Source organism: Neopsephotus bourkii, unplaced genomic scaffold, assembly GCF_033783945.1.
Source record: "Neopsephotus bourkii isolate Nb327-2 ecotype Australia unplaced genomic scaffold, CSIRO-AGI_Nbou_v1 NB_1820, whole genome shotgun sequence".
NCBI lineage: Eukaryota > Metazoa > Chordata > Aves > Psittaciformes > Psittacidae > Neopsephotus > Neopsephotus bourkii.
Genome location: NW_026902293.1, coordinates 9,765,255 through 9,909,433, shown reverse-complemented (window position 1 = coordinate 9,909,433; position 144,179 = coordinate 9,765,255). Strand labels below are relative to the sequence as shown.

General features: G+C 37.5%; 1 protein-coding gene and 1 long non-coding RNA gene across 6 annotated transcripts; one reads left to right on the top strand and one right to left on the bottom strand.

Annotated features, from left to right (window-relative positions):
- Window positions 1-57,250: 57,250 nt before the first annotated feature.
- On the bottom strand, window positions 57,251-117,233 carry HNF4G (hepatocyte nuclear factor 4 gamma). 5 transcript variants are annotated; one of them, XM_061343062.1, is made up of 12 exons: window positions 116,965-117,233; window positions 91,801-91,852; window positions 90,607-90,707; window positions 74,104-74,272; window positions 73,054-73,148; window positions 67,942-68,048; window positions 63,496-63,651; window positions 61,086-61,173; window positions 58,849-59,001; window positions 58,433-58,669; window positions 57,816-57,938; window positions 57,251-57,439 (listed from the first exon to the last, which is right to left on the bottom strand). In XM_061343062.1, the coding sequence occupies exons 4-12, from the start codon at window positions 74,247-74,249 to the stop codon at window positions 57,321-57,323; spliced, it is 1,224 nt and encodes a 407-aa protein (XP_061199046.1). In that variant the 5' UTR covers window positions 74,250-74,272; window positions 90,607-90,707; window positions 91,801-91,852; window positions 116,965-117,233; the 3' UTR covers window positions 57,251-57,320. The 5 variants fall into 5 exon arrangements, with proteins under 5 accessions (XP_061199046.1, XP_061199044.1, XP_061199045.1 ...); XM_061343060.1 differs by lacking the exon at window positions 91,801-91,852 and having other exon boundaries at window positions 116,868-117,233; XM_061343061.1 differs by lacking the exon at window positions 91,801-91,852.
- Window positions 85,219-92,673, top strand: LOC133206791 (uncharacterized). Its single transcript, XR_009723882.1, has 3 exons — window positions 85,219-85,372; window positions 85,527-85,590; window positions 91,664-92,673. It is a non-coding gene; the product is annotated as an uncharacterized LOC133206791 (long non-coding RNA).
- Window positions 117,234-144,179: the final 26,946 nt, after the last annotated feature.

Here is a 144,179-nt window from a genome sequence, read left to right as displayed (position 1 = left end):
TTCTTAATTTGCTGAAATTACAAAATCAATACTTTCAGTTGTAGCTGCAGCTACCCGTTTTACTGCTTTAAGATAAAGTCTACAATAAAGTAACCTTCACTTTCAATTTGCAGCACAGAACATCAGGGTGTTCTTGGCCACTAACTAGTCTTTCTTTTCTCAGCCAGTATGAGACATTCTAGATGTGTGATGTTGCCCTTCAAAGGGGGAAGATACATTTTGTATTAAGCATAGCTCTTATCAATGACTAGTTTTGTTTATTTTTAACATCTCATTCTACTCTCTTTTAAAGTCACCTTTGTATGGGTTATTCATTATTTCCCCATTTCTCTGTGTTGCACTTTGATTTATACTACACAACCAAGTGATGGCTGTTGAAATGTCCTAATCTCTTTTACCTTCATCAGTCTCCCTTTATTACAAAGGAGCATATTTTTCTGTTGTGGTTAAAAAAGGAAATTCTCCATAGCTAGTCACATTTTTAATAGCGAAGATGACTGTGGATATTAAAAGGCTCTGAAAGTACGAAAGAAAGAAAAACAAGATCAACTCATCCAAGTCAATCTGTTGTATACCACAAGAAGTAAAAACAATAAATAGACACCATTACATGAGCTGTTCTGCTATGCCTCCCATCTCTTTTAACTACAGAGGTGAAGAAAAGCATATTCTTATACTTGCACAGTAACATCTAGTCTTCCAACTCAAGTCCAATCTTTCAAATGCATCTTTTACACTCAAAAATTAAAGTGGTAAGATAAAGCTTTGATCACTGTTTCCTAACCAATTAAAATGTTTTTAGGTTTTGGATCTTTTTTGTTTCTATTTTTCTATGATAATCCTCTTCTTGAAATAATTTTAGTGTATAAGCCCTCTTCATCAGATAGCTGAGCAATATTATGGAGCTCTTAGCACTGGAGAAGGGCCTTGGCTTGCATGGTCCCCTTCTAGTAAAGCAATAAAAACACTGTTAAGCTGCCTCTCTCAAAAGTTCTTCCACTGATGCAAAATGTATTCACACGAAGGAAATAGAGTTCTCAACACCTGCTACCCCAAATGTTAATGAATATGCACACAGATGTATACACACACGTGCAAGTAATACTTCTTCCTTCTCAGCCATAGCAATTTCAAGTTGGAAATTTTGCTCATAAGCAGCACGTAATGGAGTTAGGGTACTGTAAACAGAGAGCACAGGTGATCAGGAACAGAATACACTTAATCACACCCAGAAAACAGAGCCTCCAAATGCCAAAATTACCTTGCTTTATGCTCTGCATCTTTTAAATAGCTGTTCAAGGTAAAAGCATGCTATTTATCTTGTGATGTCCTCTCTATAAATAAAATTCAGACTAGATCTAGAAACAACATTCCACAAAAAGAAACAAAAGCATTTGTCTCTAAACAAGTCAAGAGCAATGCCAAATGATTCAATGAAGATTGCTTGTGTCACTTATGTTTGTTTTGATTGGTCCTCCAATGTTTACAGCACTCAACTCAGCAGGCTCAGAACCCCAAATCTATATTTAATTTAAAACATTGCACCATCACTCAAATCTTTCAGCAGCCTCACTACAGTCTAAAGAACAAGGGCAGAGGGACTTGTTTACAACAGAGCACCTTTTACATACTCCAAGACATCACAAAATAGTTTTCAATATATTAGAATAAAACAATGAAAGTTTTAAATGTAACCATGAAACAAAGCATTTACCACTACTTGTAGAATTTTTGCTTATATTACCTGTCATTTTTCAGATATTCTCAGCACCAGTTCATATTGCAAGACAAGACAAAATATTCTAAAAGCAACTTTAAACTCTGCAAAATAAGATCAGCAGCTTTAATTTTTATCAAAACCAATATGCTGATCAGCAAAAGTAATGTAATAAAGACAACCATCACTACAACACTGAAAGTGCTGTACAAATCCACACCAGTTTAGGGAGTTAAATGACATAAATACATTTATTTCATTTCAAAGTACATACATACACAGACACGTAGATTGGAGGGCCCAATCCTGTAAAATGCAGAAATCAAGGTTTTCCAAAAAATAAGCAACTGAAGGGAAAAGACAAGTTCCCGTTTAAGAATACACAGGTATTCTTAAAATATGTATGGCTTGTCAAAGAGAATGAGCCATCAGTTTCCATTAACTTCAGTCAGGGTAGAATCGACTTGCTATTTTGCAAAAGCAGGCCTGATGCAAATTGTGAGTTACCAATGTCATAATGCACAGTGTCAAACAGCAGAAAACCTTCTCACTGGAACCACAATGGTAGCATGCATGAGTGTAACATTATCACAGTGGTTTTCAGTCCTTGTCAGGCTGCTGGTGTGAAAGTCTAACTAAATTTAAAGGTCTCTCTAGGGAAAGGAATAGGGTTGGGGTCTTTTTGCCAACCAAATTTTTGCCAACCAAATTTTCCCAATGTGTCGTGAGATTCACAAGGAAACCTGCTTCGTCCTTTGAAAATCTAGGCAGTTTAGTTCATTTCACCCTATCTTATCATTGTTCTGTCTGCAACAGCACAGTCCCCTCAGCAGCAGCAGCACCCAGCCCAGACTTGATTTCCCTGCTCTGGCTGTGGCCCCCCACAGATATCAACTTCAATCAAACCCATAAGAAATTTAGGCTGCAGATAATACTCACTGTGAAGTATGTTCCCTCCTCAATGCCTTGGTCAGCCTTTACAGGACCCTGGACATGTGCGTGTTGACATGGAGGAGCTGATTCTGGCCCTGTACCAGCACCTACGTGCTGTGTCATGGCCACATGTAGTTAAAGAACAAGCCCAGCTCTTCTCTAAGCTAGGAGCAGAATAAGGCCCCATTTGCAGCACTGAGGGAGGTCCCCATGCCCTCAGACATTAAGAGAAAGCTGTGTTTTGGGAGGGGGTATCTACAGGTTTCAGCACTAGGCAGTCTCCAGCATTCAGGAAAACACAGAGAGGGAAGGAGAGCCTACTGAAATTAGCTTTGGCCCTGGAAAAAGGAGAGAGTCTTGTACTACTTTCCTCCCCTTACCAGAAACATTTGTTCGGCGTCTGCGTTTCTTTCAACCCTGTTGTGCTTCTCAGCAGCCAGGGTAATTTGACCCAGAGGATTTTGGCTATCTAAGCTATACTTAATCATTTGGCCCCATTACATCACTACAGAACAGTTCAAAATAGAGGGCTCCTTTTAATAGATTTCTTGTTTCAGCTAACAAAAATTATCCAAACTTCATTTTTAGCTGAGCTTATTAAAGCAGGACTGTGTTTAAGTTATAGTAATTGTCAATAAAGTCTTTTATAGTAGCTTTAACTCAGCATATTTTAGATCTTGCCAATTTGAGACAGTTTCCATAAAAAGAACAGCAATGTTACCGTGATAATTCAAAAATGGGAAAAAAAAATTATTTAGCATAAAAGGAATTATTTAGCATAGTAAAAGGAAGTATAACTAGGAGTAATGGGAGGAAATTAATAAAGGGAATATATCAGTAGGGGAAAAAGAAAAACCTGACTGTAAGTCAGTGAGTTTACCAATATGTAAATCTCCAGAGACAAAAAGTGCCCCACTGCTGAACAATTTTGAAATAACTGGCCAAAACATTACCAAATAAATATATAGGCTGGAAACAATTTTGCACCAGTACAGACAGAAGACTAGGTTACTGTTCTGTCCTCTACTTCTGAATTTTGTGAAAGTGAACAAGTAAATTGGTATTTCTGATTGACAAATCTAGTGAAATTCAGAATCCCGGCTGCTGAGATGCAATTGCACAGTTTTTATCTTTGCTAGCACTAAAAGAGACCAAAAAAAAAAAAAAAACCCACCAAAAAACAAAACAACAAAAAACAAACAAAAACAAAATGTCAAACAAGGATAAAAAAGCAAAGTAACTTTTTTTTTCTTTTTTAAGTTGACATTTATTTTGCTGGTCTGAGTGGTTGGTTATATTTGATAGTTTAGTTATCTAGCAACAATTTGTTCCTTTACTGACATTAAGACAATAAAAATTATGTGCACTAAAAGAATGCTGCTTAACAACTTAAAGATTTATTTATTTTAGCAAACATTTTTAACTACGAAATAAAACAGAAAAGCCAAAATGCTCCTATATATATAACTCAGAGTCATATCAAATGCAATCACTTCAGAAAGTTCAGAATCAAAACTAACATCTTTCTGAAAACTGCTTTGCGGGACACTACCAAATGCATTATGTTTATTTAACAGAATTTAATTGAGACAACACTAATGTATTTGTGGGTTTTAAATAACATTAAGTAGCTTTTTTTTAACATGCACACAACTTTTCAAGCTAACAGCAAGTTTTTTGCATACATGAAGCAAGGTATACCATACCTTTTAGACAGCGATAGCTGTAAAAAAATGTATTAGACTGTTCTGATAGTCTAATACTTTTAGACTATCTGAAAGTATAGTAGGTCTTTCTGGAGAGCACAAAATTTTTGAGCTATTCAAAGACTGCATTGATAAAGCAGGTAACTTATGTAGTCCTTTGAAAAAATTAATTGAAAATGCAAAATAAAAAAACTCTAAATGGTTTCTGTTATGACTATCACACGTTTTGAAATAAAGAAATACAATAATCAGCAGACTTGGGCTTGTATCATTACATGTGAAAACATTGCAACAATTTTTTTAAAACATTGCTATAATTTTTAACTTGTTTGTACCTCATTCAGAATTTAAAATAGATCTTTTTTTCTTTAGTTATTAAGTCTTATCTTAACCCACAGATTTACAATACCACACCATATATCCTTGCATCAAATTATTCTTTGAGTGCATCTGCTGACACATAGTTGATTTCAGTCTGATCTACAATGAAAACAGGGATTACAACAGCAATATTGGCAGACTTGGACCAAAAAAATGTTAACCTGCACAGCTGTAATTTTCTAGAATTAAACATGTTTCAGTTTACTTTTGATGTTGTTTTGGTTTGTCATGAGCATATTACAGGTCTGGTGGCGGTTGAATATGCTTTTTATTGTTATTATTATGCAATTTCAATTGCTTATACTAAACCCTGTGTTCACCATATATTTGCACTGATATGTCTTCAATTTTTAAGAAACTGTATTTCTAGTTACAGCAGAGAAATTAAAAAACAAATGCTTACAGAGCTCATCTATAAACCAGAAATACTTATACAAATATCGATGTTATTATTTAGTAGTTTTAAATAGCATCATTTACCATGTAAAATTATGTTTTATAGTGTGATTAATATTGCTAAAAGATTAATGCATTGATTGATATTTGAGTTTTCAGGATTCTGATTTTTTTCATTAAAAGTATGTTGCACATCAGTTCTCTTCAAACATGTAAAATTAGGAAATGGATTTTTAGATCTTCCTGGGTGTTATTTCATTTAATATAGAACATCAAAGTACTCTAAGCTTTGCATGTAAACATACAGCTAAAATAAACAAGTTACAAAGGTTGGGGGGGGGGGGAGAAAAATCAATCCAACTTTAAATAAGCTCATGTGGTTTGAGATCAGTGTATTTTTTGCTAGGCATGAAATGGAACGGTTTCTTAACCCAGCCATCCCTAGCAATGTTGCCAACTTTCAGGCTACAAAGAAACTTGAGTAACTAAAAAAACTCCGGTCATATTGCAACAAGAAGCTTGAGACTGATTCATAAAAATATTTAAATCATTATCATTTTGCATTTAAAATCTAATTCAGATATGTTTAAGAAGTTCAGAAAAAATAACTTCATAAAAAAATATTGAGGTTTAAATTAAGCACTCGTCAGAAACAATTCAGAACAATGTTTTTACATAATGATGTGACTCACCATTTAATATATCAATAGATTCACTTGTGTAAAAATTGCGGAGAGTGAAGTCAAAGGTACACTTGAAACATAGACACTCTTCTGTGTCTAGGTGCCATGATATGCTAACAAGAACAGTGTGTTTGTACACCTTTGTATAAATTTCAATATCCATTCACCACTTCTGCCTACAGGTAACCAGTATGTGTGGAGATAATGTGTATTCTTATATGGATTGTGCTATTGTCATCACAATGCCTAATTCAATAAGATACAAAAACATTTGAAGAAAGAATTAACTTCTTGAAGAACCTGCTTCCTAAAAAAAGTCAGTGTGTGTACTCCATTATGACATGCTTTAAATTCAGTACTTTATAACTTCACTTATATTCACCCAATAAACAAACAGTGCAATGTGACTCTAGATGCTGATCTTTTTTATATTTGATTTTTTTCTACTGTTTGAAATATCACACCTTCAAAACTGAGGTAACTTGTAACAACCACACCTTAAAATTAGGCAAACAAATATTAGCTAATATTATACACATTTAATTTTAAATATCTAACTATCTATCTGGAGCTAAAAATTGTATTTTTAAAATACCTAATTTTAATAATACAATTTAACTATAATAAAGTAATTGCAGAAATTAAGTGTTCCATAAAGAATCTTTCCCTCAGAATTTACGAAACATCCAGTATTGTAATATTTCTCCAACTTTCTTTCAGTTAATTTTCTTATTTTGGTTCTGTTCACTTCCCTTTGCTTTTTTATTTCCTGCACTCTATTTTATCACAAGTACTTTATAAAGATCAGATATATAAGCCATGTATTCTAATTCTCTTAATTTCTAATGTAGGTACTTGGGAAAAATCATATTATCACAAGTAATGTCCTTCTTTACACTTCAGCAAAACCAAAAAGCTGTCTCAATAAGGTACTGTTTCAGTACCTAACCCCTACCTAAGAAGGTAGATAAGGGGATATTTTACAAGACAGTGTTGTCACTCCATGACACATCAGCTACTGGGAATAGTGAAACAGTAAGGCTAGAAAGCAAAGTGTTAAGACTTTATCTCTTTTCTCTTATTTGAGATCTACTACTTATTAGAATTGTTTGATAACAAAGACTAAGTTTTACCCAAGAAAATAAAAGGCGTCACAAATGTCTGCACTCAGCTGCAGTAGCTCTGTGCTGTGCAAAACAAGAATGAACTCCGAATCTTATTTACTTGGTTTATGGCTATTTAGTACCTTATCTGTAGATATAAGACAATTTTTCCATTTGATTATGGTTTGTTTTTTGTTGTTTTGTTTTTTTTCTCACATGTAAGTAAAGTCTTTATTAACAATGCAGAATATTGAGACTGAGCTTTTACCTTTTCTGCAGTACTATAAGATTCAGAAGGCAAACTGCATGCTCATTCTGACAAGGCAATATAATAGGGATGGAGGGGAGAAGCAATTTGGAGTCTATAGGAAGTTTACCATAAAATTTACATGTTCCATAAAATATAAGTAGCCACCATTTTGCTGTAATCCCAGAGCAGCAACGAAATGGTGGTACAGAAGAAAACTGCCCTATCAGACACATTTCATCATTGCTTCTATCCATCACTACCTTCTTTCGCTAGCATGATTATCATTTACCTTTCTACTTCTTACAAGCAACACCCTAATTTTAGATTAAAAATCGATATTGTAGTAAATAGTTAAAGTGTAATTATCAAACTAAGACTGCAGACTACAGCAAGTCTTCCCTCCCCACACCACCTTCAAACTGCAAAAAAAGTACAGTATAATGTTTCTATCACACAGTGATGAACACATCTCTTGGAAGTGCTACTGTATGAAAGCTGTATCCTAGAGGTAGAACACATGCTATGGAATATGGCTGCTGCATTGGTCAGTATGGCATTCTAATTATTATATTATGAAATATATGTAACACTCCAAGGACCAAAATGGCTTAAATTAATTGTTTTTTTATTGTAATGTACAGTGTTGCATTTTGTGAAATGTTTTATGTTTAAGTGAACATACATATTAGCATGCTCAGTTTTGAAGTGTATGTTAAAGCATTGCTAAGCAATGCTATCCTTTTTTCATTAATGCATGCTTCTCAGAAGGTGTAGAAAGGAGTGCCTACTGGTACACCAAGAGAGAAGAAGTATTCATAGATTAGTGCTGGTATATTCTGTGATACTGTGCTGTACATACCAAAAGAATTTGTAAAGTTTATCCTGTAATCTCTATAGAAGAATATGTGCCATAAGCTTTATTAACTAACTCTTAAATTTATAAATTTGTAATAAACCAGAAAAGCAATTACTGTGACATATTTTCTAATATTATGTTTGATGTTTGCTATTATAATATGTAATGAAGTTAAAATGGATGACATTTTCAAATACAGTATGTCATAGGAAAAAAATGCTCCTACTTTTCAGATACCAGTTTAATATTCTAGATTACAGTATCATATTTTAACTAATCAATCACATAAAAAGTAGGTAATTTAACTGATAATGGATACCAAATTTAAAGATTTTTTGAAAACTTTTTGAGAACATCCTAAAAGATGTAAAATGTGTTTGTACAAATCCGCAATTATGTACAAGTAAAACAAATGCCCTCTTTCTCTTAAGTACTCCCATTCTTTTCCAATTCAAAGCAAAGAGTATTTAGGTAACACTGCCACCTATTGCTTAAACATGATAGTTACTAAAATCTGGCAGGTTTTTTTGTCACTCGTCGTTGCTGTTTTGACTACTATGCTTTCATTACTGTTAATAACTGAAAGAGACTTTCACATTCAAGGATGCTTAGCAACTAATAAATGTCTGTCTTCAGTACTATGGCTATAATTTTTCAGGAATTAATAGGAACTTAAAAAAAAAATCAATATCTATGTAAGTAAATTCCTTAAAAAATGATTAAAAAAAATCATCATTTTAAATATAAAATCCTTCCAGAAGAGGAACAAAAGTAGATTTTTCAGGTTATAGAATCAGAAATGCTGTAAAATCCAAGTTATTGAATACATAAATAGTGTTTAATGTCATCCAAAATAGCATTATTTTTGCTAACATTCTGCAAGTGGCCAGGCAAATACTCAAGTTATAAACTTACATCTGCAGGTCTTTTAGGAACAAAGATATAAAAACATAGAAATAAGTTAGTATAAGATCAAACCAAATTTTTTCAGTAAATGATTCTGTTTTCAGGACAATCACTAATTCCACATAGGAGCAAGAATCATCAGAATAACCTTTGCAAGCCTGAGGGAAAAAAAATGTTTTCACTTCTTAAGAAAAATAAGAAAAAAAAAGCGAGAAAGAGATATTTGACTATACTAAGTAAAGAAAGTCATGAATCAATCAGGAAGATAACTGTTTTAATGTAAAATAACAGCAGTTATATAAACTTATATACGTACTACCTAGGCTCATTTCCAGTGATACAGAAAGATTACTTATTTGAGAAGAAAATTTATTGTTGAAAGGCTTCTTTTTTATCCTCATACGCAGTCTGTATCTATAAAATAAGTTGACTTGACTTATTCACTATAGGGAAGTACCTATATACTGTATAAAATCCCTTATATTCTCTTATATAATTAGAAGAAAAACTACAAATCCATTGTGCTTGCATCTAAAAATGTTCACCACTATACAGAATGTCGACATTCATCCTATCTTAAAATATCTCATTATGAGTCGAGTTGTATTTCTAAGATTTGTGAAATTGTGAGAAAGAAGGTTGCATTCAAGAAGAGGAAAACTAGAACTATTAAAAAAAAAGAAGAAAAAAGTGTGAGGTTTTTGTGCTTTTTTGTTTTTTCTTAACTAAATGCAGTATTTTAATTTTCAAAGTATTTAAAATATCCAAGGTAGCAGAGAGAATTTTAGGGGGGGGGGGTTATAATAGCATCGGGAATCTATAAGAAGGCTAAATTTCTTATTACTTGGATATGTTTTCTATAAAAGTAAGCACATACTTTCTGAAACAGAACTCAGAAACAACATATAAACAAAAATTATTCCTGCAGTTAGGGACTCCCAATCTTTTTTTCCCACTCATACAGTTTCACCCGATGACATTCTTAACCATTTCCTTGCCTCTAGAATGTTACCTCTCAAAACAGTCAGTTACCACAGCCAAGTAGTGTATAGAGCTAATGTCAGAAAATGAACAACTGAATTCAAACAAACAGCTATACACCTATTTTTATCTTTTCTGGTTTATTTCTTATTTCTACACTCTCAACTCCAACAGCAATACAGGATTCTTGCACTGATATAAACCTGAAAAAAAAACCCAACCCTGAGCTTTTTCTTTTTTACCTCTTAAAAAAAAATGAATATTCAACAACTGGAAATGTTATGTATTAAAGGAAAAATTTGGATGTTTTTCAGATTTCATTAAATGTTAATGTTCCTAAAACAATTTGGCACCAGAATATTCAACCTTAAATTTACTCAACCTAGTACAGTAGAATGAATTATTAATGACCTAATTGGTAAACATTGATTTGTAATGTAATTACTTGTTTAATGCACCATTTTATGTAAATATCAGACCAAGACCTAAAAGTCTGCTACTTTAAATAAATTTTCCTTGATGAAATACACCACTTGTTGCATATACTTACATAAGAAAATATCTGCTTGTTTTTTCCTTTAACTCACTTTCTTTTGGAAACTATAATATGTTCCCTAAACAAATAGTTTGTGACAGCAAAAGTTTGCATGTATGTTTTCCCTGCCTCTTTTGCTACCTAAATTCTGATATACCAAGACACAAATGCTATATAGGAAAAAAAAAAAAAGTTTTAACTTAAGAAATAGGAATGTATTAAATCAAGAGTATGAAACCTAGAAGTGGGAGGGAATACAATGCACTGTTTAAAATCTGAAACATACAAAATACAGTTCACACTTGCATTAAAACAATATTTTCTGTAGATAATCTAAAAATCAGTACAGTTTTGATCTATTCTATATAGGGAGATAAATAGATATGCACACATAACGAAATGCTTCTGAAATGCTAGTGTGCTTTGCCTGTTAACATCTGCGTGCTAAAATATACTGAGTTCAGACAAAGGTACAACTTCATGCAAGGAATACATATAGCATTAGGTGAAAAGCAGTATCTTCCTTGGTTATCTGCTATAGTAGACTGCACACCTCATGTTAGAATGTATGTTAAAATGCAAATATGGTTGTACTTCAATAGTTAGCATCATCGTTACTTTTATATCTTGGCTTTACTAGATCATTGCTTTAAATGAGCATCACAAACCCAGTAGAGCTTTAGTCTTTACATTACATTTTCTTCATAATCATTTTCAATTTTTTCTTTTTATTTTTTTTTTTTGCACGTCATCATTTTAATGTAAATCTTTCTTTTTCTTTTCAATAAAATGAAATGATTAACTAATCCCGCTTTTTGCATGATTAAAGATGACGGATAAGCTTGGGTGGATAAAAATCAAGACTCCTAACAGAATCTGTGCACCTCACATGACAGAATCCTTCCAGCTTGTTCAGTGCTAATGACAGGAAAAATTAGCATGTCTGTGAGTTGCCAAAAAAAAGAATAACAAGATACCTTTGAGGACCTAGTCATATCTCTAAATTTTAAACAGTTGTTTTCCATAATTTTCTGCAATAATCTCTGATGAATTGTTTTGAAACAGGTTAATAGAAAAATCCTTGTTTAGAGCAATAATAGACATTCATTAAATCTATCAGTAACTACTGCTGTGCTCTTTCATCACTACCTTTGTATCAAATGTAACACATTTAGAAAATAAAACACAAGGAATACAAGGATTGCTGAATACAGTACAAATCCGACAAAAACAATGGCATATTTTTATTACACAGTCAGATATGACTCAGTTTTAAAGAACAGGAGAAACCTCGAAACTGCTGATTTTTACCGGTGCCTCTGTTTTTTCAAGAGCCCTATGCAGTATGTGTCCATCCTTTTCTGACTGAGACAAGAAAACTAGAAAGGGGATATTACAATACATCACATACATACTGCCATCGCCTCTAGACATATGACCCAAAATTATGCTGAGAAGTGTCCCTCTGACCTCCTGCTAACTAGCTGCTTGTGATTAATTCAGCATGTCCTTGAAAGTATCTGCTAGAGATCCTTGTTTTCTTAATTTAAGAGTTTCTGAAGCCCACCTATATTTTCACTGAGGGTTTTTTTGTTTATTTACCTTTTTTTTTTTGTCAGAGGTAAGGCATTAATCTGTTAGCTGAGGTCTGCAGTAACAGGAAAGCACCACCTGCCTAAGCATTCTACAAAAAGGACCTTAAATACCACAACATTTCCTGACCTAAGTTTCGTAGACATCTGTAACATGGTAACACTGCATTTCCCTTCTTTGACAGACGAAATTACTATTCTTTGATTTCCGCCTCCCCCCCCTCCCCCCCCCCCGCACCCCTTTTTTCTGATTATGTTCTGGATGGCAAAATTTGGGCCACAAAATGCTAATTTCTAACCTAACACCATGACAGCAATCACAGCCATCACAAGGATGGAATAAAGAGAGCAATCTAACATCCAGGGATATGAATTTCTGATCAGTGGCTGGCAGACTGCCGTGAAAGCTTACAGTAATCCCATTGGACAGCTAGGGTTGATGAAGCCTGGGAACAGGCAGCCACAATGTAGGTAGTTCACAATTGCAAGCATTTGTCCATAATTTAAAGCTATATGAGAAGTGGAGAGTATTCATCTGAACAACAAGCTGTAATTTAACTAGAGTAACATTTACACAGTTTTTAACCCATTAAGTCCACTTCTTCTTTACACTGACATTCCTTCTGTTTAATGCCTGTTGTAAACAAAAATCCTGCACATCAAATGAACATATATGTTTAGCATTTGCAGAGCTCAGAATAATTTGGCAAGATTAACTTTTATTGTGCATTTGGCAGAAAATAAAAGTATTCTTAAATAAGTCCTGACCATGTAAAATCTTACTGAAGCAAGAGGTGCCCCCTGAAGTCAAGGGGCCCAGTCCTGCCACCCCGTCTTGCACAGAGTAAAATCTAATTTATAGACTGATCACGTGATTAAGGTCCTTTTCAAAGCAATAATGCCTCAATCATCCAGTGACATTCCCACCAGAAGAAAACTAGCCCCCGTTGAAGTTGAGAGGCTCTGCAAATCAGGCTCACAGTCTTTGAGCTCTGCCAGACGAAGGGGTTTCTTTATCAGGCTTTTAACTGTAGCCTGAATTGTAAAATGTTGCATTGTGCTCAAAAGCCTCAAAATGCATCTTTCCACAGAACCCAGGTGCATTCCTCCTCCCTCTCCCAAATTCATCCTTCATTAACTGTCATTCTGTTTTGTCACAAAGCCTTTGCTGCATGCATAGTGCTGCTCCCAGGATTTACAAGGCCCAGAGAAGACACTGAAGCTGCACCCAGTGAAGACCTGTCTACCCAGACATGGGAGCACAGTGGCAACTAATGACACATAAAGGTAGGCAGGCGAAACTGCCACTGCTGCACTCAGAAAGCACAGCACAACCACGAGCAAAGATTATCAGAAAAATGATAGAAATGCAAGAGAGACGCACTTGCAAACATTTTCTGATTCCCTGTGGAAGCTGCACAGCAAAAGAGAGAGAGATTCACTTTCACAATAACCCCAGAAGCCATGGAAGGAGAGAAGCTGGACCCTCCTGCAGGCAGAGAGCCTTGCCAGTGAACAAAATGGGGCAAGTTTCCAGAAACATTTCACACTTACAAAGTACTATTAATATGCACAGAAATAGTAAAAAATGAAACATGCTAAGAAAACGCCAACTGCAACTGAAAATGTTAACACACAAAGAGCAACAATACCAGGATCTGTCTATGAAGCTCAAAGAAAAAGTTATATTTGTCTTGGTTGTTTGTTAGAGACAGACGCTGCTTCAGGTTTAGAGTAATACAATGATGGGCCTCACAGCATTCTGAAAGAAAATATCATTGCAGTGATGTTGTGAAGAGACTGTGGTGGTTTTAGACACAGAACTCACTTTTTAAGAGTTTCATCTGTTTTGGAGATTCAGCTGATTTGTGAGCTGGTTCTAAAAGGGAAAAGGGGAGGAGAAGTGATGAAATTACTACTGGAGCCACCTGCAAATATTTATGTTCAAAATACAATAACTGGAGAGTGAGCTGTGTTTTGCTCTTTTCTTTGTTCTTTCTTTTGTTCTTCCCTCAGTCCCTTTTGCTGTTCTCCCCCTCCTTCCTCTTTCCAACTAGTTTCCTCTTCATAGCCCTTTGGTGTGTTTTCCTTCCAAATTAAATTTTCACTCCCATTTGTAAATATTGAATCTCCTTCCATCTGTTCCCTTTTTTGCAGTCTTTAAATCCATTCCCTGTTTTCTTATTCCAATCATTTTTCTTTCTTCTCTTTTTAAGCTGTCCTTATCCTTTGTGACCTTTTTCTCCCCTATTCTTTCATGGTCATCTCCAATTCATGTGTCTGAGACAGACTTTCACCAGTTTTCTCTCCTGTCAGCACCATTCAATGAAATATATGTACAGCAGCTCTCTGATTTGAAAGTTGGGTCCTGTTAGCTTGTTAGCAGAAGCACTTAACTGTAATGCAGGTATATTACTCATGATAGTACAGGATAAGAGGGTGAAGGAGATGGACACTAGTCCATGCTCATCCTGAGAGCAGAGGGTTCACTTTACACTGCATTATCCTCCATATGCTGAACAGACCTTTAGGAACTAAGGAGAGGCAATCTTGCCATATAACAGCAAATTGTAACTATTTTCCATACCTCTCATTACTTCTAAGAATCACTTTCTCAGGTGATTGTCCAACAGTCTTAACTGTGTACTTTAAGGAGTGTGCCTCAGAAAGTATAAGCTATCAAAAGGAAATGTATGAAGGTGTGCTGGATAAATACATCGATCAGAATGCCACTACAGATTCCAAACAATCTAGCAATGACTGTGTTGTCCCTTATAAAACATAATAGAAGATTTCAAAACTACCATCAACAGATCTACATGCAGTCTCATATTTGTTTCTTCCCCTCTACCACACAACACAGAGTCAACAGAGTCAAGGTTTGAAGAAGCAATGTGGGCATGAGGGAAAACTATAGAGACTAAGTAAGTCCAAGACTGGACTGCTAAGAGTGGACTCAAAGCAGCGTTCAGAGCTTGTGTTGTTTTTTTGTTTTGTTTTGGTTTTTTTTCCTTCAAGTGACTTAGTGGCTCCTGAAAGAGGATTTCCATTTTATGTTATTTGCATAATGTTTTAGATTTCTCTAGGTGCAGTCCACCTGCCTTCAGGCATGGCTTCACGAGCTCCTTCCCAATCCCACTGTGACTGGAGGATGCATCTATTAGCTGTTGAAGGAGAAAAAATAACAGACATTTGTTGGAACAGCTTCCACTTCCACAGTGTAACTACAAGTAGATCACCAAGTAGCTTGCTATTATCAAACAGTACATGGAATTTATCACAAAAACTTCTGTATATACGTACCGGATGACAATGAATATTTGATGATTGCATGAATAACAAATATGCATATACAGGCACACATATATGACAAAAAATCTGAATTACAGTATGCAAAAAAGCTCTAAAATAAAGCTAGGAATCGCAAAACCATTTCCAAGATCCAACGTATCATCTCTGGTAACAATCCAAGGTAGCTGCTAGCACAGAAGACTTGGGCATGTTTCTGCACAGACGCAAGAAAAAATGGGAAAAGCAGATAAAGGCTCAGACATTTCAGCAGTGATACCTATTTTCTTCAAAACTTTCTGTGTTAAAGCCTTAGTTCTTTCTCTGTTAAATGGGGAAGATAATACTCCCTATCCATTCCTCACAGCTATGTCGTCAGCCAAGATTCATTCACACTTGTTTAACGTAGTGATGGAATATATATAAATGTTTAGATAAATACAGAAAGAAATATAGAAAACACTGCTAAGCACACATGTAAAATGTCATCCCCCAGAAAAATCTGCATTGTTAACTTTTGGAATTAATGAGTGGGGACAAGTGGGTTTGAATGGCTGTTTGAACCCAACCCAAAGCACAGCGGTTGCTATTGGCAACCACTGTAACATATGTCTGCTATTAACCTCCCAAATGCCTACAAATCTGAAGAAAGTGTAACATTCAAAGACTGTGCTTTTCCATTAATTACACGAAGTCCTAACATGAAAAGCAAGTTTTGATGTGATACTTTTGCATTTCTCACCAGATGTCTTTTTCCATTGATTCTAACTCTAAAACATTCTGTAAAAGTATGCATGCAGAATCTGAAATTTTAAAAGCCATTTCAGAAACAACTGAGCAAGAATACTTGCTCTACTTTGGGTTCTCCTATCACTCCATTAAAGACAAATTTTCTACATATTAACAAAGAGCTTCTTCTTCAAAAGATTCCATGAAATAAGAAAGGTAAAAAACCCAACAAAGGTATCTTGCCTCAGATTACACAACCTTTCTTCTAGCCTGATGGTGGATCAATTCATTGGGAGGAGGGAAAAATCAATTTAATAGCATTCCTTTTAATCAGGGTTTCAGACTATCATACAGTATTCAGGCAAAAAATGAGACGTTAATTTTGTGTTTTACTGGAGAAACCACTACCACAATCTTTCCTGTCTTTTACAACTTCCATTTTCTGTACTGATATTGTAGTTGGCTTCCAATTATTTTAAGCCTGACAAAATTTCTAGCAAAAATTACTATAAGGCAAAATGCAGGAGCTAAAAAATTGTGAACACTCTCAATGCAATTCCAAGGCAGTTTCAGTGGATACAGATAAACTGAAATGAATAGTGTACACTGAATCATGCCCACCGTGACTTCCACATATATTTCTAAGTACAAAATTATGAGTTTCTCCAAGTACACATTTTAGCCTCCTTCCCATATAAGAAGTTTCATTCCTTCACATGTATTTTTGGTCTGCAATTCAAATGCCACAGCTGCAGGCGTTTTTATCAAAGGCATAGTTCTTTACTAAACAGGATAAATACAGAGTTGATTTATCAAATAAATGTATATGAGGATACATGACTGCATGTATCCATATGATGTATGTACACATAATATATAATAAAACATGAAGAAAAAATCATCTATACATCCACAACATGAGCCCAATTTTTACAACACCCCATAGTGCTTTCAAATGCTTCCAGTTGTGTAAGGGCTTTTGAAGAACAACATACATCTATTTGTTTTAATTCATAAACCCAAAAGTTTCCTTTACAATAGTTTTATTTCTTTTAAAATGATATCTGACTTGCTAATTCATGTCATCATTTAATTCAAATTTAGCCACCCATAAGTGACACCTTTACATGTTTGTAAAGCCCTACAAATCACAAACGTCACTTGGAGAAAGAGCCAGAGATGAGGAAGCTAGATGTTTATATATGTCTTAGGAAAGGAACATTTCATCTCACAGCAGAAAATTTGTTGAAGCCACTGATAAAGCTGAAACACTAAATCCTTGTGCAGTGTGTTTTATATTATAGTTCTTCAAAGTATGGTCAAGAGCTCTATGCAGAAAATTCTGTTACAAACTGTACTGTTATGCAATATCCTACAATCCTGAACCTGATTTCTCCTTGTGTGCCATTTCTTTGACATCTGGAAAAGTAAAATAAAGCTGATAATATTAGCAGAATCAGTTGCATAATGATGCAGTTATCACCCACGTTAAGAAAACATATTTTGTCCGTTTTCTAGGTCAAGTCATTATGAAAATTTGTACGCTTGACTAAGAATAATTTGTAGAATGTTGTTTGCCCTGGCATTTTGCTATCATAGTACCTCTAAAAGCCTGTTAAACTTCACAATTATATTTCAGTTCCTGGGTGCCACCAAACAGGTCAAGAGAAGCAGACAAGCCAACAGTATTTTGTATGTCAACACTTGCAAAGAAAGCGTTCCCAAAGCTGTTGTCTCCTTGGTAGGTGTTCAAATGACTTTTCAACAGTGGATTGGCACAAAGTAATGGTCAATAACAACGGTTTGCTGTAGGGCAGCCTTCCACTCTGTCACCATGGTTTCCAGAGCTGAGAGCCCCTTAAAAATAATTTTCAGCAAATGGGACAAAATAGGAATTGGATGTAAATATTCATTGTCCACCACGTTAAATCCTATGCTAGAGATTCCACAGCTGTACTTTACATCTGAGACCAACATGGATATCCTGGCTTGTATTTTAAGTTTAAATAAGGACCATGAAAATGCTCACCATTTTACATTATTAAATGGTATCTAGAATGTTATTGTACATTATTATACACAAAATACAGGAGCGTCACAGTTGACTAAATTCCTATCAATTATGAACTTAATTTTTACACACATTTAATACTTATCTCATTTCAGACTTTTCTATACTAAGAAATTTTCTTTTAAAGAAAAATGGTTTATACAGTTCACTTCCTGCCATAATCAAGGTCTTTCTAACCTGATATCTGAAGGTTATGCTTCAGTGAATAATTCAGTAGGTTAGTGAAACTGTGGCAGCAAAGCAAGTGCTAATCTTAGATGGAAGCTGTGAGGGATATTAAGAAACAATTGCAAAAAGTGACATATTTAATAGAGAAAGATTACTCTGTGCTACATCTATTTAATTTGAATTGAATAAATTTTGCCAGTATTTTATGAGATGCAGTCTGCAAATTATGTGAAACTTCATAGTGTCACTGAAGTCTTGAGGAAAGAATAAGGAGGTTTTTTTTCTCCTCAACTATTTTATGAGTATTGTGATTTTTGAGGACTTCTCACTCTTTCAAAAGAATTTTCAAAGGAACTGGAGAATCATTCACTGCAGGACTTTATTAATTTGAATTAAGAAAAGAAAGGGTAGTAAAAGGTAATAGTACTGAAAGATAAATAGCAAGAGGTGATAGAAGAATTGTATGCAATGAGACTTCTTGAAATAACTGAATTCCTTCTGGACTGTGACTGAGTGAGGCCAAATATGTTCTCAATCTTTCAGGGAAAATTTAGTTGATCTAGTTGAGACAAGTCTGAATGTATGAGAAATGGAAGTGTGAAAAATGATAGGGCACAGTTTTGACCTTAATCACTAAACAGATCCTTAATGCAAATCCAGTCCCAACAAAATTTAAGTCTGTGATCATATGATACATTGTACGAGTAAGTGGAATAGAAATATTTTGCTAATATTAAAAATACTAACCTCATCCTATGTTGCTGTAGATATGGAAATTATGAAAAAAAAAAATCAAACAACTGCTCTTCTGTCTCTTCCAAGAAAACATTTATATTTTTTCCTTTTAATTACTGATTTTATTCTATAATCTATCAGAATATTAACAAATTATACAACAGGGATATCTTCTTGACATATTCTTTGAATAATTTGCACATCTAGTGAAAGACAACCAAAGTTTTAATGAGAGAATGGTGAGAAGAAAACAAAATCATTTCTGCACACCAAGAAACATCTTGAGAAGGCAAAAAGATTCAAAAAAAAGGGGGGGGGGGGCAACAAAAGCCACCATATGAATGTCTGTATTATTGAAGTTTATAGATTCAATTATATATTGAGTCTGTATTTTACTAATTATATCATAAAAAGTAAGTCCTTGCCCGAAAGTTTGATCAGAAAACCCACTTTCCAGGAATTTTGAACTTTGTCCCTGCACCACCACCACCTCACCCCAAGTTATTCTGCTGTTGAATGCAAATAGCCTGAAAGATATAGATTTATTATGGATTTTTTTTCTGAGGACAGGAACTTTTTTTTTTTAAAGCATTTTATTTTTAAGTAGGTGATAGACAAAATAACTTTTGAATACTTTGGGAAGGTGCCAAACATACAACTAGCTATACATTTTGAAATTAGGTTTTGCAAGCTGTTGATCCTGAATGTGGATTGTTTCATATTTTCTTTTTTCTAAGTAGTCACATTATTTAAAACTGAGAGGAGACAATAACTCCTTCCCCTACACCCCTCTCCCTTCCAAATGCAAGAATGGCAAAACCATTAGAATTCCATAGTACCGGCAAAATTGTTCTCTCTGATCTGCATGGTGGATCCAATATTCCCAATGGGAATTCTGTGCTATGTGAATAAAGAGACAAATTTCACTAATATTATGAAACATAATAATTTTAATATGCATTAAGTGGTACTGTTAACACTAGAATTTTTACTTTACCCATTCATAATCCCCTTTGTCTGCTCCAAACAGACAGAAAGGACAGAAACACATATTTATTGTGCATTTCAGAGAAAAAAAATATCTCTTGTATGCATGATTAACCTTATACTGAAAAAACTCATATAGAGCAGAAATGGAAATAGGGTATGGAGCATTTCACCTCTACTGTAGGTTACTAGATCAAGTCTGGTTCAGGTCACCAGTAACCTAAAGATATTACAGCCTAATGGCAAGTTTGTGTCCCACATGAAATGAGCTGGAATTATTTAGATCCATGGAAATTCATTTCTGTATCACAAAAAAAAAGAATCCCTACAAAAAACCATACAGGACAAGAAACCTTCCTGGTAACATTAACAGCAAACAGCAACTGCTGAATTTTATTAGTGATCGGACTATCTTTTCACTTCAAATGGTGGTCATACTAGAAAGCTGCAATGAGAAAGCAGCTGAAGTGTAGAGAAGACAGAGAGAGAGGCAGAGAGGGGATGCTGTGTTTGTCTATGTACCGTCTGATATGTGTACAAAGAGAAGACTTCAGTCTCAAGGCCTGTCAGTTCAGCACCTTTCACAAGTACAAAATGTCATGTACTACACACTGATGAAATAAAAGACAAAGGTGTCAAAGGAACCATTACACTATATTCTAGCAATGATCAGAGGATCAACAGCTTCCCTTCTAGATTGACACTATGTTAAACTGCCAGCATACTTGGCCTGAACCTCTTCCTATCTGGACTACTTTTATAACATGGGTGGAACTTAATTTATCACAATAGCCTCACACTCTGCAAAGCAGAAGAGAAAGAAAAAATATATTTATTTCCCTTCTAGGTTATCTTTTGGCTATTTTTCTATAAGCAATATGGCTGCATACACTCACATGTATTAGGAAGCTTACGGTTTCTTCTGTTACCAAAAATAAAGGGTGTATATTTGCTCACAATACAGATGCAATGAATAATCACAGTAGGTAGAGTAGCACCTTGCACTGAGAAGGCTTCTGATAGCTGGGGAAACATTTGAAAATGCCATCATTTCAACTTTGCATTGTCCTGAATATTTGGCGCACAATGTATTTCTTGCATGAGCAGACACTTCTGCAAGTAAAGGTAATTATGAAAGAGTTCTCTATCTCAGCTATCAGAAATTGTGATAGCCTCAGAGATACCAAAATGTATTGCCCTCTGATCTATTCCACCCACAGTAGCTAGCATGCTAAGAATTCTCCGAAAAAACAAACATTTGAAAGATACTCCTACAGTGCTTCTGACCAGAAATGTCAGAAATTACTTGGTGTGACTTTCCAAACTGATATTCCAATTTAAAACCTCTGGATTGATAACTGAACTTGAATAATCAGTGAGAAAGAAAGAATTTCTTTTTTTCTTTTTTCTATTACAGTGGCCTTCACAACCATAACTGCTACAGCAGCAGTGTCCATTTGTCAAGTTAGATTACCACATCCAGTTAAAATTAGATTAAAAAGCTCTAAAAAGTTTAGATACTTGCTTTCCCTACAAATGTTTTTACTAGTTCACAAACTTCCAAAAGCTTTGATTATTCAATGAATGTAGGCTAATTGCCTACAGGTCTCCCTGTATTACACTACTTACATAAATACAGTTCTTAGTCTTCAAAGAGTAGTGAGTTAGCTTTTACAGGACCTAAAGTAAAATAATATGTAGCTTACTCTTTCCCAGATGCACCTTTTTCCTGGCAGGAGATTTCCCCAATTCATTCCAGAAACACAGCTATAATGCACAGCTATAATGATGGTTGACTGCTGCACAGAGTCTCCTGCTGCTGATCAGCACATGTTCCTGGTCGAACGACAGCTTCCCAGCCTCACGAGGGGTTACTACTCAACCAGCACATGCTCCTGGTGGAATGACAGCTTCCCAGCCTCACAAGGGGTTACTACTCTTAGACTCATGTCTTAAGAAAGGCAACCTAAAAGGTTGTCCAGTTTTAATTACATGAGGGAGGGAGAGAGCGAGATGGAGCGAGATGGAGCGAGGGAGGGAGGGAGGGACGGAGGGAGGGAGAAAGGAAGGAAGGAAGGAAGGAAGGAAGGAAGGAAGGAAGGAAGGAAGGAAGGAAGGAAGGAAGGAAGGAAGGAAGGAAGGAAGGAAGGAAGGAAGGAAGGAAGGAAGGAAGGAAGGAAGGGAAAGATAGGAAAAGGAGTCTTGTCTTTCCTACTACATCACCTCACCACGGAGAGCTTTTCATCCTTTATTATGTTTGTATACAGAAGATATTTATTTCTTTATCTAAAATTAATATTCAGAATCAACATGCATTGGGGAATGAGTGCACAGAACCAGTGACAGTCACATCTGAACTGTTCACGTAGCCTACCCTAGTCTTGTTAGTAATTTACTTAGTCACACCAGGACAGTCTCAGTTTCATGGATTTCCTCATGACTGGTCATTTTTGTGGGGGCTCAAGTAGCTTTTCCAAAATTTTTCTCCTATTTTCTGCAGTTCTTTCAGCCATTATCCTGCAGGAAAAAGGCTTTAAAAACCTCTTTCTTCAGCTTACAGGATAGTGTAAAGTAAAAGAAGAAAAGGACAGAGACGGGCACTTTACTGTTGAAAAACTGTCATTTTAGAAGTCCTTCTGTGCTTCCTACTTTAGTCTGACCTACAGAAGTTCATCAGCATTGCCTGAACATTAAAAAAAATGTCTAGAAAGAACCATGGAGGTTAGAAATGATAGTTCTGATAAGTACAATACTTGGTGCTAAATTCTAGCTGTTATAGCCATACACAAAGAGCTGCAGTCCCAGTAACAGTTTGGAAGAGAAACATGTAAGTAGAAACACAACCCTCTGTCTCTAGACCAACGGTGCTCAGACATATTTATATTCTGACCTCTTAAGTAAGAAATAAATGTTCAAGATTTGCCACCTAGACATGAATTTACAAAGAATTCCTTGCATGCTCTAGCAATGCTGAGCAATGCTGGAATTTCGACACTCACAGAATCTGGGTCATCCATTAGACGGATATACATTAGACAGCTTTTTCCATGTAATCTCATGGGTTTTACCAATTACAGGTAGGCAGGACAATGTCTGATTAAGAAGTGTATTTATTAAATCCACCTGTGTAAAAACGTGACAGCCATTTCATAAGCCAAATATAATTTTTCCCAGTCTCCCTCTACACCTCTCTGAATCCATAAGACACAGCAAAGTCTAAAATAACCAAAACTTTGGCTTGTGCAATGAAAATTGGAGTTTTTCTACCTTAAACTAAGACCATTCTGTACTGCAGGCTGAAGACACCCACCAATACCACCTCATCACACACTATCATTGCTATTGCCTAAAAAGTGCTGCTGGTTCACCAACCCCTCAGATCTCAATGCTAAAGTGCAAAGAAGGAAACTCTGATGCCTGCCCATATTCTTGAATCAAGAATTTAAATACTTTTTCAATGAGGTGTCACAAATCACCCAGTCTCTTTCTGAGAATGTCAAATTACTAGCCTCATGTTAAGATCCAGCATCAAAAGAAGAATTGTATGGTTTACACAGGGTCTAAACTACAGAGGACTCAATTAGTCAGAAGTACATCTCACATTTAATCACGAAACAAATGGGAAGCTAGTGCAATCTCTGGGGAATAGATGTTGATGCGGCTCCCACTAACCAGGTACATTACTACTTGCTGAATCCCAAGACCCCTAAAGGGCCTCATTGCAGCCAAGCAAGCCAGAGGTAGCAAACATTTAGATAGTGCCAGAAGATCTTGCACCTGAAAGAAGATTTTGCCAATCCTGAGTCCGAGATGGAAAGGAAATGACATGCTTGGCTAGTTCAAGTACCCCACAAACAGCTAAAGTCTAAAAGGGCACCCATCATTGTGAATCTGTGTAAGAAGACACAGATGCTTCTGTTCAAATAATGGTAAACCTGAATCTGTTTCTGTCAACCTTAAGGGCAAGAACACTTGTACATCTGCCACACCCGACTTTTTATCATTTTTTCTACCTTTCAGTGACCCCCATAGTGGGTCTTGACCCTTTAAAAAGAGGATGTGATAACTAGATGCTAAAGACTGGTATGAGGGTGTTGAGCTCCCACTTCAATAAGCTGTCCAAGAGGAACACACACACACAAAAGGAGCTTTCTGAAAGCTAAGCACTGTCCTGTCTCAGGTTTTGGCACTGAAGACTGGACCCACTGAGCTTTGCATAGAAGACAGTCAAATCCTTAATCTCCACCTGTTTCTGAATAATGTACTGGCATTGTGTATATACTAGGCATCAGTCTGTGCTTTATCAACTCATTCGTGAGAGTAACTGTGAAGATGTAGCTTTTTCTTCCCCCCTTTTATATGCACACACCTAAGAATGCAGAAATACACACACATGCACACATATAAACAAATAAGTGCAGGTACACTGCCACATCTAAATTCACAGTGAAGCTCACAATCAAACAGAGCATTTGCAAATGCTTAAAATGTAACATGCAGGCTAACTAGACATACAACAAAAGACTTCTGAACCTTTATCAAATACAAATTAACAGGAATACATTTGAATTGTTAAGACGAACATTGCCTTTCAAATAGGTTCATAACTATTTCCTACTTAGCATAAAGACGGGAAAAATACTGTTGCAGCTCCACCTAGTGGAAAAGAGGGGGGAATACAGAGCCAAGCACAGCCGGGGGGCCGCAGGGGACCGATCCCTCGGGGAAGGCGAGACCTGGGGCCAACGGGGGCAGCGGGCAGGGCTCCCGAGGGAGCTGCCGTACCAGCACCGCGCTCCGGAACCGCCGTCTGCTCGCACACGCGTCTGGGCAAGGACCGGTCTGTCTCAATCACACAAAATACTCTGTTGTGGAGACGAAAGATGAGAGACTGCTTTCATGTATTTATCAGGTGACGCTGCTTTGTCAGAAAACAGATGGCAGAACCATCTATCAAAATAAAAGATCAAGCTGCGAAAATTTAGATATGTTTTTAACCCAAAGCAGTCTGAATTTTCATATGGGTTTAGAATTTTCCTCTGACCTGTGCCAGATTAGAGGTAAGGATATTTACTGTGTATGCCATTTATCACAGCATTCATTTGTGCTTCTGTAAGACATTTGATTGCTGCAAAGTTCTTTCCAAATACTAATGTGTCACTATTGTATAAGTAGCTAGACATGAGTGAATCCAGGGGATGGTTACTGTGTCTCAGGTTTTTTTTACCTCTGCTTGACATTCCCAAAAGGACGAAAAATGAGCATCATTATGTCATACAAATGCGTCATCTCACCATGACAGGACTGACTTTAGGAACTCTAGAACTATAGGCAAAAAAAAACCAGAACCAAACCAAACTCTCAAACCCTTTCAATCCATATAGGTGTTATGCTCCATAACAGTTTTCTTTTCTGAAAGGCAGTGAACACAATGAATGTTTTCAGCTGAAACCCTTGATTTACTTTATTTTTATTAGTTACTTTTCAAACATTTTCTGTTTCTTTCACAAGCAGTCTGTGTTTCATTGTGGCCCATTAAAAGCATTCATCTTCTAAAAAGTCAGAGCACTATGTTAAGGCCTACTGTGTAAGCAGCGTTTTGCTTCTGTATTTTGACCAAGTTGCTTCCCTACCCAGTTTCTCTGCTCCACATGTGACAGCCAGAACTGACCTTACATTTCACAGGTCTCTAAACTGCTGGTACTAAAGACCAGGGCTTGAATAGACAGCACTCCAGACTTGCTGCCAGAAGGGCAGTCTGACACTGAGCTGTTTCCCCCTACTAGAGGAGGCGATATAAAAGAGAGAAGCAAAAAGAAGAGATATTAATGGACAACAGACTGCAGATGAGTAGGGCTATACTGCTTCTGCTTAAGTTAGCATATCCATAGATTAATTTAAAGCAGTAGTATAAATCATCTCATCATACAAATAATTTCATTCATTCCCAAATATGTAGTATGCGTTCTGCACAGTAAAGAGAATAATTGCAATTTTGTGCATGTTCTTACAAAAATGCTTGGTACCGTATGGGGTAAAATGAAAAGAAAAAACCTTATTGCATGTGGTTTAAATAGCAAAAATATTTCAGATGTTGAAATTCAGGCTTGCAAATATTCCTGTTGCAGCTAATGGGACAGTTCACAGCCCTTAAATCAGTATATCAGTATATATTTGCAGAACTGTGGCTCCACAAAAGCAACAGAAGGAAAGGGTCTATCCACCAGAATGATTTACTTCAATATTTGTATCTATTCTAGTTTGTTTCTCCTGAGAATGTAAATATTTTTTCCCAAAGAAGAAACCTGAAAGGTGCATAATGATTTCACTAAATTCACGTTAACTATACAGGGTAATTTAAGCAGAAAACATAAAGGCCAAACACTGTACACAGTAATTAAGTTCAGTATTACAGGGCTGTACTGTAATAATTACATCCAGCATTGCATGCGCACTCTGATAATTCACTTAAATTGCCTTCAGAACATGCCAAGAAAATCTCCTTTCTCCAGACAGCAAAAAAGATTGAAAAAAAAAAAGAAAGTCAGGGAGAACGAAAAGCAAATTTGTACTTTTCATTTTGAAACCTATCATTTTTTATTTCCTTGTCTTGTCTCTTCTGGGGGAAAAAAATATAAAACGACCTCAACAAAAAATCCCACAAATAAACCCCAAGTAACAAAAAAAAAAAAAAAAACCAAAAAAGCAAGTGCGAAATATAAATAGAACATTTGCTGTTGTCTTTCTACTAAAGCTTTTAAATTTAAGGAATAATAGATGCCTGTCTAGACAACCCTAAAATTGTTTTAGTTACTGATGTATGGATGACTGATAAATGTCATCTTTTCTGCCTGCAGTGCATTTTGCATCCAGTCTAGTGACATTTGTCTATAGCTGACCTGAGTCTGCATTTTTCATTTGCATTAAGTATTTAAATTTTACAACTCCAGAGCTTCAGGATCCACTGTTTACTGGAAAATAACAATACCATTCCCTCCTCTCCCCTCCACTCCAAAGGAGGGATGCTTTCTTTGCTTGTCACATGGCCATTTTTAATTAAACCAGCAGGGAAGATTCTAATCAGACAAAGGCAATGGAATTTGCTTCATACCTTTCCAAGTGAAATAATTATTAATTCCCTAGTTTCACATTTCTCCTACAGATAAAATGAAATATGTAGAATGGGTAGTGATAGGAGGTTTTTAAGTATGGACAGGTTTTTTGAAACAATGCAAAAAACAGTTAAGTATTTCATGGTAAATGGAGATGTAAGAAGAAATTAATAGGTTTACCACTTGCTTTTAAAATATACTTTATGGTCTTAAAGTCTTTAGGCATGTAATTGCAAGATGGTGGAATTACCTCATATGGAGATTTCCATTGCAAAACAGATCTCTGTATTTTTACACAATTCTGCTAAGAAATGTTTGTTGCTGACTGCTTTGTAGTACATATGGTTCCAATATTTTACTGTGTGTGAACCGTATTCTCCAAGCCATCATTGCTCAAACAAGGCATGATTTTTGAACCCTTTTCATTATAAACATTCAACAACACTTTTTCATTGAAGGATTTCCTTACCAGTACTTTCACAAATGTTACCAAGGTGAAGGTTGGAGGAACTGCCTTGCTTTTTATTGAACAACAGAAAGGCCTGGGTGAAAATATCAGAAACCTAAAGCACATGCCCAACTTTACATACATGAATAGTGCCATTAAGGCCAATGGATTTGCATACTTTCCGTTAAGGGTACACATAAGTAGTCTGCAATAGACTTTTTGTTCTACTAATAATAATACATCTGGGTATCTGCCCTACTACAAAAGCCTTGGGCAAACATTTTGTCCCACTGACTGACATCAATACAGTTCCTCACAGCTTTGTGAAAGTCTCACTCCTACACACCATTTTCTTCAACAGTTATGAAAAGGTTTCCTTTTGGTGTATGCCTATCAAGACGTTCAGCTTCTAAAAGGAAAGGCAACTATTTTTCCTGTGCCTTCCCTAGATTTGGCAGAAATGCATCAGTGTGGAACAGAAGCACCTATCTTAGCCAAATCTCACCCTACCTTGTAGGACACTCCCTGTAGTTTCCTTGGTCTACACAAATTTTGTCTTGGAAGTTTTTTTTGTGAAACTGTATTACATTTGCTCTCCATTCAACAGAGCTGGCTTTAATATTTTCACTTCTCCAGTACAAATTGACACAGAAACCCATCAACCATCAAGTACCCCCGCAGTCACAGCTGGAGTGGGAAGAAGAGTTTGAGGCATGTATTTTTCCATAAACCACTGTTGCTAAAAATACAGTTAGATCCTAGAAAACAGAGCTAAGTGGAAATGATTGCTGTACATTTTTAACGAGCATAGGGAGTAGAATTTTAAAGTGGGACTTTTCACCAGATGTAGTCACATAAGCCCTCCAAAAAGGGTTCTTTTGAAATCAAGAAAACATATGCTCTGAGCTCAGAGGAAGTTGTAGCAAAAGGAAAACAGAAAACAGTTAACCTCCACCTTGTATATAAATCAGTGCAACAGATGTAAAAGTGTACATTTGGAACCTACTGACCCAGAACACGAGCACTGAACCTTTGTTTTCTCTCCTCTCCTGTACAACTCCATCCTGTGACTTTTGCTCACAAGGCACAGAAGACAGAGTAGGTTTGGTCTTTTGCAAGACTCACTGAAAGAAAGATTTCTGCCTTGTCTTCTAATGCAACTCTTTTCCTCAGGAGAGGTGAGGAAAGGTGGCATCGTAGGACAACATCCAGTATTCAGGCAATCTAAGCCATCTGGTATTCTTAAATCCAGGATCAGGTATTGCAAGACCTGAAGGTGAAAAAAAATAAAACAAAAAAAACTCCAAAATAACCCCAGTAACAACAAACCACTCTAGGACTGGCCTAAGTAGTCTCTCATCAACATTCAGCAGCAGTGCGATAGCAAAGAGGAGAAAAAAAAACACCCCACAGACACATGGGAAAAAGGAAAGATAAAAGGAGTCCTGTATGAAGAAAAATGTGTTATTTCTTAACTGAGCTGTGGATTAGGAGGAGGAAAGAGGCTGTGACATGGCCTGCAGCTCTTTGTTTATAAGAACATCCTTCCAGTGATCTGAACCAACATCAGATGGGAGCATAGAACTACTCTTTATCTGTTTTCAGCATTCTGCCTCCTATGCAAACTTAGGGAGATACTAAGTGCACATTTGTGTGAAAAGGCTTGTTATCAAAGGCTAGGAAGAGATTTTATTTCAACACTTCACGCAGGATCTTTAAAATCAATGCCAGGAAACACACCAGAGGTTTTCAGATGTCTCTGGAGTGAAGCTCTCATCCTCAGCTTGCAGGTACTATATACATCAAGGTCCTAATCCTGCAGTTAAGCCTCTGTGAGCTGCCCTTTGCAGTTCAACCCAGCTTCAGGAATGCAGAGACCTATAGAAAGATGAACAGAGCAGCAAGAAAAGTTCAGACATTGATTTGTTTTCTAAAGCAGGAGGTCTGCATAAAAACAAAAACAAAACAAACATCCACCCCTTAAAAATGCACGTATAATTTTTTTATATATAAGTACTTACACATACATATTCTATTCAACAGAAAATTGGAACAGTTTTTTCAAACCTTCATTTATTTCTTTGCACTAAGGAGGTTTTCTCAAAATCTGACTTCCTTTTTAAAAGACTAAGTACCCATTTTTCTTTGAGAGTCTGATACACCCTACATTACAAACTAAAACTCTTTCATTTGAAAAAAAATATTGAAAATTGTCTTCCTATGACATAAAAGTTATCAATCTCTGAGAGCAGACCCTTATCAGAAGGCTTAGATTTTAGGGTCCCGTTTGTATTTCATGGAAAAAAAAACCATTATTAGTGAACAGTTTTGTTAAAACGAAAGTGAAAGTACCTGTGTTGCTTTAAGGACCTGGTTTTATATTACTGGCACAGGCTGAAAATCCTTCTTCTGAAACTGCCTGCTTTACATCCATACAAATCTGGTCCAAATTTGACCATTCAAACTTTTTCAGGAGAAATGGAACAAACATGTCCTTCTACAGAGGGCAGATCATTTTTTCCTTAGGTTTTTCTGTTGTTGTTCTGACTGCTGAAGGAGACAATTATTAGGAGTGTCCTCTATAAATCTCTCTCATTTTTATTTGTTTGTTTATTTTTATCTATCCTTCTATCTCACTGGCCTTTATAATAACAATAGGATATGCTTGACACCTGCAGGGAGATTCTTCATGAATTTCTGCATACCATGCATCCATTTATGTATATAATGTGGCATTTAAATACAGACATAATGCCATGCTATATTGGAGAAGATTGCATCCACCAAATAGTTGCCTGGAAGAGATAGGAGGCTACATAGATGGAAGTTTGGAAATGACATTAAAGGAAGGACAGGTTGCAAATTGCTTGATCAATACAGTAGAGCAATGGAGAGAAGAAGCTGAAAAAGTCTATATCCTTTAGGGATAAGGAGGAATATGGGTCAGTGATGAGAATTCAATTGCCATAATAAAAGAGATGGAAATGAAAAAGCACAACTTTCATGCAGGGGCAATAATTGCCTTTGCTTCCAATGGCTAGTGCTCAAAATAAAAAACAAAGCTATAAAAGCAGGAAAATAATATGAAAAATAATAATGAACAGTTGGGTCCTACTGTGTGTGACTGCTCTCTGTGCCTGTTCTCTGCCTCTGCAAATCTTTTCCTGTGCTCAAACACATTTCTGGAGCTGACCCACACAGTTTTTATAACCTGCTTCTAACAGTGCTAATATTTAGTACACATCTGCATTCAACTATTGTTTACATTCAGGGATATTCACAGGCTGTGCAAATGGCATGGATTAGTTGTCCTCTGTTTGCAAATCAGGAAACTGGAACCTAGAGTAAATTCACATGGTTCTATGGGAATCAGTGTCAGGGAGAGCAACCTGCTGAGGGATCCTTTGTCAAGCCATCTTCAAGCCCTCTCTCTAGTGGCCAGCCAAGTCGCTATCATCAGATACGAAGGAGGGTTTTCTGCCCTTATTTCTGATGGGTGAAGGACTGCCCTAGAGCTGAATGTCCTCACCATTCCCTGCTATTTCCCACCATTAGCTGTGTCATTCAATATAGGCTTTCATGCAGCATGGTCTTTTCAGCAAAAGCAGTGAAAAGTTAGAGTTCTAGCTAGAACCATGACTTAGCTTTGTATCTTTTAACTCCTAGCTCCAGACAGTGTTCTTTTCTTCCAGAGAAATTCCTATGCATCACACACACTCCATCACTATAACACCTGTTTGTCTTCAAGAGTGTCTCTTTCCTGCCATTGTATGAAACAGACATATAAAGTGAGAGTATTCCTTCTCACCATAAGAGACTGCTGGTATAGACTCCATTACAGTACAGCATCAGTCACAACCCTTATCATGGTCATTATTACAAATTCATAACTTTTCGACACACTTATTTCGTGGGCCAAAATTACCTGAGTGAAGATTCTTCCTAAAATGAAATTTTTTAGCCTGTAAAAGTTTTCCAGTGATTCCCAAGTGTTAGTAGAAAGACTTATAAAGTGAAAAAAAAAAAAAAGAAAAAACAAAAAAGAAGACATATAGAATTATAGAATCATAAAATAGTTAGGGTTGGAAAGGACCTTAAGATCATATAATTCCAACACCCCTACCTTGGGCAGGGACACCTTGCTCTAAACCATATCACCCAAGGCCTCGTCCAACCTAGCCTTGAACACCACCAGGGATGGAGCATTCGCAACTTCCCTGGGCAACCCATTCCAGTGCCTCACCAGCCTCACAGTAAAGAATTTCCTCCTTATGTCCAACCTAAACTTCCCCTGTTTAAGTTTTAACCCATTACCCCTTGTCCTATCACTACTGTCCCTAATGAAGAGTCCGTCCCTAGCATCCCTATAGGCTCCCTTCAGATACTGGAAGGCTGCTAGGAGGTCTCCACGCAGCCTTCTCCAGGCTGAACAGACCCAGCTTTCTCAGGCTATCTTCATACGGGAGGTGCTCCAGTCCCCTGATCATCCTTGTGGCCCTCCTCTGGACTTGTTCCAACAGATCCACGCCCTTTTTATGTTGAGGACAGCAGAACTGTACACAATACTCCAAGTGAGGTCTCGTGAGAGCAGAGTAGAGGGGCAGGATCACCTCCTTCAACCTGCTGGTCAAATCTAAATAAATATAAATCTATATAAATATAAATCTAAACGTTAAAGCAACTGAGAAACAAAATAGTTCTCGAGAAAAGCTGAATTTTGGCCTGAGGAACAGCTTAGAGATTAGTCCTCAAACTTCACTTAGAAGAAACAAAATGAATTTTTGTTAGGCTTTTAAAACTGTAAACTGATCACATCTGGGGAAGGGATGTGCGCACATTTAAAATAGGTTATAATGAATAAAATTTTCACTCTAATGTATCCTCTGTGTTACCTAATAAAAGATGATAAAGGATGCTATACTGAATGAGATTCACCAACCTCAGGTGAGATCACTATAGTATTTTTTTCCTTACTATAAATCTCCTCCTTTCCAAAAGATGTAGTTAAGGTTTTCCACAAAGCTTTAAGATGTAATTTTTATGTGAAACTAGTGACTTTGGAGTTCCCACTTTAAAAAATCCTGAAAGAGGACAAAAAAATTAAAGTTCTTAAAGGTTGTTTGGAGATTTTGCATCTGTCAGGGTAAAGTTTCTGGTTTGGGCTAATTCTCAGTTGTCTTTTACCTCTTATAATCAAACCTGTTTCATCATGAAAACCAAGAGGCATATAAAGTGCTGTTGAGTTGGAAGCTATTTTAAATTGTTTTGCACTGATGTGTACAGCTTAATGAAGTTTCGTACAACAGGGAACCAGTCCCTAGCTGTAACAGCCCCTGTCAAGGTGGGTGATTGTCATAATTTAACCCCAGCCAACAACTCATTACCTTGCAGCCACTCACTTATCCCCTCCCCCTTGCCCTGGTGGATTAGAAGGAGAATCAGAAAAAAAGGTAAAATCCATAGGTTTAAATAAAACCAGTTTAATAGTTGGAATAAAGGAAATAATAAAGGAAATAATAATGGAAATAATGGAAATAATATTACAATTAAAATAATAAAAACGAACCGGAGAAAGGGATGGAACCCAAGAAAACAACCAAACAAAACACAAGAGATGTACAATATAATTGCTCACCTGCTGACTGATACCCAGCCCAACCCAAGCGGTAACTCCACGCAGTTTATATACTGGGTGTGATATGTTGTGGTATGGAATACCCCTTTGGCTTGTTCGGGTCAAGTGTCCTGTCTCTGCTTCCTCCCAGCTTCCTCTGCCCCTCCTCCTGGCAGAGCATGGGAGACTGAAAAGTCCTTGACCAGGGTAAGCGCTACTGAGCAACAACTAAAACATCAGTGTGTTATCAGCATTATTCTCAGACTAAATCCAAAACACAGCACTGTATGTGCTGCTAGGAAGAAAATCTACTGTATCCCAGCTGAAACCAGGACAAGTGTCCACCCTTTATTCCATAACATTTACATCCTGGTAAATTCTGGTATATTTGTACATGAATATATATATATATATATGAAGGTCTTATACTTTCCAACACATCACACTTAACCACCATCAGCTTTCTTGTCCTTTTACATACATATGCACATGCACATATGCAAATATTACTGCTTTAGTCTATGGATCATCCCTATAAAAGTCTGTTGAGTTTACATAGTCCACAGCTTTGGGCTGTCATAACAGTCCTTCAAGGCAGGAAAGTTGGTGTGTGATGTTGGATTGTTGCATTCTGAAGGCTGTTCTGGCTCCATCAGCACTGAACTTGTCCAGTTTCATCAAAGTTCATTCTTCATTAATCTGTATTACTGTTGTTACGACATCACAACAGGAGGTTATAATATACAGTGTCATACAGTAATTAATATAATGAAGTTTAATTCATTGGCTTTTCTGACCCAATTAAAATACCCTTGAGGTCCACACCTAACTTTCCCATCTGTCCACATTAAGCACCATTACCTAAGTGCACTCAGGTCCTTGAGTGAAAGTAGTCCTACAAATAGGTTTGCCTTTGCCTGTGACAGGAATAACCCAGACTGTTTCCCTGTGCACTATAGTACATGAAAGTTTTGACTGGGAAGGGCCAGCTCAAATGGAAGATCCCTTAGGTTGCTTTGCTAAACATGCCTCCCAAAGTTTAAAGGTCCCATCACCCATTGCTCTCAGTGTAGCACAAAACTTCCCTTTATTTTGGACTTTGAAAAAGCAAGTATGGAAGTCAAGTGGCTCTAATCAGCCAGAAAATAAGATTCCCTAATAAAACTATACTTTTTTTGCATTATTGCTTCCACAGTTTTTTGGTTTTTTTTCTATTTGAAGCAAGTCACGAGCATCTCCCTGTGGCTTTAATTTGTAGTTGAACAATTTCTACCTGCTAGTGGGACATTCCAGTTTGTAGTATACCCAAAAACCTAAAAGCCTAATTACAGGGACTTCAAAATCTTGCACGTATTATTTTCATCACCGATATATGCTCAGTTTTGTTAGGGAGGATTTATTTCTGTTGGTATTTTTATGGGATAATATCAGCCTTGTTTCTCTCCCCTCAGTTTAACAGGAGATTCAAGAGGCTTTACTTTTAACTGCCCAAAATATGGGAAAATCAAGTTGCTTGCTTCAGCAAAGGAGGATGTGTTAGTGCCGCGACAGTAAAGTCAATGGAAAGCTTAATGCCGGCTCCAGCAGGGTCTGGATTCTGCATCTTAACCAAATCTGCATTTTACCTCTGCCTAGGTTCTTAAATATTCTTGACAGCATTGCATGGTAACTAGCAAAACCCTCGAGTAGAATTTAAAAGAAGTAAGATTTGATTATATTTTGTTCAGTGAGAACTATGCAGCTTTCTTACAACTCAAATACGAGTTAATGTCACTTTGCAGAAAAAGAAGGAAACCAGATCATTCGAATTACAAGATTGTTGATGGATTAATTTGTGACAGAAGAAAGTGAAAGTGAGGTGGTGACAAGGGGATTAGTTAACAAGATGCAGTAAGAATGCTAGGAGAGCTGCTTTTGCTTTACAAATACACTAGACCTTTTGAAGATATTGCTAGCATGACAGATAATGTAGCTGCATTATATATTTAAATTTTCCAAAGGCATTTGAAAAGATACTGCACAAATGGCTTATTTTGAAAATAAAAGGCCATATGATGAAGAGGAAGCTGAAAAATGAATTTAACTGTAAGAAGAAAGGAGCAGAGGAAAGGAATAATGAATATAATGCACTTAAAGTGGAAGGTATTCTCCTGAGAAGTATCACAGAGCTCTGCAGGCTTAAACCAGGGCACCTGCACCTTGTTATTTAATCTATGTAATGCTTTGCTTATAGACTCTTATTTGACTGAATTTACGGAAATACTTTATGGGAATGTTGATGAAAAAATATTTTTTTACCTTATTTATAGGATTTATATTATATTTAAAGTATGAAGCTCCTTCCTTGATACCACAGAGATGGAAGAAAATATTAACAAAGGCATTGTCATCACAAAGCCAACATGTTGCGGGTTTCATTGTTACAGAAATCTTTTTCCCCTCTATACACAGAAATTACTTTTCTGTAGTACCATCAGAGCTCATCTTACACCAAAAACCTGTAATCTACAGGACAGCAGTGCCTAATGAAGTCCATAAACCAGAGGTGTTTCTTCTCAACTAATTTATTTCAGCTTTTGTGAATCACTGGCTCACTATCTCCATCCACTACTCTACTTTGTTATTAGATATCCATGCACAGAATTTCCATGGTCCTATTGACCTTGTTCCTGCAATTTTAAAATTACACATGTAGAATGGGAAAAACACCAATGTCCCATTTTTAAAGACAAGGAAAAAGAGACAGAGAAACACATGAAGGGTCTGTCCCTTAAAAGTGACATGAAGTATCGCAAAATGTAAGCCATCACCTAATGAATCCTCAGTTGTTAACCCTCTATGACAGTCATGAACCTAAACCGATTTTCCCCGTTAGGAAAGAAAATGACAGAAAGTGCATAGAGTAAACCAAAGTCTAAAGCACTCATACCAAAGCAGGAAATCTGCCGGAAATCTGCAGGAATCAATTTCTGCCACTGCTGGAGCTAGACCAAGAGTATTCAGCATATCTCTGTCAGTTTCCATGTCAGCACCTTAATTTGTAAAATACTTGTCTTTCCAATGAAGTTTAAATTTCTCTTATTGGAGTTACTCTGTCCTTTATAAATTATTTAGTAAGAAACAAGGGAGTGTCTCTTTAATCCAGCAATTTTCATCTGTCACATAGAAGGCCTTGTGTTAGCAGCCGTGAGAAAAGCAGAACTGGGATCTGAATCCAGTTTTACCCATCCCAGGGAGTGATCTTCACACTTACTCATTCTTGTGCTGGATGCATAAGTCAAAAATATTGTTCAAGAAACATCTGTTTCAGGTAAGTGTTTCATTAGTTCTAATTCTAAAGAACATGTCTGTTCAGGGGAAGTGTTAGCTCTCATGAACCTCTGACCACATTTACCTACATGTCCTTGGGACAGTGCTACTGAGGATGGTACCTAATAGCTGTTTAAAGCCTATTTTGGGAAATCCGAGAGCTACTGGGGCCAAGATATTTGCCAAAAGACACACAGGGTCAAAAATGGAGAAACTGAGCCCATTGCTCCTAAGTCTGTAGCCTGTGTATGAGACCTTTGACTGCTAATATGGAAAATGAGAGAGAATGTTATGGCATTTCCTGTGATTGGTCACAATGCAGTTTGCTTCCTGCCACCTCAAAATTCTGGTATTTCACCATCTTTTCACATTTGTTAGGTAATTTGGTTTCCTTCACAGTCATAGGTTTGAAAAAAATGCTATGATTTACTGAACAACATAACAAAGTTGGGTTAGTGGTAGCACTTGTGAAGAAGGACATTTCAGAGGCCATTGAATCTGGTTTCCAACTTCCAACTTGAATGCCATATTGTTCTTCCAAGCCATGTTGCTGCAGGTGAGATCAGCAGAGGTGATTAAATTCTCTGGCACCTGTTCTAATGGAAAAACATCATTGACTTGAACAAAGCTGAGGCAGACATTAATTTAATACATTGTCAAGGAAGTTCGTGCCAACTCAGTTCAGAAAAGATCATTCTATGCAAGCTCAAATTTAAACTCATGCTTAATTTTTCTCAAATCAAATATTTCATGCAGATATGAAGAAATTTCTTGGAAGACAAATTGTACCTACAGTTAATTTTGAGTATTTCAAACATTAAGATCTACTGCTTGCTTAATGGCATCTGGACTTCAGTTCTTCTCCAACATGAATCCTATAACTTCTTTTTTGTTATATTAGGGCATCTGCAAAATCCTGTGGAGGACAAGAAATTATGGAAGCACATCGGCTCAGAAGTTAAAAGAGAAAATTTGCTATGAGAGACTGTGACTTCTAATGAACCTTGGACTGGTTTTTATTTTACAGCTGGGACAAGATATACTGTCACCTTGGGTTCTAAAAAATTTCTGAGTTTCATCTCGAAAATTCATTAATTAACAGAACTCCATGAAGACATGCTTAAATTTGTACTGTACCTCCAACTAAATATGCCTGTACCTGAGAGAAAGAGAAAACATACATGAGGTCCACAGTGAGCTCTTAACCATGTCTTCAAGTGGTTGTTTCCCGTGACCTTTAGTGGTCAACAGTGGTTGTGGTTTTGGGTTTTTTCCATTTTGGGTTGCCAGCTCTATATTTAATGACCTTGGCCATGACATGAGTTTTAACTGTCTGTTAGTCTGCACTGACATCTTAGGAAAGACAATCCAAAAAGCAAGCCTATCAAAGCTCTTTTGTTACAAACTGCAAATGTGCACTACAAAACAGAACATAAATCAGTTTTGTCAGCTTTTATTTTGAAATATGGGAAGTATACAGAATGTTTTTGTTATTAAGGAAAATGTTAATTACTGAATAGCAATAGAAATAGGATGGGTTAATTTTTGAATCAGTACAGATGCAAAATTGTTGATGTTGGCTTATTGCTACAGGGAGGTGTTAGATGTCAGATCCTATTGATTTCATCTTAGATGTCTTAATTAGTCAATTCTATTGATTTTGATGAGTATGTCACAGAAAGTAATTACATTCAGCATAGTCATTTTCTATTTTAACATCTCTTCTCCTTCAAAAAGCAGACTTTTAAATGGCTAAAGCCACTAATACCAAGAAGGAAGCCAGATCATTTGGTTTAAGAATCAAACTAGACTCCTAAAACCACTTATCATTGCTTTGACAGTTTTTGAAACAGACCACCAGAGCTATACTCAAAACTGTCAAAAAAAGTTGTGTTTCCATACTGCTTCTTCCCCAAGGCCTGATTACAGTTTGGTATTAACTTACCCATTGAATTTTCCCTCAAGAAGTCTTTGTGACTGAAAATTGTTGAGTTTTTCCATCAGATTAGCAAGAAGTGCTTGTCAGTATAGTACAACAATGACAACAAAGCTCAACCAGTGTTATGTCACTTCATTCATTTTTCATTTCTTTTCATTTCTGTATTTCATCTCTGACAAGATCTCCTCTATGTCTTTGTATGATCAAAGTTAGGAAAGTTAGGTTTTGGTGCACTGAATATGGATCAAAGAGTCTTTTCATCTAAAAATCTTGCATTTGGTTAAAATCAGTATTCAAATTTTATGAAACATTGCAGTTTAGCACAATCTCAAATGCTGTTTGGGTAATTCTGTAATTTATAATTAATCACATTTTACAGATAGAAGAAACCAAATGAAGTTTTAATAAAAAAAAAAATGCTAGCTACACTTGACTCTACGCCTATTTATAAAAAATATGAAAGTTCTCCAGAAAACATTTCTTTAGCTGCTTATATTTTTTACTGAGTCTACCCCAAAGTATTCTGGTTAAGGCCAGTTGTGTATCAGTGGCTTTCCAATGTGAATCCGAAAAGCAGCTCCTGAGTTTTAGAGTTTGATAGAATATTTTAGGAGTTAGAAACACTAATTTTGGAAGAAGAATTGTACTGAGATTATGAATATATATTTGAAATAAAAAACAGCAGCCTGATGTCATTATTTTTTATGACAAAAAATGGAGTCTAATTTCAGAGGAAAATAGAGTCCAATTTCAGAGGAAATTTCAGACTTAAAAAAATTCCATGCCCATTCCTAAATTCCTTTTTTCCCTCATAATGTTGAGACTGGGGAAAGTAAAACAGAATATAAAATAGGCATGTAAGAATCAGAGAATTTTTTTTTTTTACAGATTGACTCACTGTTTCTTTCATAGCCATGAGGCTCCTTGGAGCCTCATTGAAATAAAATCTTGTCCCTATTAGTCTGGGATTATCACTGATGAACTGTAAGGATACTTGATGTACTCTTCTTGCAGTATTACATGATTGTTTTGAGAAGTAAAGGGCAAAACAGACTAAAAAGATTCCCTGTAGCTTATATCCAGGACATTGTGATCTTGTGAACATGTCCCTGCTTTAAAAAAAATAAAATAATACCACTTTTTCAGATAGTTTATACAGAAGAATGACTTGATGGTGGTTCATGGACAAATTTCCAACACTAGAAGAAGAAACCCTGCATTAAAACCTTCTTAGTTGAGAGTATATTCTGATATTTAAGAGGATAATAGGTGATTCCTATTGTGGCACTGAATGCATATTCTGGGAATCATGGAGTCTACAATATCTGCCAAGACAATGAACATCCTGTAAAGCATGCTGGACCAGTTTGATATCAACAGTAATTGTCTGACTAGGTAATCCTGTGCCATGTCTATTATAATAAATACTGGCTTATCATAGTACCAAGACTGATTTTCTGAAGTATAAATTTATAACTTCGTTGTTCAAGCATCATTCATTCCTGTGTTTGAATGTGATGTGTTACACAAGTATACTACTATTTTATTTATTTAATTTTATTTAATTTTATTTAATTTAATTTAATTTAATTTAATTTAATTTAATTTTATTTTATTTTATTTTATTTTATTTTATATTTTATTTTATTTTATTTATTATAAAATTGTCAATTCCCTGGCATGGCATATTCTACTTTCTCCAGTATGTATGTTTCCCTCTTAAAACCAGATGTTTTCTGTTTTTCAGACCTTCTGAGCAACTGCTGCTTTCACTGGGGTGAGCAGGACTAGTACAAGAAGTACCAGTACCTCAGTGTCTCAAATATAAGGAAACAAACATACACACAAAATAACCCTGAGAATACCTATTGGCATTCAGCTCTGACAGAAACCTACAGGAAGTGTTTTGAGGGAAATTTTGTGTTTTAATAATCTATAGCTTTGTTTTGTGACACTTTTTCAGAAGGCCATTTTTGAATCTTGCTATATTCATACTCTGTTCCTGTATTAGCTTTTTCTTCCTTGAGACGCCAAATCTGACCCTTTCTTTTCGCACCTTCAATGTTCAGATTTCTCCCCAAAGTCCAGCTTGTGGAAACTGGCCATGAAATTCAATGCACAATAAAGGAATTCTCGGTGAGCTTTGTGGCTACTATTTTAATAGTCTGTACATCTACTTTTTATTCAGGTGCACAGGTGTAATATGGTCACTTACATCTTTATAGATACTGCATTAATAGAGATACGGTATTAATACTGTGCAAGATCTAATAAGCAATAAAGGAATTTTTGAATTTTAATATACCTTCCTGAATATCAAGAGTATTGTTTTATGCCTATATCTACAATGAACAGTGTTATAGAAATGGAAGATCTCTTACTGCAAAACGACAAAGCCAGAAATAGCTTTCTCTCTATTACCCCCTGAGTTCCTTTAGGATCACGCTTACAAATTTGAATCTAGCTCAATGTGCAAATTAGGGTGATGGGCTATAGTGTGCTAAAATTTTATGACTGTGAGGGAATAAAACCTAAAGTTTTCAGGTGGTACAGTAAGCTTGATTTTCCCTATAAGAAAGACACATTTATCTTATTTTGGATATCTAAGTTTGGATATACATTAGATGTAAAATGGTACTGGCCCATGAAGAGACAGGTTTCTTCCTAACACTACTGAAACAGTTGGAATAATTCAATATTCATTGAATTGTTGAATAATTGATACAGAATCAAGAAGCTGAACCTGCTAAAAAATCCTAAAACATTTTGCCAGTCTTTATGTGCATCTGACAGTCGATCAACGTAATATAAAAATATATACAAGTATAATTCATGTGTATGATTGATATTCTTATGGTTTATTTAAATAAATTGACAAATACATATCTAAAATAAATAAATGTCTAAAATTTTTTAAATAGAACTTTTCTATAAAAATATATAATTCTGAAGGGTTTGAACATCAATATACATCAGAGTTCAGTTCTTTCTAGTAATATGAATTTGATTTTATTTCTCTTTTAGATTGCTTTTGTCCCACTAAGGTGAATTGCAGCTGTGGGTTATTTTGTGTGTTGATGTGTATTGACAGTTTTGTGTTAGAAATATGCATCTCAATTTCATATTCATCTTCTATACAAATCTCTGCCCCCTGGAGTTCTTATGAAACATTTTGGTTGAAACCCAAAAAATTAGGTTATTAATATCCATCTGACATGGTTTCATGAATAAGACAAAGATCAAAAGCACCCAATTTAAAAAATCTCTATTTTATCTTTGGTCAGAAAGTTACTATGGAAAACAGGGATTGTCAAAGGTGACGCTGAGCTAATGAGCCAAGTCAGAGACAAAATACTGTATAACTGCAGGCAGGGGCTATGTGGACTTGCCTAATTATTGCAGTTGAATGCAATTTTTAAAAATATATTTAACAAAATTTGAAGTAGGAAAAACTGTGACTTACATTAGGGCTCAGCCAAGTCCTTGGCTCCATCATGGTCTGACACTCTATGGCCACTGTACTGTCACAGCCTCCTCAGGGGGCTATTGGACCCCAATAGCTGGTAGCCAGCAAGACAGGACACTAAGGAGTATGCTAAGACCTAGAGATGAAAAGTGGACATCACATGGAAAGGAAAAGGGTGACAAACATGTTTACAGTAAAAATATCCTGCTTTTATGGGCAGTTCCTCTTTTCCCTCAAGGAAAACTTTTTCTTTGCTTTATTACCCTAGTTTCCAAAGATAGTAATTACATCTTTCTTCTTCTCCTCTGCTCCTATTTTCGCATCACCAAGAAACATGAGCAGTATTTTCTTACTTGTACTTTTAACCGTGCTGAAATACGCTTGTTCATTCCTATTTCTCTCTTTTGTCTCTTACAGAGAGAAAGCCTGTTTACTACCTTCACCCTTATAACTTTTGTATTACTTAACAGACTAAAAAGGTTTTTTGGAAGACCAAATGTAAAATTTTCTTTTTTTTCGTATTTTGTTAATATGCTCAGGAGAAATCTATACAGAAAGCTCTGATTCGTCAGATCACTTAATCCCAAATTTAAAACATGTTGAAACACACAATTAGGTGGGTGTTCTTCAAGATGTAATTTTCTTTTATGAAAGTGATGTGAGTTATAATAAAATGAAGGGACCATCGAACTGCTTCAACTTCTGTGTTGGTTTGGGTTTTTTTTTTATCTCTGTGTCTGAGAAGATCAATATACCTGTAAATCTCAATAACATTTTATACAGTTTATTCAGAAGAAAGACATATATTGTCTATCAATTGCATAAGAGTTAATTCAAAGAACAACAAATTTTCTTGGTTATAGTTCAAGCATCTGCATGTCAGTACATTAAGCTGATTGATCTCAATGTGTCTATCTTTCAGTTACTGTGATCCTTATTTTGCCTTGACAACCTCTCTGAGTAACACATACAGACTAGGGCTGCAAAGTCTTTTGGCACTGATAACTCAATGATCTCCATCCTTTAGAGGAGGAATGAGCAGTCTGTGGCCTGTGCTGTTCCCCAAGGCATGTACACTCCCGTGAACTCTGGAGGGTCAGATGGACTTTTCCTGGGAGAGAGAGGGGCCAAGGTCTGGAGCACAGTCTCACACCGAAACCCACAAGCTCACACTGAAGCTCACAGTGATGCTGGCAGAATGCATGAGACCAAATATGTTATTACATATATCTAGCTCTTCACTGTCCCTCGAAGGTCTGACTGGAAATATTTTTTTTTTTTTTGTTTCCTAGGCATAGAGAATACAGACAAGCCTGTAAGGTTTAGGAGATGAGTAAATTATTGGCACTGAAGTGTTATTTGTTTGTCAGTGTACCAGCCCTGGAGACACACTGGCTCCTGATAACTCCCTCTCCTGATGTCTTCGTGTTGCCACAAGTGAAAGAACCATAATGATGCTCTGCTTCCACTGAACGCTTGCCCTTTTAATTTTTTATGGGCAATTTAGCTTCATATATGTCATATCAGCTGTCCCAACTCCTCTCTAAATAGTAAATAAAGAATTAAATTAATAAAAATAAAAAACAAACCCAAACACATAAAAACCCCAACCCCCTCATCCAACTCAAAGCCAAATCCAGAACTGTTCAGCGTTCATGAAACTTCAAGTCAGACCCTGAGTGGGCTTCTATATATCCAATCAGTTCTTTCTTCAAGGCTAAAAATTGAACTTTCTTTGTGAAGAAAGAGTAGAGAAAGATGCCAGGGCATAATGGAAATGCATTTCTACTTAGCTCCTGAAGGCTTTCTGTCTAGTTGCTTCAACAAGTGTCCACCTAGTTCTGGACAATCACTAGGTGACACTGCAGCAGTCTCCCTGCAATCTGAGATTTATAGAAGGCTAGTTTAATGGTACCACACTTTATCACCGTTTGGGGCACCAATACAAAACTATGCTCTAGGAAAAGATAAATAAGTGGAAAGAAAAGGATTTGTGTCAAACTTTTTGTGACACAGATGAATACATCTAAAGATGGAGTGCCCAAATATAAAGAATCATAGAATCATAGAATGGTTAGGGTTGGGAAGCACCTTAAGATCACCTAGTTTCAATCCCACTGCCATGGGCAGGGGTGCCTTATATAGACCATGTCACCCAAGTCTCTGTCCAGCCTGACCTTGGACACTGCCAGGGATGGAGCAATTACCACTTCTTTGGGCAACTCATTCCTGTGCCTCACCACCCACACAGTAAAGAACTTCTTCCCTATAGCCAACCTGAACTTCCCCTGTTTAAGTTCAGAAGCTGTTACCCCTTCTCCTATCGCTACAATCTCTGATGAAGAAGTGTTTCAAGATGCATTAACTACTACTTAAAAAAAAAAAAGTGCAAGGAAAGAAGGGATTCTTTCAGTCATTACATACTTACTGGAAATACAAGCCCACTAGTCAACTGAATATTTGTTTCAGTGATTCAGCAAGGATGATTTAAATCACTTTCTTATTCCGTTTTCTTATTTCATCTTTCAAGTATTCTGGGATTTAATAAATAATTATGAAGAAGATAGTATACTGTTATCTGCTATTTTTTCTATTACAAGCATGAGCCAGGGCATTTGAACAATTAATTCACTGGGGAGTATTGTTCCTGGTTTGTGCTAAGTTCAGGTTTCTGCCCATTTGAATTGGTACCCTAAAGCATTTTGTAGTTTTCATGTTTGAAAAAAATCAGCTGCAGCACTATATTTACCTGATCACTCTCACACAGGACATTCAATCAGTAGAATTCATTCTGCAGCTATTTGCTTATATTTTGGCTGTGGCAGTCAATTACACAGTGACAATTGCCAGGACACGGGAACAAAGCTACATTCCCTAACAGGGAGGTCAAATGATATTTCAGCTGATAAGTAGTAGAAGCTCAATTAGTACATGAATCATTTAAAACCAAATTGAACACCAAGTCGATAACATTCTTTTGGGAGTTACCTTGTGCCTGCTGAGGGATCTGTCTACTTAGCAAGGTAACCTCAGGGCTGGTCTAACCTGTGCCTTAGGGCTGGCCCTGCGCAAAGCAGCCCCAGGATGAGGAGAGGGCTTAGGTTAGAGTTCTCCCTCCCCAAATTGGACTGTGCAGTTAGCCATCATACCTAGAGATTTGGACCACGCACCAATAATTTATTCCTTAGCCTCTTCTTCACTATCCAGCAGCTTAAATCAAATGCCATGAGAACATGAAACTGTTTATTTTAATATATTTGCAATGGCTTTCTTTTTATTTTTTTCTCTTTTATTCCCCCATAACTTTTGAACTGGCAGAACAAGTGCAACTGGGGTGTTAACACCAAGCAGGGACCAATTGCAGCCACCACTGCTCCAGCATGGATCCTTTCTACTTGTTCAGTCCTTCTGGAGCAGACTGCTCCAGTGTGGGTCCCCTGTGGGGTCACAAGTCCTGCAGAAAACCTGCTCCAGTGTGGGCTCCTCTCTCCACAGGGTGACAGGTCCTGCCAGGAGCCTGCTCCAGTGCAGGTTTCCCACAGGGTCACAACCTCCTTCAGGCATCCCTCTGCTCCAGGGTGGGATCCTCCATGGGCTGCAGGTGGAATCTGCTCTACCATGGACCTCAATGGGCTGCAGGGGCACAGCCAGCTTCAGCACAGGCTGCACCACAGGCTGCAGGGGAACCCCTGCTCCAATGCCTGGAGCACCTCCTCCCCTGCTGCACTGACCTTGGTGTCTGCAGAGCTGTTCCTCACATATTCTCACTCCTGTTTCCAGCTGCAACTTCTCCAGCACAGTCTTTTTCCCTCTTTTTAAATATGTTATCTGAGTGGCACTACCGCTGTCACCAATTGGCTCAGCCTTGGCCAGTGGTGGGCCATGTTGTAGCTGGATGGCACTGGCTCTATCAGGCATGAAGGAAGCTTCTCGCAGCTTCTCACAGAAGGTGTAGATCCCCCACTCTCCAAATTTTGCCATGCAGACCCAATATATGCCTGTCCTGCAGCACAGGTGAATACCTAGTTAGCACAAACATACATGGAAATGCTAGTTTGGATCCGAAGGCAGTTTGGCCATATCAGTGCATTATACCTTCAAGCTTAATGTTGTGCTTGTAGTAAAATAGTTGGCATGCCAGTGAGAGTTCAGGGGTGGCTCAGAGGCTACAATAACATCCTGAATCATTGAATACAGAGAGAAACAAAGAGGAGCTGAGGTCTAGGCTGCCATCTTAAAAATTCTTCTCTGCCTAACACCAAGGTACCATAAAAAAGCTCTTACATTTTTACTTACATACACAGCCAGAATCATATTAACCTCCATAGCTCTGAACTGGATCAAGTGTCCTCATGGAGTCAAGAAAAGGGGTGAAGGAGGAGGCAATGTCCTATTCTGCCATTTACTTGCTAGCTCACTGGTTAGCACACTTGTGAATTGTCACATTGTGGATATCTGGACTAGGAATGCTTAACTTTCTGGCTCACTGCCCACTGCTCAAATTCTCAGTCTTGATTTAGGGACTCTGTCCTTACCCTGCTTGGGGACGTACTTTAAATGATAACCATGGCAGTTAGTAAGCTAAACGATGAGTTCCCTGTGTTATCCAGTAGGAAATGAAGACAAGAGGTTTCATGCTTGTTCCTAAGTGGGTGTTTGCTTAGAGAGAATGGGTATCTCCAGTCAGGATGGATCCATTCCCAGGGCTGGGTGTTTGAGATAAGTCAGTCCCTTGAGCCAGGAGAGATTCTGTACATGCAAAATTGGGCTGAGGCTTCCCCAAGGGAAAATATATCACTGCTACTATAAAGATCTCAGCTTACTCTTTTCAGTGATTTATATACTGCTAGTGTATAAACCTTTTTGTCCCTCTATGAACTGTAAATGGTAGCTACATTTTTTTCAGATATGACAGTCTTATGCAGTAGGCTATTTTTTTCCATTAGAACACATGCCATTAAATCCATTATCCTTTCTAGTTTCTCTGTCAGTGCAATCTGTCTCTTTGCTTTGCTACAGTTAATGCCACTATTAATTAATTTTACCCTTAATTCATACCTCATATATTTTTTAAAGTAAATGTAGAGCTTGTAATGAGCTGGACTGACAGATTTTTAGATCAAAAGCACAGATCCTCAAAGATACATGGGTACTTAATTACTATTTAGGTACCCAATTTCCATTGCTTTGAGTAGTAGTTAGGTGCAAAAATACCTTGGAAAATTGGTGTTGAAGTTTAGATTCATGTATTAGCTACAGCGTAAAGTTCTCATTGCTAGAACCATTTTGAGGGGTACTGCATCTAAAGGTGTTAGAATGTATCGCAGGCTCTCATAGTCCATCCAGTCACCAATAGTACTTCAAGTATGTGAGTATAACTCTACTTGTGAGCATAGCTTTGCAATAGGACGAAAGTTTCTACACAGCTGGTGGCTGAGCAGCCAGTTCCACCAACACTTCATATGGAGGTGGACAGAGTTACTTCCTTCCTTCAAAACCAATGTCCAGGTATACAAATCAGATTTTTCCATCTGTGATTAATTTGTATTCAAAATTATGAGGAGGACATAGAGGATATTTAGCTTGATCTGCATTTTGTCTTCTTACATTGTTTCCTGTGTTTCCTTACATTGTTTCCAGGAGAGAGTGCATTCGTTCTGCTGATAGTGGTTGTGTCTTTTACAGTACTGCTGTTGAAGAAACAACAATTTTTGCGATGGGCTGCAGCACTGCAGTATTTGCCATTCTGCAGGATGGCATGCAGTGGCATGCTGCCTTATCCCTGAACAGTATAGCATGCCAGAGTGCACTCACATTTAAGCGTAAGCTCCAATGAAGTCAGCCATGACTCTGAAGTTAAGCACTGCTTAAGTGCTCTGTTGGATTGGGTCAGAGTGCTAAGCATTTCTTCAGATTATATCTCAAATGTCTTAGCAGCCTGAGGACATCTACCTCATGCTCTGAAGCTGCTTACTCTTACACACTAGGTTACACTAGCAAGTGATACTCAGATACTTCTACTTTATATATGAATAGAGATAATATAACCCCTTATTTATGCATCAGAGTTTGAAAAACCAAGCTATTCTTTCACAAATTTTTTCTTCCCTCATAATTTAAACTATGACATACTGCAATGTTTTGTTTTGTGTCATAATATTGCACGGTAATATTTGTAATATAAAAAAAGCAAAATGCCCAGTGCATGAATAAGAATCATTCCAATGGAGCAACAGCTTTAGTGGAGTCTGAGTTGTCTTTATTCCACAGAAAAAGAAGCTGAAGTTAACTCCCTTCAAGTAACAGGGTGATGTAGCCCTACAGACATGCTGGAGCAGGCACTCTGCTGCTCTCGCATTCGGGGTCATCTGAACCACTTAGCCTCATTACCATGGAGGACATGAGTCACGTGGGACTCAGCGAGCACTCTCAGTTGTATTCCTCATCACCTGAAATGAAAGAATATTAAAGGAGCTTGACACTCTACTACAAAGGTCAACAAATAACTCTCAGTGTCTCCATATATAAAGCAAATGGCAGTGGACAATGGGCACAGCTTTGTCTCCTCTGCTGGTTGTAGGTTAAAACAATGTGACAGGAAATAATGAGGTTTAAATTGGTGAATTGGCTTGTGTGTACTGGGGATTAACCTGTAATACACATTGCGCCCAAATTACAGAACTTCGGAGAAGAGCAACTTTAAAGCATTTTAGCAGACACTCTGACTTCAATGATAGCTCATTTACAGAAATACTGGTGTTCTACATGACTGTCCTTGATGACATGATGAACTTAGATTATGATCTTAAACTACCTTGTAGTAAAATAGAGTGGTAATAGAAGATGAACACTGCTTAAAGATGATTTTAGTAAGGTGAATGGTACAGAAAGCTAAGATCTGGTCCAAATGTTACATTTTTACTAATACTTCAGGATCAGTATGAATGAAACAAAGCACAAAGAGGCAAAGCACTTTGTGGACTCATGCACTTGTGGGGTTTTTTTAAAAGAAAAGAATGGGATGAAATAATTCTGGTGTTTGCATCCTTCCAAACACTGCCCATAACAATCCAGAAGTAGATTGCACAGAAAAAATGAGTGGAGTCATATGGACCTTTGTGTCACCATATATCTCCCTGTGATGTGATGAAGTACCATGCAGTCGCTAACATGTTCATAGGTTATAAATGGCCAGTAGTGAGTACAGCAGCAGCAAGTAACAGAAATGACAGGACGTTCTGCATCCTCCTAATTCTGCTGCTATTTCCTCTCACTCTTTCTAGTTATTCTAGTATGTACCTTTTTTAGCCTCAGGAAACTCAGCCTGAGCTCACATGAAATGGGGCTAGCAGTGTGACAGAACAAGTGCTGTACGCTTGATGAGTTCAAGGATTCTTAGTCACAGGATTCAATATAAATTAAGCTGTAAATAAATAAGCACTCTTACTCAGGGAGAGATAAGATTGAGGTGAGAGAGGGGACAGAACAATACAATTAATAGTTATTACACTAAACAACCTTTATCACCAGCAAATTATATTATTAGGATTGAAGACAGTAATTTGAGCAAATAGTTCAATTCACATGCTTTAGTTAAAGCAGGTCCCATGAGTCTATTTAGTGTGCTGATAGAGGTGTATTCTTTGGGTCTGATAGTTCCTACTGTTTGGGTTTTTTTTTTTTGCCTTTTAACATCTTCATTCATCACCCTCACACCGTCCAACGAGAAAGAGCATGAAGATGACATCTGACATAGCATAGTCAATTCCAAGCATTTAAAATTTGAAAACAGCACTCAAAATACCAGCAAGATTGACTTGTATAAAAAAATCAATAAGCTGAATTATTCCCAAATCAAAAAATATGTCTTCTGATTTTTCTGCATGTAAGTTTCAGTGTTTGATGAGGTTGTCTGTTAACCACGATGCTTCGAAGCTTGCTCTAACCATGACAAAAGGAAGATTCCTATTCACATACTCATATACCTCCAGAAGCCGAGACACTGCAAAAGGCAATAGTGCTGTGCTAGTTCCTTGGCTGACTGCCCTTCTGTGCTCATCAAGCCTTCTTGAATCTATCCTCTCTAATAGGGTACACTCAAGTTTAAAAACACTTTAATTTTTTAGGATTTTTTTACCACTATTATCCCTACCTTCAAAGTGAAAATTTCTCTGTAAGCATGTTTGCTTAGCTGAAAGCTCCAGCAGTACTTTCCTCATGGTCAGGGAGATATGTATTCTTTTCCTGCCCTCTAGAAGGACTCCATCCCTATTTTCATTTTCAAATTATTTGCTGCTTAATGAACAGTACCTCAGGCTGTCAATCTCTGAAAAAGGCACAATGTCACAGGGACAGAATATCTGCCTCTATGTATTTAATCACACAATGCAATTTTAATCAACCTGCAAAAAAGCCTGCATTAAAATAGAGGACAGATCATGCTACAGTTAAATTGTGATTTTGCTATTGAGATAAAAATTGGATATTAATGTTCATGTTGCAAAAGAAAAGTGTACTTCACAGTACATAAATTAAATATATAAAGTTTGTTATTTTATAATACATCTGTCTGCATATTTTAGAGTATTGTTCTGTTTTATTACATTTCTGATCAAGTCTAATGCTCATTAAAAAATCTAATATGACAATGAAAAATTTTATATGGAAAATTCTTGTCCTCTATTACAATTGCTATCTGCTCCACTTTTTGGAAACCACAGCAAATTAGTCTTGGGCCATGGTAATCTTAATTATATCTTGGAATAGATGATGTTGGAAATATATTGAATAAACTCTTTTGGTGAGATTGCCTTTGCCTCTTAATTCAAAATCTCTATGTTCATATGCTTACATTATTTAAATTACAAAAGGCAGGCATCTGAAGAATGGGATGCTTTGTTGGGCAGTCATATTCATAAAAAATTATTCAATTGTGAGGGGGTCAAAAAACAGCAGGGAAAAAAACTGCTTGCTGATCAAAATGTAACATAAACTGCACCATTTCATTTAGGCAGCAAACTGTTAGACTAAACCTGAAAGTTTTATATGATCTCAAAACTGTGTTTCTATGAATTTGGCATACTTTCAGTGAGATAGCAGCTGTAACCCAGTTGCTTTATTTAAAAAAAGACATTTAATAGGGTCCATTCTAGAAAGTGACTCAAGCAATTGTGCAGATCGAGTGGTTGATGAGAAGGTGATAGACGAGAATACCCCAGCTCCAACATTTTTTTGTCCTCCAAAGTTGCATCAAACTGAAACATTGCCTCTGTACCCAATTATAAACTTGACCAAATTTTTATCTCTTCTCAGCCTGTAAGAAGTACAAAATCAAACACAAGTAAGCATAATGTATCAGATGGTACTACCACTTTGTAAGGTGACTGACTGCAGACACCATAGCATTCACTGGGTGCTTGTTGTCCTTCAGTATTCCCAGAATAAGGGAACTTCCAGAGCTGCTTAAGGAAAAGTGGTCAGGACATGTGCACATCTAGTGCAGGTGATACAACTGGCAGGTTCAGCTGTGCCACATATAACAAGACATGATGATAAAAATGGGGTTAGTGACAGTAAGCACTGCCATGGGCTACACGAAGGGTCCTATTTCATTCCATGGCACTATGTTTTGTGAGCTGCTCAAGAAAAAACAAAAATTAATCAACTGCTCCAACTTCATCTGCTGTTTACAGTGTACAGGGGATATATTGGACACAAACCAAACTATATTGAGCAAAGCTGTTTAATCTCCACTGCAGTGGTTTTTAGAATCTTTTCATGAAATTGACAGTGTTATCAGATTTTCGCAGGTCTTCTTTACTTCATTCTTTTGCTAAATCCCCTTCAAAGACTGTAGAACATATTTTATACTCTATTAAAATATTTTTATCTAACTAATTACTGTCTTCTTAACTTCTTAAGGTAATTTCACTCCCAGAGACACATCTCCCTGTGCAATCTTTCTCATTATGCTTCCTTGAAGACATTCAGGATTCTAAAACATCAACTGCTTTCTCTTTGGTCAACCTAATAACAAACTGGCAGAGGGGGTAATGTGGGAGTCGAAACCCCAAAGAACCACTGAGACTAATCAGACACCTGAGGTTCAAAACTGTTCAACTCTTGCTACAGTAAGACTCAAAACGACCAGACAATGCTATTCAGATCCAAGTCAAAGAAATTTTAAGTGTGGATTTCTATCCCTTCTCTAATCTTGGAGCAGTGTCTAAGCTTTAGAGGAAACTACACTTAAACAGACTGGATAAAGGAAAACCTTCAACATTTGCTGCTGTTTACCTAAGGGAGCACACCTCATCACATTAGGCATCACTACATTCACTCCTGCAAAAAAAAAAAAAAAAAAAAGTGGTGTCAGGCCCCAAATCATTGGGTAATTAAGAGTTCTGTGCTGGTGCAAGGCTGCACCACCACAATGTGGCCTGGCGCAGCTGTCACATCAGGCACTGTTACTGAGGAAGGAACAACCTGCTCAGCCCCACCAGTAAATCTAGTCTTGATGTGACATCTGCACTTGGTTCAGATGAACTACCAGATAATGTCAGTAGTAATCATATCTCCTCCACAAATTAAGGAACAGAGTTCATTGTCATAAGAACAAATTTTAGGCATAACATGCTTGCTCCCCCATACTGGCGAGATTTATGCCCATTCTGTTTAGAGGCAATTAAGGTATTCTGCTGTTCAAAGACAATGATTTGCCTCTTGCATTTTGTGAAAGAAAATTGAGGTTCTCTTTCACTGTGTAAGTCTTGATATTTTATTTCTCTCTTTAAGTTTCTTAGCCTTTAATAGCAATGTTTATAATTTTGATTAGAAATTAGGCATGCATTTTAATTTTTATGGAAGATATTTTTGAAAATATATTTCCTGCAATTCATCAGAAATTTACCTTTACTCTTTTCTGTAATAAAATTTAGATTTTTACTTCAGAGGGTGCTTCATTTACACATAGACTTTTCAAATATTGATAATATTTGGTTATGCCATAAGACAGTAAGGAAACAGAAGTAAGCAGAGACGACTGATTTCAGTCTTGATGACAGCTATGTTCTTTTTCTTTTTACATTACAAAAACAACAGAAGAGAGGGAAACACAATTGCATTGTTAATGCAATTACTTTAAATTTGAGGGTATACTTTTTCATTTCTTTTTGGGTTTTTTGCCTATGGAGAATAGCTCTATATCAGGGACAATATGAAATATTTAGACATCTGCAAATCAATACAGAAGATTTTTGAAAGCCTTACTGTAAAATCTGGAGCTAAATATTCTCTTACTATACACTTGAGCATAAGTAGCACAAATATCTGAGCTGACCCACTAGAAAGGGTCTGTTGTAATAACCTTAAAGATTTTAGTCAGTCACAGACTGACATACATCCTTGAGGTAAAAATAAAACTTCCAGGCATACAATTAACCAAGAGCTGTAACAGATTTTCTTATATCCTGAGAATGTTAATTTTTTTCTCACAGAAGGTTCCTGGAGCTCATTAAATACCTTCCCTCACATTCAAAATTCCTTACTTGGAAGGAATTTCATATGGTGATTAGAACTGAAAGTTAATACAACCATCTCGCTCTTTAAAATATACACGCATGGTTCACCTTCTGGAGCTGTTTGTAAAGAAGATTTATGGAAATCCTTTAAAACAGTCTGTCGGCACTTCATGCCATTGAAGATGCAGGCGGAATTCCATGTTTTCTTCATTGTAGGCTGAAAAAAAAAACCCCAAATCTCTTCTGTTCCTTAAAATCATAAATTTCCTTCACCCAAATCAGCATGTACAAGTAAAGGGCAAAGAAATCCTTTATCTGAAGTAATCAGCCACAGACACAAGTTCCTCAGAGGAACCTAAAGATCTTCAGCATTCAGAAGTGGAGCTTCTTCTTCCTCCTGTGGCAACTTTACCCTGCAGCTCTGCACTCCAGTGTATACACGAGCATGTGATCAAAAGCAAACAGCCCAAGTCACTGTAGCATTACCACCACCTGATCAAAAACCCCAACTCTCCCCTATTTGAAATCTACTCAAAGGAGGCATAAAACTGATCATAACCCTGAGGAGATACTGGTTATCTTCAAAAAATGTATCTGAAAAGCCTTTCTGAATTTTTCAAAGTCGTTATCTACAAAATAAATAACTGCGTAGATGCAACTAAATTAGCCTAAACAACAATTCACTAGAACAATGAAAGGGAGTGATTTGTTAAGGTATCCCTGTCTAGTAAAAAAAAAAAAAAAGAAAAAGGCTGTGAAACATATGCTTCGTTTTAAACACAGATGGAATTAAGCCTGTGCTTCAGTTCTTTTCTGAGTCAGAACTAAAAATTGAGAACTGTAGCTGTGTAATACTTTGCCATGTTACAGGAGAATCAACTAAAATGTTGCCATCATGTTTTTTCATATGAATTCAATATCCTTTTTGAGCAGGGGGCTTGGATACGACAACCCCCAGAGGTCCCTTCCAACCTCAGCCATTCTGTAATGATGTGAATACCGTAGAGATGAAAGCATGCTACAGTTTTGTATTTATTCATAGCATAAACAATACAAAGAATTGTCACTGTTTATGTAAATAGTTGAAAAAAATACCAAAAGAAAAATGTGTCATTTGGATCATTCATATTTCTTTATTCAGCTTTGATGGAAAACAGTCTATTTGAAATATTTCCAACAACCATTTAAATTCCAAATGTTCAACACAAAAACTTGGTATCGGAGCTCAAACAAATAAAGTTACATCTCATTATAATTTAATATTTAACAGAACTAATCACTTCTGATTTTTCATAATTAAGTTTACAAAAATAATGTTACATTTATAAAATAAATCAGCTTTTCCCAATAAATTACAGTGGTGTTCTTATTCAAAAATGTAATATATCATACAAAATAGATAACTTTTTGTCAGATGAAATACTAAAGTATATTTTCATCCAGTACATTTTGGCAGTGTGTGAAAACATTTCATTGGACACTTTATATCTAAAGTACAGCGTTAAAACGAAACCTATTGAGCTATTTATTCACAGTGCTTATATTAAGCAAGAATGGCCAACCTGGGGACTACTTTTTATTTCCAGTTAAATGTTTTTGGTCAAACTAATACTGCCATGTTTATGCAACTGACTTAATTAATCTGACCTGGTAAAGCCCTGCAGATCCATCTTGAGTCCAACACTCTTTCTATGACAAGTCAATTTTTGAGCTGTTTAGCATCTCTCATGCATGATTTACCTTTGTGTTTCCCCACAAAGCTTTGGTGGCCAACTTGTAAAAATAGCACAGTACAGATTCCCCTAAAGTTAATGGCAAAATTTTAGTACTCTATTCTGTCAGAAAAACTCATACTAAAAGGGACTTGTAAAAAGAGAAATGCATTGATAAAAAATAAACAGTAAACAACAAAAAGAAAAACACTCTAAAAAGCAAAAGGTGAACATTAAGAGCTACTATCTGCAGACTTTATAAAAACAACTATTTTAAAATAACAAAGAAACACAGCATCTGCCCGGTGGTAGGTATATTCTCACTGAAGCTTTTTGAATGTTAAGGTCAGATAAACATTTACTGCATTGCATTCCCTGTCTGAAAAAACGTATCTGAAGAATCGTATCAGTTTGAGCAACTTTTAAAAGCCAGAGATTGAACTACACCATCTTTGGATGCTTTGATTTATTCAGGTTTCTGGTTCAAGATGACCAACATCTCACCTTGCAGAATTTCTGACTCCACTATGTTTTCTCTTTGCAATAGTTAAGCAAACTGCAACATTTTACTCTTGTTTTTCTGTATTTCTCTTACATAACTTCTGGGAAGAAAGTCTACTTTAAATGTATTAAAGGAAAATCATTGCTGTCTGGAATAAATAAAATGTGTAAAGTGGTGATTTTCTTACGACATCACTATTGTATAAGCAACAGGTCACTTCATATATCATAATAGATTATTTTCACAAATTTTAAATAACTTGTTATACGCCCAAGTAAGCATGTGTCACAAAGCTCCCTTTGTGCAGATCCACAGAGGGTCCAAATCTAGGTGGGTTACTATAGACTCCAGACACAAAACTTAGTTAATGTTGGATTCCCCTAGACTGGAAAAAGAGGAAGAGGAGGAAAAGGGAGCTTGTCATAGTAAATCAATTCAAGAGCTTCTGAAAGCTCTTCAAAATCCAGAGAACACGTATTTGGTGCACTGGCTGTCTTCTATCTTGAAATACCATGGCTCAAGCCAGGAACATCTGGAGCTGAACTCAGGCACATTTGCCACTTGAGTTAGCAAACTCTCCAGACACAGAGCTACCACATAACTAAACTTTTCTGCAGTTGAAGTCTGGAGTGATTGCTGAAACATTCATTCACCAGCTAGTTAGGCTAATAAACACAATGACTACATTGACACTAGGTAAATTAAATAATACAAAGTCTATACTCCAGCCCTGAGCTCAATTGACATGGTCTGGCCATATTCCTAGTTATACACGTGAGAGGTGGCCATACTCAAAGCACATGGTGAAAAGTCCCTCAACTGGACCTGTTCCCAACATGTGCCCAGAAATTGCTATGGAGAATACTAGTTAGTCTTGACCAAAAAGCATACCAGCCCTTGTTCTCATCTGTATCTATCAATATATATGCTAGCACCCATGCCTTGGCACTGTCCAATTGACTGATACAGACATTACTGTGGATACAAATTTTAAGAAGTCCTCAAATATATTTGCCCATGGTATGCCCTCAGATTCATACAAACATGTAAGCAGGGAGGATTCAACTCTTCTTTTGAAAGCAAATCAAAACCTTTTTGTTAATGAGGTCGGTATTTCTGTCCATTAAGTATTTTCTCCATTTTACATGAGGCATGTCCTTTGGTTGGTAGCCTACTGTTTTACTGTTATTGGAATCTTGGATTTTTGCCTGATTAACCCACTTTTTAATATCTACAATTCACAACTAAACAAGCACTAACCAATTGTATCACAGTGAAAATATTATATACATATCTAAACCAATAATATTAAGACAACAACTAAAACAAGAAATAAAAAACTAATCTGTGCAATTACAAGTTCTAAAACTAATATCAACCTCTATACATATTTGTCAGACTGCAGTGTCCACAGTTACAGTTGTATGCAGCAGTTAGAACAGTGAGTATTACTTCCCAAATCATGAGGTGTTTTAAAAAACACCCACAGTAGTGGCTGCTGAGGAATCACTTCCTTTATAATCCTGAGTTTTTAAATGTGCAAGTGTCCTACCAATTTATCTAGTGCATAGGAAGGCAGGCAGGCAGGCAGGCAGGCAGGAAGAAGAAAGGAAGGAAAGAAGGAAGGGAGGGAGGGAGGGAGGGAGGGAGGAAAGACAAGGAAGGCAGAGACAGAAACATTATCACAATGGTTTTTGTTTCAAAATTGATTGCGGTGCAATGACTGAAGCCTGATTTGCAGACATTTTATATTCTTGCCCAGACCCTTGAGGAGGGGAAGGTAATGGAGTTTCTGGAGTTGCTGAAAAAGAATATAGAAAGAATTACGGTTTTATATTCTGGCCCACTCAGAATACACATATACATACTATTGCACTGAAATGAAGTTCTGTTACATTTGGCATGCTGTGGAAATAGGGTACTTCAATTATAGTAATCTTTTGTTTATTAAAAATTGTGCATGTGGAAACAATGATATATCAGGATGGTGCTGATTTTTTAAAAGTAGATTAGATTCAGGTCAAAGTGTCTTACTTAACACTGTTTATATATGAAATTATTTTAATTCAGGAATGCTGATGAAATAACTATGAGCACTGACAGGCCACCATTCTAATTAATATTTTTAAATATAGAAGTGAAATGTTATGGGAGAAGGTTAACTTGCAGTTACTTACAAATCTGTTCTGTATGTACAGGAGCAGACATGGAACTTATAAGGATAGTTTGGCCCGTTAATGGATCTTGGGCTAAGTGAGGATGTATTGGATGATGTAGATGACTAGCATCATTAGAAGTACCTACAAAAATAACACAAGCATATAACAATTCAAAAGAGCATGTCATTACAGGGACTTATACTTCAGTAACTACCATTTCTGCAGAGTAAATATTTTGATTGGCAATTTGAATAATTGCTTCTGGGTATTCATTAAACAATTTAACCAGACTTCAACCATATTTAGCACTGTTTATTTTCACTGTTTTGATGGCATTAACAGTGGATTTCCTGAAATATGTGAAAGGATTCTTCCTTCTACCTACAGAATTGAATGTCTAGATATCCATCAATGACTGAGAAGTGCACAGCCTAATCTGAGGCTGGAGGACTGAGTTAACAAGATGAGCAGCCAAGTCAAGAAGGCTTCAGCTAACAATCGTGACCCAAAGCTCAGCCAGCAAGGCAGTGGTCGAAGTGCTTGCTCACATCATGATTCCCTCAACATCCCAGTAGGCTAAATTCAATATAATATGACATGTACAGCATGGTAAATTTAACAAGTTGTTTGCTTACCTCCCAGTAACATTTCTTGAAGCAAACTGTCGATTTTAACAATTCCAAACAGTTTAACCAGCTGTATTTGCTCAATCATTTGCCAAGTGATGCTCTGAAGTGTAGGCAGTAGAAGCAGAAGTTCTCCAAATCTTCCTCGGGAGTCATACTGACGGTCATTAATATAATCCTCTAAACTGATTTGGACTTGGAACCTCATGTTCTTAATCTTCATTGGATTACTCAAGCCTTTTGCATCTTAAAAAAATGACAAAATCTTAAAGTCAAGGCAGATTATTATTTGGGATGAGCCGTCACTATTTCTTATTTTGTTCTTTTTCATCCATAGGTAACATGAGCAGATGCTACATCAACAAATATTATTTTCAATATAACCACATGCAAAATAATTCTGAAACATATTTTCAAAAAGGTACCTGGATCAAAAAACACGATCGCTTTCAAGCAAGCATACTCATTGTCATCTATTTGAATTTCCTGGAAGGGTCGGACTAATTCATCTAGAATCCGATTTGCCACTCGGCTGATCTCTACTTCGGTACTGTTGCGATGGATTATGTAATTGTTGCCTTAAAGAGAAAGAATACCAACACATGGATTGATATAAAGACTTTAATGTAATGTAGCAGATGAAGCCCATTTTCAAAATGCATTTCATTTTGCTTATTTTTTTCTTTTAGTATGTATCATACAAACCTGTTCTTTGTAAACAGAGCATGTGTGCAAAATATAGCTGTCACCTAGAAATATATTTGTAAATATACCAACTCATAAAGATTCTGATTAGTCCACAGCTCTGATGTCCATATTTGAATACACAAGTATGGAGCAAGTCAGCCTTTATCTTTTCATAATAGATAAATATAATGGTAAACTGATCTTAAAATTTCTCCTTTCCCCATTAAAATAATATCTTACAAGTTGGATGATCAGGATTTGTCAGTGGACAAAGAAGTCATCTTCCAGAGGAAGCATCAGAAATGCTTCTTTTCCCAACAGATGCTTCCGTAATTCCTAATCAAGTTTAAAAGCATCTTAAAATTTTCAGTAAAGAATGAATTTGCCCTGCTTTTTTAATTTTAAATTGCCATTTTGGAAAAGTCTCAATCATGGCATCTTAACTCACCTTCTGGCCAGAAAACATCTAACATAAGAGGGGAAAACACTGTGAAAGCCACAGAGCTTCCAAAAGCCATCAAGCAATTTTTGAAAGAAAAGCTGATGCTTGTATCAGAAGAGAACTATGCCAAAGTGACTCATCAACTTTATAGATATCTGCCTCTAAGTATTAGAACCTAGCCTTAGTGCCCCAAATTGTTTCTTCTTTTGGTATAAATGCTGATGCTGGTGACACTGACTATAATTTTCTAGCTATTATTTTATCAGTATTGTCCTTATTTCCTACTAATCCCAATAAAATTACAAACATTTACTTTTAATTCCTGTATTTATGGTCAGTAAAGGTGCATCTAGAGAAAGAACTAGGTCAAGAAAGTAATTTGTATAGTTTTTAACTTGAAAGGATTGCTGATAAAAGTAATATCTCCAGATATTGTCCTGCTTGTCCTTTTAATGTTATGATATGCATTAAAATAAAGCTGATTTAGAGCTATAAGAAGGCAGGCCCAAAGAGGAAGGAGAAAAAATAGTGGAAAACTTCCTTTTATCAATGAAGAAAGTAGTTTGAGTCTATATTACACATAGTCTTGCCTCACATAAAAAAACCTGTCCAAGAAGACTTACACATTTTCTCACAAAACAGCCCAGGTGCTGCACACGTTTCATGATGCCATTTTTGGGAAGGTGTACTTCATCATGGCAGAGTGCTGTGTCAAACAATGCTAACAAATGCCTCATCATGTCACCATGCACACAGACACACATCTTCCTATTACTGTAACTCTCTGTTGTGTGAACAGAGGGAAGACATGTTTCCACCATGTGATGATATGTGCTTTCCTAATAGCCATAGTCTCTTTAAATAATCAAGTGATCGAGCCATTTCAAGTGACCAAGAATATGCAGGCATGGCTCCTCACCATGTCATGGATGCACCCATCTCCCACATGGCAGGGAACAACAGGCATGCTGTTTGCATGATGGCCACGTGTCAATCATCAAGGAAGCAGTGAGAGGGCTCTTGGAAAAATGAGCTGCAGGGAACAGGCTATCCAATTTTTCTATCTTGTAGGGTTTCTCTGACTATGTCTGAAGGGCTCTTGAGAATGCTCTAGATAAATGGCTTTTATGAAGACTGAAATTAATACATCACCACAGGTTGGTTGCTCCTCTCTTACGCAGAAGTGGTTTATGTGTTTGGCAGGTTGGTTGGTTGGTTTGATTTGTTCTGTGGGGTGTTTTATAGGACAAAGATGCAGAAAAGATAATAATGTAAGGAGACAATTTGGCATGAACTCCCTTAAATTATGGTTTCTGGTATCCAATAAACCTTTAGCCATAGTAACTCACAGGAAACTATCCACCTGCTTTAGCTGGAATGAGGCATGTGACATTATGTCATTAATAGCTATTTAGCATTCACAGAATGCATTGCTTTGATTGTGCCAGAACAGCTGTTCTACTTAGGTGATTACATGGTTGCTAATGTACTATAACATAATCATTATTAATGAAAACAGAACCCAATATTTACCTAAAAGTAAAATGTCCTTATATGCCATGGACCGTTTTGCTGCCCCAAGCAACAGGTGTTCCCCAGCATGTGCTCTTAGCAAGGCAACCTCAAGGAAAGAACAGCAGACTCATTAGATGATAAGGCAGTAAATTCCAACAAGGGCAAAAAAAAATAAGGATGCCTATTATCGTAAGTGTATTCAACTGCAGGTATATGTTTAAGACTGTTAAGATTGTGATGTAAATTGTAAGTGAACATAAAAACCCTAACACTGAGCTTTAAGCAACCTGATCTAATGGAAGCGGTCCTTGACCATAGTAGAGGGGTTGGAACTAGATGATCTTTAAGGTCCCTTTTGACCCAAAATGTTCCGTGATTCTGTGTATTGTTGCACACCATAATTAAATTGTCAGCCTCTGTCACCTGTAGCATTTGGTCTAGATTTTAAACCTATAGCTCTGCAAAATACTTCTCGATAAACACAAAGCTTGTATTTATTTTCTAGTGAATTTCCTAATGACTATTTCCTGAACAAAATATTCTCTGGAATTTTAAGTTGACACTAAAGACTCTGGTGGGCTGGAATGAACTGTTACAGTAAATTTGGCAATATCTATATATGTATATATGTATAGATATATATCCATATATATATAGATTTATGTATCTATATCTAGATATATATATAGTAATGAAACTATATGTTTCATTTTTCTCACCTTGAATAAAAAAATTATGCAGTACTTAAAAGAGCTTTTTCTCCAGCAAAGACAGATATGCTAAAACATCCACTACTGTCAGCAAAAAAACTCAATTCATACAAGGCAGGCACTTAAAAATGTCATTAGTTTACTCTTCGTCACCTGCTTACTTTCCTCTGTTTTTAATGGCCCTGTGAAACTTCAGCACTGTCCTGTTTCCTCAAAGAACTCCTCTCTTGGCAAGTAATTTTTTTCTTATGAATCCAAGCCAATACTTTATGAGTGATGTAAAGGCACACAGCATCTAGGAATACTTAATGTGTTAAAGACTTTTCAGGCTCTAAGTAGAATTAATTTATCTGAGTTGGCCTGCTCTATGGTTTGTAACTCAGGCTGATTCCCAGATCAGGAATAATTTTTTCAAAACCAGAAGTTTAGTTATTTTATAACTAAATGCACAATGACCCTTAGAAAGAGGCTATCACAAATGCAGAAGTGTAATTTGTATTAACTCCCACTACCTTTGTGACTACACTTCCAAGGTACGTAAGGTTCTGCAGTATTTCTCAGTGTGCTCCAAGCACTGCACAGGTTTTTTCAGTCTCTCTTTCAAAGCTGTTGCTTATTTGTTTGCTTGTTTATTTGTTTTTAATTTAAATACAGACAGGAACTTTTTAATGCAGTCTGATCCCTTCTCTTTTCCTTCATGCCATCCTAACAATAACACCAGCAATAGTTTTGCTTGCCTTTGTTGCCCTTGAGAACACTAAGCTTATATTTTGGTGGGTCTCCTGTGGCCTGAAACACCTTCATATTCCTGAGGAAAAGTACATGAGGAATGACTCAGTTTGAGTCTCAAACCCAAGGATAACCTAAACCTCCTTTCAGGATTTTGTTCAAAAGACTAAAGGGGCAAAAGGAGAAATGAGACAATTTCACTTCAGAATTGTTTTCAAGCTGAATCAGATTTTAGTGAACTGGAATCAAGAGATCCTGAACCATGAATTAACATCCTGCCCAGGCAGCTGGTGAGAGAACCACAACATGAAAACACTGGTTCTGAGTGTGCCAGCACAACTTACTCTGAAGCCCTGTGTTGTATTAGGATATGTTACAGATGAGATGATAGATGAGACCTGTCATAAAAACTCTTAAAAATTTTCGAGGTTTGATGCTTTATTTCTTCTGTACTCATTATATACAATATATATGAAATATTATTTTCTATAGATTGATATCAGTATGATTGGCATGTGTTTGACATTCTAACGACTTTTATATTTTGCAAATAGAGAAGATCTACTTCAAATTAAATTACATGCTGTCTTAAACCATATTACAATGAAAGGTGGACATGAAATAAGCACCTTGCAAAGCATGCAAAGCATGTCTTCTTTTACAAGTTTGGGTTAGTTTTGTAGGTTTTTTTTGCATGCATGTTGCTAACTGTCCATCCAAAAGAATACAAAAAATGCAAAACACTGAAAAACATACTGGTTTTCTGCTTTTCCTAATGTGATGGACCCACATCAATTTCATCTGGTTTTTTTTTTTTATTTTATTTTTTTGTGGTGTTGCTATTTTAAAACTAAAAAAAAATTAAGATGGTGGGTTTACCATGCATCTCTATTTGGTCAGACAAAAAATGAGTGCGTAATCGTAACATTTAAATATCACAGAAATAACAGAACAATAATTAAAGTTCTCTCTTTGGTCTCTTCTTATACCTGGTCATCCAGTGGTAATTCACAGAAGCCTGGAATATATTTAGCCCATTCCACCAGGACCAAAAGTTGTTGCTTCATAGATTCACAGACATCACTAATACCAGCAATTTTCTTAACATTTATGTCAGTGCTAGCACCAGGACTGGAGATTGAGATCTAGCCATAATGAGAGGAAAAAAATTAACAATGTTAAATTTCATATAATTGCATTTTCACTGGTTAAGAGCATATTTAAGAAAAAATCACAGCAGTAATCATGTATACCCTTGAGATGTTCCTTGACCCTATAGACCATTAGTCTGCATGTAAATTATAGAATTTCATTTCTCACTATTACCAGTGTGTATTACAGTATATTAAAAATTACACTACTCATAATATCTTCTCATTCAAAAATACTATTTTAAATTATGCCAAAATCCTTACTATTTGTAGGGGGAAGGTAGGGTTTTTTTATTCCTTTGAAATGGCTGATATTTACTTAACTTCAGAAAAAAAAAAGAAAAAAAAAGAAAAAAAAAAGAAAGAGCTCATAGGTGCATGCAGCAACATTAAGGGCAAAGAAAGAGAGAGATAAAGGGGTATCATGTTCTTCTAGTGAAAAGGTAAGTATCATTAAGCTTCGAAGGTAAAACAGGGGGATTTTAGTGCCTGGAGGAGAATGGTTTGTCATGATAAAGCAGCAGTATAGGCAGAGGCCTGAGAACATTTCAGACAATGTAAAGGATATGAGTGTGCATTAGACCACCTGCAGTGAACAGTGTTTTGTGAAATAAGAAGAGAGCAGTATCTTTCTGGGCCTGAAGCTGAGGCACTTTCACATAATCACTGAGCCAAATCCTGAAATTCTTAATGTCTTTTCAAGGAAATGAACAAAACCGAGCTTGCTCTTCAGTCAGGCAGGAAAGACAACTAAAGATAAAACCGAGTTTGAGAATAAAGGTAAGTTTATAGCTGCTATCATACCAGGATAAAAAAGAAAACGAAACCAGAAGAAGAAGAAGAAAAAGATGAGGAAGAAAAAGAAAAAGATGAGGAAAAAAAAAAAGAAAAAGAAAAAGGAAGAGAAAAAGGAAAAGGAAAAGGAAAAGGAAAAAGGAAAAAGGAAAAAGGAGAAAGAAAAGGAAAAAGAAAAAAAGAAAAAAAAAGAAAAAAGAAAAAGGGAAAGAGAAAAAAAATAAAAAGAAAAAAGAAAAAGGAAAATAAAATGTAAAAGGAAAAAAGGAAAAAGAAAAAGATGAAAAAGGAAAAGAAAAAGAAAATTCCAGGATTGCAAATGCTATTTAGGTTGACTCCTACCAAATCCCCTTCATTCACAGATCCATGTTAAATCTCCCAGTGGGATTTGTGGTGAAACACCATTATCCTTGGGTGTTCAAAGGGAGTTGTACTTCTTGAGCTAAAGCTCAGTGCTTCCTACATAATTCAGTAGTCTAAAACACTGAAAACAGCTTAGATATCAATGGCAGCTAACCAGCTGAACACTAGTTCTCAAGGAAATACAGCAGCTAGGCCGGTGAAAAAATCCTCAGACACAAAATTCAAAGGCTGTCATGTAGGGAAAAGGCGAGAGGTATCATCTTTTTTTAGACAGCACATTTGTAAAATCCTTGATGTAATCATAAACCCATTTCTGGTTTGTTCCACAAATTGCCAGAAGCAGCAGTTGAAAATACTAAGTATCATTCAGGTGAGAGCTACCAGAATGATTCAGTCTAGAAAACCATCAGTACAGAAAGACAGTAAAGAAATTCAACATATTTCATTATTTTCCAGAAGAGTACAAGTACTTACACAAAGAAGAGAGTTCTGATAGCAAGAGGCATTCTGATCTACCAGAAAAAGATACCACCATGCACCAACTAGAAATTAATTCAAGAAGGAAAAGAACAGGCAGATCGCTTAACTGTTACACATAGTAAATCATGAGCTTAATATACATTGTCCTTTGTTTTAATATCTTTTAACCAAAGCTATGCATCTTTATAAATTACATGTTATAGAACAAACTATAGAATCTGCTGACATTACTTAGTGAGCTGCTAGGGATTCATGTGATGACTCCCACAGAGTTCATTATGAACTCCTAGGCTTTCATCCCCTTACAAGAAAGCTATAGATTTCTTTTTCTATTTCTCTACTGCTGTAACCTCCTTGTCATTTCAGGGGTGCAACACTGGAGTCTGATTTCATAGAATCATGGACTAGCCCAGGTTGGAAGGGACCTCAAAACATCAGCTCATTGCAGTTTTTGTTGTAAAAGAAGCCTATATGAGATTATCTAGCACCCTGTCCAATCACATTCTGAAAATCTCCAGTAATGGAGACTTCACCACGTCCCTAGGAAGGCTGTTCTAGTGTTTGATTGCTGTCATTGTAGAAAATTTCTTTTTTACATCAAGATGAAATGTCTCCTGGTGCAACTTGTACTGATTAATGACCTGATGAACATGATGATGTAACACTATATCCCTATTGTCCTGAGAACCATCAGACACACATGCTTTTACTCCTACAAGAATCCAGCGTGTCTCTCTCATATTCACATAATCCTAGAAACTCCTGGGTCTGAACAAGAAAATTTGTAGTTGGATATTTTCCCCCTAGAAGGGATCTTCAGAGATAAAATACTTCATTTTCATAATTTCAATATGATTTTTTTTTAAGGGATGAATGCCACCTTCTTCCTCATTTCATAGCTGAAAGACATGGCCAATGATTTGTGACACTACTACACCCCCCAAGTCTCTCCTCAGGACTGAATTCATCCTACAGACTGATTTGATCAAGGATAAAATGAGGACTTAAAGTCATTACTTTTCCATCATGTTAATGTAACCTCCTGGTCTTTAAGGGCATATACAAAGAGTGTATCTTTGTATACGCTTGGCATAATAGGAACTATTCTCTCCCACTACAATATACCAAATAATAAGTAGAATAATCTTGTTTGCATATACAAGGTGATGTTTTAGGCCAGGAATCTACCATCTGAGAAGAACTTGGTGGCAGCAAGAGCTGAGGATGTGATTCTGTTTAAGACAGCTTTTATTCCTGAATTGGATATACCAGTTGGACATGATTAAGAATTAACTCGATCAAGCACAATAAGCAAGTTCAAAGAATTACTAAGGAGGCAAAAATAAGTATATTTTCCATATTTCATAGGTATGAAGGTAGGAAGGTCCATTACGTTCGCCTAGTCTTCCCAGACATGAAATATGTGCCAAAGACTATCACCCAGTAATTCCTGCATCAATTCTTTACAGACAGTTCCACCCTAAGAAAGATGCTGATAAAGGATGAGATTATAAAACATTTGGGGATGTATAAATCAGTCAGCATGAAATCGTAAAGGTGGCAGTTAAATTCTACATAAGTAAGAGGTGCAAGAATGCAGAATCAATGACCATGACTTATCTGAGGTGTAGAAAAGGATTGGAGACTGTTCCATTCAGCAATTGATTGGACAGGGAAAAAAAAAAAAAAAAAAAGGAAAGAAAAGAAGAGAAGAGGAAAGGAAAGGAAAGGAAAGGAAAGGAAAGGAAAGGAAAGGAAAGGAAAGGAAAGGAAAGGAAAGGAAAGGAAGGAAAGGAAAGGAAAGGAAAGGAAAGGAAAGGAAAGGAAAGGAAAGGAAAGGAAAGGAAAGGAAAGGAAAGGAAAGGAAAGGAAAGGAAAGGAAAGGAAAGGAAAGGAAAGGAAAGGAAAGGAAAGGAAAGGAAAGGAAAAGAAAGGAAAAGACAAGACAAGACAAGACAAGACAAGACAAGACAAGACAAGACAAGACAAGACAAGACAAGACAAGACAAGACAAGACAAGACAAGACAAGACAAGAAAAGAAAAGAAAAGAAAAGAAAAGAAAAGAAAAGAAAAGAAAAGAAAAGAAAAGAAAAGAAAAGAAAAGAAAAGAAAAGAAAAGAAAAGAAAAGAAAATTAAGTAAGTTCAGATGAGACAAAATTTAAAAGTGAGATGTGAATAGACTTTGCAGTTGGAACACTTCTGTTTGTCATATTTATAATGTCTAAGAATATTAAAAATGGGATTTTCAAAGGAATCTAAGGAAGTGGGTGTCCACACCCCTCGGAATGTAATGGATTTGGACAATATTTTCCCTAATGTTTTATGGTAAAGCCAGCCTCAAGTATAGATAGATGCCACCAGCTGCCTGAGACAGCAAGTGATTTAAAAGCAGTAAGAACCATAAAGCTTTATTAAGAAAGGCGCCGAGGACATATTGTACTCGACAAAGTAGAACTTTTTTCTCATTGACTTTAAGAATGTATTCTATTAGTGATTCTTTCATTGGGAAGAGAAAGCTGGATACATCTTGAAAGTAGAAAATAAGTAGTTTTAATGATTACATTTAAGACAGTAAGAAAGTGAAAAGTATTTAACTTTCCAAAAAATGGTCTTAAAAAGTCATTAAACAATTTGATCTCAGTACCTGACGGGAGAGTGTCTCAGCTTGTGACAGTGTGCTAATAGAGGGGATGTTGCACCCATCAAAAGTGTTTCTTCTTGTGCTTATCCTGTCCCGTTCATTTTGTACAGCTGGAAAAGAAAAATCATCTCATTTATTGACTTGTAGACATTGGCAAACAGTGTAATTTCATAATTTTACTAAATAACTATAAGAATTGAAAGTTGTGACATTCAAGAAACCCCTTCGTTTAGCTCTAAGTAATGAGGAAGGGTGACAATGCAAATTTATGGTCTTTATCTGGCCAGTTTGCCTATAAAAACTATGTCTAACTAATTGTAGATAGATATTGAATTATCAGAACTTTCGTGACCAGCTGTATGACAGAAAAACCCCTTTCTTCCTTTGAACTTGAACACGTGCTGTCAGTTTTGTTATTTTAAGCAATTTTTTTATTTTAACCAATTTGACCTGATCAACAGGTCAAGTTGTACATGACCACCGCTGACAAAATGTCTCAGTCAGAGGACTGGACTGAGATATGTCCATTATATTCAAGAAATCATAGCAGTCAGGTAAAACTCCTGATGACTGGAAAAAGGGTAATATAACTGCCATCTTGAAGAAGATGAAAATGGATGGCCCAGGGACATACAGACCAGTCAGTCTCACCTCTGTGCCTCACAAAATCTTGGAGCAGATTCTCCTGGAAGGCATGCTAAGGCACACTAAAAACAACAAGGTTCTTGGTGACAGCCAGCATGGCTTCACTAAGGGGAAATCCTGCCTGACCAATTTGGTGGCCTTCTATGGTTGGGTTACAAAACTAATGGACAGCTGTAGAGCAGTTGAAGTCATCTACCTGGACTTGGACAAAGCGTTTGACACTGTCCCACACGACATCCTTGTCTCTAAATTGGAGAGACATCAATTTGATAGATGGACCACTCGGTGAATAAAGAACTGTCTGGATGGCCACATGCAAAGAGTTGTGGTTAATGGCTCAAGGTCCATCTGGAGACTAGTAGTGAGGGCTGTCCCTCAGGGATGAGTGTTGGGGCCGCTCTTGTTCAACATCTTTGTCAGTGACATGGACAGTGGGATTGAGTGCACCCTCATCAAGTTTGCCAATGACACCAAGCTGTGTGGTTCGGCTGACACGCTGGAGGGAAGGAGTGACATCCAGAGGGACCTTGACACGCTTGTGAAGTGGGCTGATGCCAACCTCATGGAGTTTAACCACGCCAAGTGCAAGGTCCTACACCTAGGTCAGAGCAATCCCAGGCACAGCTACAGGCTGGGCAGAGAAGAGATTCAGAGCAGCCCTGTGGATAAGGACTTCAGGGTGCTGGTTGATGAGAAAATGAACATGAGCCAGCAGTGCGCGCTTGCAGTCCAGAAAGCCAACCGTATCCTGGGCTGCATCAAAAGCAGTGTTACCAGCAGGTCAAAGGAGGTGATCCTGCCCCTCTGCTCTCGTGAGACCCCACTTGGAGCACTGTGTACAGTTCTGGTATCCTCAAAATTAAAAGTACACGAAACTGTTGGAACAAGTCCAGAGAAGGGCCACGAGGATGATCAGGGGACTGGAGCACCTCCTGTATGAAGACAGACTGAGAAAGTTGGGGCTGTTCAGCCTGGAGAAGAGAAGGCTGCGTGGAGACCTCATAGCAGCCTTCCAGTATCTGAAGGGGGCCTATAGGGATGCTGGGGAGGGACTCTTCATTAGGGACTGTAGTGACAGGACTAGGGGTAACAGGTTAAAACTTAAACAGGGGAAGTTTAGATTGGATATAAGGAAGAATTCCTTTGCTGTAAGGGTGGTGAGGCACTGGAATGGGTTTCCCAAAGAAGCTGTGAATGCTCCATTCTTGGTGGTGTTCAAGGCTAGGCTGGACAGAGCCTTGAGTAATGTGGTTTAATGCTAGGTGTCCCTGCCCATGGTAGTGGGGTTGGAAGTTGATGATCTTAAGGTGATTTCCAACCCTAACAATCCTATGGTTCTATCCTATGTATTTATGAAGTCTGAAAGCCCTACTCCTGCTCTTCTGTAAGAAACCCTGAAATAGGAGTGAATCACAAAACCAAGCCACCAGTAAGGTAATTTTCAAACAAGTCTCATGCTCCTCCTCAGTGACACTACATTCTTAACCAGTTTACAGAACATTAACTAAATAATAAAAATAAATAAATTAAAAAAAAGGGCACCAAAAAGGTTTCAGGACAGTAAGTTTTGTCTCATGTGGTCCAAAAAAAAAGGCACTTGAAAGGTCTTTGGATAAGGAATCCTTTAGCAGCACACACAAGGCTTATGAAGCAACAAGGCCAACTTTTGAACTGAAGGAAGAATTAAAAAATTAAAATATCGATCAGATTTTTTGAAAATCTAGATCATGTCCAAGTTTAGGCCAAGGAGAAAAGAAAAAAAAAAAATAATTGTGATGATCAGATCTTTTTATTGCAAAAGGAATCTCATCATCTTTTAAGAGCAGCAGCTTTATTTCCAAAGATGTTTGCTATTTTGTGGGAAACAATCTGCATTACAGAATTTAGGAGCAGTACCAAAAGCTTCAATAAAAAAGAGAAAAAAAAATCTATTCACTTAATAGTTTTCAGGGTTTATCTAACAATGCACATAGTTTATTCCACAGGTGTACTAAGTTTTTGCCAAGGACACTCACTGATGGGCCTTTTATTGAGGTCACAGTAAGAAATGTTGTGCAGTGATAAACACAAAGCACTAAATGTTCATGTAGGCAGAAAACAAAAAATATAACCTTTTTCAAAAGAATGGAAGAAAACCCTATTCACTGAGTCTCGTCAACTTAAATGCTACATAGGTAATTAAAATAAGGTCGGGCCTGATTAGTATTAGAAAAAATATTCCACTCCTCTGACAATCACTGGTAAAAGTCATTGCTGGAGCACTTTAAGAATCATAGGGAAATGCTTGTTTTCTCCTGCATATGTATAATTTTTTATTATTAGACTGGATTGTCTGTCTTGCTAAAGCATTTTTGTCAGGTCAGGCTAAAATTGCATTAAACAGACTCCATGAGGAAGGGGGGATATTTGCTCAAAAGGGCTTGCATAGCTAAAGCCTTTCTCACCTTTGTCCTGAAGAAATCCATTTGCTAGAAACAAGCTGAGAAACTATCATACAGACTCTGCTACATTTACACTATGAGACATCTACTGATGGTGTAGAGAGGTATATAACAACACACAAGAGGTAAAATTTACAGTTCAATGTTTTGAATTATTTTAGCACTGCGAAGCCTTAAATAAACATGGCTTGGATGGAATGAAAAACTAAATTTACATAGGTAGTGAGACCAGAGGAGGCTGTGTAGACTATATTAGGTTAAAAGTTTTGTGCAAGATACACCTTCACTTCATAAACAAGTCAGAAACATGCCTTACGGCAATGTCAGTTAATATCAGTGATTATTTCTCTGGTTTTGGGCTCCCCAGCACATGGGGAATGTAAGCAGTGTCCAGCTAAGAGCTATGGAGATGTAACTCACAAGGTGCACAAGACAGAAGCATCTTTGCTTATATAGAAAAGAGAGGACCAAGATAAGAGGCAGGGAGTCTTAATTTCTGTAGTTTACAGGAAATGGGGCCATTTGAGAGGAGAGGTTCTTCTTAGATGCGCAGTGAAAGAACCAGAGGCAATGGGCACTACCCTAATTGCAGTAAGACACATTTTAATTATAAGGACAAAAAAAGGGTGGTCAAGCACCCCTTTACAAGCAACCACTTCCCCGAATCACTGGAAAAAGTTGCTGGAAGAGGTTGTGGAATGTCTCCTCCAAACGATGGCATAAATCTCACTGGACAGGGTCCAAAGCTACCTGCTTGAATCTAGAAGTTAGGCTTAAATGGGGGCTAGAGTAGATTACTTCCGGATGTCCCTTCTGAGCTAAACTGTTTTTTAATCCTGGGGCTTGGATTTCTTTGACGCTTTGCATTTTGCAAAACTTTTAAAGCTGCTGTGGACACACAGGTTTCCCCTTTTCTTCATTTCAGATTGATAATATATATACAATATGTTCCTGATTTTAATGGCCCAAATTCCAGAAGTCTAAACTGTATTCAAAAGATTCACAAGCATTAGCAAATGCATTTCATGCATAGGCAGCATAACACTCTTTGAACTATCCTCATCCAGCTGCAAGGAGAAAATACATTTTACCTCATACCAAAACTTGATCACTAGCAAAGCAGTGCTATAGTATCAATATAAAAGATCATAAAGAAACAGCTTCCTTTTACTTAGGGAAGCTATGTATAGACTAAAAATATTATAGACTAGTTACACACATCGCAGATTGGCCTTCAGGCAGATACACCATGCGCCAAAGAAGTAGCAAAGTTCGGGATGAACCATTTTTGGCTGCTTATTTGAACCAGATCAGGATGTCTATATCATAATTGCCACTGAAGTAACAGCTCCAACAGCCTGATACAAAAATCCTCTGATACTCCTACTGCCCTTCTTTCCCTATTGCTCTACTCCTGTGGTCATCTGGTTCTTCTACTTCGACAGAAGGATCACTGTGACACTGGCAAGTAACAATCTTCCCATATTAAGTCCTAATGAGATTATAAAAAATTTTAATTAATGTGGACAATTCACTGTCAGCTGCCACTACTGTTCTCACCACCACTTTTTTGCTTCCCCTGGTTTTAATTGCTTCAAACACTTAAATTTAAGGGAATAATCAGTAAATTTGCACTATCATTACTTCAACTAGGTAGAAACAAAATCCCAGACACAGATTTTATGACTCAAGTCTCGTAAAAATTAAAATCTCACTCTTTCAACTCTTCCAGGAGATGGCTCACCACTTAGAAATCAATGAATCTTGGTGCCAGGATTCATGGGTTAAACAGCTGCAAATTCATTTTAAACCCATGTATTTGCTAATGCTCAGTGTTGGAACTGCTTACCCACCTGAAAATTAGACGATGCATATTTCACCTCAATACAAAAGCATTTTTCCATCAGGAAGGCATTATAGAAGACTTTCCAGTGAATTTTTTGCTGGAGTTTTTTAGAATTTTTATTTCATTTTAAAACTAATTCAGGTTATTTCTCTTTTTATATCAAATAATAAAATACTCCATTACCTTCTTTTTTCATTCCTGCTCGAAAACACTTTTTTAAACGACAATATCTGCATTGATTCCTTTTGTCCTTGTCAACAATACATTGCCGGTTAAATCTATCAGAGACAAAAAGAGGTAAATGTATGAAGCATTAATAAAGCAGCACCCTAATTATGAAGAGGAAAAACTAACTAGCCTCGCCTATCATAATAATGTCTATAACCACAACTTTCTTCTTCTGTTGTTTTTATTTTTATTATTTTTGAGAGATATTTCATATCTGCTTAGTTTGAAGGAATATATATGTATGTATAGACACTTATTATGCATTGGAATGGGGAAGCATGGAAGATTTATGTGCATTATTTACACTTCAGCTTATTTGTGAGATGTGTCAGTAACTGGCTGCATCAAATGGTGGTGGGGGAAAAACTACAAACAGGAAAAAGAAAGGATCATCAAAGAAGATGCCGAAGTGCAGCTGGAATGGAGGAACCCTAGCTGGCGAAGCCTACTTTTTCTGGGAGATATCAACGAACATGCTACATGCTGCAGTATTACAAATGACAACCTAAACAAGAAGTATTAAACTAATGCTAACATTAAACAATGAACGAAAAGTGTGGCAAACAACATTTCTAGTTACAAAAGGTTTTCTCCTATAGTGATTTGTCTGAACTCACAGAGGTGTCTGTATATTTTGTAGACAGCTTAAAACTGATATATGATGGACTTGTGCATGAACAGAGCAATTTGTCAAACATAGTGCACAGACCTGTAGTGAGATAATTTGGGCAGCCAGACATCCAGAAATTAGCAGATAGTCATTCAGACTGACAGGGGGGACATCTCAACAGACATCTGGAATGTGTAATATTAAGTAGTCTTGAATAAAAGACATTTTTTCCCATTATAAGATCATAAGAATATGCCATAAAACACATGCTCATCAAAAATGCTGGTTAGAATTCAATAAGGAATTAATGAAAATACCCTGACATAGTTCTGAGAAGTCTGAAAGTAATATTTGCTTAAATTCATTTAGTGTCTCTAGAGGAACTTTTGAATTACCTGCATGTATAGACATGATTTTTCCGTATACTGCGTCTAAAGAATCCCTTGCATCCATCACAGCTTGAAGCACCGTAATGTTTTCCAGTCGCTCGGTCTCCACATATTGCACAGAGACTATTGACCCCATTGTCAGTGGCATTCATGTTGACAGTGTCTCCTGAACTGTCTGAGGGAGGTAACAGCAACATATGTAGTTATGGAAATGACTTTCAACAGCCACCCCATGAAAATTTGTACTTAAATGGAGGCGCTTTTTTTTGGCCTTTTTTAATTGCTACTTAATATTTATATAACACATTATATGCGATTACATCTGGTTCATATCCAGATCATCACTTTCAGAATTACAGAGATGTTAACAGAGTTTATGAAGTTCAAAATAGCAAGTAATTTTCTTAAACTCTTTCCAAACGAAAGGGGTTAAAAATTAAAGTGCAACTCTGCATGCGTAATTACATATACATTCTTGCTAACATGAAGAGGAACTTTGGCACAAAGCAGTGCTAGCTAGATAGCTGGCAAAGATCTCTTACATCAGTTCTTATAGGAGCTGGAAATAACTGGCAACTATCATACAAAAGTACATAGAATCATAGAATAGGTAGGGTTGGAAAGGATCTTAAGATCATCTAGTTCCAACCTCGCTGCCATGGGCAGGGACAGTCATGACAGCAAATAAGCAAAAAAAGACAAGACGTTTTTTGCACAATACTTGATGAACAAAGATTGCATGTTAAGACAACTGTTATTTCCTTGAACAAATTTTCCAAAGGAACATTGCTGCAGACTTTACTTGCACAAAAGAATATCAGCTATGTGATTAACAGTTAGTCACTGAATATGGTAAACAGTACTGAAGAAATTCACCTGAAATCAAAACAGACATATCTATTCTTTTTTTGAGTCACAGTGCTTAACTGATGTGTTCAAGGAAATAATTACAAAATAGCTTTTACTGTTATGCTTCTGGTTTTACAAAATAAAAGTTCTTTGTATTATGTCCTAAACATTTGCAATTTTTCTGTCAGTGAGAGGAAAGAGTGTCACATCAACTAGTTACTCAAACATGCATTCAAAAGTCAAGTACATGAGTTCAGGAACAGTGGACAGGTCGAAAAATAAAACTGTTCACACTGATGCATGCTATTATTCAAAAAGTACTACATCCAACTGAAATATATTATTATGCAAATATATTACAAAATGTTCATTGTGTCCCAAAACCCTTATGATTTAAACAGAATTCTTTAGACAAAGAAAGAAAAAAACACACTTTTTTTTTCGATTTTACAAAAACATAATTGATAGGAATTATATTAAAAATTGACTAAATACAAATGAAAACTTAAAGGTAAGAATTCAGTTCTGTAAATATTTTATTTTAAACCTATATTTTGTCATGACTAGAAAGTTAATTTTAAAAATGGATTAGAGAATTACTTTAGCTAGAACAATATAAACCCTTTCTTCTGGAGTTTTGAAATTTTGATTCATAATGATGCAGCAGAATAATTTAAAATACAATATGTAAATTTAATGTTGAAATATTTCATAACAGTGTAAGTTGGATGTATGTGTAAGGATATATTTCTTCTTTTTGGTATTTTTCAAAACATTTGGGAAATTCACATGATTTTTCAAAATTCTTTGATTTCAACAGCACTACATAATCTGTCTGAATGTGGCTTTTAAACTTCTCTGAATGTCAGTAATCAATTTAGGTAGCTAAAAAAGACACAAAGGAAAGTTCATAAGAGACAGCTTTCAGTTCCAGATTAGCACTGTAGCTGCAAGACAGTGTTTGTGTAAATTCTGTAAGAAAATACTTAGGGTAAACTCAAAGGAAACTCTAAACAGGAAAAGGCTACACCTAATAACTAATAAATATTAAAGTATTCACTTACAGTGAATAATCACCAACAGGTAATGTAAAACAGTATCACCTCCCTAACCTGCTTTCACATTTTATATACCATTATCAGATCTGAAAAGATGCTAGTCATCAAAAAAAAAACCAAACAAATGTCCATTGAATTCATCCATATTAGAACCAAAAGCAGAGAAATCATCTAAAAGTTGCATAATCATTGTTGATAGCTTTAGAATCACTTCAGGCATAAAGGTCTGTTTTCTCTTCCTGAATCAATAATCAAACCTATCTTTCTGTTTACTAAGCTTGCTCTAAAGTAACATCAGAAATTCAGATAAAACTTCAAGCCCAACAATAAAAACAACTTAGAACTTACTTAGGTTCTAATTTAGGCAGTAATATGTGGAAATGCAGAAGTTAAATATTTTTCCTGAAAATCAATAAATATTTGCTCTGCCTTTTAAAAATATCTATTACAGTATATCTATGAGTTATACTTTATGATACAATAAAACAATTTTTAAGTATGTTAGAAGATTTGGAAAGCCATTTTAGAGTAGCTTAATTTTCCTGATACTTTTCTTCACTTTAGTAGACTAGTATTTCCTTTTTCATTGTTGGTTAATACTCAATGGCAGAATGAAATGGTGTGCTTCCTATTTCAAGCCTAACTTATTGATACAATTTCTCAAAAATGTATTGCATTACAGATTCCACCTAAAGTTAAACTGTTACATTAGAGAAATGCATATAGATTTTCTCAGCTAAAGATTAGCCTTCAGAAAGCCAGTGTGGGTTTGTTTCTTTTTTGGTTTTTTTTTTTTTTTTTTGTTTAAAAAGAAAACACTAGTTCATGTACACGTATTTAGAAAGACTAGATTAACATTTAAATAGATAAAACATTAGTCCGACAATTAAAAACTAGGTATCAAGAAACAGTGGCTGATTTTTTTCACAAGTCTCTGGACAATTCTGTGAGTCCTTCCAAATGTTATATATGAAATACACTTTTATGTCCAAACTGTCAATACTAGTTATTCATTTGTGTTACAGTAAATACAGAAAAAAAACTCAGCAGAACAACTGCTGAATACATCTTTTTCCTTTGATTAACTGACTGGTGACACTACAGTTCAGTTACTTTATTACAAAAATCCCTCTCCTTTATTTCCTTTAATGTTAAAGACTTATAATGTTATTAACTTAAAATTAGTGATGAAGTCTAAAAGAGCAGGTCTGTAGTTTGAAAACAACCCCCAAATGGTTCCTTAATAAAACATTTAGCTAACACCATATAGCATTACTGAACGCTTTTTCTGTTAACTGGCCTGATTTTGCATCACAGAGCAAAACTCACCACTGCTGTTGTACAGGATCTGCATAGTTTCAAACTCCAGTGCCGTATATGTTGGATCTAAAACTTCATTGTAGTTAGCCATTTCCATGTCTAGTATTGGTTCCGAGAGCCTCATCATTGAATGCAAAACCAGTGAAAAAGCTGCTCAAATGTATAACAAACACTCCCATTCTGCTTCACGGTGATAGATAATCCAAAGTTAACTATAACTGTGTCACTTACACGCTGTGATGGGAGGAGCTGGAAAACTGCTTCTGCATGCTATATTCTACCTGTGGAGGTTTTTTTCTTTTATGATACAGTGCAACCCTTCTGATAATCTTGGAATGCTTTATGGAATAACCTTATCAGAAGTTGCACTGGTTCCAGCTCTTGAGTGAACTTAAGGACACACAGGAAGCTTCCTATCTCCTACGCCCTGCTACACATTTTGCTATCCATGTGGTATAATCATAGAATCAGAGAATAGTTAGGGTTGGAAAGGACCTTAAGATCATCAGGTTCCAACCCCCCTGCCATGGGCAGGGACACCTCGCTCTAAACTATATCACCCAAGGCCTCATCCAACCTGGCCTTGAACACTGCCAGGGATGCAGCATTCACAACTTCCCTGGGCAACCTATTCCAGTGCCTCACCACCCTAACAGGAAAGAATTTCCTCTTTATATTCAATCTAAACCTCTGGTTCTTCTATGCAAAGAGACTGTAGGTTCGGATGCCATTTTATTCTCTCTGTTCAGACAATAAGGAAGGGTGATAGGATTATGGACTATCCTCATACGCAAAGCATCCATCATCATATTTTAAAAGATAGATGCAAACCCTCCCATTTTTACAACTCCTAGCGTTAACAGTGGGAATGAGTTGGCTGTGTAGGCATGCGGATCCAAGGCCTCGAGCAACAAAAGCTCTAAAGCAAGGCCAGTGTATATATCCCCATCACACACTGTATTGCTGCAATGGCTCTAGGCAGTGGACCTTGCACACTCTCAGAAGGTGGCTTCCCGCTCTAACCCTTCTTCCCATGTCATAGCAGCACGTTGTTTTCAAGCACCATTCAGACACACAGGGAAAAAAAATATCATTCACTTTCTCTGAAAAGAAGAATATCTGAGTAGGTCATCACTGTTCATCAGCTGGTACACGTGCCCTGTACAAACCCACTTAAAAACGCTCCTGTAAAACTGCTTCAATCTGTGCAAAAGATAGCTGAATTTCACTTGCTAATCAGGCACTTTTAAACGTTGGATAGCAGAACTTCAAGTGTTATTACTTCTTAATAAATTCTTTACAGAAACCTACCCTTGACACTGTTGAACAAGTTACATAAAAGTTTACATAAATGAGAAAACTGCCCAGTTTATGTTTAATTAACAAGAGCTAGTAACTGTTTATACGTCATTGAAATTCATTTTAATGGAAAGAATGCGTGCAGTTGCTGTTCAGCATAAGTACCTGCAAAATGGCACAATGAAACAACTCTCTGATTAAGAGATTGATGACAGACAAGCTACCAATGAAGAAGAAAAATTTACAGTGAAAGACCTAGAAAAAAAGCCCCCTGAAATACACCCTTCTAATTTCCAAGTCCCCAGAGTAACCTGAGAGTTACAAATAATCCTGTCTCCTTGTGGACACGCAGATGCAGTCTCAGACGAGTTCTCCTGACTCCAGTGGATTCCAGTGGCTTAATTATGACAACAGGATTCTTGTCTAAGTCACAGAGGTATCTCCAAACCAAAGAGCAATTACTATCATGGTACTGCTTTCACAAATTCTCCACATTTTGGAGGCTTTCCAGAGGCACTGCCGTCCTTTTCACCTACTGTTATTCCTTTTCCTTTAAACCATTCATCCATTATTATATTCAGTAAAATATCAAAAAACTGAAAAACTTCTTAAAAAAGACAAACCTGTAAAGTTCTGCCTCCTTATGAACAGCACTTTTATTAACAATCAATGTAAGTACAAATAATTCTTATACAGTACAGAAGACAACAGATCAGAATTTTATAATGTACTTAAGTTTATCATTGAAATGTTAGAATATTTCATGCCTACGATCATGGAAAATATTCTACTCAGAAAGTATCATTTCACAGTACTAGAAGTATGCAAAGTTGCCCAGTCCTCAACCATAGCTAATACTTTTTTATTTTCTTAAAGCCACATATTTAACAAAACTGATACAAAGTTATTTGCTGACAGCTCATATTTGTTTAGGAAATCACAATAGCGTTATCATCACAAGAAGGAATAATTTGATACTACTTAATGACTCAGTTTGAAAAGTTTCTTCAGCAGAAGAACTTGTATTTGCTACAACATTTTTTAATTTGTGTAGTAATTGCTACTAGTTACATGGCAAGCTATTCATTGCATTAAATATGCTATTTAAGATAAAATACAAAGGTTTATACTTTAGAGTGTCTTTTGCTCCTTAGAGCATACGTTTTCATGAGATTTTCTGTAAATAATCTCTGGCTTTTTCATACCAAAATTTTATTCTGCACAAATAAAAACAAATCTAAAACTACCTGGCTTTTATTTCAAAACTCCAGTCCTGACAACATTCTGGAATATGAGTAAATTTAAAATAAGTCAATGAATGTAAGATGGAAGATATCATCTATGACATGATCAAATCCTGCTATTCCCTCTGCTCTTAGCAGAATTTCTTCAGTGCTGCCAAAACAGGCCCCTCAGTGACTGCTAAAGAGAGGGAATGAATTGACCCTTCATACCTCTGTCATATAAAAACTCGCTTCAATTGATTTTTTAATATGGAAAAATGTGCACTATAAGAAAGACGTTCTTTATACTTTTTTCATGTTTTGCTACAGAAACTTCTCATAGTGAAATTTTACATTCATAAAAATCTGCTTTCTGAGGACTTTTTGGCACAATGATGTACATCATGGCCAATTAATGTATACTAATGACTACTGTAAAGTATAATATGTATAGTTTAATATGTATATATATTAATATGTATATATATGTATATATTAATATGTATATTAATATGTATATTAAAAGTTTAATATGTATAATTAGCATTTCAGGAGTAGGTGGATCAGAACGCAGTCCTGGAATTAGAGGAGTTGAGGAAAGAAGCTAATGATGAGCAGCTTCTGGTCCTATGTCAATCCAAGCTCTATAATGTTCACTAGTCTTCAGACCCCCACACAGCGTATTTCTCTTCATATTGGATACCTGCACTGTTTTCTAAATTATGAATGACCTCACAGCTTGGAGTATGAGATGTTCGTTCAAATTCTAAGTCAATTCATCTACTAATGACAGCCAAGAAATATTAGACTTGGGTAAGCAGAAGTTTTAAAATTTTATAATTAGTCAAACTGAGAAACACTCCTTTGACATAAGCAGTACTATAAACTTGAGTGAGAAATCATTTTTCAAAATATTTTTTTCAGTAATTGTGAAGAAAGACAAAGCTACACAATAATGCTTTTGTTCATGTGGTTTGTCATGCTTTTTCTTTACATATGATGACTCTACGATCACATGCAGAAAGCATTCCTATTTTATCTTAAGACTATTAACTCTGTTAATTGCTCAGCTCTCCATAATAAATGTAATCATTCTATCTGACTGTGCTATAAAACAGAACAAAAGCTAATAAAATACAGGTTATTTCCATAAAAGTGTTCCTGTAAATAAAAACAAACCGCAAACTACTATCACTACTGAAAAACAGGGGTTTTTTTGGTTTTTTTTCCTTTTTAATAGGTACTAATATGTTCTTTTGGCATTCCAGCTCAGTAAGAAATGAAGAAATGTAGATCCCCAGAAAAAAAAGCCTTAATTTAAAGGTATTTTTTCTTGTTTCCATGTTTTCTGAGTGATTAACACATCTTCACAGTATTTCTTGCTTTGCAAGTACAGTGAATTAAGGTGGACGTATTCAGAAGGCATCCTATTTTTACCAGTAAACTAGCATATTTGCCCAGTATGTTGATAACACACACATTTTCATGTGTCTTCCATCCCATATGCTAGCACACACCTGAGACAGCGTACGAAGAAAAACTGTACTTACAAAACCTAATGAAACTGTATGAGCTGAGCCAGAACATCTTCTTATTACAGTAAAAGCAGACAAAGATCTTCACATTGGCCAAAAGCAGTGTGCAAATTTCCACACGCCAGGAGAGAATCTCATCGTTGGCTTACAGAGACACACCCCCATGAAATACTAGACTGAGGGTTCCTCAGTCTAGAAAGACTAGTAAGATACCCTCAGTGCCATACTATCTAACAGGATACCCTCAGCGCCAGGGAGAGAACTGACAGTCACCATCACATCAGCTCTGCTACCACCCACACCCAAGTATTTCATAAATGGTCCATGAGTAATGACTGGGAAATGTTTGCTTGTATTCTAAACCATACAAAATTATGACATTTGACACTAAAGGATTTGTAACACTGTAGTGTTAGTTTACTTGATAGAGATGGCTAACTTCTTATTTTTTAAATAAAAATGTTAAATTTGGATCAGATCTAAAAGTTAATGATAAAATCTAAATGACACCACCAAACTTCTTAGAAATCTTGGAAAATAAATAGTCATTTGTGCTTAAGACCTAAACACCATGATGGAAACACGGCTATGATCCCTTACAACATTAAAACATTATAGCAAGTGTCTTAACACAGCCATTCCATGCCCACCCACCACCCCCCCCCAAAAAAAAAAATAATCAGAGCCAAACAATGACAAAATTGCCTTTGAACTGGTTAACATTAAAAGATTCTTCAGAACAATCTGTGAATCGTGAGAACAAATGTACAGCACAATTTCTTGCAGTAAGATGATTAAAGGCACCATCTCCTACACACTTCTCAAACCCAGCATTAACTATCAGCTTTAGCAAGTAAATTCATGGCACTTAGAGGCTTCTATGCCTTTTCATTTTGCAGCTTCCTTTTGACTTTGTCCTAAAAAAAAAATGTGGTTAAATAATACCAGTAAAGCCAGTACCAGAACTGAGTAACAGGTTTTCATAGCACATCTACTAGGCAAGGTGGTAAAATAAGCTGCAACAAATCACGCCAGGTGAAACCTAAGTACAAACCTTTGTAGAAAGTCTAGGCTAAGCCTGTTTCCATTACACACATTTCTAGACACTTAGACCACCTCAAGCATCCTACAAAAATGAGATTCTTACACATATTGAATCTGCCCCTTTTTGCATTTGAATTGGTGATTTATTATGTTGGGCTCCACTGTATCACACAGGAAAAATACATAGCTTTCTTTAATAAGTTATGATGAGGGTTGGGTTGTTTTTTTTTTATTTTTTCATTTTGGTGTAACAGGGAACAGAACATTACTACAAGGTCTGAATTGTCTTTATGCTTTGGGCTTCATAAAGTATCCCTCTCTAAGAACACCTGGCTACAACCTCAACTACCATGAATATGAATAAATGCAGAAGATAAAGAACATGCCTTGTCAAAACACTACAGACCCACCCTGTTCAGCACATTTTTCAAGCTGGAAACAATCCAAAAATAGTTATGAAGAAGTCAATGAGTAATCTACATCAGAGATTCAAAAGTGTGTAAGAGATTTAATACTCCAAATTCTACGAAGTGCAATTTACCATTTTAATCCTGCATCCACTAGGGTCTTTGCCCTGTCTGTACTTGAGGGGAAATATCAAAGGATTATGAAAGCTCTAAAATATTTTGAGTCTGAAGAATAGTTGCTGTAGGATAACTCTTAAGATAATTTACACTGGCTAAGGATATAGTCCACTTTCAGATCCTCCAGCAGTTTATTCTAAAAGGATATATGATTTATTCACTTTATATACCACATTGTCACTGAGGCGATATGCTACTAGCATAGCAACAGTAATAGAATGGTGTCATATGCAAAGGGAAGATGTTACATCCACGATTTAAGCTCAAGGTAAACAAATCTGTCTGGTTTATCTGATTTTATTTATCACTTATACATTCACACATACATCAGTGAGTACCTGGAGCAGCACCTCACAAGGTACAATACACATTCCAGTTTGCAGACTCTTAGTTGCATTCTCTTTAACAGAAAGGTGTGTTTTGAGGATGATCCTCATATTGCATTCATCCACTGTCTGCACAGATCAAAATTATTAAGATAATATCTTCTACATTTTCCAGACAACCTGTGTGTGCTGTCATGGTTTACTGAAATGAGAGGTGAATCTATGTGTGGTGGTTCTGCAGCTGCACTCTCCAGCCCTTGATTACCTACCAGATTCAGGGAGATTTTTGCTATTTTTATTTATTATTATTATTATTATTATTATTATTATTATTATTATTATTATTATTATTTTATTATGTTGCACTGAGTTTCTTCAACTAAAGAGAGCTGGATTACTCCTATAATAACTGTATGTCAGCATCTAACAACTTTAAAACTTTCTCCTGAGATTTCTCAGCCTACAACTTAGCATAGGACAGCCTTTCACCAATTAACACCACCACTGAAGAGTAAGAAATAGTCCAGGAAAAGCCATCTCATAATCAAGGCGTCATACATAGAGCACTGTATATAGGTCACCACAAAACATCAACTAGTAGCTCTGCAACTGCACTGATAGAGAGCAGTGTGTCTGGGTGATGGAAGAGTCAAGGTTGTGATGATGCCTACTGAAGAAACACATTTATAGAAGATTTAGAGGGATAGCTAATGGTGAAGTGGAAGCCTGATTACAGTGTTAAGGGGCCATCTCATTGCTCTCTATAGCTTCCTGAGGAGGGGAAGTGGAGAGATAGGGAGATGCTGATCTCCCTGGGACACTGATAGGATGCATGGGACTGGTTCAAAGCTGCGCCAGGGGAGGTTTAGACCGGTCAATAGGAAACATTTCTTCACTAAGAGAGTGGTCAAACACCAGAACAGGCTTCCTAGGGAGGTGGTCAATGCCCCAAGCCTGCTGGTGTTTAAGAGGAATTTTGACAGTACCCTTAATAACAGGCTTTAGCTTGGTCAGCCCTGAAGTGGTCAGGCAGTTGGACGAGTTGAAAGTTTTAAGTCCCTTCCAACAAAAAAACAGACTGCTCTGCTCTGCTGTGTTCTCTTCTGTGCTACTCAGTCAGAACATAGTATGCCAGGTACAGGACATAGGAGGTAAAGACTGAGAACACAGAGTAGTTACATTCCTTTATCTAGCTGTTCCAGGAAGCTGTTTGCAGTAGATTGCAGCATACATGGATATCAAATGTTATGCAGATTTAAAATCTTGGTTTATCCATACATATGTATGTGTATATATGCACAAACAGGAATTTATTGTCAGTGTTTTTCTGACAGCTGGATTTGCCTCCTGAATTATCATTAAGTATACCTACAAAAATGGATTTGACAGGGGGAAACTCTTCCTTCTACATCCTGGGTCCTAGTAATTCTTTACATTGTATTGTCCATATACAGATTCCCTCCATGAGATAGTTGCAAATCTGGATTTTTCCCTTCAATCCATTCCTGTGCTTGCTTTGTGTCCAGATTAACAGTAAATTTGCTAACCCTATCTGGGTTTAGCAGGCACTATTAGAAAATTGTTCATTCTCATGGAGAGGAAGGATAAAAAATAGGATACTTCTGCTTTTTACATAGCAACAGATAAGCCATACTGTTAAGTATGTGACTTGCTATTAGGTAGACTTTACTGTTTAATATTTCTATTTTAGCTTAATATTCTTCAATTCATTTTATTCTTAAAAACTCACAATAGCCATGAAGCATAGACAGTTTAGATGGTTTAAAGGATTTTTGTAGCATAGTTTTGTGGTGAGTTTTGCTGAGTTACAGTTAAATGACTGGAGTCACTTGTTAATTATTTGCTTAAATCAGGTAACTCATTATTTTCTGATATACACAGGAAATTAATCAGAGACTTGTCCTACAGAACAGAATGAAATGAGAAGAAAAGAGGAAAGAGTTCAGGTATAAGATAAAGCCAAGCCATTATGATATTGATAAGCAAGACTAAACACTGTTGTTCAGTCATCCCCACGTGATTAGTAATTTCTTAAGAAGCCTTCTTGGCAGGTTTTTATACAAACTTGCTCATAAACAATGTTTTTTATAACCAGTTAGATAAATTTTATTTACAAATTATCCACATTTATCTTGAGAAATACTGCATAATGATTTTTTTTTTTCCCCAGGTAAACACCATTGCCTTTGTCATACACAATAAAAGAGTTCAAAAAAAGGTTAACCAGCATAAAGGTAAGGTTTATTTGGTGCTTTTTATTTTTCAGTTTCCCTAGGATCTTTTGTTTGTGTGTGATGAATTAATCGCAGCAAGTCTTCAAATTTCTATATTCTATCCTCTTCTGAATTAGTTATATATTCTACATACTGTTTCAATACTAACTCAGTACCTTTCTGCCTGTGCTAGTGACTATATAACTCATGGTCCTATGAAAAAGGGTAATTAAATAACTAGGCAGAGAATTCCCATTATTTTCAGTTACTCTGTCTAAAATTAAACATTTTAACTAGAGTCTAAACTGACTCATCACATTCCTGCAGAAAGAATGTTGTATCAACACACTTGACTTAACTCTTCCAAGGCACTACCATGGTTATGCTTAGCTTGGCAACTTCTCTCAATTTTATTCTTATGAAAATCAGTTAATGGGAAGTTCAGAGCATGTTAAAGTCTATGAGTTTAAACTGAAATTATGACAAAAGGACAGAAATTTCAAAATATTACCCTTATAAAGGAACAACACGAAAACATTGAAACATTCTGTTTCAATTACATTTTGGAACAGCTCTTTAAAGTATCAAAATTATTGAATTTTATGCATCGAATAAATATGAAGATTTTTTTTAGAGCAAATTATCTTCTAGGGAGGCATGCATTTTAAATACCCTGAATTTTAAAGGGATGCTTTCTGTTTTGAGAACAATAACATATTATGGGATTTAGTATTGCTGAAAAAATAGCTTGTAAAGTATATCAAAACCAACAATTCAAAGCTTCTAAAATACCCTAAACTGGGCCACAGAAAACGTCATAAACCAAGAAATTTCATATTAAAATTACATTTTTCTTAAGAGAACAACATCATTCTTGGTTTCAACAAACATGAAATAACAACCATATCTCCTTGCAAAATACAAACAGGGCTATCCTGAGAATAGTAGAGGACCTGGACACTTGATACCTTTATGGAAAGAGGCATCTGCACTGCAAGTCTTGTAAATTCAGATCCCAGAGCATATAAAACAGATTCTGGAAGAGCTTAAGTCTATTCTTTCTTGTGGACATAGAGATCCACTCTGCAGTGGACAGTGTTCCTCTTTTTATTTTAACACATCAGGTGTGTTTCCAGGTAGGAACAGAAACATTAGCTGTGACTTCCAAGAAATACACACATACCTGCGCCAAACACATTTTTAACAGTGATTTTAATAGGATCAAGATCAGTAAAAGTCCCTTTTAAAAGCTGATGATAAATATTAGAAAAATAAGGTGGGCTGCATCTCTCTAGTTAATAAAGCCAGAGCACTGATCAAGCAGAGCAGGAAAAACTGCATTGGCATGGAAACTGTCCTGTGAAGTTGTGCTTAGTATCAATCTTAAAAGCAGGTAAGAGGAAACTTTGAGAAATGGACATAGGTGCAGTTATAGAATCATAGAATCAGAATAGTTAGTGAGTTAGGATTGGAAAGGAACTTAAGATCATTAAGTTCCAACCCCCCTGCCATGGGCAGGGACACCTCACACTAAACCATGTCACTCAAGGCTCTGTCCAACTGGGCCTCGAGCACCACCAGGGATGGAACATTCACACCTTCCTTGGGAAACACATTCCAGTGCCTCACCATCCTCACAGCAAAGAACCTTTTCTTTATATCCAATTTAAACGTCCCCTGTTTAAGTTTTAACCCATTACCCCTTGTCCTACCACTACAGTCCCTAATGAAGAGTCCCTCCCCAGCATCCCTATAGGCCCCCTTCAGATACTGGAAGGCTGCTATGAGGTCTCCACGCAGCCTTCTCTTCTCCAGACTGAACAGCCCCAACTTTCTCAGTCTGTCTTCATACAGGAGGTGCTCCAGTCCCCTGATCATTCTTGTGGCCCTTCTCTGGACTTGTTCCAACAGTTCCATGTCCTTTTTATGTTGAGGATACCAGAACTGCACACAATACTCCAAGTGGGGTCTCACAAGAGCAGAGTAGAGGGGCAGGATCCTCTCCCTCAACCTGCTGCTGGTCACACTCCTTTTGATGCAGCCCAGGATACGGTTGGCTTTCTGGACTGCAAGTGCACACTGCTGGCTCATGTTCATTTTCTCATCGACCAACACCCCCAAGTCCTTATCCACAGGGCTGCTGTGAATCTCTTCTCTGCCCATCTCGTAGCTGTTCCTGGGATTGATCCAACCCAAATGTAGGACCTTGCACTTGGCATGGATAAACTTCATAAGACTGGCATCAGCCTGCCTCACAAGTGTGTCAAGGTCTCTCTGGATGGCATTCCTTCCCTCCAGTGTATCAATCGAACCACACAGCTTGGTGTCATCAGCAAACTTGCTGAGGGTGCACTCAATCCCACTGTCCATGTCACCGACAAAGATGTCGAACAAGATCAGTCCCAACACTGATCCTTGAGGGACAGCACTCATTACTGTTTTCCAACTGGACATTGAGCCGCTGACCACAACCACAATAAAAATTATCAAGATGCAATCTGAAAAGTTACATTCAGCTGCAATAATGTAGGTTAAGTAATCATATCTACCTTAAATATCATATATAACAGCTGTGTCTGAGTGGTTCTTATGGACATCAGCAATGCCCATGTGTATTTCTTGGTTTTAATTTGTTCATGTATGTAGGCTCCATCATTTTATCATAAAACTTTGCATTCAGTAACATTTTCTCCGTATCTGTGACAGAGGGACAAACTATATTCCCCTTTTCCTGAACAGAGAACTGAGGCAAAGGACAAATAAAGATAGTGTTTATGATACTTGAGTCCACATGTCCACTATTCATGCCTATCTTTGAAGAATGAAGAGGGTAGAGGGGAAGGGAAGGGGCAAAACTGGATTCAGCAGTTTAGATGACATCTAACAACTGCTGAGTAAAATGGAGTGATCACTTCCCTCGATCCTGCTAAATACAGCCCAGGATGCTGTTGGTCCTCTGGTTTCAGGAGACAGTGCTGGCTCATGCACTGCACTCTGTCTACCAAGACCCTTTGGTTTTTCTGAGCAGAGCTTCCCTCCATCCAGCTCCCTAATTCTTCCCCCAGTACAAGACTGTTCCACAACTGTCTCCCAGTTTTTCACTTAACTGAATTTTTATTCTTTCAGAAACACAATACCTTTCTGTTGTGGCTAAACAATGATGTCACTCCCTAATTTTTTTTAGATATATACATAAATTAAATTACCATAAGAGACTTAGTTTGAACAGACTCACTTATCTGTCTCAAAAAGTTTTAATTAAAATACTGCCATGTATGTTCACTTAGCCAAAATAAGAAGCCAGACAGTCTCTTCCACCAGTACTTCTGCACACATTTCATAGAGCCAGGAGAACTCGTCTACACCTCCTGCTGTCATTCATCTGACAGTGAATGGCATTTCTTCTTCCATCTGCACAAGGGGGGGGGGGGTTAAAAGCTGCCATTATGGCTGGAATTAAGGAGTACTAATGGCTTGCCAGCCATGTTCAGGGCATGAGAATTCAGATCTTATGGAAGAAGACTAAAAGATGTTTTGCCCATCTGAAGGATGCAAAGAGTGAGAGGGAGTTTATTTCACAAATAAACCATGCATGTTCAACATCATAGAGGGGCAGGGAATTATTTAGATGATAAAACAATGCTGCCATAAGAACGAAGGCATAAATCTGAAACTGGCAAGTGGAAAGCTTCTAAACATGGCAGGGTTACAGCACTGTAACAAACTTCTATTTTATGAGGAACCTAACTGGTTTTAAGATGTTGAGAGGAATTTATGAAAAGGTTGGTGACATCAGTCAAATTGATGACTCAGGAGATCTCTTCTAGTCTTATGTCGCTGAGTATTTACATCATGAATATGTGTTTTAAAAGTGGTCAGTGAACTGTATCAAGTGTGTTTTTCTAATTATGAATTAAACAAATATAAATGACAGCAAGTTAACCTTAATGTGATAAGCAATTAACAGAATTGTGCTATGACTGCAGCTGATACATAATTAACAACTGCTGCAAACGATGTTATCCATCTAATTTGCCCATATTGGAGTAGCATTATTCTTAGGCATGTTTAGCAAGTTCTGCAATAATGTGCACTTGAGTGAAGTGCTCTTTACTAATGTGTTCAAATTCACAAAGCTGTTATTAGAATTGCAAATAAGATATACATCGGCAGCATTTCCTCTGCCAATCATTTCTCTTCTTTGGAACTATCCTTGTCAGAAAATCAAATTGTAACAATTCCAAAGGATGTTTGCACAAACTGTGCAAAAGTGGTGTTATATAATTAAAAAGGGAAAATGTGCAAAAATCATCCTGATGAACCAAGCAGGACTGAATTCAAAATGCACAAGTTGCTGCTGAGTGGGAAGGAACAGGAATCATGGAGTTCACTGGGGTATGGAAGGAAACATTCACAATAAATTTACTTAAGAAAGTGGAAAAGGGAAAAATATTTTTTGAAGTGCTGTATATTCATGGCCCAGAACTGAAGAATACCTACTCACTCAAATTCTAATGAAATCAGTAGGAAAAAATCATCCCCTTTTAAGGACTGGGTCTCCAAGGTCAATACATGTTGGAGCTGCAAATCCTCAATTAGCTCTTTAAAGCATTAAAAAAAAACCAAACAAACAAACAAAGAAACCAAAAGAAAACAAACAATCAAACAAACGCAAAACAAAAACTAGTGGCTCATGGGTCTTCCGTGCACCTTTCCCAGAAAGATACTGGAAAATCTGGACAACTGGAGAAAGTCGTAAGATATGGTGAGGGAGCAATTGTCTCATGAGGAGCACACACAGGCTTGGGTGAATAACATAATTATACCATTTAACAAAAATCTTTGGTGTGTGCATACCTTCCAGAAACCTAGCACGAATTTCTCCAGTTTCTGAGGTATTTATGTGGTTTTCAGGAACTCATGACCTTTTCATCAGTTGCATGTCCAAATGTTCATCTTTTTCTGAGAGTGGAATGCTGAAATAGGACAGCTAGCAAGCAAGAAGGTTGGTGAAGCATGCAGCAAAACTTTACTTACATTCAAAAAAGAACACAACACTGTACAGAATCTTCAGTTCTCCATATACAGATGAGGGAAGGCTGATTTCCTAGGCTGTTTTTCCATCCTCTATGTAATACCTGCAGCCAATAAGAGTAAAATAAATGGAATGCAAACCAAATATGCTCCTAAAGAAAATTCTTATTTGGATTATAAGAGTTGAGAACACAGTGCTTTCACTCAAGGTACAAAGGCAATTCTGAAGATTAAAGAAACTTTGAGAAAACGCTTAAGTCATCAGAAAGTGTTGATGCCAGATTTTCTTCCACTTGTAGAATAAAAAAGCACAGAATTTATACAATGTCTTAAAATACTATCTGGAAGGATTACATACAGGGAATAAGAGACAAAATGGTTTTTAAGAGTGTAGAAGTGTTGACATAGAAGCATATGAATAAAAGATTCCCTGCTCTTTGGATTACTCTAATGTTTAGGTACTGGGTAAACTGCATAGTAAACCAGGATTTGTTGTAGAAAAGCCTGAAAGAAAAAGAAGTTTAATTTGACTATGTGGAGAGGGTTTCATGAAGGATGAAGGCCTAAAGGAAACAAAGGGACATTTTGTAGTAACCTTGAGAACTACTTTACAACTCTTGCAGGCTCATTGACTTTTCTTGGGTAAACTGCACTTTTAAATGCTAAGCTTTAGCTGGGCAGTAACTATATTTTTACTTTATGCATATTTATGTCAGTGCTACCTATTAGTTCTACAGATACTGTCCTGGTTTTGTCTGGATAGAGTTAATTTTGTTCCTAGGTGAGAGGCTGCATGGTACATGGTTGCCAGCTGGGTTTAAACCACAACAATTCTTGTGTATGTGTACTCTGTACATTTATAAGTAATCATTGAATACAAACAAAATACACACTGGACACTCATAAAGTTCTGAAGTACCTTTTCTGCATCCCAAATTTAACTTTGTGCCGTTAAGATCCAAAAAAGAGCATGCAATTTTCAGGTTTTCCTATTAAAAAAATATACATCCACCAGCTTCAACTAAGAGAATATTCCTTGCTTTGCTTTTTATTTCACTAGAAACCTTTTGGGTCATACATCGTTCTTTCCCTTGGAAGAAACTGACAAGACAGAAAATCATTTCTGGGCATCAGGGATGAAACTAACTCTCCTTATTTAGATACAACAGGACTTTAGTCAAGAACAGAGATTCTTACAGTCTAAATTGTAAGTCTGCTGAGGCACTACATTCTTTATCAAACCTATAAACTGCAGTGCATGCAAAATAGAAAGCAGTAAAATTATTAGCCCATCAGTACTTTCTGTCGTCAGAAGTGGTAGTTACACCAATATACCAGATTGATGCGAGCAATATCAGAAATTAGAGTGTTTTATTTAATACTTAAATACACATATAATTAATTCTTCTCTGAATATTTTCACATTTAGACACTGGTTAAGAAACATACTGTTTGACTAACTGTGAAGGAAAAAGCACTACTTGTAATGACACAGCCTCTCCCACTGGGGCCACTATAAAGACACATAGAAACCATCAGGTGTACTAAAGTGAGGATGAAGCCTTGAAATGGATCTGCTATTTAGGTCCCTCTGTGCCTCTATCCCTACCCATGCTTATCTATTCAAGGTAAATTAGTCTCTCCATCATCCATGATGAGAAAAAAGTTGGAATCTATGGAAAGCACACACTTTTTATATACCTTTTAGCTCCACATTTTCAGAACTCCCTTACACACCTAATCCTATAGCCATTAGTAAGGCAATAAAATGACATAAAATGAGCAAACAGCAATAAAGCAATCATATCCCAGCATGTTTATTTAGTCGTGGTCCTTAATGACAGAGACCTTCGTACCCACTGATACTTGGAGCTGCTACTAATTCTCCTGTCTCAAATCCCTGGTTGTCATTGCTCTCAGACTTCTGGCCAATGTTTTAAAGCCTGCTTCACACAAACTGTGAAGTAAAAAAACCTCACAGAAAGAAAGATTTACTTTATAAATTCAGCCAAAATTAATTTTCTTTTAGAGCAACATTGGAAGAGTTGAATAAGGGAGGCAGAATGGCAGAAGTGGACAAGTATGAGCTTTTGAATCTGACGGCAAATCACACTTTCCTCTCCTACTGACAAGCAGTCAAATTTAAGCTGTATGAAGTATATCATATTGTAATCATTTTTACAATAATTACTACATTGATCTGTTCCTTGAAAACAGATCTTTTCAATTGAAAGAGCTATAGTTATTTAGTATTTGAGTTTCCTCTGTCTTTACCATTTATACTACTCTCTAAGAAGCTTTAAGAAGCATGGTCCCCATGACAGGACACTGATAATCTACACTGACTTCTGAGTAACACAGAAAGGTGTAATTTGATCCAATGATTCCTAACGAGGATTGAAAATATGTGGTTGTCCTACGTAAGAATCCATTTTGATTTTGATTTAAAAATGGCCAATATACAAAAAAAACCCAACAAACAAACTCTAGGGACCAATCACAGCCTAGTGATTGGTTACAGTTACAATCACAGCAAAAATCACAGAATCATAGAATAGTTAGGACTGGAAAGGACCTTAAGATCATTTTGTTCCACCCTGCCTGCCACTAGACCACATCGCCCAAGGCCCCGTCCAACCTAGCCCTGAACACTGTCAGGGATGGAGCATTTACCACTTCTCTGGGCAACTTGTTCCAGTGCCCCACCACCCTCACAGTAAAGGACTTCCTTATATCTAATCTGAACTTCCCCTGTTTATGTTTAAACCCATCACACCTTATCATTAAAATCCCTGAGGAAGAGTCCCTCTCCAGCATCCTTGTAGACCCCCTTCAGGTACTATAAAGATTCTTCAAATAATATGCTATAAGTATAAAAGTTGGTTAAAAACTACTATAAGGGAAAATTTCCTCTTTTCATTTGAATTTTCAACTGTCAAACAGTATGTTATTGTGTAAATATATTAAGTTACTTCCAGTTCAGATGTTTCTACTTACACCCTTTGACCATGCCTGGTTGATTGTTTGGGTTTTTTCCTATTTGTGAAGAATAACCCATTTTACTTTTTTTTAGGGTTGCCTCTTTATGTCATTTAAAATGCCTACAGAGTAACTTCCATCTCACCCATGTGCTGCCTATATTCCAGTTTTTCTTTCCCAACATTTTTCTCTCCTTTCCCTGTCCCACTTACTCCTTTTCAGCTAATCTTTTCCCTCCTTGATTTTTTTTAATTAATTACCTACATACAAAAATAACTTTAAAAGAATATATGTATATATCATGAAGCCACTAGACTACTACTGAAATTAGAGAAAATCTTTAATGGAAACATTTTGCAGTATAAAAAAAAAAGCATCCAAACCTGAAAGAGGACATTGTTGGATTTCTTATTACATTCACTTAAATGTCAGCAGATTTTACTTTTTCTTCTTTGAAACCTTCATAACAGATGCTCATAAAATGCCCATGAGTACAGTTACACATTTCCTGTGACAATTTGAATGTGACTGGTCTTTGAATCTCTTACTTTTTAATCTGAAAAAAAAAAAAAAATCTGAATTTTTTTTCTATTTTTTCTTCTTTCCTGGGTTCTTTGGTTTGATTTTTTTTTGCGGGGGGGGAGGAGGTAAACTACATTTCCCCTGCTGTATGATACTCCTGTTGCATTACTCGATCATCTTTTGCTCTCTCCATCTTCTCTAGACTTTTACAGAGATACTCTGGTTAGCCTTTTGTCAGAGATATTTTTTTTTTTTACTACAGATATCAGCAGTGGTTTGTTCCTCATCTTTTTGCTCTGGGAACCTGTTCTCTTTTGAATTGGGATGACCTGCACAAATGGGAAAGCCCAGTCATAAACTACTAACTACTCAGAATAAGCAAATTACATGACCAAAACAACATGTGATATATTTCATTAATATTGTATGCAAAACATACAACAGGTTGTGTTTGCACAAGCAAAGAAATACACACAATATACAGAAAAAGCATATACCTTGGCAACATTCTTCAAATAGCATGGTCTGATTAGAAAAGTTGGTCAAAAACTTCTCTGAGGGAAAAATTCCCCTTTTCATTTGAATTTTCAAGTGCCCAAACAGTGAGCTACTGTGCAAAAAAAATGGCTTGCTGAAATAAAAACACAATAAAAAAGAGCTATGTGTTGAATTATTTCATTGAGCTAGGAACCAAAGTAAAGCACTGTGATAAATCACATCATTTTGCTTAAAAGCAGGGGAGAACAAAACATGGACAGAGAGAGAAAGAAAAAAAAAAAAAAGAAAATACTGGGAGAAAACCAAAACAAACCCATGCCCCTTTCAAGATGATTGAATTTTGTTTAATCCATATTTTACGCTCTGCTACATAATTTTACACTCTTGACAAACTGTCAGGCAATTGGAAGAGGGTAGGAAAAACATATGCAGCTTTTTGTCAACTTTATGCCTCCCTAAATTTAGAAGACTTTTCTGAATAAAGAAACTAAAAACAAATCAGGAAACAGTGTCAATAATGGGGTCTGAATTATCCAGCAATAAAAATCATGAAAACATTTTTAATATATTTACATAGAACTTTCATAAAATAAATAGTGGCAATGAGACTTGACTGGCAATGAAAAAAAAGAAGTGATTTGTAGCTGACTTATACAGATGACCTTTAAAAGAAAAATTACACTGCTTATATATACTGTGGCTTGTTTACTTACATGTTTAAACTACTGTAAAAACTCACAGTTAAAATGTGGCCGACAGGTACTTTATGTAATCTTAATAGCAAAAGCTGGCACTGAAGTCTTGGGTAAGCAAATATATTTGCATTAATAGTTACAAATTAAGTTTCCATAATGAAAATTGATGTCAACAAAATACACACAAAAATGAAAGTTGACAGATTTATATTAGAATTTGATTTTCATCACATATATATGTTTTTGGTTCATATAGAGAGACAGAAATACAAGATTATGCAGTTTGGCTTAGGGAGAAATTTATGATAGAGTCATAGAATCACAGAATCATAGAATAGTTAGGGTTTGAAAGAACTCTATTGCATGTTTAAATGCAATACCAATTATCTTTAAGGAAATGTGCTTATAAGTTAAAAATTTTAAAAATTTATAAAAATCTGTTACTATTTAAATCTGGATTTTCAAGGAAGAAAACTTTCAGAATCGTGTAAACATTCCCCATACTAATTCTTTGGTCATTAGAATAACACCATCAGAAAGACCTGACAATAATGATAACTACTAGGCTAAGTCACAAATTTGGTTAATATGTACAAATTTTCTGAAGAAGCATTCACAAAATAATGGCAGTGAAAAATGAAAAGAAAAGGAGGGAGCAAGCTAGTTCTCAAATCAAGAAAATGTTAATTAATCCAATTATGAAAAATTATTAAGCAAAGCGAAAAAAAAGTTCTTTAAAACTTTTGCAAATTGCTTTTTCTAATTAGTTTTAACAATATTTAGATGCAACACTGAACCTAGATGCGTATTTATATCCATTTCTGCCAATTCTTGACCTCTTCTCTACAAAATAACATATTAGGTCCAGAGTTGCAGCACAGTGCAGTCCATGAGCCTAGCTGACAAGATTAATCTTTTTTCTCTTTGGGAATTTGCGACTACTGAGGAACAGAATGATCAGCCAGCTCTTTTACAACCTCCGGATGAGATTGATCATGTTTCACCTTACAAGTCACTCAAGTCCCTGAATTTTTTCATTTTGTAACCCTTTCATGTTAGTCCTTATGCTCCTTATCCTTTTCAGTCTTCTTTGGCTTTTGTTTTCTTATGTCAACGAACATAGACTTTTACACTCACTTCGACAAGTTCATCAGTAAAATCATTGATTGTAAGAGGTATGTAAAAGTAAATGGCATTAATTCTACCAGAAGTTTTAGTAGATGGGTGCTTTATCAAGTCACTGTTCTTGATTTTCATATCTGAATATGATTTACGTATCTGCATTAAGCTAAACAAATATGCTCACACAATAAACTTCCAATATTTCACTGAATGTAGTCATAAAGTATACCACTCAGTAACCAAACCCACACACAAAACATGCAACTTATTACAAAGCACCACTACATCTGAAACAGTAGCAACATGCTGTATCTCATAGACAGTACTAAGGGACAAAGTACACAACCCCTTTCAGTCTCAAAAAAAGTTGTAACATTTGGGATACTTGGTTCAAACAAGCCTGTGGAGAAAGCTATTTAAAACTCTTAGTAAAACATAGAAATAGAAAAGCAAAAAATTTTTTTTTGCAAGAAACTGCAAAAAAGCAAACTTCTAGAAACAGAAGTAAATCTAGAAATAGAAGCTCATATGGGTCTGAGGGTGATCTTCAAATGAAAGCTTGATGGCAAGTCCAACAAAAGATAGTTAAATTTTAGTAAGACCAATAAAAGAAATTGTGCAGCTGTTTCATGCCATAAAAGGGAAACTCTGCAATTGTTTATGCTACAAAAATATTTATTCATATGTTATGAACTGCTATTGATTTTAGTTGAAACAGTCCATTAATTGTTGGAAGACACGGCATAGAAAATACAGTAAAAAGCAGTAGCTAGTCTTCAGGAAACTTGACTAAAATTATGAGATGAGATTAGATGAGAGATTAGATGAGACATACAAAAACAAGGAGAAACAGTGAGAAACACTAGCCTAACAATGTTGTTTAATAGAGAACACTGTCTACACCAGTTCCAAACACTGAAGGTGGTAAGCAAAGGGATCTTAGACCTGGGTAGAGCTCAACAACTCATGTTCTCAACAAAGTATCTGTAGGCAACCTGAAATGAGAAGCACACAGAAACCATAAACCAACAGAAGATCAAGTATCCCCATAAAAAGAGGTTGCAGAGATTTGTCAAAGTATTCAGGCACCTTAAGATGTAAATATGCACTCTGAGAGAACCCATGGCTCTTGATAATAGCTGGCCTCACCCTGTTTGAAACCAGCACACTGAAAAGTGTATTTCTCAACTGACAGAGTAAAAAAAGGGAAGGACAAAATTGCTGGTACTCAGAAGAGGCAATAAGAGCAGGTATTTGTACAGTGACTTTTCCAAAGAGGATTCTCTCTTACATTTACAAACACATGCATGCAGCCACAATATTCACTGTACCATGCTTCTCAAGAGGAAAGAGAACCAGCAATCACTATTTACGTTGGTTTTGATCACCCTTTTGTTTTTGCTGGCAGAGAGGATAATGAGTTTACGGACTCCCCGTAGGATAAGGTAGGCTGTATTTCACTAAACATCTACTTGCATCTTTTGATGCATGAACTGCTTTGAAAATCTGACCTCAGCCCTACAGAAGCATAATAAGAAGACTTTGTATTGGCTAGACTTTTTTTTTTTTTTAGTTCATCGGTTTGCAATTACTTAACTGAATGATTCAGGCAACCATAGATAATAGCAGGCAAATCTTATTGCTTAGTTCCAGGTGAAAATGAAATCTGTTTTACCAAAGAAAGTCTTAGAAAGTACAAACATCAACTGAATAAACTTAAAATGTTTCTTTTTTTGTAGCAGTCATGTCCTAAAAAAAGAACCCAAGTTTCTTTTTTTTTCTTCATGAATATGTATTTCATGGGCACTCTATGCAGCTAACAAGTCTAAAATAAATACATAAATTTTAAACCTTTAAATTAATTGAAATAACTGAAATTATTTTAAATATTTACAATTAACAAAACCCATTTTCCACCAAAATTGGTTTCCATGTATCTGAACTGCATGCAACTGTACTATCAGCCATATTCTACTATAATAAGACAACACAGCCAGTAGCAATTGAGAAAACACATTATACATAGCACTTAGTTCATCATGAAATTCTAGATAAGTTAATGATAGATAATGGCTTACAATTCATGTGTGACTTATTTTAACAAATCTCTGATACAGCAATTTAAGCACACTGCATCAAGGCTGCACTAAGTATAATCAAATGGGCTTGCAGAAAAATCAGCAGAAATTACAAAACACTTAATAAAAAAGAAAGTGACATGCTTAGAAGTCTGATGAACTCATTGTTCAACTATTTTAACACACCTGTTTTATTAAATGTATGATGTAGAGTTTATGGAGAAAAGAACTCAAGTGTCAGTGTTTGTTACTACCCTGCTCCTTACCCAAAAGCTATTGAAACTGCTACAAGAACCTTTCCAGTATCGCTGTCTGCCATCTTGAGTGACATTAAAATGATGTGTAAAAGGCACTGATGGAATGTCTCTTTCAAATTTTTAAGTGGGTTTCCAGGCCCACATCCACATCTCAGATGCATCCTTAGATACCTAAGATGCAGATGCACACTAGAGGTACGCTGTGGCAACAGGTCTGCAGCAACAACAAATTTTGCAGCCTCATGAATCAACCTTTTTCAAGAAGCCCTGATGAAGACATGGAACAATAGAAGTCTGAGAAATATCTGTTTATCTGGATGAGTCTATGTGTGACTTTGTTAGCAATTTCCTTTCATTATGAAAGCTAACTTTAAACCTAATCCTAGCCCTACCCTTTGTTTTCTATTAAACAATCATTAATCCAGGAAAAAGTCCCTCCATCTTAACCCTTGATAGCTTTGCTTCTTTAAAAGTGTTTTTGAGGATATTTACCCAAGTCTTTTTGGAAAATTAATGATACTTTGATATCCTGTTAATTTAGATGTTAATGTCTAACATCACAAGCAGGAAGCATTTCAAATCTCCTGAGCCTGCAATACATCTTTGCTACATACTGTACTGGGATGAGGTCTGGAAGGGCACCCCTTGCTTCCCTCTCACTAGCCTTTCGGGCAGGAGATCTTTGGCGTAGGCTTGCTCTTTCAAGACAGGACAATCACAGACCAGGACAAGGGGAGACCACAACACCAGGAGGCCCACTGAGGCACACCCATGCCAATAACATATCCTTTGCCTATACCTAGTGACTCCTTGAAAAAACTGCAAGCTTATTGCTGTGTGCATTCCCACAGCAAAAAATGCTATCAGACATTTAAAATTGTTTGGTTTATTTTTCATCAAGCTCACCCTGTATGTCCGCAGATGCAGCCCTTTTTAGGGAAAAAAAAAAAAAAAGATTAAGAAATTACATGGCATTTACCATTTTCTATGAGATTCTGGTCCTATGATACAGGAATGCAGGGTGATAAAACAACAAAAGCTTAACAAGATATATTAGTAAATATGAATAATTCTGTAACATGATAGTTGAAATAACAGTATCTTCAGATACCTTCCTACTTGGGATCAGCATGAAACTGCTGATTTACCAGTATTATGTACAAGAATAGAAAAGCTGAACAGGTGAGACAGAAAACATTTAAGATAGAGCAAGAAGAGTCCTGATTTCCCACCTTCCTCCGTCCTGCAGATGGCCTTCACACCACCATAGGAAACAACCTCACTGTTGATCACCCCAGACACAGCCCAGACACCTTGGGCTCTGGACAGCAGCTCTCCCTCTGCAGCTGCCGCCAAAGAGACCAGTGATAATGGACTCACCTAAAACAAAAAAAATCACTCTGTGATCAAAAACACACAGGTCACAAATAACAGATGCTGGAGCACAGTCAACAAAAACACAGCATGTTGCATTCATTTGTGATGGAAGATCCATTTTCTTATATAGTGCATATTATTTAATTTGTGCGGTTTGAGATGGTTTGGGAAGCACTGAACCAACCTGAAGTAAAAATACACATGCAAAAACCTAAACAGATACTAGGAATTTGAAACAACTTATGAAAAATATAATTAAAATTCAGGAAAATATAATGAGGCAGAAAAGACATTAGAATAAGATCTGTCTTAAGAGATCTGGTGAAACTAGCCTAATTCCACAATAAAATACAGCCCAAAGCATACATTTTCCACTATTGTTTTCTCAGCTATTTTTATTCACCTAACAGCAATACAAATATGTGTAACTGTGTAGATACAGAGATCTCTAGTGTAATCCTACTGACTAAGTACATACTTTTAATTAATAAACAGCAAACATAATAATTATCTAAAGCTGAATTATTGGTTTTACATGGTGTTACCCGTCCATTCTCTTCCACAAAAGTACACAGGAACAAGATGAATTTCTTTGCTCTTCTGCTCCTGTTTCAGTGGAAATCTAAAGATTCAGGGCTTTTTAGACTCACATTTTGTAAATTACATGGAGTTTGATCTTATGTAGCTAATTCACATGCATAAGCATGGACCCTCCATAGACATGCCATCTTTGGTAGCAACGACCACTCCTCAATAGGAAAACTGTACCTTATCTAGATAAAGAGACTAAAACAATTCAAATTACCTTATTAGCAACAGGCCCAGTAAGTGTGCATCAAAATCTAATAACAACACACTATTTCTTCCAAGACAAAACATTATGTTCACCAAATTACCTGTAAGAGTATGTGTAACAGTGCCCTCTGGTGAGTATATGCCCAAGCAAGATGCTTTCGTTATAAGGGTAAAGAGAGATTTTTGTGGCGGATAAATAATTTGGATAATTTTGCAAGCTGAATTAAGGTATAACTTTTCAAACCAGTAGTAAAGTAGTTAGATATTTTGAGATTTTAATTACTTATATGCTCATTTTTTTAAACATAAACTTGCATGAAGAAAGAGACAGTAGCCTTGACTAGGTGAAGATTTATGAGTGCTGTAGGCCGCATAACTACTTTTATGGTTGAGAATGTAATAGATCCTAAGCAAACACTGATAAGTCCTCTATTCTTCTGAGAAGTATCCACCCACCAAGTGTCCTGACATTGGAAAGTCCCACAGTTTTGATAAGAATATAGGCAAATAACTGTAGAAAACAATTTCTTAAGTCAGTTGAAAACATTCATGAAATGTTTTGTGGGCAAGGGCTGTGTCTTCCTTCATTACTAATCAATGATCACTGAATTTTCAATTCCACTGAAATGTGCAAATCCTCCTGAAATACACAATTATATACACACACTCATAAAATACGCTTCTATATATATGTATTTATACATGTAGGTACATATAAAACCAAGTTAAAATATTAGAGATACTTGTTACTGAACCAAGGAGTAAAATTCTACTTTCAAAAGGATTGTCAAACACAACAGAAAATATGTCATTAAAAAAAAAAAAAACAGTAGATATGAAGTTGTGGTGGTATTTGATGTCTGAAAATACTGTTCTGGTCTAGTTCATTACTTGCTATCGGGGGTGAAAGCAAGAGTATCTTTAATGGAAATGTAATGCCCCTTCATCAATACCTCCCAGTGATCTCATTTGCTCTGGGTCTGAAAGTACCTTGGCAGTTACTTCTAGCCCCTGTAGAGCAACCTGAACTGTAGCAGTGCTCTCATAAAGGCAGGAAGACCTAGGGAAATTACCAGAGCTGTTTGCATCTATGATGTTTGTACCATATAAGAATTAGAAAGTGAACTTCATGAAAATATTATCCTAGTCAACCTCTCTATATCTTACAACAACCACTCTTCTCACGTATATTAAATATGCTTCATCACCATCTTTCTCTGACTGTGGTGACTAATTAACTTCACAGTTTGTAACGAAGGAACTTGGCAGTCCCAGTTGGTTGTTTAACAAACAACCAGCTGTCCCGAGAGGACTCAACGGAGTCACTTCTAGCCAAGATCGTTTGAGCCAGGTATAAACATCAAACAAAAACCTACCTCAGCAGATGGCAGCAAGAAGGAATGGGGCAACAGGATAGGTACAATGTCATCAGCAAATAAGAAATCTGAATTTTACATTATTTTGTAACATTTGGTCAATTTATTATAGAAACTGTGATGGCTACATTGGACACTGTCTTGATTACAGTATATGAGAATTTATGCTTTAGCCTCCTCTAGTATATTTACTTAACACCTCTAAATATCCATCTATCAGCTTTCCCAAACAGAGGCAATAGTACTTTCAAAGGAGGACAAGCTAATTAATTTTATACACAAAAAAATATAGTGTAGTATGTTGTAAAAACCAACTAATTAAAACAGTTTAAAAAGTTGAAAGTTCTCCCTCCTTTGCGAATCATCATGCTGACAAACAAGTAGATTGAGTAAACTCTTTTTCAAAATCTAACCCAGTTTTGCCAGAAAATTTTACATGTGGAAAATACAAACAATTTGATTTATTTTGGCAAATAAAGAAGGAAAGAGGCTGGGCAAGTTGGGTCTCCAGCAGAAATATTAACTTTCCTGATAATACTTCAGCAAGCACTAAGGATCCTAGAGCCAAGGCTACCTTTTTATTATGGTAGCAAATGGCATTCAGCCTCATGAGGCTAGCAAGAATCACTGTAATATATGAAAAACATAGTAACGGATCAGATCAGTTTGGGGTCTGCTATGAAGACTCAGATGTAGGGTAAGTTAGAAGTCAGCAAATTAAATTACTAGCTTTTAAACCTTCCTATCATATACTTCTGTACAGCTCAATAGATACTTCTGAATTAAGACAGCTGTCAACATAAGACTTTATCCAGCAGTGAAATGGAAGAGTGAAACTATAGTTTAAGATGTCACCATTTGCTTATGCAGGAGAACTAAGAGCTTGGGTGTCACATAATATTAAGCATTTGTCACTGGTGAAGTAACTGGTAGCTGAAATTACTAGGATGAGAATGTGGTTACCAGGTGCCAGACTGACCATTTCAGTAGAGTGAAAAAAACCACATTATCCAGGGTCGTTGTAAGCCATGATGCATGGGAATCTAGGGCAAGTAACACAGACATTTCAAAGCAAACAAACAGATATGAAAAAACACATTTCTGCAAGAAAACCTTACCAAACTGACAAAACCTGACAAATTTATTACAGTTCTTGTAAATTCAAAGAGATTTGACTGTAATGGACATTTGTTTCAGGTAATAAAAACAAGAATAGAATAAAGTTGGAAACACTGTCCTGCTTGGGGTTCAGCCCAGGCTTGTTCCGATTTCTACAAAGCTCCACATTCCCTCAGGTGCAGCGCACTCCCTTGTGTGCCACCACGGCTACTGCCAAGCCTTTGTAAAAGAGTTAAAGGCAATTTTACTAAAATTAACTCTTTATTAATTGAAGACAATTCTCCCTCTTACAGCCACAGAGAGGAAGGGACAGTTACTTGGAAAGTGGAGAGCCCTGGCACTCCTGGCTTTCTTAGCTCAAAACAGTGCATCTCTCAGTGCTGTGTGGCATGATTGCATCAAGCCGGCTTTATTCTCCTGTTCACAAAGAGGTACTTCACATGTCTTAGATCAGTCACAACTTGCTCCAGTGATTCTAAAGGAAAAAAAAACAACCCAACCAAACAAAAAAAACCCCAACTTATTTTAGATTAAAAAATAAAAATATAATGCCAACTGGCAGAACACACAGATTTCGAGTGCTACCGATTTTCCTGTGTATTCCAACATCTCAATGTGCTCTAAAAGCAATTTTGCATAGTAAATAAAGTATAAAAAAAAATCCACATTAATCTATTTATTCTTTCTTTAGCTGTGTCACACAAAGGACAGCTTCTTTTCTTTGGTCTATGGGATCACACCATTACTATCCTTCAACACAAAGTTACGAGAAAACACAGGATGAAGTTTTTTTGTTTTATCAAGTTTTCATATTGTCTACATTTTCCATCTCAACTGGTTTTGTTCAAACTAAATCTAGTTCAAGAAAAAAAGTTCCCACCTCATTTCCCTGAGAACCTAGTTATTTTATCTACCTCAACAACTAAGCTACTCTGTCATTTCAATTTTCACATATTTTCTCTTTGTGTATTTGTTCTATGATTCAATAAAATCTCATTTCTTCAGCCCACTGCCATAAACTACTTCCCGGAACAAAGCTCTCTCTCAAATTCAATCTCAAACAAAATGAAAAAGTGAAAATCACAAATGAGAAAGTGGACCACAACCAATCCTATGGGTCCTATTCTCATAAAGTCTGCAAGTTATTTTGCTTCATCAAGTAAACCTGAACTACGGAAAGGTATTATCTCTTCTCTCATTGCTGAGTAAGAAAGTGTTAATAAAAACAAGATCTCCTTTCAGGGACATTGGAGTGTCAATGTTAACCACTGATTTGGCTGAAATACACTTCTTGATCTTAAAAGTGATACCAGATGAAATATAAACAGCTGATATTTTATTGTTTAAATAAATGAGGACCCAGACTGTCACACATCTGGTGGAATTACTGTTGCTAAACTATGATAACTATAAATAGTAATTATTTACTGTAATGGTAACACCTAGAAGTTCTTTGTGCTCATCTGAGCTTTCTCTCAGACATATAACAGCCCAAGTAACCAGGAAGGCAACAGAAAACTTTATGTCATCTATACTTCTGCACAAAGCACTTAGCTGCAGAGGCTCTCACAGTTGAAAGAACTTTTAGGTAGGGATAATCTTATTTTTGTTTAAAAATTTAGGACATTTATTGCACTTTCTCACACTACCTGTTAAAAGCTTTGTAATTTCTGACTTTAAATCTCTGCATGTGTTTTTTTTCTCCTGTTCATACAAAGCCTTTAATAGCTTTGTATGGAGCCCCACCTGCTAAAGCCTCCCTAAGAACGCTGTGATAGCTGTAACTCATATTATGAAGCTTTTTCTTCAAACAAAAATCTTGAAAAAAAAAAACAACAACAACAACAAAACAAAACAAAACAACCCACACCCTGAAACACTTATATAGCAAACATTTATAAATGCTGGAATTGAGCAACTGCATGTGAAATTGTTACTTAAAAGGACTAAGCAAATAATCAACTAAGGTTCTTTACAGTTAGAAATTCTCTGTCATATAATGGTGGCCTTAAGTAATTCTTGCAATCAAGAACAAGCAACTGTCTGTATCCATACTGTGCTATTGTTGAGATACAACTTAGGCAAACCCATACAATTGCTTCAGTGGAACTACATGCAAAGGCAGCTAGCACAAAATTAAAAAATCAGTTTCACACAATGAAAGTGTGTTTAATGAAAACAATGGAATTAATTTTACAATTATTTTTAAATTGGCGTAACTCAATGAACTGAATTTCAGTCAGCAGAGAAATTAACAACAGAGTGCGGAGAATTGGTACAAATATTCCCACATGCCACATGATAACAAGTGACAAACTAATAATAGCATATTGTTGCTGATGTTCCTAGAGTCTTTGGGATTATTGAAACAGTTTCATACTGTTGAAAAGCTGTACTTAGAATTCTTAATTCAACTGCAAAGAGGAATTCTTATTAATAAAGCTGGGTTTTAATTCAGCAGAGATTTTAGAAAGTTAGGTTGCACTGAAAAATTCCTCCATGACTTTTCAGGTTGGTACCTCTTTCTTATCAGGTTTACCCTGATGTGATTTCATAAGTGTGCATATGGTACACAATGAGGCATTAATGAACTTGACAAGCTGCACTACATTAAAAGTAAGCCTCTGACATAGGTATACACAGCTTGCAAGACATGCATATTTCTCTAACTCCTTCAACTTTCCCACTGCAATATTGTAACATGAATCTATTGCTACTATACCTGGAAAACACTCATTTTTCAAGTCAGCATTTTGTTTTTGTCTAAGTAGAGAATCCTTCCTTTGTGTACTCCTGCAAAGATCAGTTCTGAAAGCTTTGTTTCTCTTCTCTCCAAGGTCATCACCTTACTTCTTCCTAAGAAGTGAACCTGAGGTCATCAGTCACCTATAATCCTAACAACCACACCAGCTTCAGTGGTGCTTAACTTTAACACGTTAGCATATCTCCTTCTCCTTTGTCCCTGCTATTGAAGAAAGTTCTCATCTTCCTCTTGGCTTACAAAATCAAAGCCTGAGATGTACCCCTTCTCTCTACCCTTTCTCAAGTGCTTCCATATTTCATAATTTCAGCACTAATCTGCTTCTTCTGCTTGTGCCTCTCATCTGTTTGGAAACTGCCAGCTGATTCCTGAAACATGTTCTATATATTAAAATTTCCTTGCAGACACCAGAGTGTGGGTTGGTTTTTCACTTAGATTTTTTTTCCCCAAAAACTGTGAGGGGAACAGCTTACTCAGACCCAAACCTAGCAATGGCAAGTTTTGCAGACTTTGTTCCTTTCCAAAGATACTTCCATGCAGAAGTCCAACTTTGTTCAGTAGTTGCTATGACTGATGCCTGACCTGTGACAGTCCTGGCCAAAGCGACTTCGGTGCTAGAAGCTAGTCACTTCATTTCATCCCTTCCAAATGTAAAGTGGAAGAGCAGAGACTTTGGAAATATGCCCCACACACATCTTCACCAAATATATCAACTTGACTTCCATCTGTTTTCAATTCAACTACATCTCTTTCTGCCCTAAACCCAAGCTCTCCAGTCCTACAGACGTACAGACTGTAATCCACCCTCTAACACACAGAATGATCCTCTGTCACACACACACACACACAAAACCCAGGCATATATTGAGCAGCCTTTGTGCAGCAAAAACCCCCCACCTTTAAACACTTTTCTTACTTATTAATACTATGTCTATAACTTGCACATACTTATATCGATTCATCTAGGGCAAGGCAATTCAGATGGAATTGGACAGCTAACATAAACACGGAAAAAAATGTATATAGTGGGAAAAATCAAGTTTTACCTTCATATAGGTTAAAAAAATCACAATTTTGCTTAAATAAAAATATGCATAACTGTTTTTTAGAGACATGTGGAAAGTGTCAAATGACCTGTTTAGATATATTTATCAACACAGACAGAATAGGTATGAAGGCTCAATAAACAGGTACCAAGAAATTGCTTGGGGAATCAAAAATGTGTAGGATTCCTTCCTTCACTTCAACGACCTCCGTTTCTCAACATAGCTTGCTAAACCTTAATTATTTATTTAAGTAACAGTCTACAGTAAGGTTCTTACATGTGGGACATCATTCCAAGGTGTTCTAAGTGAAGTTTCTAGAAACTGAAAAACATGACCTCGACTAGCCAATCAATAATTCCAATTTTATTTTGAATTTTATATCTTGATTTTAAATATTATTTTAAGGATCTATTGAAAAAAATAACCAAACAAAAACAACAAACAAACATTGAAATATTTACTGCTCTGGCCTTTATTTTGGTAGAGATTATTTTTTAAAAATTAATTTAAATAAACAGTTTGCATAATTTAAAATTCCTAAACACTAGCTGCATATTGGGAATAAATATAAATAAAAATGAAAATATAAATATATATAAAACATATATACTTCATAAAAGGTAAGAATTTTTTAATGAAGCATTTATTAAAATTTTTTTTTTTTTTTACAACTATGTCTAGTATAGCTGCATCTGTTTTGGTATTGCTGCACATTTTACTACATGAAAAAGTAGGTGTCACTGTACTTATAAGCATAGCAAATCTTATTTCTTCACACATTCATTACATATGACATTCAATATTTTTCTAACTCAAATAATGCCTATCTTAAGGTTTTTCTGCAGGTCATCATCAACCCCATCCCACTTATTTCATTTGGAGTAATTCCCACAGGGTTACTTCAAAGAATTTCAAAGATTCAGTATCATTAAAGGTTGCCAACTATGCATAAAAGTGACCCTTTCTCACACTGTAATCTGCTCAAAGAACTTACAAACACTCACTGGAAGTTTTATATAAAATTCAACAATATCCTTCTATGTTATATGGTGCCTTTTAGGAACTTAAACCCCTTTGCTTTAAATGTTGACTGTACCTAAGCATAGGGCCTGTTTTTAAAACAATTTCTATATTTATTCACATGGACCATCCACTTTATAATGGGCGATTGCATAGAATCTTTAGGAATGCATTTAGAAATATAAGAAAGAAAGATAGCACATGAAAGAAAAAGGTGGCAGTGGCCTCATACGACCTACACCATACTGTGTATCATCACTAAGTGTCTGACAAATCACAGTTTGAGAAACACTGTTCTGTTCAACTATAAACGCAGGTATTTATAGATTAACAGATATGTTTAGTGTCATAAACATCCCCTTTGGTTGGAAAAATTAAATTACATTCACTATTTAATATTAGGTGGCTGATTTGTCTTCTTTTTCTTTTATCCTTTCTTGAATTACAAAGCTAATGAGGCATACAAAATGATTTTAAATTAATTTTAGAAAGGATGTAAGACTTGCTTTATAGGAAGGTTATTGATTTTCAACAGGAATCTAAATATGTCACATAGTAATAACAGCATTAAATGTTTTGTATCAGGGCAAGAACGCAAGCAACTTGCTGACTTGTATGATTCACAAATATAGAAAATATATATACATTCAAATGCTGTATCTAAAGCTTGAGATAAACTGTAAGTAGCTCCCAGTGATCTCAGCAAGCACCTCTTACAGTTCTGATAAAACTACACTAAGTTCAAGGTCATCTCAAATAGCCATATTAGGTCTGACCAAAAAATGTGTCTGAATTTTGAATTCAGTGGTATTAGGATCAGGATACAGATAAAGAGGCAAAGATGAGGATGCTTGTGTTCTTTGTCACACCAAATCCAAACTGCCTATGGAAAGCATCTCAGCTGAAAGAGATTCTTGCAAACAGCAGCCACGGACAAGCCACAGATTTTTCTTGTATTCAAAAAAGTACAACTTGACTTACCAAGCATTACAGGAAAACACCGAATTTTTATCTAGCTAAGAGAAATTGAGCACCTTTATTTTTCCAGGATCACAACCTGCACTTGTGGTGGGTAGATATAACCCTTCCAGAGAAGTGCACGACACAATCCATTTCAAGATTTTTAAAGCATTAGAGGGTTCATGCCAGAGCTCCCTAAAGTTTCTGTTTTGAGTTGTACTGGCCTGAGGTAGAACAGAGCTCTGAAACCAAAAACCAGAAATCTACTACCTTGACTACCTAAAATTACAAGACAGAGAAGCTGTTTTCACAGTTACTTCCTAGAGCAGCTTCCCCACAACCAAACTTTGTCCAGCTAATGAAATAATTCTGCACCAGGAGTTTTCCTTCATGACCTTCCTTCCTTATACAGCTGAGGTTTAACAAGCACTCCGTTGGCCTGATGGGCTGTACAATGCTGCTTTCATCCTCTTATGGACAGCAACAGCTCTGCCTTAGAAATTCAAGGCTACCAAATGCAAAAGGAGAACATAAAGAGTTAAAAAGTTTGCTGCAACCTCACAGATGTGTTCTTCAGGCTGTTCAAAGCTGTGCTCATTTTCTACCTGCCAAGGCTTTTGCAATTCATACATGTATCTTAATTTCAGAGTGCTCATTTATGCTCTCTGGTACCACAGAATCTTGGAAATTATCACTGGGAGTGCTTTTCAATATCTACCTTTTTTCAACTTCAAATACATCTTGGCAAATAAATTATTTGACCTATTGGATTAAAATAAGTAAAAAATGCACTGCTAAGTTCTGTACTAACAAAATTCATGGTCAAATTTCTGTTAAAATTTCAATCCCTTTCTCAGCCAGAGCCAGCAAACTACTTACCATTTCCTTGCCCTTGAAATATAAACCTATTAATTGAAAGTTTCACACTTTTGCTCCATTATTTAAAAGGCCTTTACAGGCTTGCTATTGGAAACATTACTCTAGTGGAGTTACTTGTTCTATTAATCACTAAGCAATCATTAAACATGAAAAATGAGTTAACCTCACTCAGTTTTTTGAGCAGGCAAATACCCCTATTTTTATGTCCCAGTCAGCTTACCCTTTTTGTCAAAAAAAAAAAAAAAAAAGATATTTTGATGACAGAACAATTTGTTGAGGTCTGGCTTCAATATTCTAAAACTTCAGCCTCAGTTCTCCTCAGAACTGACCATTCCTTTCAAAGGGGACAGCAGAGATAGCTGCACACCCCTACCTCAGCCATGGAAGTTCAACATCCACTTGATCAATGCAAGCATCCCCATATCTGGCATTTTAAGCACCTATCTCAGCCGTGGACAAGGTATCTATCAATCCTGGCACTTTTGTTATGGGGACAATGCCCTTCAGGAAAGGTGGGAGATTAAGTGGACATGTCAGCAGTGCTAATGCCTTGAGCTGCCGCATCTCAGCTGATCCTGAAAATGGACGTGAAATGCATGAGCCTGTGGCAGGGAACTTGTACTGTTCCTTCTCCACTCTTACTTATCTCCAAACAAGAGCATCTGAACGAATCCTGAAAAACCTAAGATGGACCCCAAATTAACCAAAAGGTCAACCAGACTTGTGTTCCTGTGAAGTACAGAATGCGGCTAGATTCTTAAATGTAGTATGGATTGTAAATTCCTGGGAGCTGGGGCTCTGATTCTTCCCGATTATGTTTTATTCCCAGTGCCAAATAACAGTACTTAAGGAGATGCAGACCCTTTAAAGTACGTTTTATATGAGATAAGTTCATCTTGACTCACTTTAAACCAAAAAAAAGCTGTAACCAACAAACAAACAAACAAAAATCACCCACAAAGTTAGCCTAATACACCTGCAATTAGCTTAATGCATTTTACATTTTTACAACTAAGCTTCCTCCTCCTAATCAAGAGGCTACTTTCTGTTCTTTGGGGAAATTCCAGTGGAGGCTTCCTTTTACTTTTTACTTTTGCAGATATTGTTTTGTCTTTGAAAAAATTATCTGGTTTCCCATGAAAGCTTAGATATCAATACCAAACTCTTAAAGGGAGTTTCTTGTATCCCTGTAATTTATCTAGAAGATTTTAAAATGAAGCAGCAAGAAAAATCTAATTTCAAAACTGAGTGCCTTCCTTTGCATTTTTTTTCCCCCTCTTACTATCATGGCTGAAATTATTCATACTAGGATTAAATCAAAAATTTTGCCTTAAACTTATGTCAGACCAAGTTCTGGCACTTCAAAACTTAAGTATATTAAAAGTCTCTAAGTCTCCCTAAACCATATGTTAAAATTACATGTTTAATATTAATATAAAAAGTCACTGAGCTCAGGAAGTCGCATAAAAAGAAAAAAGTTAAAAGCAATAATATAGAAAAGACACGGTAAAACACAAACTGGGACAAGAGGCTCAGAAGACATTAAAGCCTCTTTAAAAATGTAAATCTTTTTGAAATGTTTTGGATTTGGACATTAAAGTCAGGAGTATCACTGTTCTCCCAAAAGTCAAGAAGGATATTAAATAAGAATAATACATACCTATTATGTAGATAGCGTCTACCACCAAAATCAGAACTAGCAGTAAAAGCTACGTATTGTTTTCACTGTTTGCACATAAAAAGCCTACTTCCATCTTTGTGAGGACTAAGGAAGAAATAGGGATAGAAGGGTAACTGCCCAGAAATGACATGAAACTACACAAACAGCCAACAACATACAGTAAGGAACTCTATCCCACCTAAAAGGGTCACCGTGTGGCTACCAAATGGTCCAGCAGAAAAAACTGTTTTCAACTTATCTAGCAGTTGGGAGCAAGGGACTAATAAACAGGTGAAGTCAGCAATTTGGTGAACAAAATCCTGCCCATTTTTGAAATCATAATTTCTCCCTTGGAAACACAATAGCAGGTGCAAGCCAACAACTGACTACATGTGTGAGGTTCCGAGAAAAGACAATTAGTGTGTATTAATGTGCAATCACAGTGTGGTAGTTATCTCACTTCCCTGAGCAGGGAAGAATTTTGTCTGCTAATCTAATGTCAGTCTAACATTTTGTCTACAGGGGGAATTTTGTCTGCTAATCTAATGTCAGTCTAACATTTCCTTGCAAAAGAAGTATCATTAACCTGAAGAACATAGCAAAATATACTGTCTGCAAGACACTTTGGGGTGTGATTCTGAAACAGAGGACAAAACCAGTGGTTATCAGTAAGAATCACTGTTCTCATCATAGTCATTGATTTGCAAAAAAAACAAAACAAAACAAAGGATGAAGAATCTGTGTAGCTGCAGAAGGCACAAAAAGTGCCCGACATACATGATGCAACAGTGGTCTCATTGCGCAATCTCAAAGCACCTGGACCAGCTCTAAGAGTATGAACTGGTCCCACTCGTGCCCCGTGTTGAGAATCTACATCTCAGCACTTAATGGGAAAAAAAAAAAAAAACAACACAAAAATAAACCAACAACCAAACAAACAAACAAAAAAAAGCCAAACCAACTTATTTAACAAAGAAAAAGGGAAATTCAATCTGCATAACTTTATGCCAATGAGGCCTATTTTGGTTAGCAGGTAGCTGGTTACTGATGGACATCACTGTCTCAGACAAGTACAAACCAGGCTAGGGTAGCCTAGCAACCTCATGCAAAAATTACTCTCAGAAAGGGGATTCTCATTGCAACGTTGCCACAGATGCACTATCAATTGCAAGCTGAATCGTATTTGTCATTTCACGGAGGCTCGATCTCCCCTCTCCCGCCTGAGCTAAAACCCTGTGTTTGGGCCGGTACTGTCATACATACACACCAAGAAATGCTCTTCCATCAGAGACTAAATACAAATAAATACAAATAAAAGTCTAGGGGCAAACTTTACCATGCTAGGGATAGAGGAAACAGTGCTATTTGTATATGTCTGTTGCAGTTGGATTCCCAGCTAAACAGAAGGCAAGAAAAATCCACACATCTTGTATACTGCTGACTGTAATGTATGTCCTTGTTGCCTGGATACCTCTAGTGAATTACCGAGCAAGGGTACGAGTCTTTTTCCTGGTAAGTATTAAATAAAAAAATCCCAACCTCCTACTCTGTAACAGGCTGAAGATGCACATGGAGGCTTCCTGCGGCTGTGCCAGCTGAATGCCAGAAAGAGACAGATCAAGCCTTGAGAATTTTAAATCTTGTGGGTTGCCATGCCATGTTATGAACTAAATCTCATACAATTCATCACCCAAGTTGCAGAAAAATAGTTCGAGAACTCAAAATAATGAATTCTGTCATTTCCAATAGAAGTGTGAAGGGAGAATTATGAATGAACCTTTTAAAAACACGTATGTGGAGGGAGATTGCCCTTCTACAAAATGAAAGCAGCAGGCTTCTATTTAAATGGCCCAATCCTGAAAGCGAGACCTTTCATTTTCAATTAAATTAAATTGACAATTGAGAAAGGTTTGAAAATGTTGTTGGAGCCCTTCAGTTTGATAGATTTCAGCTCTGACATTACACACAGCATTCTGACCTGATTTTCAGAGGGTGCTGGTTTAAAGTTGAGAATTTGAAATGAAAAATATTTGATTCAATCAAAGCTGTTGCAAGACATTTAAACGCCTTAATCATCAGAAATGCGTTTTCCGTGTTTTTTCATCATGATACATTATATAATGCATCGTTCATTAAGATACATTAGAACCTAAGAGCCATGCCTTCCCACAACATTATGTTATTTTGTGTTGCAGTGATACTTTCACTGAGAAATTAAATTTTATTAGAACACATTACCATGTACAGCAGGTAACTATCTACCACAGAACTAGAAATTTTCTTTATATTCTAAGGCAGTCTATGTTACTAACCTACATTACCAGAATTATTTAATATTACATAGTCTGTATCAACATGACTCAACATAGGCAAACCAAACTAATTTTTAGGCTTTGTATACACTTTTAAAGACACAAATGAAAGACTTTAGAACAGCTGACCTACTTCCTTAAATAAAAAATGAGAAGAAAAAAATCAGAGAAAACTTCAAAGATCACGAGCAACAGATGAACCCTGAAATCACTGAGGAGTAAGGCAGAGAGAGATCCCTGCATTGAAAGAGTCCATTTATCAATTAATATATATCAAGTACATTACCCCTGCTACTTAACAGATATAAAAGCACAATCTGCTCAGCTCAGAACCCCATTATACCATATATACCACCAATATACAGTATTAAATCAGTTGTGATTATTATCGTTGTTATAATGCTCCATTCCCAAATAAGCAAAAGCAATCAGACAAAAAGTTGGTTTTTAACATCACACGGGTTACCACACTACTAGTTTTGATTTCCACTTTTTTTTTTTTTTTTCCCAGAAAGTCTCTTTTAATCAGTGACCTGCTAAGAAGGATCAATATTTTCCGAAGTAATGTCTTGTTTCTAGTAGCCAGTGGAAATTGATGTGCGTGATGCAGATTTGTACATAACACCAATGACATGTGCTGGACACCATTTTTCCACCCCAGACAAAAAAAAAAGCTTGAAGAGACAATATGATCAGTCTCTTGTAGTATTAAGTCCATATGCACAATATAAATTCTGCCGCAAAGTTTGAAGCAGAAGCTGTGTCAAACACATGGATCGAATTCTGTTCTTGCACTACTGTAGCTGTTTGGTAAAGTCTGTGGAATCAAACAGGACTTCATTTAGAGACTCAAATTTGACCAAACAATACTAGGCTATGTCTCGGGGAATCGGTGTAGCAAAGATGTGTTTATAGTAGAATACTTTTGTTGGGAAGCTGGCCTGGAGAGTATTTAATACGCAAATTAGCAATAAACTTCAACTGGCCATCCAAGGAACTGGCTATTATAGCCAGGCCACAGGAATCCCATTTTCCTCATTGTACCTCCTGTGTTCCTCTCTGGTGGGAGGCAGGACAGAGGGCAGTGGTAACTCCAAGCCACCTGAAGTCTTCCCCAGTACACTGCCTAAGGGTACTTAAAATAGCTGTCTTGCAAATTCAAACTGGACCTTTGAAATGCTCTAGTTCCACACTACTGCTACTAAGGATAAAATTTTGAGATAGAGATATTCCCCTAGTCATATGAGAGAAGCTGCCAAGAAAGTTATGATCTGTATTAAGGAAACACAAACTTTGTATTTATTGGAAATAGGTCTAAATGTGTAAAATTAAACAGTAACACCATGAACAAATGTAACAGCATCCTGATCTTGCCCTACACCTGATTCATTAATTTATTAATTAATTAATTTATTTATCTAAAATATATGTATGAAGTGAGCCTTAGACAGCCTGGTGAACTTCAATATGAAAGAAGGTCAGGGAGATGAGTACTAAGCAATGGAAATTGTGCTTTTAAAATTCTTTTTTCCTGTCAGTGAGTCAGACTGAAAGATAATGAGAAGTGTGAACTGTGTGACTAATGAGCATTTTATCCGTTTTTCCCTGATCATATGACTATAAAAAGAGGAAAAGAATGAAATTACCAAAATATTGTTCATAACATTTGAAAATCACCTGCATGTTTATAAATGTTTTATAAGCATCCTATCTAAGTTGTAAGAACTTCTGTTCTTAAGGAATATGGGGAATTACATAGCACTTTATAGGTTTTTTTAGCACTGAAGCAACTCAGGGACTTTGACAGCTGTGTAGCATAGTCAGTCTTGTCCACTCAGTTTTAATGCACTCAGCACAAGCTAACAAAGATGGTACTACAAAGTACTGTACAAGAAAAGGCCTACAAAAGGAAGGTCCAATTGAACACAGACATAGTTCACTATGGAACAGTATTCATTGTTGCAAATGTGAAAACTGGCTTTGAATAGTGTTATCGTTACAACCTCCTGTCCACTTCCCAAAATGCTTGACTGTACCTCCTATTTCAGTGTACAGGAACAGATGTTCAACTCACAGGTGCGAGTGACATCTGAAAGTTGGCTTTCATCAAAGGTACCCTGTAAACAGCGCACCTGCAACAATGCAAAAAAACACTGGAAACACTGCTGGGTCCACCTGCAAAACCCACCCTTTGCTTGCTTTCCCCTTTTCATGTTAGATTTTTTCACTCTGATAATTATATAATATGTATATAAGTATTTCAGGATTCTCTATCAAGGCATCCGGCACCAGCCAAGCGCTATTACTACAGGCGGCCCTACAATAACAAATCTGCACAGGTGATTCTTAGGGCAAAGAAATAAATAAGGGAGGCAAAACTCAAAAGACTTTAGAAAATCTTCCTAAACCCGGTGCAAAGTCGTGACTTCGGCCTCCAAGGATTCACAAATGACAGAGCACAGCCCCAGGCTGCAGCGCGACTGGTCGCCGGGCCACGGGCCGGGGCCGTGGCGGCTCGCTGGGGCTAAGTAGCGCGCACCAGAGCAGTGCGCAGCGGGACTGGGCTGCGCTGGGCGGCCGCGTCCGGGACACGCACCCGTGACCCCAGCCCCAGGGCCCGCGGCTGCGCCCGAAGTGGTGCGTTTCTTCTGAAGCGCCACAGGCGCTGACAACAGGGGCACGTGACCAGGCGTACTGGGGGGAGGAATATATATTATATATACATTAAAAAATAAAATATGTATAACATGAAATGTCCCCGGGGCGGCACCTGAACGCTTTCCCACGAGCAGGGTCAACTTTCCCCACCTTGCACGCCTGCCCCCTCCGGCGCGGCGGGCTACGCAGGGTGCGCGGGGCGGTGTCACCTGCCGGCCGTCGGCGCCTTCAGCTCCCGGGAACTTACCGGCGGGGCCACCCCGTCCCTCGGCCTCCGGCGGCGCGGTCGCGGCTCAGGGAGACGGCATCCCCCGGGCTTCCTGCCTCCCCGCACCCCCCGGCTCCCCTCGGGCGTCCCGGCGCTGGGCTGCGTGACTTGTTTGGTGCGGCTGGCACCGTCTTTACCATATGCTGTAGAGGGAAGGAGGAGGAGAGATCGTGTGTATGTGGAGAGCGGGGAGGGGGGAATTAACTTTGCTCAATGGCGACAGGGCAGCAGCCTCAGCCCAAGCATCAGATCGATTTACTAAACAAACTGAAACGTGGGTGGGGATGTTAAACAGTAACCAGCAGCCTCAATGAAAACTGAAAGCCGCTCCTGCCAACACAGACTGGCCCTGCAAGCAGCTCGCGCTCCGCCGAAAGGCGGGGCAGGCGCTCCCGGCCCGGCCCAGCTCAGCCCGGCCCCTCTGGCCTGCGGCTGGCGGAGCTTACGGTATCGCGGAGGGGCTTTGCCCCGCAGGCCCGGTGCCCCGACTCCGCAGCAGCGCCCCCGGCTGCCGGGACGCGGAGCTGCCGGTTCCTGGGCTGCCCGCGCCGGGCTGCCCCTGCCCCGCTGTTTCCCCGGGAGAAACACCCCCAGGGCTGCCCTGCGCTGCCCCCGGGGGGCGAAACCAGCTGCCCCGCAGGGGCCCCAGCTAATCGTGACCGCCCCCCCGTGGGGCTGCCCCTTCTGTCCTCAGCTCTCTGTCCTGTTCGGTGGACACAGATTTACACCCAGACCTCAAGGATGTCGCTCCCTTTGCTGCACTGAAGCTGTCGCGGGGAGGGGGAGCCCCCCTATTTTAGTTAGGCGCCCGGTGGTATAGAGAAACAGGACCAAATACAGGGATCGCTGCAAAGTCTGGGATCCCTGCGCTAAAGACAATTCGTCGGCCTCGTAGGGAAGGTCGTGACACAAGGAAGTATTCATAAAATAATAATTGTCACTGTCCTCCGATATTGAACATTCACAGACTCGAAACAATCATTAACGCCTCGCCTATGGTATCACCAGCTCACACCCACGGAGGCATCAGGAAGAAAGGAAATAATTCAAGACACTGAAGGTGTGGTGTTGTCACTCCAAATATCATCCCGGGGGGGCCTTCTCGGCGCCGTGAGAGCAGGCTATTTGGAAGAAGTTCCCATGTAAGAATGACTAAAGAAAGTCCCGGTGAAAAGGGACTGCCTCGCGTGGGTGCGTGAACATGCCTGGCTCCATGGCACGCCCGTGGCAGTGATTTAATGACACTCTCGCAGGAGAGCTCTACACAGGAAGGAAATTGAAAGAAAAAAAAAAAATATGAAAAATGAAATGTTCCCTTCCTCCAGTCTCTGAACACGACTGGTGACTGATTGGTTTCCCCAGTGAGAAGATCAGCGAGTTTCCTCTACTTTCGTATCGGTGGTACCTCGCCATGCTGCAGTATCTCGTTAAACTGGCCAATTCCTCATTGCCAGAGTTTGACAGTGGAAACTCTGGATCCAGTTCCTAGGGGCTTTCGATTGTCCTTTGGAAGAAACAAAGGGAAATTTGCTTCACAATTCCCCACCATTACGAACCATTAATAACCACTGGAAATAACTGCCCAGATAGCCACAGGGAAGGTGTAAATATAACCAAAGTCCTCCGGTGTTATTTCGAAGGTGGTTTTTAAAAGACCAATAAAAGTCGCCGAGGAATACTTCTTCCTGAGGAGTTCTTGCCCATCTTCTGCCGCAGATAAAATACTGCAGGCAAGGGCAACGCTGACAGTGAAATAAACGTTACTGCTGCTGGCTACAGCGCGCCTCAGAGCAATCCGCAGGCGCAAATACCCGGTGTAAAAAGTGTCACTTACACGGGGGCTGGTTTTTACCCCTCTTCTGAGCATCTCGGCCATATGCTGTGGGCTAATAACCAGTTTTCTTAGGTGACTACAGAGAACTGGTGAGAGTTTATTTGCTGTTTTAATTAGAATAAAGTTAGCATGGTAAAGCCATGTATGTGGTCATCTGCAACCACTGTATTTCTACACTTGCGTCTGGACGCGGGCAGATTTGATGAAGGGGGGCCTCCGAACGTTTTGATTCCAATCACCTCAGCATATAGAAACATTATTATTATTTCTGTGGGAAAGGTACTGCTTCGTGCCAAAAGCAAATAGCTTACAGAATAGTAAATGGCATTTCTTTCACGTGTGGGGAATATTTGAGCGTATTTCTCATCACATAAGGCCACGTTTGATTTAACCTTAATGTAACTAGTGGTTTTCATTTCGACTTCAACGTTTCCTTAAATGGTTTTTATGAAGTGGTTGCCTCTTTTAGTTATCAACAACGTTTTTGAGGAAGAGTGGGGGGCAGCATAGAATCCCTTGACGGTCACCTCGCTGCCAGTACTACCTCTGAAGCAGCATTTTCACGTGTCACCTCCACGATGAAATCACGCGACAGCCCGAAGAGCGGTGAATTGCCCCGGCGCCCGTGCCCGGGAGTCCTTCCTTCTTCCCCCAGGGGTGGGGGCTCCCGCCCCATCCAGTCCTGCTCCCCCGCTTCGTCCGCTGAGGATGGAACACCAAGACACTGGGGCAGCGGCGAGGACCCTCTGCCCAGGATTCCTGAAATCACTGGCTGGGCCATCAAGGACAGGAGATGCCCTTTTTGCTTAGCACGTCTCTAACTACATCCCGGAAGGCAGAGATAGGAGACAGGACTGAGGTTAGGGGCAGAAACCTACGTTGCCTTTTGCAGCGGAGGTAACGAATATTTCCAGGCGTTGACCTCAAGGGGTAAATCCCAGACAATACTGTTTCTGTGTCAATTTGGAGAAGCCCCTTTAAGCACCTGGCTGCCTCTGGCTGTGGCCGCAGCCCCTTTGTCCCCGCGGGCGGCCAGTGCGGTACGCTCCCGCAGGGCAACTCTCTGCCACCTCTGATCGGGTCTCCCCTTCACAGACCTGCTCCAAGCAGCGTTTGTCCCCCCTCGCCCGACAGATTATTCGGAGAGAGAAGGGGAGCTGCCGGGGCTGACCCTGCCGGCGGCGGGGCCGGGGCGGGCAGCCGCTCATCGCGGCAATCCGCCCGGACTCCCCTCGCTTCATTCCGGTATCATTAACCCGCCGGTGAAGCAACTGTTTGTGTGCCCTCCCTCCCTTTCTCGCTCTTCCTCCTGTGGGCTGCTTTTTCCCTGTTACTGATCCATCCCTTGTAAATCATTTATGGGGAACCAGGCACTTGTCTCCTACCAGGAGCTTCTCTTGAAAAACTTTCCCATCTTCAGGCAAGCGCCTTTTCTTTGTTAACACGACTGATAAAGGACCCCGACGTGCCTTCAAAAAGCATCTAAACGGCCGCCGTGAACCATAGTCACTTAGGGTCACGGGCTGCTTCTGGCTTTAAAAGCACAATACAGGAAACGATCAGGACCAAACCGGTTTAAAGAAAAGCTAGTTTCATGTGGTTACCTGAAACCGTACATGGGAAACGCGGTTTAATTTTACAGGTTCTGGCATGGAGCGTTAGAGCTGGCTTCTGCAGAGCCCTTTCCCCCTCCCCCTGATCAGACAGCACCTGGCATTCTGCTGCTAACTAATGTCTCCGTGTTTCCTTGCCTAGAAAAACAGGGTCGGAGAGAAAGTGCGTTTTTCAAAAGAAAATCAGAAGCTGTAACCCCCTTAAAACTCGGAATCCTGAGATTACACCGGCACCACTAGGCTAGGAACCGATTTCAAGAGCTGGAACATTAGAGACTCTGCTTTCTTTAGAGGTTCTCTGGCTAAACTATTAATTGCCAGGATTTCATGAAAGATTTTCAGACTTTGCAATCATTTATGATCCGTGCAATAAAAACTCGCTGATATGGGCAGACTGGTTCAAGGTGTAATGCAAAGATGTATTAGGTGCCCTTGGCAACTATCTGTGGGTGCTGTTTGTATTCTCCGAACACGCCCTTCACTGCAATGAACATTTCTGCAAACCGCGGGTTGGGTTGTTCATTTCCAGAGCTCTGAAGGTTCACACAAAAGAGCTATAGATTTCAGGCAGAGGAATCAACTGCTTAGAAACTAACTCTAGTCCCCCGAAGAGTTCAAATGCAAGTGAGATAATTACCCTTGACGAAAAGTAAACTTCGAAGGAAATATATGCCTTTCCCCCTCATAAATTAAAAGCCCGCGAGAGAGATTTGAGTATTCAGAGCTGCAGTGCTCTCCTGACCCCCGTCAAGGCGGAGATTACATTATTGTCCGCCACTGCAGAAGGCAGAGGTACCCCTCGAATCGGAAGAAAGACACCTCAGAGGGTATTGACGCTCCTCCAATGATATTCTATTTAGAAGCCTCACAAGCGAGCACCCCAGGCATTTTAAAGATTATCCCCCTAAAGATCTTTGAAGATTATGCTAATGACCGCAGATTACAAGAGTTTACTGCGAGAGCAGAGAAACAAAACCAGCCTCGTGGCGGTCGCCCATGGTAATTTTCCGCCTCTCTTTTAAGATGATTTGCGGCGCCCTCTCCGCGGCTGTTCCCCTCATTAGCTGCGGAGTAAGGAGGGAGGGGAGGGGTGGGCTCCCGCTGCCCCTCTGTGTCTGACGGTATGGGGGGGGCTGCGCCTGTGAGGAAGGGGGCGGGGGGGGCGCCGGGACGGGCAGGGCAGCGGCGGTTGCAGCGGCGGTTGCAGCGGCAGCGGGGCGAGGGCGGCGTGCGAGACCCAGCCGTGCCACCTAGCGGCACCGGACCGCCCTATCCACCGCCGCCGCGCTGCTGCCTTCAGACCCCCGCGGCTGCCCGCCTCCTGCTGCTGCTGCCCGCGGCCCCTCGGTCCCCGCCGCCTCCGCCACCGCGGACGGGCGCAGCAGAACTGCAGCGTGCCCGCAACTGGAGCGAGGCGGAGCTGCAGCCCTATCCGGGAACGATTGCCTGTAAGTGAGAAACAGCAAAATCATGCCGCCTGTCGAAGTGTTCCGCGCGAGGCCTTCCATGTATCGCAGAGGAAAAGGAAATTATCAGCAGCCGAAAGACTTCACGCTGCCCGAGTACTTCCTTCATGCACGCACACCCGTCTTGACCCTTTTACCCCACAAATGTTCATCATGTTGATCGACTGCTAAATAAAGTATAAAAACCCAGTCTCCATCCTGTTTATTCCACCTAACCCATGCCAGTGATACTATTAACTTCTTCCCCGGAAAAAAGCACATTTTCTGATCATGCAAATTATGGGTGGGGACTCGTCATCATGAAGGACATTGTCATTAACATAACGGTAGTGAGCATGTGGAGGTGCAAATCGTGCTTCACCGTGTTTGTTTTTCTGATTAAAAATCATGCCAGGCTAAAGCTGGTATAAGGGCTCAGAAGCACAAACGCAGTTACTGATGTAATGAGAATATAATGAAAATGATTCTCCAGATGAAAACAGTAAGTGCATATTTGGAGACACTATTTTGATCTTGTTTAATGCAGGCCATGTTCATGATATGCATTATGCAAATTGCCATTATTTTCCTCCCAAAATACAGTCAAGATGTATGCATGAACAAAAGATTAAATGAAAAATACTTGTAGCTGTTGTGAGAACTTCAACATACCATATTTAAAAGCGGATCAGCATTGTAAGGAGTTGTTGCTTGGTTTGTGCTTGGGAAGTGCACATAGTTCTATCGTTATTTGATGCCATTAACATGATTTAGAATGTACCTCATGCTTATCTATAAAAGTGATCAGAAGGTTTCTATGCATGGCAATTTCCGTGGATACAAATCTGCTAGTCTACATGCTCTATTCAGTATGGGCTATTCTGAAACGATCCTTACTCAAGTGGAGACAGCTCCCTTTATGTTTGGGCATGCACTAGTGGCCTTAGACTGCATCCCAGGTCTTGGGAGATACCTCGGGAACTGTAGCGTAGGTAAACAGGGACCATTGCTGCTGGAAGAGATTTGAACAACATGAGTACACAGCAAAACTGCAACAGGTTGGAACAGAGATTAACAGCTCATGCATCTGATACACACAGTAGATTTAGTTAGGGATGATTGAATTCAAAATGTAGACAGGGCAAAAGAAGATGATCTTTTACCGATAAGTGGGCATAATTCACATTGTGCATACTGATAAACAGTATATACATTGATATTGACAGTGTAAACGTGGCATATGAAAATCATCTTTTGCTGAGAGTTGGGAATAATCCAATCTCCATGACATCAATTGATGAAAACTTCCTCAGTATTTTCAGCTGTGCTCTGTGGATAGCAAGCATCCTCGAAGTCTAATGAACCATTTAACAAATTCAATTTTTCTGGGTTAATAATGATGGTTTAAAATAAGTGGTCTGTCTGGGCTATTTTTATGCTCACATAGAAGCAAAGAAGATGAGACAGTTCAACTCCACTTAAGTGTTAAAGTGTAGCAGCTATTATTATAACACCCCAGAATGCCTTGTGCTTGGCACTGAATTTAAAGAACTACAGAACAGCTTAGGAGAACATTTTGGGTGTAAAATTGTTTAAAAGAATTTTTTTTAACTTACTCCAATTTTAGATCACCACCTTTTCAATGGAGGTACAGACTCATGTCAATATTTGTAGTTTTATTTGCTTTTCTTAGTTACCTCTTAAATTCTTCTTAATCCATCTATACCACGACAATTCACAGACCAGCAGCTGGGAAGTGCTGCTTTTGGAAAATGCAAGCCGACTTCTCCTGTCTGGTTTCAGTGGAACTGGGTGCATTTTAGTTGCTCCTATACAGTCAGCTCATGGCTCGGATGTCTAGTGCAGAAGAAGGCCCTGAGTGTTGGCCACAGCAAATGAGGCCAAAGGGCCTGATGTGGGCGAGTCTTGAAGAGCCATGCAAGTTCCACCTTTGCTCCAAGGACTTCTTCCTAGGTTGTCCACCCTATAGATGAAAGCTGCCACCAACCATATCACAATGATCCAGCTTAAATTTAATTATGTTGACTTGTTTGCCTTTTAATCAGGTGATTCTAATAGTACTAGGTAGGTATGCAGTTACAATAGTGTTCTGGGTTCAGTGGTGGCAGTCGTTTTTCTCCTTCTTGGTGGCTGGTGCAGTGCTGTGGTTTTGACTTTTGGCCTGGGAACAGCGCTGATAACACAGGTGTTTTTATTTGCTGTTCAGTAATGTTTACTCTGACCAAGGACTTTCTGAGTCTCATGCTCTGTCAGGGAGGAGGGGAAGCTGTGAGGAAGAAGAGACAAGACACCTGACCCAAACTAGCCAAAGAGGTATTCTGTAACACAGCACATCATGCCCAGTATATAAACTAAGGACAGTTACCTGAAAGGGGTAGATCACTGCTCAGTCGGGCTGGGTATTGGTCTGTGGGTGGTGAGCGGTTGTATTCTCTTCCCTTGTTATTTCCCTTATCATCATTATTATTATTATTGGTGGTAGCAGTAGTGGTTTGTGTTATACCTTACTTACTGGACTGTTCTTATCTCAACCTGTGGGAGTTACATGCTTTCAATTCTCCTCCCTGTGCCTCCGGGAGCTGGGGGGAGGAAGGAGGGAGAGTGAGAAGGCAACTATGTGGTTCTGAATTACTGACTGGACTTAAACCATGACAGATGGGAGATCTAAGAATAAGGAATCTTATAAGGAAGAAGTTCTTTACTGTAAGAGTGGCGAGGCACTGGAATAGGTTGCCCAAGGAAGTTGTGAATGCTCCATCCCTGGCAGTGCTCAAGGCCAGGTTGGACAGAGCCTTGGGTGGCATGGTTTAGTGTGAGGTGCCCTTGCCCATGGCAGGGGGCCTGGAACTAGATAATCTTAAGGTCCTTTCCAACTCTAACTATTCTATGATTCTATAATTCTAAGAGGGGGTATTACCTTCAAAATACAGATTAAAAGAGGACTAGGAGATGATCATCTAGTTCCAGCCCCATGCCGTGGGCAGGAACACCTTCTGCCATACCAGGTTGCTCAATGCACAGGCCAACCTAGCCTTGCCTGTTTTTGAGGAACCCACAACTTCTCTGGACAACCTGTTGCAGTGCCTCACCACCCTCACTAGAGTAAAGAATTTCTCTAAATCATCTGTGAGAGGGAGGGCTGCTGTTTATCTTCAGGTTCTGAAGTGGCCAGGTTCAGGAGTAGGCTGTTTTACATGTACCTCAGCTTTCTATGTACTCATATAATTATCAAAGTTAGTAAGAATGCAGCTACAGCTGTGATTCTTGTATATTCCCCATACTCAATACACAGCACAGCAACATTCAGATCAAACCCTACTAAGTTAATATTTATACTAATAAGTATATTTTTCTTTCTATAGTAATAAAAAAAGTCATTTTAGTAAGTTTTTCTTAATACTGCTGTTTAACATAGCTATAGATCCAGAACTCCACATTTACATTTTCAGTAAGAACTGTGTGATACAATGCAGTCTCCCTTATGTCTAACCTAAAACCTAATTACAGTATGGGCATTCTTATATTCTAGATGATGAACCTGAAGTTGTGATTTATTTATTTTTTTTCATGAAACTAAAAGCTTAATAAAGAAAGTGTAAAAGCAAACATCACTTATTAGTGCTGAGAGACAACATATTTACCTGTAAAATAATTTGTAAACTTCAGTCACTAAGCCCAGGAAAAACCCCATAAATCACACCACACTATATAAACAAATAATTCCTAACATTCAGTGTATTTTCTCATACTGATTCATACAAACAAGCATTTTCTCTCAAGGAATGGGAAAGATAGATGCACATTTTTGCCAGCTTGACAGCAGAATGTTTTAGTGAAGTGCTCAGATTGTTTTTTCCTAGAAAGTTTCTATGTGCAGTTTGATAGCATGCTAACATGAGTGAATTTGCAAGTGTCCACCTTTCCCTGAGAGAAGGAAACAAAAAGACCGTTTAAATCAGGATGATGTATTGGCTAGAAGAAATTGAATGCATCAAACTTATCACAAAATAGCTGGCTTAAGAGTTATTGGTTTGCCTCTGTAATAAAAAAGATGTAAACCAAAAAAGGCATGCTGGGAACATGAAAATTGATACATTGAAAGGAAATTCGCTCCCTAGTGTGGAACACAATGGATTCGCTGAAAATGATGTCCTTAGGGAACAGCTGCTTCTTTGTTGTCTATGCTACCGTCATCATGGAACAGCTGATTTGTCTTTGAGGGATGATCTCTATATATGTTTATACATTTGTATAGATGCACTACTTCCTCTGCTTTATCAGTAGACTTAACTGTGTGATATTTTGCCAAGATTTTAGGCTTTTTGTGTTCTAGTTCCTGATTGATGTATCTGGTATAATGAGATGTTCCTTGTGCTGGGACAAATAGAAGTTCTGGGGAGAAGGCCATACTCACACAATAAACAGAAGAGGCCCCAGGCTCACTGAAGATGAAGCTGCATGCTTCATCACAGGTCTAACACATGTGTGTAAGTAGACCCAATACATTTTTTAGATGCTTGATAAAAACCATGTGCACAAGAACCTACTTTTCCAGGACCTGTGTTGCATCTGAACTGTTGGTATGCACCAGATCCATATTTTGTTACTGCATTTGAACCACAGGGAGGGAGATTTGTACTATGAGGTGAATTTCAGACTTGCTTCTCTTCTGGAGCATCGCTTCCTGATACCCTTCATCATACTATACTGTATGAAACAGGGAAAGGTATTCAGAAACATGAATCTTGAATGAGCCTTATGGCTGTAGAAAATTTTAGATGAAACTTCTTGAGAAATCTTGCTCTCAAGAGGTCTCTTAAACTGACTTGTGAATGAAGAAAAGTGACCAAACCATTACCAGTCTGGAAGAAGAAGCAATAGAACAGCTATTTACACGTTTTAGAGTTACTGTCAGAGTTCAAGATAAATTTACACCAATTCAGCTATATCCATGTTTCATGTTACTTTTGGAAACTCAAATATATGTAAAGTAAACCGCTTAGCTGAAATACCTTTATGCAGCCCTCTTCTGGACCTCAATTACAAGACTTGTGCTAGTCACAGGCAGAACATTTCTATATGAGCATAGCTGTTGGAAGAGTAAACTCTTTCTGTAGACAGATCCCCTTTCCCTGCTTTCATTCAAAATACCTAATTGTAGTTATAATGCTTCATGGAAGGAAATATAGAGAAATTATGTATTTTCATAATTTAGTTCCTTTGCATGCATCCTGATTTTGGCTTGGATAAAATTATATTTTTTTTTTCCTTAAAAAATGTTAGACAGCTAATAGGAAGAAAAATAACTGTTACAGCTGAAAACAGGACAAGCTGATGCAGTGCTCTTTTTTGAATTTAGTATAAGAATAATGCTGATAACACACCGATGTTTTAGTTGTTGATAAGTAGCACTTAAACTAATCAAGGACTTTTCAGTCTCTCATGCTCTGCCAGTGAGGAGGGACACAAGAAGCCAAGAGAGAGCAGACAGGATACTTGACCTGAACTAGACAAAGGGGTGCTCCATACCACAGCATATCAGGCCCAGTATCTAAGCTGGGGGTAGCTGGTGAGGAGCCATTGGTTGCTGCTTGGGGATCAGCTGAGCATCAGTCAGCAAGTGGTAGACAGCTGTATGGTGCATCACTTGTCTTTCTTGGTTTTTATTCCTCTGTCTTTTATCATGATTATTATTATTATTATTTTACTGTCCATTAGTTATTATTCATTATATATTATTTATTGCTATTAATTTTACTATTTTAATTGTTAAATTTTTTCTGAACAATTAAAACTGAACCAGGTTGAGTTTCTTATCTCAAGCCATGGGTTTTACTTTTTTCGGATTCTCCTCCCTCTCCCACCGGGGGGGTGGGGAGTGAGTGAGTGGCTGTGAGGTGCTTAGTCACTGACTGGAGTTAAACTGTGACAGCATGAAACAATTTCGACAATTTGAAGTCCAACTCTCTGCAGTAGTTTCTGTGGCTTATATTTTGTGAGAGTGTATAAAATGTCAGGAGAGTATAAATCAATAATAGAGTGGTAACTGCAATTAACTCATGTCACCCCTGTGCCTTCACATTAGCATCACTGGGAATGGTCTTACCCTTTCAGTGACCCCAGTAAAAGCAATAATATCCTTTTCTTCTAAAGTTAATTTTTTTAAGTGAACTCAATGCTCCTGAAGGATGATAGATTGACAATCCTGTAAAGTGAAGTTCCTTATTTGGTCATTGACTATGGGTAGTATGTAATTCCACAAATTATCTAGTGATCCAACCCTGTCCCAGAAGAATAAAAATGGAGTCTAGTACTTCTTCTTTTACCCATTTCATTGAGGCATCACAAGTTAGATGTCAGTTGTCAGGGTAGTTTCTGATGCAGTTGCTGTCAATTATCCAACAGAGTTGGAATTCCAATCTATTTTCAGCAAGTAACCACACATTACTGTAATCGGTATTGACAGAAGGTAGATGACCGTCACAGACCCACAAGTGTAGGCCCTGTATCCTGTTACCAATCCCCTAAGCTGTTTTATTAGCAAAATGGCATCAAATAGCAGTTAAAAGGCATCAGAAAATCCTTGAAACAACTAAGGATGTTAAATGCAATGGAATAACCTGTTAAGCTAATAATAACATTTTGAAAACTTTTATGCTTACTGGGGAAAATCGAGAAAATTCAGCAAACAGTCAAGTGGAAGATAATTGAATTACTCTCACAAGTATATTTTCATGTATGAATTTTATAGTATAGTACTAATCAAAGTCTGTGTGTATTTACCAGAAGTCTGAAAGGTAATGGCACTGTGGGCCTTGCTACTGCAAAGATTTTTACTCAGTTGTCCTCTCTGCTATGGGTCTCAACCAAAGAGAGGAATGGCTCTCCTGTCTTCAAGGAAAATATGCAAATACTTCCCTATCTATCTCAGGGTTTTGTAGAGTACAGACAAATATAGAGAGGTTGTGAATTGTTCTGATATAGTGGCAATAAGGGAGTCAGATATGAACCTGAGGTAAGACCATGCCAGGATTCACTCTTGAAGGGTCTTGAAGGGTCTTTCTTTCCTTAAGTACATTTGCAGGGAAACATTTGAAGAACAATTAAAATTGCACCTGTCTCTGATTGATCTCTTTATAGGTGTACTTCTGCACTTCTGTGTGAACATGGAGCTATTCTCATCAAAGTGTAGAGGAAGAGAATCAGAGCTGCATCTATGGTAGTGATCTCGTGTGTTGGTGTGGTTGTTGTTTGGGTGAGAACTTGACATCTCCGTACTTGGGTTCACATGTACACACTCTAGTGCAGTGAGGACAAATTCAAAGTAGTTTTCTTCTCAGTGTCTTGCCAGGACACCATCTCCTATGCCCCAGTGGCAGTGTGGACATGAGGAACCCCAGGAGTTTGCATTTGACATGTACAGGGAATTTTGGCAGCAGCAGCAAAGCACTTGATCTTCACTGCATTACCTTTTAAGTGTAGATGTATAGACACACATAGGACTGGCAACTGGCATGATCTCGATTGCCAGTGCTTACGCAATGTGGCCATGTGGCCTTAGAACCATCGCAGACTGCACAAAACAAACTGCCCTTTTGTCCTCCATTAGTCAGTGATGTAGCTGCAGCCAGCAAAGGGTTTCTCCTCTGCTTTCTGTCATAAAGACTTCTGCCATAAACATTGTCTTCTGCTGCTGTGGTTTAACCCCAGCCAGCAGCTAAGCACCACACAGTTGCCCCATTACATCAGGATGGGTGAGAGAACTGGAAAAGTGAGAAAACTTATGGGTTGAGATAAAGACAGTTTAATAAGTAAAGCAAAGCCACACGTGGAAGCAAAGCAAAGCAAGGAATGAATTCACGATTTCCCATCAGCAGGCATGAGTTCAGCCATCTCCAGGAAAGCAGGGCTCCACCACATGTAATGTTAACTTGAGAAGATAAACATGATGACTCCAGATATGCCCCCTGCCCTTCCTTCTTCTTCCATCAGCTTTATATGCTGACCATGACATCATAAGGTGTGGACTATCCCTTTGGTCAGTTGGGGTCAGCTGTCCCAGCTGTGTCTCCTCCCAACTCCTTGTGCATCCCCAGTGTGCTCACTGGTGGGGAGGTGTGAGGAGCAGAAAAGGCCATGGCTCTGTGTAAGCACTGCTCAGCCATAACTAAAACATCCTTGTGTTATCAACACTGTATTCAGTACAAACCCAAAACATAGCCCCATACCAACTACCATGAAGAAAATTAACTCTATCCCAGCCAAAAACAACACATCTACTTTTACGTGGAAAGTAAGGATTTTGTCTCCCATTTCAACCTTCTCTGAAAAAAGGTACAACCAATACATTCTTTAGCAGGAACAAGTTTAGGGCCTTGGACTATATACCAAGAGATCTGGGTATCATATGAGTCAAAAGTCCTTTTTTTTCTGTGGTTTTATGGGAATCAACCCCAAGAGGTTAGGCCAGAAATGACCTATGGGGATATCTATGCTTTCTACACCATCTCTTGTCTAGACACTGAAGCAACAAGGGCTAGAGGATATAATGAATATAATGCACATAGCTAGAAGTGCTTTCCATCATACTCAAGTCCTACTGTTTTCTTTACAGTGAACTGTTCTTTGCAGCTCTCTTAAGGACCAAATCTGGTCTTTTGAAATGTGACAGGAGTAAATATTTTGAGGATAGGATGATGGGATTTTTTAATATGTTGCAGGGACTTAGTCATACCTTTCACAAAATATATTGGAGGATGTATTTCCAACCCTTGAGATAGCTTTTAAAACATTTCACCTTGGCTTATCTGGGGTAAATCCAGTTACCTAGATTGCAGAATGCTGTTGTGCCAGGTTACACTGATGTGTATGTGTGGAATGCCTGTTTGAGCTTCATTCAGGACATTTGCATATGTGGCATCTCTTCTTAGATTTAAATCCAACCACTGCTCAGTATGCCATCTCATTAATTGTACACTGGAAAAAAGAGAAGGAGAACACTCTGACCTGTGTACATGTAGTACTTAGTGAGAACCTAGGGAATTATTTAATGAATTAGATCACCTCAGATATTTCTTCTACATCTTCAATGGCCCACGACATCCCATATGCCTGTAGAAATTGCTATAGGGCTCAGGTGGTCCCTCATTAGCTGTAATCTAATTTAATTTCTTCCATCTTTATGTTGGAAGTACCTTCAAATAAAGCTTGATGGCATAATTCTCGGTGGCCATAATTAACAAACGAGGCAGAGGTAGGACAAGAACCCACATATGAGCAGAAGAGATCCGTATCAGTGGTAGACATTGCAGTGTTTACCCAGTATCAGCAAGCTAGTGAACTCAGCTGTCATTGCCTGTACCCCCTGCAGGGATAAAGGTAGTGTTAATTAAAACTCATTATGCACAAAAGGGCCATTCCTAATGAGCATGTACTGATGGTTAGCTGTGTCTTTTGAATCTTCAGATACATTAAAAGTAGCATGAGTGATTTCTTTTCCCAGAAAGGGTTGTGAATTTTCCTGAAGGATTTTGGTCTGCACCATTGCTTTCTATGTGGAACCACATACAGTGACAGGCAGAGCATGCCAAAGTATAACGTGTCTATTAAAAATATAATTTTGCAAAAACTATTCAGCCTGAGTTTCTGAGCAATGTTGTCAGGAAGTACTCTAGAAATATGAGAATACCTTCTCCTTTCTTTCCATCTGATCATAGGGGTCAGAAGAGATGGCTGCAAAAGGTCTCTTTCAATCTCATGTACTCTATGACTTTATGATCATTTCTGCATTTCTGTGAAGGACGACTAATACAATAAATCTATATGAGCCACAAATCAGTTAATTTCATAAGAAATTTAATAATGATGAAGTCAAAGGTAAAATTCCTTTTGCCTTCAATGGAAACAAATTTGCTTTTGTGGTGGAACATGATTTTTTTTTTTTTTTAATACTGAATTCATTATAGAATGTACAAGTAAACATGACCGTACAATTGCAGCAATTGTTTACCATAACTCCACCCTGACACATACTGACAGCCATAAGCATGCTTCAACTTACGGATCTTCTGTAAATACTTGCTTGGGTTCAGCATCAGGTCATATTGCAGACAAAGAATCCTATTACATTTGTCTTTATCTTTCTTGCTATGGGTTTGAATCTGTCCTCAGAGCAAGACCAGACCTGAGACCTGCAGCACGTTCTCAGACCCCACATGCCAAGGTGTCACTGGTGTGTTTGTACGGTGGAGAGCTGCCAGGCTGCTCGACATAACCCTCTTTCAGAGCAGACTGCATGTAGTCCTGGGTTTCAGAGAGCCTGTGACTGCAAGAAGGCAGAAAATTTATCTGGCTTTGAATAGTAATTTTGGGTATCAGCATATCAGCTGGTATTATTTATGGTCTTAGGAACTTGACTGCTACCAAAGTTCAATGTATTTTTGTCAGCTCATGAGAGACACTGAAAATCCTAGCTGCGTGCCCCAGTATCTACGCTCCACAGAGACGAGGGTGCTATGAAAGTCTAGACACAAGGATACTGTTAACAGGAGTAAGTGAAACTGAGAAATCAGCCTGTTTACTACGGTTTCCAGTGTTACACCCAAAATTTCAGGTTTAAACTTTGCAGAAATACCGTGCATCCTGAAAACATTTTCGCTGTTAAAGGAGTTTGAGAAGTAATTTGCAAATGGTTTTGATCACTTGCATTTCTCAAAGTAAACACTAGATGGCCATGTGGCCTTTTTCTTCTTGCCGTGTTAAAACTTAATTACGAAAAAGCCCCTGTGGTGTTCTTGATGACTATAAATAATATCACATTAAGAAATGTCTCTAGAAAATTTAGCCGGTCTTCGACTGATTGCATCAAGGTCAGAACTACACAATTGTATACAATACCTGATAAGTACATACTGTTCTCTATGAGATTCAGTAAAAAAAAAAAAAAAAAAAAAAAAAAAAATCTTTTTATGAAGACAAGTTCCCAAGTAACTTTTCAAGATACATGTTTGTAACTTGCTATATTTTAACATAGCTTATTTTGACGAAGGAAAATTGCTTGGTATGGGTGAACATTCACATATCTATATATTGCTAACTCTTAAATTAAGACCTATGTTTATCAGTCTATAAGAAAGCATAGGCATCTTTGAGAAGGAAAGTTATAGTAAACAAAAGAGTTCAGTATCCTCACACATTACTGTAGGATGAAGTTCACTTTATCCTTCCTGTAATACCTGCCTGTTTTTCTGCAACTGTAACTTCTTGAGATTTATTTGTAAAACTTGAATCATTAGGAAGGATCTGATGGAAATTATTATCCTATTCATATTTCTGTAGAAGTGCTAAAGTATTCTTTCACTGAAAAGGCAACTTGTTCCAAAATTCCTAGTAACAAAATAGAACACGAAGTCCTTCTGTTTTTAACTTTTTAACAGGGCCTTTGACTTCCACAGGTTGCATACCATTCTTGCAGATTCTTTTTTCAACCCATGCTTTCATTATCTCTGGTAGAAATTTTCCATCATCTGTTTTTGGTTCATTTTAGAGTAAGAGGGAAACTTTATGAAAATGGTAGATCCATTGCCCGGAGAACTCCTGGCTTTTAAAAGAAGAAATGATAAAAAAAGTCTTATATATAAATCAGAAATACCTGATAAGTCACAAAATAAGTTATGAAGGAATTCTGTATTGACAATTTCTTTCTTTCTTACATAGGCATTCAAAAAGTCAACAACAGGCTACTTATTCACAGAAACACACTGTAGACTCTGGGAAGGCCTGCCGAATTTCTTTGATGTTCCCTTCATCACTGCACATTCCATAGCTGTTTAATAATGTGAATTATTAACTCCCATGAAATTCTCTTCAAAAAATTATCCCTGCTTATTGAGAAGATGTGTACACCATCCATGACTTCTTTGGCTGCAAATTAGATAGACCTTTATTGCCAAAGTAAGGTCAATCCTGGCATTACTTTCTGGGATGAAACATTCATTTCTTTCTTAAGATACTACCGGATACTTAATACTAAATGCCATTAAGATGCAAGATCTTTATGTTCTGCCCAAAGATTTGAGATGCATATTTAAAGCAGGTTTTTTTTTCATTTTAGGCTGATGGCTTGTTCTTCTTTTATGTTAGCCTGGAGTGGCAGATCTTTATTGACCATAAATTTCTGGCACTCATGTAGTGCAGCTGCTTCACGTTTAATATTTGGATGGCAGAATGCTCAATTGTATTGAAAGCCAAGGAATTAGATTTGAGTTTAATGCACTGCTTATTACTCTCAAAGAGCTATTTATTTCAGGGGGATCAACTATGTATGAAGGCTGTTATATCAAACAGATGAGCAGTTCTCTGCTGTAGATAGGATAAATCCTTGTTTTAAAATCTTCAGGGCACATACAGTGCTACCTTAGGTAGATGCCATTACCTTCTAACAGGTAGGTCTTGGCTCTAGGGTTTTGCTTGTTCTCAAAATGCATTTGACATCTGTAAGCTACTTTCAGTCAAATTCCAATGCACTTCAGCAGGCAAACCTAACCTGCTCCTTGTTCAGTGCTGACCCTGCTTACAGCAGCAGGCTGGACTAGATGGCTTCATGAAGTCCCTTCCAACCTGAATTATTCTCTGATTCCAGAATTTAATTTGTGTTCCTGAGAAACATTTTGGGGCTTTTTGTTACTTCCTACCAGTTCCTACTTTTTAAAGCTGTTTATGATTTTCTGCCTTTCTTGGGAGAAAGCAGAAGTTATGGTGGTTTTAATTTCCAAACTATGAAGTTGGTATCTAAGGTTACGCTTATCCTGTGGAATAAACCAGGTTTGGAGCATGGAGTTGAGCAGTGGATCACAACTGCCCTGGCTATTTAATTTTTAGTAAACTCATTGACACAGCTTAGCCCCTCCCAATTAGGGCTTTGCTTTCCAGCTGGCAGGTGGATGCCTGGATATTCTTGCACAGATGGCCATTCCCCAAAAGTAGAGGGGATGTAGCCATCCTGTTCCTGGAGGGGAAGAGGGTTTGTCACAGAAATGTGAACTGGACAATGTGAGTTCTCTTCAGAGCTAACCTTCCCCAGTCTAATTTACTATTAGGATAGATAAATTTTCGTGTGTTGAGGATCATAGTGAAATGTCTGCTGACCTAAGGCACCAGGCACCAGACTTGACTGCAAGTGCAAAGCCATTTGCAGACATAAATTTGTAGGAGATTGTAAGCTGAGTGTCACTGATTGAGAAGTAGTGAGTCTTGTGGGAGCTGTTCATTTAGAAATTTGATTAAGTATGCAGATTTTATACTGCTGGGTACTTTGTTCAATAGTATAAGAGTTGTGTGGAAGTTAAAGATGTTCAGAAACATAGAAATAAGCTTGTCTGACAGATATTTCCCCCTGGAAAGGTTGCTGATTGAACATAACGCATGTAACTGTTTCTTATATATCTTACAGTAGATGACTTTATGTCATGAACCCAGGACACTTAAATAAAGCTCAGAACCTTACTAGAGCTATTGTTATTAAATATGATGTCTGCTTGCTCTATTAGGACAGGTGTTTCCAAGGCTGCTTTATGTTGCTTGGTGAGGAAGCCCTCTAAGAAGCACTATACATTCAAATCCATTGACTGCTACATGGTAGAACTGACTGCTTGCTTGCTTGTTTACAAGATCATATCTTTTTCAACTTTATATTAATTGGGTAGCTTGCAAGACAGATGAGCAGTTGTAAAGAAATTTTGCAAGATTCTTCATTTGGGTTCAAAGTTCTTAAGGACCTTTGGAAAGGCACCAGCACGTCCAGCAGCCTTCTGTAGGGTAATATCAGGAAGCCCTTTTTTTATCTCATATACCAGAAGACTGAGGGAGCTGGGTCTCTATAGTTTGGAGAAGAGGAGATTAAGGGGTGACCTTATTAGTGTATATAAATATATAAAGGGGGAGTGTCACGAGGATGGAGCCAGGCTCTTCTCAGTGGCAAACAATGAAAGGACAAGGGGTAATGGGTACAAATTGGAGCACAAGAGGTTCCACTTAAACCTGAGAAGAAACTTCTTCTCAGTGAGGGTGACGGAACACTGGAACAGGCTGCCCAGGGAGGTTGTGGAATCTCCTTCTTTGGAGACATTCAAAACCCGCCTGGACACGTTCCTGTGTAACCTTATCTAGGTGTTCCTGCTCCGGCAGGGGGATTGGACTAGATGATCTTTTGAGGTCCCTTCCAATCTCTAACATACTGTGATACTGTGATACTGTGAAAGGGTACTGAAGATATAAAGACCATCTGACAGTTTGACATGTTTTAATAAGCTGTTTATAAACATGATTTTAAGTGGAACTCTTTACTGGAACCTTCAGGTTCCTGATATTTATAGGATTTGAATTTACTTGCAGCAGCTTGTGAGCTCCTTGATTTGCAGAATCAATAGGTGGAAGGTTATGCTGACATTGCAGAACTGATGACCTTTGCTATGTTTTCCTACCATGTTTATCAGCAGGTTTTGCCGTGGTCAAGTTCCTATTTGGATTAGACTCCTCGTTTTGCTAACTTACAGGAATGAAATGAAGCCTAACACAAGTCTTCAGAAGAAACAGGAGTCAGTTTTCCAGTTATATCTTTAGAATGTTCTTAATCTACATTTCCCACTTACTTAGCAATCAGAGTGTGTAAACTGACAGAAATGCTAGCTTTGGGCACCGGCTTTGTAGTAAATTGATGCATAGAACTCTTCTAAGAACAGTTGGGCCTGGTGTAGAATAGAAGTCATTCTAGCCCCCTGGGTCTGGTAGTGGGACCAGGGAGAGTAGAAAACAGATCATGCATAGAGCAATACACAACATAAAGTAAAATTATAGCACATTTTCCAGGTGCTAACCTAAAATGTTCCTTGGTTAGCATCAAAATAAAAAGGTACTGTTTTTCTAGAAAGTCCTTAAACATGCTTATTTCATCATGGGTGATATTTCCATGTTTTGTGTACAATCGTGGGGTTTTAAATCACTGACATTGCAGTAGATAGTTTGAAAAACAGTGTTGTAGCCATTGGTTCCTCATGGAATGTCTTACAGGTGTTCCCCACATGGAGGTCACAGGTTATAAGACAATAATTTTTAATTCCATAAAATGGATTACTTGGGCAGGTTTCCTGAGACTGCAATTGTTTCACTATTCTGTAGTGAAAGAGAGCGCTTGGTGGTATTAGAATGTATATGTTCATCCTGAAGTGACAGCCTTAGCTGAGTTTTCGGAGACATCAGGAAATCAACGTTTTTGAGATCACTGACACCTCACATTTGTATTTTTTCCCTCCACTTTTTTCAGTATCTCACCATATGGTCTATATTCCACTTCAGGATGTATTGTGACAGATTTACTATCCTATCCTAGCTGAGGGACTCTGTGAATGTTCCACTGTTAATCAATTGTCTGTGTTATAGCCACATATTTTGAAATCACTGAGCACACAAAACACCTTTTGGATATTCCTAATAACTATTACAACACTTCAGTAGTGATGATGCCAGATGAAAATTTAAGGTTGATAGGTTAGAAACTAAGATATAAAACAAGCACCATCTTCCATATGAAAATAGGAAGGTAAGAATTCCACACTGCTGTGTCAAGGCAGGAAAATAAATCCCTTGCTTCTGAAATCCATCCCACTTTGTTATATATTCCTCTAGTCTAAGCTGATATTGTACAGCATATATACTTTCCCACTGCCTTTTATGTTTGTGTGTGGGATTTCACTTTTGCTGTAAAAAAAACCTATTTTAAATGGTAAAGTATCCTGAGGAAATAGTTTTACCTAAGTAACAAAACTCATCTGCCTAAGTGGTTGCCTGAACTAATGGTGACAGGTTTGAATGAACCAGTGTGGCAAGCCCATATTCTTGTGATTATAAAACCTGAGAGGATCCAGCCATAACTATTATATCACTAAAGAGGTTGGGAGACTTCTTTTTGCTCAATGTGTGTCCAAACTTTTATATAAATTAATGTAATTCTTGATATTCTGAAATGTTTGAGGTATGATTTGAATTGACTTCCTCAGTTAAATGATCTTTATCAAATTAACTCTCAACCTAGTTCTGAGAACTTATTATAGACAGTCTGCTTTGCTTTATTGATTACAATCTTTGTTCCTTAAATCTCAGAAGTAAATTAAATTTTCCTGCTGCACTCTCCAAGAGTCATCTGAAGATATGCACCATGGTATGCACTGTCGTCCCAGAGAAGTACCATGTGGGCAGGGCTGGTAGACTACTGCTTGGTTTTAATTGCAGGTTACCAGCTAGTTACTGCAAGCATTGCATGACAATATGTTGTCAACTGTTTTACATCCAAAAAGAATAATATACCATAAAAAAAAAACAACTTTTAAGTAGTAAAATTCTACTTAAGTTGCTGAGTCATGTTCATTATATCAGTGTGGGAAGTCTCTACATTCAGATTACATTTCCCCATTCAATGTTTAACATTAAAATTTGTCAGTTAATTCTATGATCTATTGCTGATTGTTGTGTTCACCTTAAAAACAATCTAGTTTACCTTGATATTTTTTAGAGGTCATGATATTTGTCAGTTATAGTCATGTAAAAAATAGAAATTCCATCTTCTCCTGTGGAAAAATAGCAGCTTTTTTAGCTGTGGCAAACTAAGGTCCAAAAGACTGTAACCATGCGTCGATGTAAGTTCATACCTAGTCATTTCTAGTAGGAAGCATATAGATACAAAATAAGAAACAAAGCAACAGTGCATCATATACCTGTCTTATCCACTGTATCCTACTGTGACGTTCTCTAGGAAGCAAGTTTTTCATAAACATTTTCTTCTTCAAAGGTCCTGTCCTCAGTCCTTTACTAGTACAACTGTCAGCAGTAAAGGGAAACTGCATTCATTATTTATATTGGATTTAAACTTTTAAATTATTATTTATGCCAAATTGAAGACTATTTCTACCAGAAAAAAATCTACCTATGCTTTTTTCTATACCTTCAGATTTAGGCATTCTTCCTTTGGGATCTCTTAGAGTTGCAGAATTTCCTCATTTGTCATCCAGAGACTAAGACATTCATAAGCGAGCCACGATCAAACGTCCCTTCAGAGTAGGAGGAACACTGGAGGGAAAGGACGACAGTAGCATCACACTGTATCTCTTGCCTTATTAATTTTGCTGTTTCCACCTCAATTATTTGTCTTTCAATCCTTTACATCTTGAAACCATCTAAAATTGAAAATATCCATGAGCCACCTACTCATCCGGAAGTATTCCCAACAAACAATATACTATCTCTCTGCATGTTGGATTTTATATCTTGTGTGTTTCCTGTCTTTATTAAATATTATGGATTATGACTGTGGATCAAATTTATCAGCGTGCTAAACATAGGAGCTGGGAAAGTTCAAGCTGGAAGAAACTTCAGGAGGCCTCTAGTTGAGTCTGTAGGTCAGAATAAGGTCAGTTGTGAGGTCAGAAAAAGTTTTTAACCGTTTTGCTCTTGAAAACCTGCACAGCATTGCTGAGCAACCTGCTTCATAGCTTGTTTGTCCAAACAGTGAATTTTTTTTCCCTTATGACCAGTCTGTGACTTTCCTGTTTCAGCTTGTGCTCATTATCTGTCATGCTCCAGTCATGCAATGCTGAAAAGGGCCTTGCTCCATCATCTTGTTTGATCTCTTCATACATGTGGTAAGAATGCTATTAGGTTCACCTGAAGGGAAGAATCCCTTCTCCTAAGGCACTATTACCACCCTCTAATCATGCTATATGCTGTTGACAAATCAAATTACATAGCAAAAAAATTCTGTCAGGGGCAAAATGAAACATTTGATATTGGGCAGGACTGAAGAACTGAGTAAGAATATGCTGCTGTTTCAGTTTACCAGAAGGGAAAGGTCTAAACAGCTATGGATTACAGGCAGATGGAGACTGAGAGTCCTGTTGTGGAGGAGACTTTTACAGAAAGGCATGGCTCCCTTGAGCATTTTTGAAAACGTCATAATCTTCATAAAAAACAGGTTCAGAGAAAACGAGTGGGAAAGTTCTTATGCTGCAGAAGATGATCTTTGCATTTTTTATGGTAGATTTGCTTTGCAGTCCCTCATATCTGTAATTATCACACTTTGCAGGAATGCTTCCATGATGACTGGGGCTTTGAGCAACCTGGTCTAGTGGAAGGTGTCCCTGCCCATGGCAGATGATCTTTAAGGTAACTTCCAACCAAAACCATTCTATGATTCTATGAGTAGCAAGATATGACTGTATTTCTGTTAGCTTGGGTCATAGTATAATTTTAACTGCCTTTATATGTCAGTGGGCACTGTCTGAGCCTTTGATATCGCCATACAGTACCCCGATTTTCTATTTATGACCTTAGCTGACCTGTTTTTCCATGCATTGCCTCTTCAGTCTTTCTAAAATGGTCCCTTTCTACTGTTTCTGAGCTTCTGGCAGTCAGTGTTTTAAGGAAATCTTGTGTGAGAGTGGGCACAGACCATGAGACTTAATAGTTATGAACAGAGCTATCCTTCATGAAAGTGGTTGATTCCTTTTTTGAAGCTGTTTATAATTTTGGCCTCCACAACGTCCTGTGGTATTGAGTTCCATGGTTTGATACTCTTCTTTATGCAAGAATTTCCTTTTGTTTGTAAAATAAATTCTTTGCATGATGCTTCCTCTTTGCCTGTAAAAGTTTTAGTCATCATTCATTTTTATGGACCTCTGTCACAGCCTTCCCCAACTGACTTTTCCTTGCTGGAGAGTCCTAGTTTACATCATTTCTGTTCAGCTAGCTGACAGTACTGATTATCTTTTCTTTCCATTTTTTCTAATTCTGTTGGAATCTGTTCACAGTGGAACATGGTATTCAATATGTTAGTCCAATGCAGACCTAAACAATGGTATAAGAATATTCTTTGTTATATTTCTAGTTTTAAGGGTTGATGAAGAACTCAGTTATACATCTTTCTTGATAAGAGAACCTTAGAACTCTCATCAGCTGAAGAATGCTAAGATATGTTTTTCCCTTCCAGTAGTGTTTCAGGTTTGTTCCTTTGCAGACTGCTTTGAGGAATTCTATTATTTCTGCCAAGTTTTGTTCCTCTTCCAAAACTTGCTTTCAGTTTGATAAGTGAAACTGCTTAGGCATGATGGATGATTCCATGGGGATTGGTCAATCTATCCTATTATTTTCAAAACCTTTTTTAAATTTATTTCTGTCTCAGTTTTTCTAGGAAATTGGTATGTCAGGTTTTTCATAGGATTTTGTCTTTTAATTTTTTCCATGCTACCTGAGATTAATTTCATGAAACTTCAACATTTTCCTCATACTGCAAAACAAATCTGATATTTGGTAGTTTTACAGTATTTTATTCCAGAAATGCCCAGAGCTAGCCCAGAGCTAAGATATCTCTTAGAAAGCTGATAAAAACTAAAGCTAAGATAAAGGTTCTTCAGTCACACTGTGAAGGCCCTCTAACTCTTAGCCATTCTGCTTCCAGGCAAACAAATCTTGCCTAGCAGCCCAGCCTACAGTGACCTATTGGTAGTTCTTAGACAGATGCACCTCTCAGAAGCTGAAGCATTACAATTGAACCTGCCCTACATGGTTTTCAGAATGTTACACTCAGGTATGGGAATGTTTAAAGCAGAACTTTTGTTACCCTCAATATCTAAAACTAAACACAGTTTGGACAAACACCGTCTCATCTAATCCCGCTACAAGACAGCGAACTCTCAAGCTGCAGAGGAATCCAGGGCAGGTAACAAGCCCCTCAACCTAATCACAAAAAATATTAATCCAAAAAGACGACAATTGTGACCTTGCAATCATTCAAAACTGCTGCAGATGCTCTGTGACTGTTTTAATTAATGGGCTTACTGGGTCTTATCACATGAAATGATAAGCAGAATGTAATTTGTTGTATCTAAAAACTGGAGGTAGTTTCACTTGTTTTTTTTTGTTGTTTTTGTTTGGTTGGTTGGTTGGTTTGGTTGTTTTTTTTTAGCAAGAGTAAATCTATATTCATTTAGGTTTTGGGTTTTGGTTGGTTGGTTGTTATTTGTGTTTTTTTTCAAAAACTGTTAAAGATTTCATTCAATTCTATGTTATTTTATTTTATTTTATTTACAATTTTCACAGTCAATCAACTAGATATGAATTCATTTTACTTAATTCATAAAGTGACTTGCAAACACTCAGCAGAATACCCAAGGATATTGTGGGAGCAGCAAGAATTATTAAAAATATCCAGTAAAACTAAAACTCCTATTTTTCAAAGACAGAGCAAAAAAAGGCATTTTAACTTACATTTGACCCACTTGCACTTAAATAATAACATTAAATGCAAACCCACTCCAAATAAAAATGGAGTGAAAATAAGAATATGTGTATATAGGAAAAGGAAATTAATGAAAGGTCTTTAGCATTTCTAGCACTATGTGGGTAAACAAGATAAAAACACCAGGAGCTAAGCTTCACACGTTTTAGACAAGTTCTCAAGACATTGAGAAAGTATACTCAGTGTTACAGTTGCTGGTTTATTTTTTCCTAGGGTAACTGACCTATAGAGAATTCCCAGGGGATGAAATAGATTCTGCTGCACTTGTTGTTTCTTTCATAATCAGGAAAAGATGCATTATAAAATGGCATAATTCTGGCCTCAGACTGCTCAAAAGTTTGCTGCTCTAATTAAAAAAGTGAATGTTCCCAATGTTTTGCCAAATAAAGCTCTTTTATAACAAATAACCTTTTGATGGGGAAACCACACTGTTTGGACACTAAAAAGTAATTTTAAGGCTTATCTTGAGTCTGTGCCATGGTAAATACAGGTTAGAGCTTCTTGCCTTTCCTCTCTTTACTGAGGAATTAAAACAGCCGTATTTCAGCAACCGGCTTGTACAAATATTCTACTGTAAATGTAACTTCAGTTTGGTGTGACAAATTCTCTTCTAATGACATTTTTAGAAGGATTACACATGCTCCTACATTAGGGCAATAGTTCTATAAAATAATGTGGCACTGTTTCTATTGTTAACATAAACTTGCCCTGCTTTTGTTTAACTGCCACAGAAAAGCTTCTTTTGTTCTGACTTTTTTTTTGTCCTTGCTCATGTCTTTTTTTCTTTCTTTTTTTTTCTTTTTTATTTTTATAAAACAGTTTGAGGTTATTTAGGCAAGTTACATTTGAACTGAGAGTCTCAGAAAACTTAATAACTATAAGGCATTTTGAAGACACAGAAAATGTAAATGTTGATAGTTATGGGCTCAGTACCACTCTTATTAACATTAATTCAACAGTCTTACAAGTAAATGCAGTGTGAGTCTGTAAACAGTCTCTATTAAAGAACACACAGGCAATAAATACACTAAAAGCAAGAGAAGCCATAGCATCCTAACTTGCAAACCTTGGTCGATATGGGGAGATGGGGAGAGAGGGTGTTGGTCTTTCCATTAGCTTTGAAGTACCTATTAAGGTATGGCAAGTTAAGTCAAATTCCATGTGAATTAAGACGTAATGGCGCAGCATCTCTCTTGAATCTTTTTAGTTTATATCCTCAAATTCCTTGGTTTGATTTGGTTCAGTCCTGAATAACAAACTCCCTTACAAAATTAGCCGAATACAAGTCTGTCTTGACAAGATGCTGAGGGTCTCCTTGTGGTCACCGAAAGCCAGTAGCTGATGTCACATTACGAGAGACACACAGCAGTTTGCAGATTTTTCTTTTGAGTTAATAAGTGTGAAGTGCAGCTAGGCCACTAATACAACATATCACCAACATCAGGTAGGTAACCCCAGGTCTGGGGATTGTCAACAGCTCAAGGTGTTAAACAGTTTCTGTGGGACTTTCTTCATGTGTTGAGGAAAACATCTGTGATCCTTGCAAGACCGTAATGTTATTCCCAGAAATTAGAAAGCAGTAGGCAGCATCACAAGTGATGGTGATTTCTCAACCTCGTATATACACAATAAAAAGTAAGAGGTTGGGGTAGAAAATATTTTGACATCCACCTATGTGTATATGCAATTGTATTTCACAGGGTATATTGAACATTAAACTTCTCATGTCTTGTTACCCCAACAAGACAAGAATTGCAGACAACACAGAACAGCAAGTAATCCATTTTTATGACAAGTTTCCAGTTTGAATGAGCAATAGCAAGCACAAGCCATTCTCATTACTGTATTCTCATTGTCTTCCATAGATATCACACCCAGGGAAATCTGTACAGTTATTTTATTTAAAGAATTATATTTCACATTACTAGATATTCTCGAGC

Bases quoted from the DNA above. Each gene is read 5' to 3' on its own strand.
- HNF4G (XM_061343058.1), bottom strand. From the start codon at position 77,451: ATGATGAGGCTCTCGGAACCAATACTAGACATGGAAATGGCTAACTAC. The intron at 74,273-77,333 runs GTGAGTTTTGCT...TACCTCCCTCAG, and splicing joins GATCCTGTACAACAGCAGTG to ACAGTTCAGGAGACACTGTC. The intron at 73,149-74,103 runs GTAATTCAAAAG...TGTCTCTGATAG, and splicing joins AATCATGTCTATACATGCAG to ATTTAACCGGCAATGTATTG.